General features: G+C 33.8%; 1 protein-coding gene across 1 annotated transcript; it reads left to right on the top strand.

Moving 5' to 3' along the window:
• Positions 1–74,505: 74,505 nt before the first annotated feature.
• Positions 74,506–143,917, top strand: LOC114339933 (uncharacterized). Its single transcript, XM_028290618.2, has 6 exons — positions 74,506–74,842; positions 98,606–98,769; positions 107,706–107,962; positions 128,167–128,283; positions 128,347–128,454; positions 143,776–143,917. The coding sequence occupies exons 1-6, from the start codon at positions 74,671–74,673 to the stop codon at positions 143,894–143,896; spliced, it is 939 nt and encodes a 312-aa protein (XP_028146419.1). The 5' UTR covers positions 74,506–74,670; the 3' UTR covers positions 143,897–143,917.
• Positions 143,918–144,179: the final 262 nt, after the last annotated feature.

The following is a 144,179-nucleotide window of genomic DNA, read 5'->3' as shown; positions in this document are numbered from 1 at the left end:
GGGTTTTGTTCCCTTAAACCCCCCCAAACTTTTGTGTCCGTTTCAAATAAATTATTATTCTGGTGCCATTAGTTAAACTAAATATTTTTCAAACTTTTTTGCCTCTTAGTATTTTTTCGATAAGGCAGTTTTTATCGAGTTGCGGCTTCTTTTTTAATATGTTTACATAAAAATTTTATGAGGGTTTTGTTCCTTTAAACCCCCCAAATGTTTGTATACGTTCCAATTAAACTATTACTACGGTACCATTAGTTAAACACAGTGTTTTTAAAACTTTTTTGCCTCTTTGTATTTTTTTGATAAAGCATCTTTTATCGAGATGTGGCTTCTTTTTTAATATGGTTCAAAATATACCTAAAAATGTAAATCATAAATAAATTTTCATATTATTACCAAGTCTCCATAATCGTACTTTACCATATACAAATATGTGGTGGATTTGACAAATATTCAAATATCTCGGTAAAAACTGACTTCTGGAAAAAGTACTAAGAGACAATAAAAGTTTTTAAAAACTTGTGTTTAACTAATGGCGCTACAATAATAATTAAATTGAAACGTACACAAAAGTTTGGGGGGTTTAAAGGAAACAAACCCCCATAAAATTTTTATGGGGTGTTCAAATTTCATTATAATTTTTTCTTAAAATAATACTGTCATAGCAATACCACATGTCCATTTTTAATAAAAAATCTCTAATAGTTTTCGATATATTGGAAAAAATCGATTTTCATTTTGTAACTTCAAAGGGCTGTAACTTTTTTTCCGTGCACATTTGTACTAAGGTAAGTTAGGTTCAATCGAACTATTTTTGGTCCCAGAATACGCGAATAAATTTATGACCTGTATTTTTGTTACACCCTGTATATAATCGTGAACTTGCTCTATTTCATCTTGTCCTATCCTCATTGTGATGCCCTCATCTGTATTTGTTATGATTTTGGTCATGCTGTAATTCATATTAAGGCACATTTTTCTGGCTTCTATGTCCAGTTCTTTCATCATTTCAAACAATTCTTCTTTTTTATCGGTTATCAATACGATGTCATCGGCGTACCTTAGGTGATTCAAGCGTTGTCCACAAATTTTTATACCTTTTTCTTCCCATTATAATCTTTTAAAAATATCTTCCAGATCCCGATTGAAAAGTTTCGGTGATATTATGTCACCCTGCCTTACGCCTTTATTTATTTGAATTGAATAATGTTCCTTCGTATACTTTAATTGTTGTTTTAGCTTCTTTTGGCTATTAGGTCTGTATATCTGTGGTCAATTCTGCTGTTAATTAAAGAACTTTTCACTGCCCAATGTTCGACACTGTCAAAAGCTCTTTCGAGATCTCTGAACGCTATATATAGAGGGATATGATATTCATTTTCTCGTTCTATAAGGATTTTCATACTTAATAAATGGTCACTTGTGCTAAATCCCTTTCTAAAACCAGCTTGTTTCTTGCCTTTTCTTCATAGTGTTGAGTATTTCTTTTTCTTTTTACATCTTTCTTAATATTTCCGTGTTTGTTACGTGTTGTGTCTAGGGATGGGAAAACCTACTGGTTTAAACCTAAAACCGGTTTTTTTACTTCGCAATAACCGGTTTTACCGGTTGTTTTTTGTCCCGGTTATAACCGGTTTTTTCTTTTTAAAGTAAAAACCGGTTATTAGGTTTTTACGGTGATTAGGATTAGGTTAGCTATTATTTCGGATCCCAATCAATTATTATTTTCAAGTAATTATTCCAAACAAAACCATAATTCAAATTTTAGTTTATTTTATAAAATACAGAAGTAAACTGAAAGTGCAATCCCACATCAGCCAGAAACAATTATTAAGTTTTATTATAATATTTCCTTTAAAAGGTATTTGTAATCATATTTACATAAAAAGTGATCTGGTTGAATTAGACGCAAACATCATCTATTTTTCACACTTAACTCTTGACATTGAAAGTGGGTGAATGACTTTTTCTGATTACCAAAAATAATGCTCTGACTATGAATATCGAATTACTGATTACGAATACGAATCTCCAAGAATTTCGCTACGTTTTCAAAACGATACACTCATACAGGAAGTAATAAATGAGTTAAAATGTACCTATTCTACAAATATGCAAACGTGTTAAAAGTAATACAGGTTCTTTCGATAGTACTAATTTTGATCATATTGATATAGAGTCGAATGGAGTATCGCAAACTGGACTAAAAAAAACCGAAAACCGGTTTCTCCAAAAACCGTTTTTTTTTGGCCGGTTATAACCGCCAGGTTAAACCGTTAGCAAAAAAACCGGTATAACCGAAAACCGGTGTTTTATCAAAAACCGCCATCCCTAGTTGTGTCCATGGTATTTTCCACGTTCTTGGATAACACCACATCTCAAAGCTGGCAAGTCTTTTTTCAGTTGCATCCGTAATTGTCCAGGCTTCAACTTAATATACAAGAAGAGCGAACACCTATAGAGCATCTCAATACCCTGCGGTCCCATTGTTCATTTAGTTCACATCTCAAATAATTATATCTGGTTACTTTTTCTAAAGCTTTTCCTTTAACGTAGATTGTTTGGCTTCAATCTTGTTCTTACTGCGATAATCGTGATTTTTGTTTTTTTTTGTGTTAAGATCCTTTTTATACGTCTCGGCAGTACTGCGTAGTGCGATCAATCAATATTTGCATCCCTTTTCTGCTGTCCGCAAGGAGTATTGTATTGTCGGCACATCTGAGATTATTCACTAATGGTTCGTTAATTGATATGACTTCATTGATGTCTTCTAGCACCTCTTTAAACATTTCTCTGAGCATATAATAAAAGTAGAGGAAGTAGTACATATCCTTGTCGTACTCCCCTTCTTATTGGAATCTATTTAAATTTTTGTTGGTCTACTCGAATTATGGTTTTCTGATACAGCAAGCTTATTGATATGTATTAAGAGATGTTTGTTGGTTCATTTCGTGGCTTACCAATTAGTCCAATTAGTATTATTCGGTATTAGTACTGATAAGAATTACAGGAAATACGCTGAGAAATCGAAAGAGGAGTGATGAGTCCAAATAGCAAGAGATAAATCAACAATCGGTACCAGTATCGGCCGAACACGCAAAAGACAGAGTGACAACCTTCCATAGACGTATCAATCCGCTAATGAACAAGCAGAATTGATTATAAAGAGGAAAGAGAATTAGATATGATCATTAAAGGAATAAAGAAATACCAAACAATATGACACTTTTTATTTATGAATTTTACAGTATTGCGCAGTAGTGCGGCAGATTCGTGCAAATATTATAAGAATTGTGCATTTCATGAGAGAAGCATATAATTTTGACCACATATACTACAGATACAAAGGTTCAAATTTAGATACAAGGCCATCTCAGATTTTACTTTTACAAAAATGGCGGGCATTTAAAATGGCGGCTATACATATGTGACTAATAGCACGATAACTTTTAAACGAAAAGTCCAACTTCAACCAAATTTGGTATACTTATAGGTTCTTCTTTTGATGTATAAGATCGAGCTCCCGAACCGGAAGAATCGGTTTACCAGAAGTTGTGGTTTTCCTGATTTTTTTAGTAAAAACATGTTGTTGCTTTTCAATTCTTTCACCCTGTATATATTAATTTTTCAAAAAGGTAATACCGGCGTTGAAAACTGAGTAAAAATACTTTTTAGGAAATATTTTGTACTTTTTAGTTATGTTAATTACCATGTAATCAATGCATAACTTATCTTTACATGTACCTATATGCGGCAGATTCGTGCAAATATTATAAGAATTATTGCGCATTTAATGGTAGAAGCGTATAATTTGGACCACATATACTACACATACAAAGGTTCAAATTTAGATATGAGGCAATCTCAGATTTTGCCTTTTACAAAAAAGGCGGGCATTCAAAATGGCGACTATACATATTATTATTATTATTATTATTATACATAAGCAAGGGCAGAGGGACAAGTCCCTATTATGCCCAAAAACAAAGAAATTACATAACTAACCTACTAGTAGATACAATATAAAACAAAAAAAGATATAATTTTTGTTTACATAAAAAAAATAAAATAGTTCGGCTATAATAAGAAACGGTCAAGTCTGTTTTTAAACGTGTTAGTAGAGGGGGCCGTGACAATGTTATCACTAAGGTTATTCCAACTCTCGAACACTCTATTTGGTAGGAAGTTCTGCCTTGATCTCGTAGAAAAGTTCTCTTTTTTAAGTTTGAACTGGTGACCTCTGAGGCGTTCATCTTGGTTTATAGTAAACATTTCGTCGAGATTTCCGAAACTGAATTTAAATATTTTAAAAGTGGTTATTAAGTCTCCAGGTTGTCGACGAAGTTCGAAGGAAGTTAGATTGGCCATACTAAGTCTCTCTGCATAGGAGGGTCTTCTCAGTCCCAATGGAATTCGAGTTGCTTTTCTTTGGACGTTTTCCAACAATGTTTTGTCTCGAACCAAATCAGGATGCCACGTTGGACCAGCGTATTCAAGAATCGGTCTTACGTAAATAGTGTAAAGTTTACAGAATGACTGCATTGAAACTCTCGCAAAACACCTCCGAATAAGATATAGTCTGGAGTTCGCACGTTTACAAATAGAAGTAATGTGGTCGGACCACGTTAAGCGTCGTTTAAACACAACGACAAGTCACAGCAACTAGTTGTGATGACAAGTTGAAACGCTGTTTAGACGCTGCGATTCAATGCGATACCACCTTCAACCCAACTCCAACTTTGATAAGTTGTGCGATGCACCGTTTACACACAATGATAAGTTGCAACAACTCGATTGACCTTGATAAGTTGTTTGATTTATCGCTGTGTTTAAACGATCCTTTAGACTGCTGTTTAACGATAACACCAAGGTCGTTATACGAGAACACTGAATCTAATGGTCGCCCGTTAACAAAATACGGCACAAGTGGGTTATTTTTACCAATTCTAAGCACTACACATTTTTCCGCGTTTAAGGGTAGTAACCATTGGGAACACCAAGTAAAGATAGAGTCCAAGTCCCTTTGGAGAGTTAACTGGTTTGTCATAGGATTGGCATATATTTTTGTGTCATCAGCATAGAACGATATTTTACAGGAAACATAATAAGGAACATCGCTCGTATAAACCGTAAAAAGCAGAGGTCCGAGGACAGAACCCTGAGGCACTCCACTTTCCACTAACCTGTCCTGTGAGAAAGATTCGCCAACTCTAACTTTGTAATGTCGATCTGTCAGGAAATCATCTATCCAACGAAGTAAAGTACCGCGAACTCCGAAATGTTCTAGCTTATGTAGAAGTCTGCGCTTAGGGACACGGTCAAAGGCTTTAGAGAAGTCTAGATAAACAACGTCGACCGGCTGCGAGCTGTTAAGGGATAGCGTCCAGTCGTTAACACAATGTAGGAGATTGGTTAGAGTAGAGCGGCCAGACACAAATCCATGTTGTTGTGTTGGAATGACATGTTCCTGGAGAAGGAATTTAGTCATCTCCTCGGAAATAATGGCTTCCATGACCTTACCAACTACTGACAGCAAGCTAATCGGACGATAATTGTTGGGATCGAGTTTGTTGCCATTTTTAAAAATAGGGGTGACGGATGCTAATTTCCAACTAGGGGGTAAGGAATTCTGGATAAAAGAAGTCTGCATAATTAACGTTAAAGGTATTGCAAGCGTGTATGCGCATCTTTTTAACATTTTTGGTGTTAAAACATCTAAACCAGGTGAAGCGACTGTGCGAAGTTTCATTAAATGTTGTTTGACATGATCCACTGTAAATTCGACTTGCTCTAAGGATGCGCCGACACGGTTACACCTAATAGGAGGTAGATTGCCATCATTCGATTCTTTAGTAAAAACCTGTGAAAATGCTAAGGAGAGGGTTTCGGAAGAATCTGTGTCAGAAGAGCATAAAGTCTGATTAGGTTTTTGTAGTAAAGGTATGGACACTTTAGATGTCAATGAGGATCTTATGTATTTGTAAACTTTTTTAATGTTACCGCTTTCAATAACACTTGTTTCAAAATTACGTCTTAAAGTTTCTAGAAATGTTTGTAAGTTATTTGAAAATCTGCGGTGGTTTTGAAAATCGCTGTAAAGCCCGGTCTGTTTAAATTTCCGCCAGAGATGTCGTTTGTGATTAATTTTTTTCTGTTGCCGTTTGATTAATCCACGGTTTAAGATTGTTTTTATAAGTCTTACGGATGGAAGCATTTTTAGAAATTATATTGTGGACGGTATCGAGAAATGCAGTCCACATTGATGAAGGGTCGTTTAAGTCAGCAAAAAACAAATTCCAGTTGATTTGAGAGAATTCAGCGTCGACTTCAGAAAAATCTGTTGTGGTGTATGTTACAATATTATTTTTGCGGGGTAGAATTTGATTGAATTGGATGTGAGCCGTTATAACTGCATGATCTGACTTTCCTATAGGAGAGCTGATTTCGAGAGATGAAATCAGCTGTTCGTCGTTAATAAGCACCAGATCTAAAGCAGATGGTTGGTTATTAGTTCTAAATCTGGTAGGTTCTGTAATGAGCTGTATTAAGTTCGAATTTACTACAAAACTTTTAAATAAATTATGAGAGTTTTCGGTGTCAGATAACGAAGTTATTGGCCAGGTGATCTCCGGAAAATTAAAATCTCCAGTAATAATGAGATTATCGAGAGATGATAGTTCTTCAAGTTTAGTAAACATTATATTATCGTGTGCAAGTACTGTAAGAGGTGGACGGTATATACAGACTAAATTAAGGCAAAATGGATTTTTAGTAATAGACACGTGAATAGCATCTATTCCAGGAATATCTAATGGGTTAATGTTAATTTTGAAAGTTGTGGTAATAATATTAGATAAATAATTGCATACACCACCACCGACACGATTTTCTCTGTCTTTACGATAAATTGTATATCCATTGATGTTAACAGAAGAATCAGGAATTGAGGGTTTAAGCCAGGATTCAGCAATACAAATAATGTGTGGCTGAAGAAGTTGCACTGTGCATACAAATTCATCAAATTTTGCGGAAAGTGAATCTAAATTCGTATATAGAAATAGCCAATCATTAAATCTATCGGTAGAAAAATTATGAACGAAAGTTCGTGATTCTGGGAGTGCCATTAATGTATTTAATTGTTAAGTCATGTTCACCGTTATTTTTGCGAATTTCTAGTTCATTTCGGAGTTCTTTTAAGCGTGTTTGTTGGATGGGCGTCTTATCGTCAATTATTGAGAATTTTTCCGTGGCTTTGTTTTCCAAAACTTTTGCTTTATTTCTCAAAATATCTTTAACGTGGTATTCCGAACTCATTACTACCTTTATCATTCGGGGAAAGCGTTGGTTCGCTTTGCCGACTCTGTAGAAAGTGATTTGCTTTTCCTGACAGCCAACAGTTTCCAAGACAAGGTTAATCTTATTTGCGTCGTCATCTTTTCTGCGTTGTGCATCCCCAGAGGAAGATTCTGAACGCCTCTGATTAGAATATTCTTCGCACGTGTCATGCGATCTACACCGGTGCACCAACAACACAGATGCAATCAAAATCAAAACGGTCTTTATCAAGGCCATTTTTGATGACGACTTCAATTAATATTGAAGGACTATCAGCAGATAAAGAAGACCTATTGTCTAATATGTGCAGAGAACATGGTGTCGATGTTCTACTGGTTCAAGAAACCCATAGAGGTACTGCAAGCCGCAGACCAAGGATTCGGGGTATGAAGCTCATACTGGAGAGACCACACGACCAATATGGTAGCGCAGTCTTCGTCAGACCAGATATCGACGTAGCATCCACATCTCTAACAGATCAAAATGACATCGAGATCCTCACAGTGGAGATAAACTCCTGTACAGTAACGTCAATGTACAAACCACCAAACGCTGACTTTGCTTTTGAGGAACCGAATAACTTTCAATCACAGCAAATCAAATTCGTACTGGGTGACTTCAACTGTCACAGTGTCGCGTGGGGTTACAACGAAACAGATTCCAATGGCGAAGAACTAGAAAAATGGGCTGAAAGCATGAACCTAAAACTTATTCACGATCCAAAGCAGCCTGCGTCGTTCAACAGCGGAAGATGGCGCAGAGGTTACAACCCAGACAATATATTTGTCAGCGACAGAATTGGAGACCAGGTGACAAAAATCGTTGGAAGCGCTCTCCCAAAGACACAGCACAGACCAATAATTTGTCTTTCCAACGCGGCAATCAGATACGAAATTGTTCCTTTCAAGAGAAGGTTCAACTTTACTAAAGCAAAATGGGAAAAATTCTCTGAAACATTGGATCAAGAAGTTTCCCAGCTAGAACCTTGCCCTGATTCATACGATAAATTTGTAGAAATCGTAAAGCAAGTATCACGGAAATTTATCCCTAGAGGTTGTCGAACTGAGTACATAGCGGGGCTCAATGAAGAATCTAAACCCCTACTTAAAAGATACGAACAGCTATATGAAGAAGACCCTTTCTCGGAAGCGACAATACAGGCTGGGGAGGAAATGTTACATGCGATATCCGCCAACAGAACGGAAAGGTGGTGCAAGCTGGTCACGAGTCTGGACATGAAACAAAACAGCAGACGTGCCTGGAAGCTGATTCGGAATCTTGGCAACGATCCCGCTGCTCCGGCAGTCAACATGACAGAAGTCACACCCGATCAGATAGCCCATCATCTTCTAATGAACGGTAAGACGACATCAAGAAAGAACAAGGTGAGAGCTCAACGGAATATCGACGAAGAAAGAGATGTTCTAGGTACCTCTTTTTGTCTAGAGGAGATGAGAGGCGCGATCCATCAAATGAAAGATAATAAAGCGGCTGGCCTGGACGACATACGAACAGAGCAAATAAAGAACTTTGGACTAAAAACCGTAGAGTGGCTCGTAAAAATGATGAATTGCTGCATCCGTACATTACAAATCCCCAAAATCTGGAGAAAAGCTAGAGTGGTAGCCCTCTTAAAACCAGGGAAGGATCCGGCGGATACAAAGAGTTTTAGACCTGTATCTCTCTTGTGCCACCTTTTCAAGGCCTTTGAAAGAATGATACTGAACCGGATCGCAGAATATGTGGAGACTAAAATTATTCCAGAACAAGCAGGATTCAGACCCGGAAAGTGCTGCTGCAGTCAAATTCTTAATCTCACCCAACATATTGAAGATGGTTTTGAACGGAAGGAAATAACAGGAGTAGCGTTCATAGACCTAACTGCCGCCTATGATACAGTTAACCATCAACGGCTACTCGCAAAACTCTACGAAACTACAAAGGACTTCCGACTAACAAGGTTAGTGAAATGTCTCCTCCAGAATAGACGCTTCTACGTAACGCTCCAGTCCAAGAACAGTCGGTGGAGGGACCAAAAAAATGGGCTACCACAGGGAAGTGTCCTCGCGCCGTTTCTATACAACATATACACCAACGACCAACCCATACACCAACAAACAAGGCAATTTATTTACGCTGATGATACAGCGGTGGCAGCTCAGGGAAGAACCTTCAATGAAGTCGAAGTGAAGCTGACAGATGCCCTGGGAGACTTAGCTCTATACTATGATAAAAACCATCTGAAACCCAATCCCACAAAAACCCAGGTATGTGCTTTCCACCTGAGAAACAAGCATGCCCGAAGGTCGCTGGAGGTGGAATGGCGTGGTCAGATGCTGGAACACAACAAGACGCCAAAATACCTTGGCGTCCGTCTGGATAGAACTCTGTCTTACCGATACCACTGTCAAGATGTTAAGAAGAAAGTAAGTGCCAGAAATAATATCATCCGCAAGCTAACTAATACAAAATGGGGAGCACAACCACACACTCTCCGCACTTCTGCCTTGGCATTATGTTTTTCGGCCGCGGAGTTTGGAGCACCAGTATGGGCAAACTCTGCTCACGCAAAGAACGTCGACGTGGCTCTAAATGAAACGGTCCGTATAATATCGGGTTGCCTGAAACCGACACCTATCGAAGAGGTATACCCCATTGCTGGAATTGCTCCACCACCAATCAGGAGAAAGGTCACGTCAGAGGTAGAACGGAAAAAGCAGGAGACGGACCGAAGACACCCCTTATATGACCACCAAACTCAGCCAAGCAGACTAAGATCTCGGAAAAGCTTCCTGAAAACATCAAGATCCATCCCCGAAGCGCCAGAGACGCGCCGAATACACCTATGGCAAGCGTCAACTACTGCGACACATTTTCCTCCCTCGGAGGAAATGGCTGCTGGACACAATTTACCGTATCCGACTTGGAAAGCGCTAAACAGACTAAGAACCGGCGTTTCACGTTGTGCTAGTAACCTGAAAAAATGGGGATACCAGGAGGACGATACCTGCGACTGTGGCGCGGTTCAGACCAGCCGGCATCTACTATCATGCACAGAGATGAGAGAGACCTGCACAGAACAAGACTTAATTATAGCAAATGACAGGGCCATCTATGTGGCCAACCATTGGAAATACAGAATTTAAAGTTGTTGGTGTTCCGGACACGGAAAGTAAGTAAGTATGCGATCTACAGCTTCGTTTGCAATATTATCCGTGAATTCGGTAGACTTAAACAAATCAATTTGGCTGAGCTTATTATTTAACTCAGTTATTTTACTTTCAAAATCATTAATTTTCGTACGAATTTCCATTTTAAAGTCCAGCAAAAGATCTTTTATTTCCGAAAAATTAGAGATATTTGAGCTGCAAGAATTACATAGGATACTTATCCCACGAATTTTCTGTCGAGTAACGCGATCGTCGGAAGAAGATCCGTGCATGTGATATGTATTTGTCGCTTACAACCATCGCACTGAAGTTTACGGTCAGCTGTTGCTATGTTTTTGGAGCAGTTAGAACAAACTGAGGTAGAAGGCATGATCGGGTTTTTTTACTGGTATGTAATTAGTATAGTTTGTTTTATTATTAATAAATTGTGAAATGGTACTCACAGTTGTTTATGTTCACTGTAATTGCACTTTTTTTACACAAAATTTTTTACAACCACTAATAACTATTGGTATATGGAACTGGTATGCAAAATTTCTTTGCGAAATTATTATTATTTACAGCGTAATCTTGAAAATTACTAGGAGCACAAAAATGTACGTGTGTCGTTAATCTACTAGCGATAGACAATGAAATATGTGACTAACAGCACGATAACTTTTGAACGAAAAGTCAGATTTCAACCAAATTTGGTATATAGGTTCTTTTTTTGATGTATAAGATTAAGCTCTTGAATACGCAGAATCGGTTTACCAAAAGTTGTGTTTTTCCTGATTTTTCGGTAAAAATATGTTTTTTATTTTTTCAATTATTTCACCCAGTATATATAAATTTTTCAAAAGGGTAATACCGGCGTTGAAAAGAGCGTAAAATTATTTTTTGGAAATATTTTGAACTCTTTAGTTATATTAATTAGCATTTAATACATGCATAACATATTTTCACATGTAGGTACCTATGTGCGGCAGATTCGCGCAAATAATAATATAGGAATTGTTGTGCTTTTTTAATGGTAGAAGCATATAATTTGGACCACACATACTACACATACAAAGATTCAAAATTAGATACGAGGCAATCTCAGATTTTGTCTTTTACAAACATGGGGGGCATTCAAAATGAATCTGCCGCCCATAGGTACAGGTGAATATACGTTATGCATTTATTAAATGGTAATTAACATAACTAAAAAGTTCAAAATATTTCCTAAAAACCAGAAAAAACACAACTTCTGGTAAACCGATTCTTCCGGTTCAAGACCTCGATCTTCTACGTCAAAAAAGAACCTATGTACGAAATTTTGTTGAAATCTGACGTCTCCTTCAAAAGTTATCGTGCTATTAGTCACAGATGTATAGTCGCCATTTTGAATGCCCGCCATTATTGTAAAAGACAAAATCTGAGATGGCCTCGTATCTAAATTTGAACCTTTACATGTGTAATATATGTGGTCCAAATTATATAATTCTATCATTAAATGCACAATTATTTCACATATCGGCTGCACTACAACAGCACTAAAGTGTTTCTTTATACAATTATTTCTTAATAAAGGGCTAATACATAACAAGAAAAATTACCATCCAAAAACAATATCCATGTTTCTAAATTAAGATATTTCTCTCTGTAATACATTTATCTTTTTTTTTATTTTTGCCATATCCGATTAATCATGGGAAATAATGCTGCATTATAGTAATCGTAAAACTTTTTCATCCCCCTTACTATTCCGACGGTTGGGTATTGTGACAATATTAATTTGAATATCTGATACGCGATATAAAATGAATTTACGAGAACTCCGTAATGGATTATGTGTTAAAAACAAAGTGAAAAACCATTTAAATTTAAGAACCGCTCTAATGGATGTAACACATCTCTTGAATTTTGGCATGAATGATCTTTCAGAAATAAAAGGGAGACATATTTCGTTGACACTAACAAAACACATGTCTCAACCAAATCATCAATCACAAAAAAGTGATATATTTATTTCATCCCGATTTTCTAAATTTCCATCACTACAAGTGGTTTTTATTTGCTTGAATAGACCAGTCAATCAAAAAAAGATACTACTTTAAAACGTTTATTTATTGATGGAATGCCAATCGCAAAGACATCATCTTGACAATAATGTTAATTAATATAGACCAGGGAATTTAGCAAAAAATGAATAGATTTTCAAATACAGCACCTAGAGACTTTCAACTTTTTGCATTGTGTTTAGGATGAAGTCAGGAAAAAAGTCTACAATAGAAAAATGGTGAAAAAGGATAATTGCACTTTAAAGTGCATAACATTTTTCCAAAAATGCATAAATATGTCAAAATCAGTATTTTAAGGGCCAGATTTTATTATTCAGGGGCTTTTGGGGTCACTGAACACGAATACATAATCAAAACCGATCCCCGAAGCACCTGATGCTCAGAGTTACTGCTATGGCACGCCATCTGGAGTTTTGAGGATTTTTGGCATTCAATTGATGCAAAAAGATTACTCAGATGGTTTTTGGGATCGCTGCCAAACCAGCATCCGGAGCACCTGGTGCCCAGGGTCACTGTTGAGGCACGTCATCTTCTGAAGTGAAGGTTTTCGGCACTATATTGATACAAGTAGAGATTACACGGGGGTTTTTGGGGTTGCTAAAACCTACCCTCGGAGCACCTATTACCCGGGGTGACTGATCTACGCGTCATCTTATGAAACTTCGAGGCTTTCCCACTCTAAATTGATGCAAATAGATTGCTCGGGTAGTTTTTGGGGTTGCTGAACACGAACACGTCATTAAAATCGACCTCCGAAAACCGAAACCACTCGAAATTCCAGAAGATGACGTGCATATCAGTCAGCCTGGACACTAGGTGCTCCGAGGATCGGTTTTTATGTCATATTCACGCTCAGCAACCCCAAAAACTCTCCGAGTAATATGTGCGTATGAATTTAGTGCAGAAAACCCTCGAAACTCCAGAAGATGACGTGCCTCAACAGTGACACTGGGCACAGGTGCCCCATGGGTCGATTCTGATAACGTATTTGTGTTTAGTCATCCCAAAAACTCCAGAGTGATCTGTTTGCATCAATTTAGAGTAGAAAACAATACGACTTCAATTAATATTGAAGGATTATCAGCAGATAAAGAAGACCTATTGTCTAATATGTGCAGAGAACATGGTGTCGATATTCTACTGGTTCAAGAAACCCACAGAGGTACTGCAAGCACCAAGGATTTGGGGTATAAAGCTTATACTGGAGAGACCACACGACCAATATGGTAGCGCAGTCTTCGTCAGACCAGATATCGACGTAACTTCCACATCTCTAATAGATTAAAATGACATCGAGATCCTCACAGTGGAGATAAACTCCTGTACAGTAACGTCAATCTACAAACCATCAAACGCTGACTTTGCCTTTGAGGAACCGAGTAACTTCCAATCACAGTAAATCAAATTCGTACTGGGTCAGTGTCACAGTATCGCGTGGGGTTATAACGAAACAGACTCCAATGGCGAAGAACTAGAAAAATGGATTGAAAGCATGAACCTAAAACTTATTCACGATCCAAAGCAGCCTGCTTCGTTCAACAGCGGAAGATGGCGCAGAGGTTACAACCCAGACAATATATTTGTCAGCGACAGAATTGGAGACCAGATGAAAAAAATCGTTGGAAGCGCCCTCCCAAAGACACAGCACAGACCAATAATTTGTCTTTCCAGCGCGGCAATCAGATACGAAATTGTTCCTTTCAAGAGAAGGTTCAACTTTACTATAGCAAAATGGGAAAAATTCTCTGAAGCATTGGATCAACAAGTTTCCCAGCTAGAACCTTGCCCTGCTTCATACGATAAATTTGTAGAAATCGTAAAGAAGTATCACGGAAATTTATCCCTAGAGGTTTTCGAACTGAGTAGGTACATAGAGGGGCTCAATCAAGAATCTAAACCCCTACTCAAAAGATATGAACATCTATATGAAGAAAACCCTTCTCAGAAGCAGCAATACAGGCTGGGTAGGAAATGTTACATGCGATATCCGCCAACAGAACGGAAAGGTGGTGCAAGCTGGTCACGAGTCGACATGAAACAAAACAGCGGCCGTGGGTAACGGCATAAACGCTGGCCTCATACGCCAGTAGACGTGGGTTCGATCCCTGCCAAAGACAAACCATTTTCATTTCCAATAATGACACGAGCCGTCTCACCGTGCCTCGGAGAGTACGTTAAGCCGTCGGTCCCCCTGGGCTAGTGTACATCGACACTAGTTACTTGAAACAGGGTTAAAGATGTAATTGGCGCTGGAACTATCCGAAAGGATCTCCCCGGCAAAAATGCCATACGATATTATTATTATTACAAAACAGCAGACGTGCCTGGAAGCTGATTCGGAATCTTGGCAACATCCCGCTGCTCCGGCAGTCAATATGACAGAAATTACACCCGATCAGAAAGCCCATCGTCTTCTAATGCACGGTAAGACGACATCAAGAAAGAACAAGGTGAGAGCTCAACGGAATATCGACGAAGAAAAAGATGTTTTAGGTACCTCTTTTTGTCTAGAGGATATGAGAGGCGCGATATGAGAGGCGCGATCCACCGAATGATAGATAATAACATAAAATCCTTTATAAAAGGTATATTAGTTAAAATCCCTATACAGGGCTACATCAAAGACATAACTAGTTTTCAATCGGTTGACCGATCATCATCAGTGTAATCCTAAAATGTGTATAACCAGATAAAACGATGCAAAGTATTTAAAATGTTGACTAAGGTTATAAAAAGTTATAGTCTATACTCACTCAGAATCTAACATGGTAACCACCAAAGTTAAAAATATTTGGGTATAAACCTTTTATAATTGATCCGTCATAGGAACATATGAAAAAGATGTGATTTATAACATGGATGTATAAAATATCCAATGTTTTACGCCCGAGGTACCAATGAGGTCAATTTGACTAGTTCACATCATGGCTGTATGGAAGCAAGTGATTTTGATAACGGAAATTTCGAATGATGACATGACAGGAAAGACAGTTCCACAGGAAGTTATAATTTCCCTGTTGTTTTGTGATATTTATTGTAAAATTTGTTAAATGAATAACAATAAAAAGAGTCTTTCCCATAAATGTGGTAAATAGTCTATTAAAATGGAAATAGACTTGATGTAAATGTTAGAATATTGTAATGAAAGAAGTAGGCAAACCACATTACACGTAAGATAGAAAACTTAATAAACTATCCAATGTATATCCAACTAAACAACTATCTAGGGCTTAGAAAAGCAATTGTATGTTTATTTAAAGTTATCAGTTATATTAGAATAATTGGAAGTTGTTATAGTATGTGGAAGTACCATAAAAGATCACTGTGTGGGTAACAAAGATGTAGAACTGTTTTCTGATCTGGGACGGATATATATATATATATATATATATATATATATATATATATATATACAAGAAATACTGGATATTAGTGACTGTCAATATCAACAAAAAGTGGTTTATTAGGGTTGCAGTAAGAAGTTTGGCCAGGATATCAAATGGTCTCTATGTGTCAGAGTTTTTGACTTACATTATCAGTAGGTTAACATGACAGAATAATTATTGTATTTCTGCTAATTATTCAAAAATTTTAAAATGTATTGTGTCTTTTGTTTTCTGTTTCCAATATTTGTGTTAATTTGAAATGTTGAGCATCATCAAGCTTCTCTTTAATAATCTCAACGACTAAGTCTTGATAAAGGGGTCAAACAACCCCGAAAGCTAGACAAAAAGTCAAAAGAGTGTTTCTTTGATATCCTGGCCAAACTTCTGACTGCAACCCTAATAAACCACTTTTTTGTTATGCCCTGCATGCAGGGCTTCGGCAAAAGCTTTGCCAATGCTAGATTTTACATACCAAATAAATGGTGTAAGATCACATCGTTAAATCCTCCGTATATCAGTGGGTACCAATAGAATAGACTAGTTTCGCGATGCCTCGCTCGTCAGTATTCGGCTAGGTACGAATTGATACACCGACGGTTCAATGATGTGTCTTAATATTTCGCACCTCAGGTGCCGAGCTACAAAAGTGCCATCTACTCTGATGACCAAGAAGTAGAAACACGACTCGAAAAGAGAAGTTTTCCACAATCTTTTGAGCTGTATTAAAAGTTGCCTGCATGCAGGGCTTCGGCAAAAGCTTTGCCAATGCTAGATTTTACATAACAAATAAATGGTGTAAGATCACATCGTTAAATCCTCCGTATATCAGTGGGTACCAATAGAATAGACTAGTTTCGCGATGCCTCGCTCGTCAGTATTCGGCTAGGTACGAATTGATACACCGACGGTTCAATGATGTGTCTTAATATTTCGCACCTCAGGTGCCGAGCTACAAAAGTGCCATCTACTCGGATGACCAAGAAGTAGAAACACGACTCGAAAAGAGAAGTTTTCCACAATCTTTTGAGCTGTATTAAAAGTTGCCTGCATGCAGGGCTTCGGCAAAAGCTTTGTCAAGGAGGATTTACCGATGTGATCTTACACCATTTATTTGGTATGTAAAATCTAGCATTGGCATGCAGGCAACTTTTAATACAGCTCAAAAGATTGTGGAAAACTTCTCTTTTCGAGTCGTGTTTCTACTTCTTACCTGCCTGCATGCAGGGCTTCGGCAAAAGCTTTGCCAATGCTAGATTTTACATACCAAATAAATGGTGTAAGATCACATCGTTAAATCCTCCGTATATCAGTGGGTACCAATAGAATAGACTAGTTTCGCGATGCCTCGCTCGTCAGTATTCGGCTAGGTACGAATTGATACACCGACGCGACGGTTCAATGATGTGTCTTAATATTTCGCACCTCAGGTGCCGAGCTACAAAAGTGCCATCTACTCTGATGACCAAGAAGTAGAAACACGACTCGAAAAGAGAAGTTTTCCACAATCTTTTGAGCTGTATTAAAAGTTGCCTGCATGCAGGGCTTCGCCAAAAGCTTTGCCAATGCTAGATTTTACATACCAAATAAATGGTGTAAGATCACATCGTTAAATCCTCCGTATATCAGTGGGTACCAATAGAATAGACTAGTTTCGCGATGCCTCGCTCGTCAGTATTCGGCTAGGTACGAATTGATACACCGACGGTTCAATGATGTGTCTTAATATTTCGCACCTCAGGTGCCGAGCTACAAAAGTGCCATCTACTCTGATGACCAAGAAGTAGAAACACGACTCGAAAAGAGAAGTTTTCCACAATCTTTTGAGCTGTATTAAAAGTTGCCTGCATGCAGAGCTTCGGCAAAAGCTTTGCCAATGCTAGATTTTACATAACAAATAAATGGTGTAAGATCACATCGTTAAATCCTCCGTATATCAGTGGGTACCAATAGAATAGAATAGTTTCGCGATGCCTCGCTCGTCAGTATTCGGCTAGGTACGAATTGATACACCGACGGTTCAATGATGTGTCTTAATATTTCGCACCTCAGGTGCCGAGCTACAAAAGTGCCATCTACTCTGATGACCAAGAAGTAGAAACACGACTCGAAAAGAGAAGTTTTCCACAATCTTTTGAGCTGTATTAAAAGTTGCCTGCATGCAGGGCTTCGGCAAAAGCTTTGTCAAGGAGGATTTACCGATGTGATCTTACACCATTTATTTGGTATGTAAAATCTAGCATTGGCATGCAGGCAACTTTTAATACAGCTCAAAAGATTGTGGAAAACTTCTCTTTTCGAGTCGTGTTTCTACTTCTTGGTCATCAGAGTAGATGGCACTTTTGTAGCTCGGCACCTGAGGTGCGAAATATTAAGACACATCATTGAACCGTCGGTGTATCAATTCGTACCTAGCCGAATACTGACGAGCGAGGCATCGCGAAACTAGTCTATTCTATTGGTACCCACTGATATACGGAGGATTTAACGATGTGATCTTACACCATTTATTTGGTATGTAAAATCTAGCATTGGCAAAGCTTTTGCCGAAGCCCTGCATGCAGGCAACTTTTAATACAGCTCAAAAGATTGTGGAAAACTTCTCTTTTCGAGTCGTGTTTCTACTTCTTGGTCATCAGAGTAGATGGCACTTTTGTAGTTCGGCACCTGAGGTGCGAAATATTAAGACACATCATTGAACCGATAGTCTATTCTACTGGTACCCACTGATATACGGAGGATTTAACGATGTGATCTTACACCATTTATTTGGTATGTAAAATCTAGCATTGGCAAAGCTTTTGGCGAAGCCCTGCATGCAGGCAACTTTTAATACAGCTCAAAAGATTGTGGAAAACTTCTCTTTTCGAGTCGTGTTTCTACTTCTTGGTCATCAGAGTAGATGGCACTTTTGTAGCTCGGCACCTGAGGTGCGAAATATTAAGACACATCATTGAACCGTCGCGTCGGTGTATCAATTCGTACCTAGCCGAATACTGACGAGCGAGGCATCGCGAAACTAGTCTATTCTATTGGTAACCACTGATATACGGAGGATTTAACGATGTGATCTTACACCATTTATTTGGTATGTAATATATATATATATATATATATATATATATATATATATATATATATATATATATATATATATATATATATAGTTTGTTATTTCCTGACCGTGAATTTTTAAATAGAAATATTTTTATTCCTGGGTTTTTCGGTCTAAATAAATGAAATACTATTCTTGTTTAAACGTTTCGGCTATTTGCCATTTTCAATAAGCGCTTTAATGATTATAACATTACACTTTTTACAATATATTTTCACATACACGTTCTATATTTTAATATTCACAAAAATGTATGCTTCATTCTCGAGATGTTAACAGAGAATGAAAAAATTAGCCCTGTCAGGCTAGGCTGGCACCATATGTTAGACACTTCAAAACGTTGTTAGGTCGTAAATCAAGATTACGTATATTATAAAGGCGATCGAATTACACATAGGAAAAAATTAGATTAACATTCACTATTTAGAGAAAAGAAAGAATATTTTGTAAGGGTGATTTGAGTTTGCGAACACAAAATATGAATACTGAAATGATATGTATTTTTTGTATTATTATAGAATTTAGACTTGGACGATAAAAAAGGGGGTATATGTAAGTAGTAATATTTATAATAGAAGTAATTGGCTCGTAAGAATAGTATCGGAGAATTTTGAAAATAAGCTGGATTGATATTGATATGAAACCAAGACGATCATGTAAAAAGGAAAACGAACAAACAAAATGAGATATTAAACATAATTGACATAAGGAACTGAGGTATCTGATCGACGTGAAAAATGAGATATGTATGCGTTGTTGTAGATAATTATACAGGGACAGATAACGGACAGAAAAAACATATAACTATGTCGATGAGATATATCCTGTATAAACAAAATGGAACACTGGTATAATTGTAAGCTTTATTGAGTTGCTTATAGATAGTAGCATCAGCAAAGAAATGTGAATTTAGCCATGTTGACAGCCACCTTTTTGGTAAAGACAGCACTTGAAAAAATAAATAAATAAAAAATACTAAGAAAGACCGTATTTAAAATATCTGCCAATGGTATATTAAGAAAATGTAATCAATTTATCAAATTATAATATATATTGGAGAGATCTTTAATATCAGTCTTATTATTGATGCAATTTTGATCTTTCTTTATGTGAATCATCTCCAATATACATCTTTTATTATAATTATGTTCTTTTTCCAAAATCTGTACATTCTCAAAATCAAAGCTATGGTTATTTTCCACAGAATGTTTGGCTAAAGCTGTGGTGTTTATTTTGTTAGTTTGTACACTATGTTTGTGCGCAGCTACCTTTGTGTGTACAAACTAACAAAAAAAAAACACCACAGCTTTAGCCAAACATTCTGTGGAAAATAACCATAGCTTTGATTTTGAGAATGTACAGATTTTGGAAAAAGAACATAATTATAATAAAAGATGTATATTGGAGATGATTCACATAAAGAAAGATCAAAATTGCATCAATAATAAGACTGATATTAAAGATCTCTCCAATATATATTATAATTTGATAAATTGATTATATTCTGTTAACATACCATTGGCAGATATTTTAAATACGGTCTTTCTTAGTATTTTTTATTTATTTATTTTTTCAAGTGCTGTCTTTACCAAAAAGGTGGCTGTCAACATGGCTAAATTCACATTTCTTTGCTGATACTACTATCTATAAGCAACTCAATAAAGCTTACAATTATACCAGTGTTCCATTTTGTTTATCCAGGATATATCTCATCGACATAGTTATATGTTTTTTCTGTCCGTTATCTGTCCCTGTATAATTATCTACAACAACGCATACATATCTCATTTTTCACGTCGATCAGATACCTCAGTTCCTTATGTCAATTATGTTTAATATCTCATTTTGTTTGTTCGCTTTCCTTTTTACATGATCGTCTTGGTTTCATATCAATATCAATCCAGCTTATTTTCAAAATTCTCCGATACTATTCTTACGAGCCAATTACTTCTATTATAAATATTACTACTTACATATACCCCCTTTTTTATCGTCCAAGTCTAAATTCTATAATAATACAAAAAATACATATCATTTCAGTATTCATATTTTGTGTTCGCAAACTCAAATCACCCTTACAAAATATTCTTTCTTTTCTCTAAATAGTGAATGTTAATCTAATTTTTTTTCCTATGTGTAATTCGATCGCCTTTATAATATACGTAATCTTGATTTACGACCTAAGAACGTTTTGAAGTGTCTAACATATGGTGCCAGCCTAGCCTGACAGGGCTAATTTTTTCATTCTCTGTTAACATCTCGAGAATGAAGCATACATTTTTGTGAATATTAAAATATAGAACGTGTATGTGAAAATATATTGTAAAAAGTGTAATGTTATAATCATTAAAGTGCTTATTGAAAATGGCAAATAGCCGAAACGTTTAAGCAAGAATAGTGTTTCATTTATTTAGACCGAAAAACCCAGGAATAAAAATATTTCTATATTTTTATATAGAATATTTATATAGAATTTATATTTTTAAAAATATATATATATATATATATATATATATATATATAGATATATATATATATATATATATATATATATATATATATATATATATATATATATATATATATATATATATATATATATATATATATATATATGCTTTCTGTTGTTTTCCGGGTTTGACTCCGCGTTGAATAATTTATAAATATATATATATATATATATATATATATATATATATATAAAAAAAACCTCTAACTAACGCTAACCTCTCCTTGTTTATATATATATATATATATATATATATATATATATATATATATATATATATATATATATATATATATATATATATATATATATATATATATATATATATATATATATATATATATATATATATATAAAATACAAGCTAAGAAACATGCGACCATTTTTCAAGATCCCTGCATACTGCCTGGAACTCTAAGGGTTTGACAAAACAGACCAGTATATGATATAGTTAAACATAGGGGAGAGGGTTAGTGTTAGAGTTGTAATCCTTATCACAATCCAACTACAAGAAAGAATTAAATATACTACGTCAAATGGCTTTCAACAACGGATACGATCCACACATCATAAGCAAGCTCATCCATAAAAGACAGCTCAAGGTCTTACGACATGCTGCGTCCCTAGGGATTTGACAACCAAACCTTCTTATGCTTCCATACCTTTCCACGAAGATAGACTGTCTGGGAATATTTCAAATATTATAAAAAGATCAGTAGATAACAGTCAAATTTCTTTTAAGGTATCCAACAACATAGGACAGTCTCTATCTAACACCAAAGATATTATCAACTATATGAATCGTAGTGGTGTTTATAAACTACAATGTTCTGACTGTTAAGCCACCTACATAGGAAGAACTTGTAGATCACTTGCTTCTCGCTCTCTTGAACACATCAAAAGAGAGAATACCTCTACCTTTTCACAACATCTTAAAGAGAAAAATCATACTCTGAACATCCCAGATGACGTTTCTCTTCTACACAATATCCCACAGAGAGACTTCTTAAAGTTGGACTTGTACGAGGACCTAGAAATAGTCAAAGAAAAACAAAAAAGTCCAAATTGTGTTAACCGTCATGTTTCGTTCAACCGGGACTTCCATCCACTTCATCGACAACTGTTTTCTTAACACCTCTTTTAATTAAAATAGCACTTTTCACCTCTTTATTACTTCTATCACTTTCTTAACCATCAACGGCTACTCGCAAAACTCTACGAAACTACAAAGGATTTCCGACTAACAAGGTTAGTGAAATGTCTCCTCCAGAATAGAGGCTTCTACGTAACGCTCCAGTCCAAGAACAGTCGGTGGAGGGACCAAAAAAATGGGCTACCACAGGGAAGTGCCCTCGCGCCGATTCTATCCAACATATACAATAACGACCAACCCATACACCAACAGACAAGGCAATTTATTTACGCTGATGATACAGCTGTGGCAACTCAGGGAAGAACCTACAATGAAGTCGAAGTGAAACTGACAGATGCCCTGGGAGACTTAGCTCTATACTTCGATAAAAACCATCTGAAACCCAATCCCACAAAAACCCAGGTATGTGCTTTCCACCTTAGAAACAAGCATGCTCGAAGGCCGCTGGAAGAGGAATGCCGTGGTCAGATGCTGGAACACAATGAGACGCCAAAATACCTTGGCGTCCATCTGGATAGAACTCTGTCTTACCGATACCACTGTCAAGATGTCAAGAAGAAAGTAAGTGCCAGAAATAATATCATCCGCAAGCTAACTACTACAAAATGGGGAGCACAACCACACGCACACTCTCTGCACTTCTGCCTTAGCATTATGTTTTTCGGCCGCGGAGTTTGGAGCACCAGTATGGGCAAACTCTGCTCACGCAAAGAACGTCGACGTGGCTCTAAATGAAACGGTTCGTATAATATCGGGTTGCCTAAAACCGACACCTATCGAAGAGGTATACACCATAGCTGGGATTGCTCCACCACCTATCAGGAGGAAGGTCACGTCAGAGGCAGAACGAAAAAAGCAGGAGACGGACCGAAGACACCCCTTATATGACCACCAAACTCAGCCAAGCAGACTAAGATCTCGGAAAAGTTTCCTGAAAACATCAAGATCCATCCCCGAAGCGCCAGAGACGCGTCGAATACACCTATGGCAAGCGTCAGCTACCGCGACACATTTTCCTCCCTCAGAGGATATGGCTGCTGGACACAATTTACCGTATCCGACTTGGAAAGCGCTAAACAGACTAAGAACCGGAGTTTCACGTTGTTCTGGTAACCTGAAAAAATGGGGATACCAGGAGGACGATACCTGCGACTGTGGCGCGGTTCAGACCAGCCGGCATCTACTATCATGCACAGAGATGAGAGAGATCTGCACAGAAGAAGACTTAATTATAGCAAATGACAAAGCCATCTATGTAGCCAACCATTGGAAATACAGAATTTAAAGTTGTTGGTTCCGGATACGGAAAGTAAGTAAGCCGTCACTCTGGGCACCAGGTGCATCGGGGAGTCGGTTCTGATTACGCATTCGTTTTCAGTGACCCCAAAAACCCCCTGAATAACAAAATCTGGCCCTAAATAGTTATTTTGACATGTGTATGCATTGTTGGATGCATTTCATGTACTTTAAAGAGTGATTATGAATTTCCACCCATTTTTATATAGTAGACCTTTTTGCTGAGGTCATCTTAAACACAATGCAAACAGTTGCAAGTCTCTAGGTGCTGTATTTAAAAATCAATTTATTACGGTGTTTTTAGTGCTAAATGGCCTGGTCTAATAAACCGATTTCATTTGTTGTGTCTAAATCATAATCATAAGATACTATGTAACTTCTACCTCCTTAATTGCTCAAGTAAATAAGTAAGGTATGCTTTATTGTCAAAAATTTTTTCCAATTTGTGGACAAAGCTTATACAAAATAAAAAATACAATAAAAAACAAAAAATAATAAAAACTACAAAAATAAAAAAAAAAAACAGAAATAGACACCAAATAAATGGCGTGAGTTATACTACTTAAATACAATTTTATAGTTATTAAGTACACATTAAAAAATTTTAAAAATTTTGCAAACAATATGTATACAAGGTCAGAGCAAAAAGAAGGCAAACGAGGAAAAGGGAAAGTAAATCAAAAGATCTATGTCGCTGTAAATATGTACAAAAGTACTCGAAAGTAATAATCCTGCAAGTCAATTTGCTGAATTCAAATCGTTTATAAAAAAGTCATTCACTGTATAAAAAGCTCTCTCAAGCAAATAAGCTTTCAAGGCCTTGCGAAAAGCGGGAAATGTTGCAATAGATTTGATGTTAGATTGCAGGCGATTGGGCATTTTTCTCGAATTGTATAGTTGTGCGTGGGTCTCTCTGGACCTTCTGATACATGTTTGCGGATTAAACAAACGGATTCAAAAACAAACAAAGAAGGAAGAGTTAATATTTTAAATTTTTTAAAGAATTCTTGGCAATGAACTCTGCTATTGAGTCTCAGGGAGTAACGAAGAGCTCTTTTTTGTAGTTTAAAAATACGCTCAAATTGAGTCGCACAACACGAATCCCAGAATAGAAGGGCGTACCGAAGATGATACTCAAAAAGGGCATAATAAACGATCCTAGATCTTGACAAATTCGTTTCCGTAGCAACTGATATTAGCGCAAAACAAGCAGAATTTAATTTTTTGTGTAAGGCATCAATGTGCAAGTTCCATTTTAGAGACTTATCCACAATAAGCCCTAAGAACTTCACCGATTCAACTACCTCTAGACTGTTGTAATTAAGTACTAAAGGTTGCATCAACTGTTTTAAGGTAGGACTTTGGTTTTAGAAACGTTAAATAACAGGAGATTCGAACCGCACCACGATTTAATGGTGCCTAGGTCTGTAGCTATGGTATTGCGAAGATCCATGATATCCGTGTTACTCCAAGTAATACTAGTATCATCTGCAAAGAGACATATTTTACTAGACAGGGACTGGACTTCGCTCCGTATTCTAATTGAAAAGTAAGATTTTTTTTTGCCTTCGCATTGCAACTAAATTAAAAATAATTTTTTTTTATATTGGTCTTTACTCCTTCGAGTAATGGAATTTACCAGCTGAACAGACGGGGTCGTGAATTGTAAATTTTTTGAATTCCCTCTTGTCTTCTTCGCTTCAGCATCCATTTGGCTTGCAAATTTTAGAAGCCTTGGAGGTGTTACCAAGGAAATGGACCAATAAGTTTTCGATTTAAAAATCTTTTAGTAATATTTTAATATTTTCTAAATATTATTAATAACGCTATTAGGATCGAAAACTTCATCTTTTAATTGCCAGATGACGCTAGTCACCTAATATTTTCACTTCAGTTGCAATGGGCGGGAAAACCTCTCAGTGCGGATCAATTGGGATATGGAGAACAAGCCTACGTTCTTTCCGATGAGGCTCCAATAAGAGCCGAAAATCGCGATTCAAGGGATTGGACTGCGCTCCGTATTCTAATTGAAATATTCATTCTCCGTATTCATACAAAAATCCATATATCGCCATTTTGGGTGATAGAAAAGTATTCAAAAGTTACCGTGTAAGTTATACAGGGTGTTCAGAAACTGTCCTGACAAACGAAGACCAGAGATTCCTCAGATAATTTTAAGACAAATTAACCCAATTTACCTAGACCGAAAATGCTTCTTTAAAGGAGCTAAGAGCTTATAGAGCTATTTAAATAATATGGTGCCTTGTAATTAGTTTTTTTTTAAATACTTTCAGAACGCTTCTATGTGAAGAAATAAAAACTGGTACGCCCATTTATCTTCCAGAAATAAATCGATTTCATCTATTGCGAATTTCTAGTACCGGCCATAGGCGTCCTTTTTGGGTAGGGCAATGGATATTTTATCATAACTTTTTTGTCCTTAACTTTTAAGCATTTTTGATACTGGATTATCAGATTGTGAGGTATTATAGAACTAAAAAGTACTCTTGCTTTAAGTCAGTAGCATGCATCGTTTTCTAGAAAAATCGATTTGAAAATTTTTCGTTTTTGAATTTGAAAAAATTTTGAAAAAAATATCAAAAATAGATGGTGTATTTTACCGCAAAAATAATTTATATTACTAGAATACCTACCCAATAATTTTATAATCTAGTGTCAAAAATGCTTAAAAATTAAAGACAAAAAGTTATGCGATAAAATAACCGTTGCCCTACTCAAAATGGACGCCTATGGAACGGAATCTATTTATCTCTAGAGAATAAATAGGCGTACCAGTTTTCGTTTTTCTACATAGGAGCGTTCTGGAGGAATTAAAAAAAAACTAATTACAAGACAATATCTTTAAAGATTTCTAGCTCTCTTAGGAAGCATTTTGAGACTAGGCCAATTGGGTGAAATTGTCTTAAAATTATCTGAGAAATCTATGGTCTTTGTTTGTCAGGAGAATTAGGACACCCTGTACATGACCGATAGGATGAAGGCATATGGCAGGAAATGTGTTAAGGGGGTGACAAGAATCAGTCAATAACGTAGCCGAAGGTCGTCGGATACATTGACCAGTGTTATTAGTAGGTTAATACATCAGGTCAATTAAAAATAATTTGCTGTCATCCTCGTACTGCTTTTCATACTATCAATGACAGTGCTTATTATTCCTTTGTATCACAGCTAATTAATTTATCCACTAGGGACCATAAAACGGTCGGCGATCGAAAATATATTACAAAGGCTCGTTTAGAGATTTTATCCATCGTAAAATAAAGTTTTAATGACATAATATTCCGAAAATTCCATTTTTATAGTCTTGTTTTCCTTTTTAGCAAATACATTATTTAACAAGAAAAAATATGCTCCTAAATAGTAATTTCTTATTTAATATTGTTGATTTAAACCCAGTGGCCCTATATTTTTTATATAACATATTTTTACCATAATTACAAATACTTTATAACCAATATCGAAGTAGTCTTGTCATATCCAGTAATTTCGAAAAAATATCCAATATTAATATATCGTTGTGTATTTGATTTATTGAATTTTTACCGCATTGTAAAAGATGGATTGAAAATCATACATCATTGTTTAGTTAAACTTTTCTACAGGGCTGGTCATTCAAAAGAGTCCACCCTAATATTTACTTGTCAGTATTCCTTGGATTTTGTGAAAAGGCTGAAACAGGTCGATTTTTATTCCAAGGGGCATTAATATAGATATCAGTCATTTCTTAAACCCTCTCTACTGTTGATCGCAAACCCTTAATTTTAACCTTCCACTACACGCGTTTGATTGAAATATAGAATTTCTCGCATATCTCTAACTATTTTCTGTAGCCGCTTTGTTTATCTTCATCCATTCGGCTGCTTTAGCTTGATGTTAGTCTAGAGTAGTCTAATGTGAAATACACACTGAGAGTGCAGTGCAGTACGGGTTAAGATAGGAATGCCCATTCAGTGTTGCCACAGTTCCTGTGCGACGCTCTTGAGAGAGCAATCAACAACTGGTGAAGACCGACAACCCTGTGCGTTTATTCCCCATTAGAAATGTATTGCGCTATCTTAGGCTACGCCTCCACGGGCGAGAAATTGACGCAAGCAGTAGCAGTAAAATGAACTTAAGGTTCCGCGGAACGGAATAGGAGTAGCCGAAATGTACCGACTACAGGACTTGTGCGTAGTCGGTTCAGTTCGGCTATTCCCATTCCGTTCCGCGGAACCTTAAGTTCATTTTACTGCTACTGCTAGCGTCAATTTCTCGCCCGTGGAGCCGTAGCCTTAGCCGTACTGCACTATCGCATCGGTGTGAATTTTTCTCCATATGAGAAGTTAGTATGTTAACTTGTTTCCAAATTATAAGAAAATGCGGATTGAGAGTTAGTGCGCGTTTACTGGTGTAACTGACATTTATATTTATTGGATTTTATATTTATTGGAGTATTTAATTAACAAAAGGTAAGGTAATCATAATTTTTTTTAACTTATATTATTCTAGTTAGTGTGTGAGCATGTATTCCCATAATATTCATATGTAAATCAATCTTTTTTCTGCACGACTTTACAATAAAAATCAATTTTTTTTATAAACATATAATCTTTGCAAATCGTTGAAAGTAAACGCAATTTCGGACTCAGTTTATTTGTTCAAGGTGGCGTCTTACAAAGCAGAGAAGAATTACCTTTAAAAGTTGATGGAAGAAGCATTATTAGGTGATGAGTAAAGCTCGGATTTATAGGCAACAAAAATTGAAGAAAAAGGCGCCTATATAGGCAAAGATTTTTATTAATAAAAGCAGGAATATTAACATTTAGGCAAAATATAGGCAATAAAGGAATATAACTTATTATTTATAACCACTTAAAATTTTATCATTAATAGAAACAACTAAATGTTTTTTAATATTTTCGGTCTTAAAACTATGTCTTCGATCACTTAAAATTAATTTGTACATTAAAAACGAACGTTCGACATCGACAGATGTAATTGGAGCATATTTCAGAGCGGATAATAAATCTGACATAATTTGTAATTCCTCGGAAAATGTCCCATTCAAAACTTTAGCAACATAGATAAAAACGAAAAACTTTCATTCTTGTCGAAAACATATTTCATTTTTTTTTTAAATTAATTGACCGTTACTTCCAGGTGCCGCATGCCGATTTAATTTTCGTCTTTAAATTATCTATTAATTTTACTGACTCACATAAATTTATCTCTTGTTTTTCTAATAAGGTAATTGTGGTAACTATTAATTTATAATTGTCATTGATATAAGCGAGTTCCTGTTTCAATTTGGGATTTTTTAATATTTTTTTTTGCTTCTCGAATGGCTTCGGAAATATAATCATCAAATTCTGACATAACTAATTCTATTTCATTGCAGTGTTCAAAGTAAAAAAAAACTGCTTCGAGCCAGGTTCCCCACCTTGTAATTACTGGTTTAGGTGGCAAAGGGACACCGGGAAGTCTTTCTTTATATATTTGCACCCTCAGCGGAGCCTTTACAAAACTTTTTTCATAAAATTTATACAAATTTTTACCAACGGAAACAGATTTCTTATTTCTTCAGCAATTCTATTTACCCCGTGGGCTACACAAGTGCAATGAATTAAATTAGGATAAAAAATCTTTAAATTAACAGTAGCTTTTAACATATATGCCGCAGCATCTGAAAGCATTAAAACTATTTTATTCACTGGTATAGGGTTGGGTAAAAAGAGGTTTGTTAAACTATCTTGTATAAATCGACTTATTGTTAAATTGTTTGTTTTTTTCCAATTCTTTAACGGCAACTAAATAAGGTTTTCTCGCAAAGTTTTGGTTCAAAATTCCAATCATTAAATTAGCTATATACCTGCCGCATACATCTGTCGTTTCATCCACGATAATATACAAAAAATTGCCCTCTAACTCCCGCTTAATTTTTGAAATACATTCCACATAACATTTTTCCACAGTATGTTTTCTCAATGTACTCTCGTCCGGTAAGGATTTATTAAGATATTTTTCGAAAAAGCATTTAAAACTAGGGTTATTAACTTTATATAGAGGAATGTTGGATGCAATTATCATCTGGCATAAATCAAATTTAAATGCGTCTTCCTCCTTTTTTTTGAACTGCTTAAACTATCCCGCAGAGATATTTGGGCTAACTTAGAGGAATTTAATTTTTCCAAATTACGTTTATGAAGTAAGCTTCCACAATGCTGGTCAATAAATTACTTTTTTCTACTTGAAATCTGAGAATTAAAAAAAAATAATTAGAATTCTAAAACCGCTTTAGAATTTAGTTATGTTGTGGGACGAGAAAAAAGAGAAAAAATAAAACTTACCGGTTTGCCGCATGGTTTACAAAATGCTCCATCTCCTTCTAGAGAAAGTTCCGAATAAGGTGCGATCCATAGCCTTAATTTAGATGTCATCTTTTCACACAAATGTCTAAAACGTTTTAAAACGTGTTCTTTGCTTTTCGGTATACGCAACAAAACTAAACTAGGATATAGCAATTTGTGACTAAACTCTGATACAGTAACCGACTGTACAACTGATAATAAACTAATAAAGCTTAGGGATTTCCAAATAGTTAACCCTCAAGTCTCGATCAGGTACATTTTCCTAGAAATCTGTTATATAAACAAACCATTGATATTTTAGTATTGACCCAAAATTTTATTATAGAATGGTTTAGTAATAGAATAATATCATGGGTAGTACCATGAAATTTTAAAAAAGGCACAAATAGGCGGAATTTACGAAAAAAGGCAAAAAGTGCAAAAAACAATTATAATAGGCAAAATAGGTAAAAAAAGACATTTTGCCTATAATCCGAGCATTAGTGATGAGTATCCTATGATGATGATAATCTACAAGACGAAGATTATGTGGAAGAAAGAAGTGATAATTCAGAAAGCGAACAAGATATTTCGGATATTGAAGTGGAAGCTTCTCCTGTCACAGAAGCATTTTTGACTGGCAAAAACAAATCTACTAAGTGGAAACAAAACGTACCACCAAAAAATGTTAGAAACATATCTGTAAGTTTTGTTGAAACATTTACCTGGTCCGAAAACTTCAACTAAAATATTAAAAGATCTACTTGAACTCTGGAAGTACTTTTTTAATACAGGAATATTGACCAACAAAGGGGACGCTGCAGTTACTGTGACAGAAAAAAGAACATTCCGATCAAGTATTCATGTGTTAAATGTGGAAAATCTGGTGTTTAGAACACACCACAAATATATATGTAATGAATATGGATATCATGCAAAATATTTAATAAATAAGTGTTTTTAATAATAGTTCATTTTATTTTATCAGAAGAATTTTTTAATCCGTTTTATACTTGCTACATACATATTTCAATATATGACATATTTCAAAATACTTATAAGCACATAGTAGATGCCCTATTCTGTAATCAAATCAGAATCATCTTTATTCTTCAATAAATAAAAAGTTTGTTTAATTTATTAATATTTTGTATTTGGAGAACGATTTCCGAAGTGGATCTCGAAACGTCAAATAAACTTAATTTTAATGTAAAATATAATTTGGGACTATTGCCAACAAAAGTACTTTTAATAAATTGATAATCTTTTACAAGAACAGAATTAATATGAAAAGATAAATCAGGGATAGCTGAGTTTTCCTTGATCAAGCATGATGTATACTCTCTTAATATAACCTTATTTATTGCTTGGAAAGAAATCGTCCAATAATTTAATTGTATGTGACTCCCCGCTTGGGGCATTGAAATTTGAGACTAATTATATTTACAAAATGCCTCTTTTTCATCTGAGATAGGAACGATTTTCGAAGAAGAAATGGTAACGTCAAAATCAACTTATTTTCAATAAAAATGTTGGTTAAGTTCTACGAAATATAGTAACCAACAATAATTTAACACAATATTTGGCCAAAACCTCCCTTCGAAAATGCCTTATATGTATTTATGTTTTCAAAAATACGTTAAATTTAAATTATTACATATTGTGTTTCTTTCTTTGTATATCTACCTTTTTGGATATTGTGTACCTTTCTTGCTCTTTAGATTCTAAATTTCGAAATGATTTTATTTTTGACAAATATTGCATTACATCTACATGAAACAAATATTATGGAGACTAAACACAATGTCAAACAAAACCATTTGGTTTCCAGTAAACTATGTTTCTACAGACAAGTCAAAGTTGTCCCAATGGGTTTTCCACTCTCTTCGGTAATTGACTTTTCATGAAAGATTTCAAAACCCGTCACTACTACTCTTGTCAATGTTCAAACTCTCTCTTAACAGAAGTTTCAATTTAACAAGTAGAAAATCAGCAATGAAAGTTTATTTGTCTTTGTTTCCGTGTATACTCAATAATCCTTAAAGAGGAGACAAACATCTAAAGAGAAAAGCAGAGGGTTAGTTGTTATAGTAAAGGTTAAAAATCCAAGAAAACGGTATTTTGGTGCAGTAAAATGTTCTTTAATTAATAAAATATGGAAACAATTTATGTAGTAGGAACAATGCTACCACACTACAACTTTTCTGTTGAAATTGTGTCTGTCTAGATATACTTATCTTTAGCTCGCTTATCCTCCATTTTTGTGGTAATTTATTGTATCTTATAATCCAGTTAACTAATGTTGTCAGTTGATCTATCATTTCCGCATTTCCACCATATTTCAACAATAGGGCTTTTCATTCACAGTCATTTGTTTCGAGCTTCTGTCATGTGTCACATAATATTAATATATCTACGTCGTACGTTATTTGTATATACCAATGATACAAACCAAAGACGTATAACGTAGATATATTAATATTACGTGACACCTGACTCTGACAGAAGCTCGAAACCAATGACAATCGATGACATGCCCTATTAATATTGTATCCCATCTTTACTTGCAGCTTTTCTCTTCTTTAGTTTTTCAAGTGTTTCTGTACTTCACAATATTTACTTATACATATTATGTATTAGCATTCCACATAGCTATTAAAGACATTCCACATTCCGTATTGTTTATCCTTGTTTAACTTATTGTGGTTTCTATGTAGTCTGGGCAGATTATCGGAGAATAGGCCATTTTTGGGAAAATTTATTTACCAGCAATTTTATGTAATCGAAATCGATTTGTAATCGAATCTTATGATTGTATATGTTACGGTCAATGTGATAAGTCCGGTCTGTATTAATAATAACCTTAGCAGTTGGTCAATGTGATTAATAATGCCTTTATAATTAGATTAACCGGTTATTATTATTACTATCCTAACAGCTCTGGTAAATGTAATAAAAACGCATTTTGGAAACTTAGTAATAAAGTTAACACTTAAACAGAACTTACTAATCAAACAACCCAACTAGACATGTAATAAGTAAAAACAGACTCGAATTTGGTAATAAAGTTAAACGCCTAAACATAATTTATCAATCAAAAAACCTAACTAGACTTATATTTGGTAACAAACAAGTAATAATAGACTTGTATTTGGTAACAAAATTAAAACACTTAAACAACATTTAGTAACCAAAAAAACCTATTTAACTAGACTTCTATTTGGTAACAAAGTTCAAGCAACATTTATTAATAAAAAAACCTAACTAGACATTTAATAAGTAAAAACAGTTAAACACTTAAGGGGAAAGGCGCAAAATGTCGCCTGTTAAAATTTTCAATGTGTTTTAAATGTATTCATTTTTTTGGAATCATGAGAAAACTAATAAGTATTTTTAAAAAATTTAAACGCAGAATGAAAGATTACGTTATTACCGAAGGTCTCAAGTCCATCAGAATAAAAAATTTCTTTTGAATGAAATATTTGCAATTAAAAATAACTGTAACTTATTAAAATAAACATTATAGAAGTTTTCAGGGACTTTCGGCCCTCGGTAATCATGAAGTGTTTCACTCTGCATTTAAATTTTTCAAAAAAATTTATTAGTTTTCTTAGGATTCGAAAAAAATAAATACATTTAAAGCACATTGAACATTTTGTCAGGCGACATTTTGCGCCTATGCCCTTAAACAAAATTATCAATCAAAAATCCTAACTAGACATGTAATAATAGTCTAAGAGCTAGTGAACCCTCCGACTAACGGTCATCCTGTAAGGCTAGAAATTTGTCTAGTGATAATTTATAGCACAATAAGGCTAAAAACCATGACCTGGCGGCATCAGAGGTACACGTGTATCTACCAGGTGAATCTAAAAGTGCAAATTTAGGGGGTAAAATAAACTTTCTCCTGTAAGGTTTAAATTTAAGTATGTGTTTGAGTAAGTCATTTCGAAGAAATGTTTACAATGACAGGCGATTCTGAAGAGTATAAGACCTTGCCAGGCGAGGGGAAAGATTAGGTGTTTTTCCTAAAATTATTATTTTTGCATCATACAAATTTTTTTTAGGTTTTTTGAATCATTCCAAACAGAAAAGGTCTTAAGTGATTTTTCTCTTAAGTTAATAGTTCTTGTTATATAAGCGATTGAAAATTTTGAAAATTGCGAAATCGGCCATTTTTAACCCTAAATCGGACATTTATCTAAAAATTTCAAAGTTGCCAAGGTAGGTAGATATTCTTTAAATATTGATTGATGAAATCTCAAAGAGGTTTTTGCAATACAATATCGGAAACCCTATTGTTTTTTAATAGCTAATCAAGCGGGCGCGACACTGTAGTATAAGTGAGGACGTTTGAGTTGGCATAAATTCATTATCCCTAGAATGGGCAAATTTCAAGAGAAATCCTCAGACAGGTCGATTTTTATTTTTAACTTAGGACTTTTTGGCATATATATAATACTAGTGACGCCATCCATCTGAGCGTGATGACGTAATCGATGATTTTTTTAAATGAGAGTAGGGGTTGTGTGATAGCTCATTTGAAAGGTTATTTAATTCTCTATTCACTAGTATAACCATTAACATAATTATTTATACAGGGTGTACAGGCTCTTAGACTATAAGTATTTATTAAGAAACTCGTATTTTGGCAATACATTTAGACAGTTAAACAGAACTTATCAATCAAAAAACCTAACTATACTAAATTTGCAATCAAGGTGCAGTAGAAATTTACAAACCAAGACATGTTAAATACTACTAGGAGCACTCCCGAATCATAATTTACAATGTATAAACTTTGGAAATCATGATTTTGGATTTACAATGTATATGGGTACATTGTAAATTATAATTCAGGAGTACTCCTAGTAACATTTAACGTGTCTTGGTTTGTTTATTTCTACTGCATCTTGATTGTAAATTTAGTATAGACATGTAATAAGTAAACCCTTCACCCCACAAGCTTCTAAGAACTTATTGGTATTCAACATTTATCACGTTTACCGTTTGAATACGGGATTTATTAATAATAACCGGTCAATGTGATTATTTCTAGTATATTTATTACTTTTACCTAGCTATTCGGGTTGTATTAATAGTAACCGGTAATTATTAATAATTCCCATTTAATCACATTTACCGTAACATATATATTAATTATAGAGTATGCAAAGTCCGCAGATAAGTAATTGTTTATCAATAATTAAATAACTTGGTAGCATAAAAGCTCTTTTTGTATAGATTTTAACTCCAGAAGCCAATATTAATTGAATGAACAGTTTAGCAACAATTGAATTGTTAATTAAAAATTTACGGTCGCTATAATAACCACAATAATTATAATACATAAGAATAACTATGCTTTTTGTATAAAAAAAACACTGTATCTATCTAGTGTACTTTACAGAATTGAAATTGGACTATGTAAGCGGTCTCGGGAATATTTTAAAATTATAAACAATTTTTTGGCTTATAAACAAATAGAATATCTCGGGAAATACTAAATTAAATTAAATCATGAAAACGGTATTGGTAAAAAAGCGACAGGACGCTTCTTTTTAAAGAAAAAACGTTTAATTGTGATGAGTGGTTGTAACGGTCCACCCGTTATAATATCATTTTTAGCTCTTTAATTATTTTTTATAATTATTTTCTCTTGACCTCCCAATTAATTTCTGTAACTTTCTCGTAAAGGACTACTTTCGTGACGTCATACCTCGGTGATGGAACGTACTATGTACGCCACCTATCGAGAATTATTCCGTGTTCTGAGAGAGTTTGACGTTTACCATAGGGAGAAGCACATTTCGCTCCTCACTTGACTCGTGGAGCCGGAATAGTGAAGTACTAGTACCCAAAATGGCGGAGAATATCTCCATAAATTAATTAAGTCTGTCTACAGTTCTCAGTTTGTCGTTATATAAATAATATTATAGTACCCAGCTGTGTCGTGAATCAGGGAAAATGGCAGTCCACTAGGGGTTTATTCCCACCTTTTGGGGAAATGATATAAAACGAACATGAGAAATCATAGACCCTCACCCACCTGAGAGGAAACTATTCCAGCTACATAGTCAGTCACCTGGGAGCAAGCGAAGCGTTCCAGCTTCATTTTCTGTCTACACCTGTGCTTACAGGAAGCATGGCTTGGCACTATCCTCGTGCTCATTTTCTGGGAACCTTTTGGTTATACATTTGAGGAATGGGTTTGTTTGGGAACACTCAGTTTGGTGATTTGAGTAACTTTTGTGTTTTATATTTCGGACTTTTGATAATGCACTATGTTTATTAATATTTTTTCAGATTTAGCTGCCTGTGTTTTTTTATATAACATATTTGTTTATTAATGTATTAGGTTCCCAAACTTATTTACGATCATATGGTACGTTACATTGTGCACAAGGTAATCAGTCCCAGAAAATTAGGTTTTTATACTTTATTATTGGTTTGATATTTATTTTGTAATATTAATTGCTTGTTCCCAAATATTTTATTGTTCATTTACTTATCTTCATTCATTCGGTAAATTCAAGTAGGTTTCATAATATATTTTTCGCTTCAATTTTACTCATTAATTTTTGCTTAATCCATTATAGTATTTTCTCGTAATCAGGCTTGTGCCTATTTATTTGTATTATTTTCATCTTCGTCGGTTTCAATTTAGTGGTACGTAGCAAGCGTACTATAACCATTTGGTAGAAGTCTCATGTGAGTTGTACCCTATGTATAAGTAACAGGTATATAATTTTGTACATACATATAACAGGACTGTTGTTATATGATATATCATATTTAGCGTTAACTTAACTTTTGTATAACTTGTCATGTTAGAGTCACATTCTATGCATTGTTTAACTCAGAGATTGTCAAAAATCTAGTAGTTATTTTTAATAAATATTTACTTATTTTGTATATAATTTATTTTTATTATTCCTTTATGTTCATCATTACAGGTTTAATAATAATATATTTAATATTTGACAGCAGTGTAAGATACCTGGGGAGAGTGATCGAAGATCATTTTATTGGCGCCCATGATTTGTTAGTTTTATTTATTTTGTTCGTCTTTAGCAATTATTCATCTTCATTCATTTTCAGTACATTATTCTTATTTTATTATTTCATCTTTTAGTCATCATTACTATCTACTTAAAGCTACTGTTCTTCGACAGGCATGCAAACGAGCCGTATCCATCCTTGAGTGTCAAGTTGTTCTCTTGCATCTCTTGCTAGCCAACTCTATTCAGTTTGCCTCTGTCTCTACATCCTTCCACTTTCCTCCACCAATACTGCTGGAAAGTAGTATTTTTCCTACTTCGACTTCAACGCTGAAGCCCCCTTCATTTTTATTTTCATAATAGCCATTAATATTTTGTCCATTAATTACTTCCTTTTTCCTTACTTCTGTTGGAGTGTATCTTTCTTTTTACTTTCACTCCAACAGAATTTTTTTATTTTTGTTTTATTGGCGCCTAACGTGGGGCCAACCGTTTATGGTTCTAAGACAGTAGTTCTTTTAGTTCATTTTTCTTTTATTGGAATTTTCTGTATTATTACCTTTTTGATATCTTTGTATACATGTTATTTCTGATTTATTTTTTCCTTAATTTTTATTAATACTAAACAGGTAGACTTATACTGCTTCTTTGTTTCTGATTAGTTTATTTTCGATACCTTATTTTTGGTTTTAGTGGTACAGCTCATACCTTAGTTTGAATTTTGTATTTTTATTGGAATCTTATTTGTGTATTTAAACTGAGTATACATAACTGACATCATGTTCTATTATTATAAATTTTTATTCCTTCTACCAATGGTAGTATGTTTGCACGTACAATAATTAATCGTTGACTATATGCATATATTTTTTTTCTAGTATGGTTATATTTTATACATAACTAGAAATCATTTTCAGTATTTAGGTACTTTATTTACTTTATTGATTTGATTTTTTATATATTTTGCTGGCATTTTTGATTTGTTGGCGTGTCGCTAATATTTTCTCCATATGTATGTTTGTCTTACAAACTTTAGATTATATTTTATATTTGTTATTTTTGATATTTGGGTTGTTTGATAAGACAGGCACACACCACAAAGCAATATTAGTCCAGAATTTAGCTTCTATACATGATACGTTGAATTCGCATGGTTCGGATGGTTACAAATGGTCATCCACAAATTTTTTCTTTAATTGGTAGTGTTAAACGTTACAATTATAATTATTGTATAGTAAAGTAGTTATATTATCCATCTCAGCTTCTAGTTTGTTAATGTAGATAATAATATTATATCAATGTGGGTACCATAATATAATGCTCATAGAAATCAGATACTTTAGGTTGAGATTCAAACATAAATTCTTTATTAGTCGGGAACATTGGTACTTTTTCTATTAAGTTTTAGAACAATCCTCAGAGGAAGATTAACTTAACAGTGTTGTTCAAGCTAATCTCTTCTTCTGTTTGTCTTTAGCTTAGCTCAATTTTTAGTATGGTTAGAAATTTTAGTCTGATATTTTTTTTATCATCTGATAATGCAGGTACCCACATACACATACATTGCTTGATTTCACCTTTGGCTTTGTTTTTGATGACTTTTAATTTGTTACTTATTAATTTAATTATTATGTAGTACTTTATGTATGAGTTTATTTTTTTGGTATTAGGCATGGTGCATTGTAATTATTAATATGAGCCAATATTATTAATTGCTAATCCTGTCAGTAGGATTTATGTGTTATATTATTTTTGAATATTTGATTACATATTAATTTTTTTATTATTTTTTATATCTTGTTATTGGATTTGCCATATTGGAAAGATGTTGTGATTTTTAATTTGTTATTTGGTTACTCTATTGACAATTGTCTCAGATACCTATCTTAAATGCTTTATAATAATTCAGATCTTTATTTCCTACACAGTATGATTCTGGAATTAGTTTGGAAGTTTGATGTATATGTGAATTCTTGAGTCTTTCATATTTCTACTTATGATTTAGTCTGTCGATACTCTGATTTGTGAATGTGTGGGTTCGAGGTTGTTGCTCAGCAACTGATCACTGCTGTTTGACTGACTTCGTAATCTATGTCTTTCATGGCAGAGTAGGCAGATGTTTTACCATTATAATATTTCTGGTCAGGAAATGACGGTCGCATTTCCTAACCATTCTTGTGTAATTAGTCCAATTATTCCAGTTTTTTTTTTACCATTTGATAGGGAAGTATTTAGTTTATATTATGTCTCCTACGTCATAGTGTCTGCTTGTTGACTATCCCTATACATCGTAGATCCCTTAATTTAGTATTTGAGGTGTTAAGACAAATGAGTTGTTCATTTGAGTATATTCCCACTTCTTTCCTTAGGCATTAGTTTGCTATTCAGATTCTAGAACATTTCCTGAATAATCCTATGTATGTGAGAACGCATGAATCTTCAGTTTTAATTAAAATTGGTTGCTTGTTCTCGACATTTTTTTTTCCTATCATTTATCATATTTTTTTTCCTATCACTTATCATGGTGTCATAAAACTTATTAGTTCACCATTTATGCTTTTTTCTTTCTTACTTATTCTTACATTATTGGTACTTTATCTGAGTCTGGTTATTCTCATACATCTGTTGTAGCAACATGCTATAGTTCGCGAATACCAGCACGAATTAAGTTTATGTAGTTTCTAGAATACTTTAATCAATAGACTTTAGTTATTTATCTTACTTTTGATTTAGTTTGGTTACCTCTCTCTTACTTAGTGTGTTAGTAATTTTTTTGTGACTTATTTTGATTACTTAGTTTGGATAGGCTCATATTACCGGATGAGGGTGTATGTAAAGCTAATTTATTTACTTTGTTCAGTATTAGTTACCATTGGATCCAATAATTTAGTTTATTTGGTATTATATAAATCTGGCGTCCATTGATAGTCCGATTCTGGATAAGTGTCTGATTCTTCATTTATTTTGTGTATTTGGTTGGATAGGTTCGTATTACCGGATGTGGGTGAACGTAGACCTGATCTGTTTATGTGGTTTAGTATTGGTGTGAATTGGTCCATAAATTTGCCTGGTCGTTCTTCTTTGGGTATGCTTTTATGAATCTGGTGTCCACTGATAGTCCGACTTTGGATTAAGTGTCCAATTCCACATTTATTTTGGTTATTGACTTTTGGATTCCTTTGGTATGTTTATTATTGGTGTTATTTGACATTTGTGAGAATTGTTCTATAAATCTTCCTGATTGTTCTTCTCTGGATATGCTATTATGGATCTGGTGTCCATTGTTAGTTCAATTTTGGATTAAGTGTTCAATTCTTTACTTATTTTAGTTACTGATTTATTTGTTCTTACTTTGTTTGGTATATTTTTTGGTGATTTTGTGCGAATTGGCCCACACCTTTTCCTGGTTGTTCCGTCCTTGGATATACCCTTTATAAATCTGATGTCCATGGATAGTTCAATTTTGGTTTTAGTGCCCATTTCGACACTTAGCATTATTATGAACTTTAGTACAATATTTAGTTTATGATTTTTAAGCAATATGTTAATATTTGGTAGCAGAGAGTAACATAGTAACATTTTAATATGAGTTTGAGTCATATATTTTTCCTTGATCATTAGTTTATGTTTAGTGGTAATCTTGCAAATCAACGTGGATTGTTAGACTATTGTAAATTTAGTTAATATTTTGAAGTTTAGAAAAAAAAATTTTTTTTGATCAAATTTTTTTTCCCGAGTAGTAGGGGATTGTAACGGTCCACCCGTTATAATATCATTTTTATCTCTTTAATTATTTTTTAAAATTATTTTCTCTTGACCTCCCAATTAATTTCTGTAACTTTCTCGTAAAGGACTACTTACGTGACGTCATACCTCGGTGATGGAACGTACTCTGTACGCCACCTATCGAGAATTATTTCGTGTTCTGAGAGAGTTTGACGTTTACCAGCACAGGGAGAAGCACATTTCGCTCCTCACTTGACTCGTGGAGCCGGAATAGTGAAGTACCAGTACCCAAAATGGCGGAGAATACCTCCATAATATAATTAAGTTTGTCTACAGTTCTCAGTTTGTCGTTATATAAATAATATTATAGTACCCAGCTGTGTCGTGAACCAGGGAAAATGGCAGTCCACTAGGAGTTTATTCCCGCCTTTTGGGGAAATAATATAAAACGAACATGAGAAATCATAGACCCTCACCCACCTGAGAGGAACCTATTCCGGCTACATAGTCAGTCACCTGGGAGCAAGCGAAGCGTTCCAGCTTCATTTTCTGTCTACACCTGTGCTTACAGGAAGCATGGTTTGGCACTATCCTCGTGCTCATTTTCTGGGAACCTTTTGGTTATACATTTGAGGAATGGGTTTGTTTGGGAACACTCAGTTTGGTGATTTGAGTAACTTCTGTGTTTTATATTTCGGACTTTTGGTAATGCACTATGTTTATTAATATTTTTTCAGATTTAGCTGCCTGTGTTTTTTTATATAACATATTTGTTTATTAATGTATTAGGTTCCCAAACTTATTTACGATCATATGGTACGTTACATTGTGCACAAGGTAATCAGTCCCAGAAAATTAGGATTTTATACTTAATTATTGGTTTGATATTTATTTTGTAATATTAATTGCTTGTTCCCAAATATTTTATTGTTCATTTGCTTATCTTTATTCATTCGGTAAATTCAAGTAGGTTTGATATTATATTTCTTCGCTTCAATTTTATTCATTAATTTTTGCTTAATCCATTATAGTATTTTCTCGTAATCAGGCTTGTGCCTATTTATTTGTATTATTTTCATCTTCGTCGGTTTCAATTTAGTGGTACCTAGCAAGTGTACTATAACCATTTGGTAGAAGTCTCATGTGAGTTGTACCCTATGTATAAGTAAGAGGTATATAATTTTGTACATACATATAACAGGACTGTTGTTATATGATATATCATATTTAGCGTTAACTTAACTTTTGTATAACTTGTCATGTTAGAGTCATATTCTATGCATTGTTTAACTCAGAAATTGTCAAAAATCTAGTAGTTATTTTTAATAAATATTGACTTTTTTGTATATCATTTATTTTTATTATTCCTTTATGTTCATTTTTACAGGATTAATAATAATATATTTAATATTTGACAGCAGTGTAAGATACCTGGGAGAGTGATCGAAGATCATTTTCTTGGCGCCCATGATTTGTTAGTTTTATTTATTTGGTTCGTATTTAGCAATTATTCATCTTCATTCATTTTCAGTACATTATTCTTATTTTATTATTTCATCTTTTAGTCATCATTACTATCTACTTAAAACTACTGTTCTTCGACAGGCATGCAAACGAGCCGTATCCATCCTTGAGTGTCAAGTTGTTCTCTTGCATCTGTTGCTAGCCAACTCTATTCAGTTTAATGAATTTCGACTCAATTCAAGCTTAAGCTTGAATTGAGTCGAAATTCATTTCGCTTATTCCCCGTTAGAGGGCGTTCTATCCATACTGCGATATAAATTATTTTAATTTATATCGACAATTTACGGTCGGAATGGTAAAAATCTGTCTTCCTTAGAGCCTCCTTGACAACAGGTAGACCTAGAAATAGTACTATCGGGGGATGGAGGAAGACAGATTTTAATCAAAACGAGACCGTGGATTTTCTTATTCTATTCAGTTTGCCTCTGTCTCTACATCCTTCCACTTTCCTCCACCAATACTACTGGAAAGTAGTATTTTTCCTACTTCCGCTTCAACGCTGAAGCCCCCTTCATTTTTATTTTCATAATAGCCACTAATATTTTGTCCACTAGTTACTTCCTTTTTTTTTACTTTAACTCCAACAGAAGTTTTCTTATTTTTGTTATATGGTTCCTGAGATACAACCGGTCAAAGTTGACCGGCATTTACGGAAAAGATATAAACAATAGGATCATAATTTTCAAACCATCACCTTTTTATTTTTATCCTTTTTCTTCGAACAAATTTTCATATCTTTAAAATAATCATAACATATATTATTATAATAAAAACTATCGATATTATGAGTGAAAATTGCAAAAAGTGGCAAAATTCCAATCAAAAATTAGGTTGGAAAAAATGTAGTTTCAAAGTTCAAAATCAGTATACGTTAAAAAAATGCATTTTCTCGGCTTCCCATGGAGCAATTTTCTTCATTCTTTTTTTGTTCCCAAGTAACTCGATTAGAGCCATCTAACTAACGCAATATTAAATGTCAAAGTTGCTTTTGTTTTTTTATAATAAATTAGATTATAATAAAGTTTTTAATTTTTTTAAATAAAGATTGTTTAAATAATTATACAGCTTTCAATTGAGAATATTTGTGTTTTTAACGTTAAAAGGTACACTTTTAGTAAGTTTATCTAAAAAAAGTCTACAACTGGATAAAATATGTAGTTTTCCTTTCTTATAAATAAATTAATCTATTATAACAAAACAAAAGCAAGTTTGACATTAAGTGATGCGTTAGTTATATGGCTCTACTCGAGTTACTTGGGAACAAAAAAAGAATGAAGAAAATTGCTCCATGGGAAGCCGAGAAAATGCATTTTTTTAACGTATACTGATTTTGAAGTTTGAGATTAAATTTTCTCCAACCTAATTTTTGATTGGAATTTTGCTATTTTTGGCAATTTTCACTCGTAATATCGACAATTTTTATTATAATAATATGTTATGATTATTTTAAAGATATGAAAATTTGTTTGAAGAAAGAGGATAAAAGTAAAAAGTGATGGTTTGGAAATTATGATCCTCTTGTTTATATCTTTGCCGTAAATGCCGGTCAAATTTGACCGGTTGTATCTCAGGAACCACTCATCACAATTAAACGTTTTTTCTTTTAAAAGAAGCGTCCTGGCGCTTTTTTACCAATACCGTTTTCATGATTTAATTTAATTTAATATTTTTCGAGATATTCTATTTGCTTATAAGCCAAAGAATTGTTTATAATTTTAAAATATTCCTAAGGCCGCTTAAATAATCCAGTTTCAATTCTGTAAAGTACACTAGATAGGTGCACTGTCTTTTTATACAAAAAGCATAGTTATTCTTATGTATCGTAATTGTTGTGGTTATTATGGCGACCGTAAATTTTTAATTAACAATTCAATTGTTGCTAAACTGTTCATTGAATTTCCATTGGCTTCTGGAATTATAATCTATACGAAAAGAGCTATTATGCTACTAAGTTATTTATTTATTGATAAATAATTACTTATCTAAAATTTTAGTTGAAAATTAAAGATTTTGTTGGAAAACCGTCATTTTTCGGGGAAAATTTTCGTCGGAGTAAATCGGGAAAAACATCTCTCTATGCATAATTTAATTACGGTGAATTTTTATTTGGGAGTTTTTGGTGTAAATTTAAAATCTTTGGAGTTATAGAGCAAAAATTGAAAAAAAAAATTATAAACAATTAGCCCAGAGTAATGGACAAGCGGCTTAATTTTGCGATACTATTTTCTGTGAGTTAAGGAGAGACCCAATATAAAAAGTGATTCGTGAATAATTTCATGCATGGGAAAAGATAACGTGGAAGAACTTATATTAACGTCTGTACTGTATTTCTTACTTTTAACTTAAACAAGTATCAGGTTCTTCCAATTTCATAAATAATATCTCATATTATCATAAATAAGACAGCCGTGCAAGTGCCACAATAACTTTATGTGAGGTTAGGTAATAATTCCATCGTTTTATGATACCAATGTTGCCGATTGGCGACAGTAGACTATAAATTAGTGAAATGTCTCATTTGTATGTAAAAGCGGATTCATTTGTATCCATCAGCAAACCTAAACTAGCCGTCGGGAACTAAAGTTCTCGACAGTGGTGAAAGGGTTAATTTCTGGACAACTTGTGTGCGTAGGGGATACTAAATTGATTGTTTCCTTTATTCTAATAAGCTGTTAACAAAAATTTTTTTTTGTAAATATTATACTTGAAAACAAATTTTAATCCGCAAATTTTCACAAAACACAACACCCGTTTCGGCTTCTTGATAGATTATGCTGATATATTCACCAAGGCGAGAAGTTTTATTAGCGTCAATTGTATAACGCCGATAAGTCTTCCCATTACAAAGGACTTGATAAGAATATCCCATTTTTAAGAGGTTGCGAATTCTACTTTCTGCAATTATTATTTGACTTGTGGAATAAAGTTAATTTTATTTATTACTTAAGCACTACTTTTGTCAATACTTAAGTCTCTCGTTACAGAAGTTCCAATTTAACAAATCTCCTAAAAAATAAGCAATGGGAATCTATTTGCCCTTGTGTTCAACACAACTATGGACAACTAACCTAAAAAACCTATATGGACAACTAACCTAAAAAACCTATACCAAACAGCTAATCACGAAGAACTGGAAACACCAGGATTAGAATCGGATGAGCAAACAGAAATTAAAGAGGAAGATATAACGAACACCTTAAAAAGACAAAAAATCGAAAAGCACCTGGGAAAGATGGAATAGCTAATGAAATTTTAAAATACGGAGGAGAAAGACTTCACAAAGAACTGAATATCCTGATAAGTAAAATAATAAATACACGAAGAATTCCAGAGGAATGGAGAACCACTCAAATGATAGCGTTATTTAAGAAAGGTGATAGGGCATACCCCAGTAATTATACAGGGATAAATTTACTGAGCACTATTATACTGAAACTCACAACAGAAATACTGATGGAGAAAATAATGGCGTGCATTATTATGTCGGATTAACAACAAGGATTTATAAGTAGAACATCATGTAACGATGCAGTTTTTGTGATAAGGCAAATAGCGGAGAAATCATTAAAATATAACAATCCAGCCTTTTTCTGTTTCATAGACCTAGAGAAAGCGTTTGATAGAATGCAATTAAAAGATGTGATACACCTACTATTTTACAAAAATGTATCACTGAATATCATAAAACTGATAAAAAAACATATATGTAAGAAATAAAATAGAAATAATAACAGAACCCATAGAAGCAAACAATGGAAGCTAGGCAATGATATTCACTAAGCCCTCTACGGTTTAACATAATGTTGGATGCACCAAGTGAAGTAATAAACAAGTGAAGAAAAAAACAGGGTACAAAATGGGCGATCGAGAGATAAAAATACTCTGTTACTCTGATCACACCGTGTTATAGAGTGCGAAGACGACCTACAAAGATTACTGCACGAATTCAACATTAACGCAAAAGAAATGATTATGAAAATATCAGCCCAAATAACAAAAAGCTTGGTAATATCCAAAGAACCAATAAGATCCAAATTGGAGTTAGGCAATCAAATTATACAACAAATAATGATTTTCAAATACCTGGAAATTAATTTATCAGCCGACAACAAAATATCGAAGAAGAGGTAAAAGACCAAATAATTAAAGCCAGTAGAACAGCCGGATGCCTAAACGACGCAATTTGGAAAAACAAACACCTAAGAGTGGAAACAAAGGCCCGAATATATAAGTCAGTTATTAGACCAGTTATGACCTACACGGCCGAAACAAGACCAGATACAAGCAAAACACAAAGACGTATGGAGACCAACGAAATAAACATCTCAAGAAGGATTGCTGGAAAAGGACTATAGGACAGGGTAAGAAGTGAAGAAATCAGACACATATGTGGGGTAGACTATATAAATACCTGGGTAAAGAACAGAAAAGAAGAGTGGAATCAACACATAAGCAGGATATCTAAATCAAGAATAGTAAGAATAGCCAAAGACAAGTCACCGTTAGGCAGAAGAAGTAAAGAAGAAGGAGAAGGAAAGGATGGAATGACAATTTAGGGACAGAATGAAAGGCACCGTTAAATAAAACAGACAGTACTGCTTATATAAAAGAGAAAGAAGAAGAAGAATATTTATTAATGTCAAATCTTTTGTCACCAAGTACCATAATTAAAATCTTGAAGACCAAAGTACGATACATAGGGACATATGGATGCGAAATATTAACAAAGAAAAATACATTAAATTAATTATTATATAATTATATTAATTATTATATAAATAAAATTAATGTTGTAAGAAATCAAAATCATCTGAGTTATATAACTCTTGCAGAGAGACCGTGTCAAACAAATATGTCAGTGTCACAGAAACAACAACGAATTAGATACTTGTTCGGAAAGGAAAATCTAGTTAGACACATAAAGCCCAATAGATTAAGATGGGCAGAACATATATTACGAGTAAAATTGGAGAATGGATTTAGTGTCCGCAGTCATATAAACCCAAATAAAAAACAAACATATATACAGGGTGTTTCATTGGGAAAGTAACATACGTTAACTGTAGAAATAGGACACTTAGGCGGTCTCAAAAATACCATACTTAATGGGTCTTACTCCATTAATAACAGAGATACTGGGTGTTTTATCTATTTTGCCATTTTCTTATTTGGTTCATAACTTTTTAACCACACCGTATATTTATTTTATATTTGGCAAGCAAATATCCTTTAAGGTGTACAATAAATTAATTTATTTACAAATGTAAAAAATTCAGGCCCGGATTAAAAAATATTAGAAAAATATTCCGACCCAAAAACAACATCCTGTACATTAAATTTTTTTAAAATGCATTTTTTAGTTGAAAAGAGGATGAAAAACTAAATTTAGTGGTATACTTTGAATTTTCGGCAAAATGATTTTTCTGGTCAAATTTTGAATTTGAATTCTGAAATTATGTGAATTGCGAGAGCTCTAAGTAGAAAAAAAAAATAAATACAACTTACAACTTGTTAACCGTACTAGACATTTATTTTATATTTAACACGCGAATATTCTTTTAGGTGTCCAATCAATTATTTTATTAACAATTATAAAAAATCCAGGTCTGGATTAAAAAATATTGTAAAAATGTTCCGACCCCAAAAAACACCCTTTATTTGAATAAGTTTCATGGGTGAAAATCTAAGAGAAAATTTAGTGTGATTTTTAATTTCAAATATATCATTCAAAATAAACTTTTTATTTATTCTAAGGGACTTTTGGCCCTCGGTAATAATTTAGTATTTCATTCTGCGTTTAAATTTTTAAAAAATATTTATTGGTTTTATCAGGATTCGAAAAAATGAACACAATATCCGTGGTAATATTTTCCAAATCTATCTTTGTCTTACAACGCACTCAGTCGAATATAATATTGTCAGCATATTGTCAGTCAGATAGTGACAATCAGTGACAATTTTAAATATTTGACATGGTATCGGGAATATTTTAAGTTGTTGATTAAATCATTATTGATACCTATATAGTGTATTTGATAAAAATAATTGATTTAAGACGTGAACTTAATAAAAATTTATTTAAGTATTGTGTATTATTTGTGGAAGATCCAAGCAGATAATACACCAAGATAATGTATTCTGTGATCCAGGTATCTTGTTGTTAAAGATGTTCAAAATTGTAAGCGTTCCATAGTAACAATATATTATTAAAAAATTCTTTTAACACTTTTCCTCTTTTATCAATTGAGTATTAGTTTTTGTTGTACATATAAATTATTACAATCACTGGATACTGGATACATAGTTAGTGAAAAAATTATCACATTTATTAACTGAATTAATAATTTGCAATAATAACAGTTATCCAAGACCATTCAAAAGCCATCTCTTTAAGTTAATGATGACATTTTCAAGTAGAATGACATTCTAGTAATGTTTACATATCCATACCAGTGTGAATTTTACTACACGTAATTTGCCGTGTAAAGACAGAAAAAGTAGGGATAGCCGTAAAAGATTTGCGAATTATGTACCGATGGCCTTAAGTCAACTGGTTTCAGAAAAGTAGGTACTTTTCTACTTTGACAGTTTATCAAATGATATATAGAATAAAACGCGCATACAAGAAGCAATATATAAACCTAACATTATATTTAACGTTACTTCAATGAACGTGCCAACTTTAAAAAAGTTTTTGAAACCAAGCAACGATATTTTCCTCCCGTTTCGTTTCCCGTTCATAGTTTAGTTTTTCGTGTGTTGGTTGAAGTGTACAATAGCAACAAAGTTTGATTAATTAATCAATCAGTTACAGTGCCAACAAATTAAGGTCACCGAAAGCGGACCCAGAGAAATTCTGAAAATAATTTCGTAACTATTAATTAAACTTTTCGCTGCCATATTCCGCTGTTACAAACTTGCGATGCGTTTTAAATTAAAACATGTTCAATAATTTTAGCATGCAGTTCAGCTCAAAATATTTTTCAATAAAGGAATATTACATAAGTTGAATGTTGCCTATATTAGTCCATTTCCATTTAGGCAAAGAGAAATAAATAAAAAGACTTACAATTATTTATTTTACCACTTTTTTTAGATACTTCGCCTGTTATTTGTCTGCCTCTTTCTCACTTTGTCACTTTGTCCGGGAAAAATGTAATTGTAATCGGTTTTAAACATACTTCCCGACTAGCTGGAGATCTGAAAATTTCAGAATAGCTCAGAACTCGATGACAATGCATCAAGGTTTAGTTGTAATTTTAAGCCTTTAAATGTTGTATGGAAAATAATTAGGTTTAAATTTTCCCAAAAGATGCTGCTATTAGTTTTCTCAATACGTCATGCAAAATGTTGTATTCATTTGTAACCGCTATTGAATATTTAAAATTGCCGCACTTAGATGAAAAAATCTCAAAAACAGATATATTAAAATTAAACATAAATGAGGAAAACATTGGAATACTAGTCAAACTTTTCAATGATGTTTATTCGACTGGTGATATCCCTGAAGATTGGTTAAAGTCCGAATTCATAACCCTACCAAAAAAACAACGTCCGAAAAGCTGTAGCGACTATAGAATGATAAGCCTTATGAGCCACACCTTGAAAATCTTTCTACGTATCATCCACAGTAGAATCAGAGATAAATGTGAAGAAGACCAGGATGAAACACAATTTGGCTTCAGAAATGGACTGGGAACCCGGGACGCACTCGTTGCACTAAATGTGTTATTGCAGAAATGCCGAGATCAAAGGAAAGACGTCTTTGCTGTATTTATTGACTATGAGAAGGCCTTTGATCGAGTACAACATCACAAATTGATTAAAATACTAAAGGATAAAGGAGTTGATAGTCAAGGTCATAGATCAATCATAGAAAAATTATACTGGCGTCAAACAGCGACAGCTTTCATAAATGGAAAATCAACAGAAATATGCAAATAACAAAGAGGCGTCAGACAGGGTTGTATACTGTCCCCACTGTTGTTCAATTTGTATTCAGATAGAATATTTAAGGAAGCGCTGCATAATTTGGAATGGGGTGTGAAGGTTAATGGAATTCTGATAAATACAATCAGATATGCAGACGATACAGTTATTTTAAGTGATGATATGAATGGATTACAACACCTTTTAAATGCCATTGACAGAGTGGGAAGAGAGTTTGGCCTAAATATAAACTGTTCAAAAACAAAGTACATGGTATTTAGCCGTTTGGCCCATCAAGATTCACGGTTATATGTTGATGGTCATATGATTCAAAGAGTACCCAGTTTTAAATATCTTGGTTGCCATATTACTGAACAACTAGATCCAGATAAAGAGATAAAATGTAAAATCGGGATAGCCCGCACGACATTTTTAAAAATGAGGTCATTCTTCTGTAATGATACCTTGCAACTTCAACTTCGAAAGCGCATGATTAAATGCTACATTTGGTCAGTCCCCTTGTATGGTGTCGAAGCATGGACATTAAAAATATCCACCATTAACCGTTTGGAGGCCTTTGAAATGTGGCTGCACAGACGTATTCTAAAAATACCATGGACGGCTATGCTGACACATGTGGCAGTCCTTAAGAGAGCAAATGCTACCCGCGAGCTGCTTGATAACATCAAATATAGAAAGATGGCCTATTTTGGACACGTAGTAAGGGGAGACCGGTATAATATTCTTCAACTTATTATGATGGGTAAAATCGAAGGACGCAGAGGAATTGGTAGAAAGCAGGCCTCTTGGTTGAAGAATATCCGGGAGTGGACAGGAATAAAGAAAGCAGAACACCTATTTAGAATAGCTCGAGACAGAGACAGTTTCGCCATGTTAATCGCCAACGTCAAGGGTACTTAATAGGGCACGTTAAGAAGAAGAAGAAAATTAAACATACTAAAGTTAAAGTTATTGTGTCAGATGGTGCAGTTTAAATATATAAAAGTGAATAGTGAAGGTGTAGTGTTCAGGAGCTGAAAAAGGAGGTGAGAAATATGGTTTTGTTTAAATTTAAGCCCCATTGTTGAGCCCGTTTAGGCTGTCATACTCAAAATGCCATGTCTCACCTCCTTGTGGTGGGCCTGGAATTCCAAATTAAATTTGGAAACCAAATTTAGCAATAGGCATAAAATTTTATAAAATATATTTTTATGAATAAATAAATTCTAATATTTCGCTTAAAATTGTGTGTAAAACATTTTCTTTGATTTATATACAGGGTGTAACAAAAATACAGGTCATAAATTAAATCACATATTCTAGGAATAAAAATAGTTCGATTGAAACTAAATTACCTTAGTACAAATATCCACACAAAAAAAGTTATAGCCCTTTAAAGTTACAAAAAGAAAATCGATTTTTTCCGATATATCGAAAACTATTAGAGATTTTTTAATGAAAATGAACATGTGGCATTCTTATGTCAGGAACATCTTAAAAAGAAATTATAGTGAAATTTGTGTACCCCATAAAAATTTTATGGGGGTTTTGTTCCCTTAAACCCCCCCAAACTTTTGTGTACGTTACAATCAAATTATTATTGTGGTATAATTAGTTAAACGCAATGTTTTTAAAACTTTTTTGGCTCCCAGTATTTTTTCGATAAACCAATTTTAATCGAGATGTGCCTTCTTTTTTAATATGCTTACATAACAGTTTTATTGGGGTTTGTACCTTTAAACCCCCCAAATGTTTGTGTACGTTCCAACGAAACTATTATTGCGTTACCATTAGTTAAACACAGTATTTTTAAAACTTTCTTGTCTCTTAGTATTTTTCCGATAAGGCACCTTTTATCGAGATGTGGATTCATTTGTAATATGGTTCAAATTATACCTCAAATTGTAATAATTTATAAATAAACGCATATTATAACCAGGTCTCATATTCGTACTTAACAGTATGCAAATATGTGGTGGAGTTGACAAATATTCAAAATATCTCGATAAAAACTAGCTTTTCGAAAAAGTACTAAGAGGCAAAAAAGTTTTAAAAATATTGTGTTTAACCAACGGTGTCACAATAATAATTTAATTGGAACGTACACAAAAGTTTGGGGGGATTTAAGGGAGCAAAACCCCCATAAAATTTTTATGGTGTACACAAATTTCACTATTATTTCTTTTTAAGATGTTTCTGACATAATAATACCACATGTTCATTTTCATTAAAAAATCTCTAATAGTTTTCGATATATCGGAAAAAATCGATTTTCGTTTTGTAACTTTAAAGGGCTATAACTTTTTTTGTGCGCATATTTATACTAAGGTAAGTTAGGTTCAATCGAACTATTTTTATTCCTAGAATATGTAGTTTAATTTATGACCTGTATTTTTGTTACACCCTGTATATGAGTTTAAATCGATTACAAAATTTCCTTCATGGCATAGGCATTGAAACAAAAAAATAGTTTATAATTTTATATTTTATACCTTCTGCTCCAATGATGTCTCTAGTCACTCTAATGGTATGTGGAGGTGGAGGTCCATTATCATGCATGAAAATTCAATTTTCTCCTACTGCATCTCTCCAGAGCCTAACTACAGGTTATCAACATACCTGTGAGCAGTTAGAGTTGATTGGATGAAAATTAAAGGAGTTTGTTTACGGATCACAATTAATAGGGAACCTGCATGAAATTTTAAATTCGAAAAAAATGGTATAAATCACAACAGAACATAATTTAGAACCTGTATCAAAGATAAAAAAGTTTTGTTTGTCTTTCGTTTGGCCCCTAAAGACGACTAAAAATTCAACTTATACCAGCCACCCCCAAACGCGTCGTGACGTCAAGGGTTATACGTTTACATTCTACACCAATAGGGAACTTGCATAAAATTTTCAATTCGAAAAAAATGTTATAAATCACAACAGACCATAATTTAGAACCTGTATCAAAGATAAAAAAGTTTTGTTTGTCTTTCGTTTGGCCCCTAAAGACGACTAAAAATTGAACTTATACCAGCCACCCCAAAACGCGTCGTGACGTCACGCCGCTGTATGTTTACATTCTACACCAATTGTATATATAATTTTAAATTATACATTATAAACGTCAGTAAAAAATACAGTTATGTGACGTTAAAAGTGTTTTTGATCGTTTGAACTATTCATAGAAAATTTGTACTTTTACAAAATGGTTTTATTTTCAATAGTAAACCTTCTTTCCTTTCCTTCAAAAACTGTATCACACTCCAATCTCAACAAACTGGTTTATACACTGGCGGACAAAAAATTTAGGTCACTAGATGATTTATACACGTTTGATGCCTCGCATTTCCTTAACCTGTTGTCCGATTTGTATGATTTTTTTAGTATGTTATAGCTTTATTATTTATGAATCTCAATGTGTTAATATTGTTGCTAGACAGGTAAATGTAATTTTATACCGGGTGTATCAATCATACTGTGTTATTTCGTTAAAGTTCGGAACACTCTGTGGAATATTATAGCATAGATAAGATATTGAAATTAAAACTCAATTGTAGCCTTAGGCTTACTTAACATTTTCTTTTTGATTCATTTGCTTATGTTGGATAATAAAAAAGTTAGGTACTTTAACAACTAGCCACATTCTTCATCAATACAGGGTGTTTCTAAATAAGTGCGACAAACTTTAAGGGGTGATTCTGTATGAAAATAAAAATAATGACCGTTTGCTTTATAAACATATGTCCACAAATGCTTCATTTCTGAGAAACGGGATATTGATTTTTTTCTTACAAACTGACGGTTTATTTGTTGCTCTAAAACCGGTTGAGGTATGCAACTGAAATTTGGTAGGTATTAAGAGGTAGTTATTTAGCATTTTTTGACATACAGTTAAGAATTTTATATTCACCATTGGCGTGCATACGGCATGTATCTAAAATCTTTATACCCGTATGCGCGCCAATAGTGAATATAAAATTCTTATTTTTATGTAAAAAAATGCGCCATAATTACCTCTTAAAACCTACCAAATTTCATTTGCATATCTCAACCGGATTTAGAGAACAAATAAACTGTCAGTTTGTAAGAAAAAATTCAACATCCCGTATCTCGGAAACGAAGCATTTGTGGACATATCTTTATAAAGCAAACAGTCATTATTTTTTCATGCAGAATTACCCCATAAAGTTTGTCGCACTTATTAAGAAACACCCTGTATTGTTGAAGAACATGGCTAGTTGTTAAAGTACCTAACTTTTTATTATCCAACATATGCAAATGAATAAAAAAAGAAAATGTTAAGAAAGTTTAAGGCTACAATTGAGTTTTAATTTCAATATTTTATTAATGCTATAATATTCCGCAGAGTGTTCCGAACTTTAAGAAAAATACACAGTATGATTGTTACACCCGGTATAAAATGTCATTTACCCAGGTTTAGGAAATTCGAGGCATCAAACGTATATAAATCATCTAGCGACCTAAATTTTTTGCCCTCCAATATATTATTACAACGACATACGATATATGTCATTAGAATATAAATATTATTCCTTTATTCCCCGACGACGAGCTGGCCAAATACCCAAGTAGGTGGAGGCCAATAAACTAAAGAAGGAGAAGAAGAATATACCTAAATATATCTCTGTGTCTAGGTGTACGCTAACGTGTACGCAAATAAAAAAGTTAGAGTGCCAGAGTGTTGGAATTTTTTTAATCGCGTTGTGTTTACACTTTAATTTTAATATTGATTAGTAAAGATGTTTCTTATTTTTTATTTGTTTAGTGTTTGTTTTTAAATTAACTATGCGATGTGGACAATTAGTTAGTTGTTTTAATGAGTTTAACAATATTTTAAAACAGTATGAAAAAATTAAGAGACTATAAATTAATATATCGCTACTTCAATACAAAAGGGCCACAAATCAAAATCACAGTTTTTACAGAGGAGCTACTCAAAAGTTTTGACATTTATTTTTGGTTCATTTTTCTTTTATTTTTTATCATTGATATGCAAGTAATATATTGATAGAAAGGTAAATTTAAACTGTATCTGATATTGTATTTAGATACAGCGTAAGTATTTTCCTGAAAGAGATATTAGCAGATATGGCCCTTTTGTATAAAAAATATTTCTTATGTCATGATAGGAATTTGAAATAAACGGACACATACCAAAAAAACAAACATTTTAATCAATGTTTTTGTCACTAATTAATGTAGATTTTGAGTAAAATTATTACAAAAAGTCTTATCTTATCAAAAAAAATATTACAATGTCAGTCTACAAAAATAACAAAAGTTAATTCCAAAACTACTACTAAAAGGTACAATTTATAACTTAATGTCTTAAACACTAGCTGGATAATAAAAAAAGGTATCAATGTTTTACAGCTGTTTAGTGTCTCCAATAAAAACAGTTTTTAACAATTCAACAAAATTCAATGTATCAATTATCAACGGTTCCTAGGGCAAGTTATTAGATATAATAAATAAATCTGGACCTCGGAGGTAAACTTCATAGTTACTGTTCAGCAATATATTTTTCCACCTACCTCTACCGAAAGTATACTTTTCCGGACCTGATTGTAGGGAGCAAAGTTGTACTTTTCCTCCCTAGGGAGGAAAATATTTTTCCTCCCTAGGGAGGAAAAGTAAAAGTGACGTCATAGTATTTCATTCATGAAATATAACTTATTGACGCCCTGTATAATATCTATTTTCTATTACGAAGTATCTATACATTTTAACGTTTATTTATAAAACACCCTCTATTTTGCAGAATGGTAAAAAACAGTAAATTGTTATTTTGATTTAACAATGTTTACATTAATAATTTGACTTATATTTGACAGTTGACAGTTACATTGTACCTACTTGTTGTTTTAGTTTTAATAAATTTTGTTGGTTAGTTACATAAATAAATTAAGTAAAAATGAAAAAATTACTTGTTATTTGAGGAAGGTGGAAAAACCATATGTATAACATGGGAGTAAAGTGCCTTTTCCTCCCTTGAATGATTACTGCCCTCCGCTACGCGTCGGGCAGTAAACTTCATTCTCGGGAGGAAAAGTTACACTTTCCTCCCTTGTTATACAAATAGCTATTTACCAGATTTATTTATGACTATCGGATGTAATAAACCTTACTCAACAATAATAACCCATAGAGAGACAAAAATAGTGCCGAAATGAAGTTTTCATTATTAAATGTGTAAATCTAGACGAGGTAAAAAAATTTGACCAATGTTTATAATTTTTTTACTGAATGGGTGTTTGTAATATAATCAAACAAAGTGTATTAACTAGTTTACTAGATCATAAAATATACAGGGTAAATTTTTTCTTACAATTTAAGCAAAAATGTTAATGGTTGAAAAAAATTAAACTTTTAATATCCCATAAATAGGTCTAATGGGTTAATGGTCGCTCGTGTCAGAGCGTGTACAAAATTGCCAATAAGGCACGCTCTCGTATCAGAGCATGTACATTAAGGGCTTAATAAACTACATAAGAGGCATCAAAACATTTCAATATTATTGTTGTCTGATATAACGAGATCTGCTTATAACGAGAGTCTTGGTCCGCCATTTCAGTTCTCGTTATGGAGAGAGTCTACTGTGCAAGTAAATAAAACAACGGCATTTTACTTTCTAATAATAACATTTGACTGTCATAAAAAATGCAAAACAGTCGTGTCCCAATATATGGCCCTTTTTCATTTTAAATGATTTACTAACTACGAGAATATCATAAGCAAAATGAACGTATTCTGTAATACATCCTTTTTTATTGAGAAAAAAAAAATATACATTATGCGAATATTTTGTATAAAATGGCCGTATTTCGTTACACATCTCTTTTGCTTAAGAAATAATAATGTACTTACGTGAATCTTCTGTGCCAAACGGACGTATTTCGGAATGTGGCACTTTCGTTTATAAAAACGGTAACAACGACTAGGGTTTTTTGAAATGTGGCTCTTTAGCACAAAGGAAACGTGCGTTCACTTCGACTGCCAGGACACAACTAACAAAGTGGCGGTTTTGTCCATATTTTTTCTTTCAAACATAAAAATGCAAAAAGGGCGCAAGTGTTATTTCGATATTAAAAAACGTAAAATACATGGGGGTTTCAGTGGTATATAAAAATATGACTGCTTAAGGTTAGATTTTTTCAATAAACGCGATTTTCGTATTTTTTGATTTGTGGCCCTTTTGTACTGAAGTAGCGATATATTTTTTAGTTATAAGTGAAATAGTATTACCGTCCAAAATTAAAATAAAAGGAAGACCTAAAGCTTTCACATTAATAATTAACTTGTTCTGAAGCTATTTCCTTGTGGCATTTTTGTAATCAACTATTCTAAATGGGAACTAAGCCACAATTTAACTAAAAAAATGATTTTATTGACGTTTCGACGTCTAAAGGCCCATTTATACATATCAGGGCCGTGTCCGTTCCGTGTTAAGACAGGGCCCGGTCCAAAAAAAAACAATATGTACTCTTATGAGCATATTTATACATTGGCGTTTCCCGTATGGGGCCCGTTCGGGCCCGGTCTGAAATTAATCCCAGCCGATATTTTTGCTGTCGGCACTGGCGATGCACGAAAATGACACGGATCGCAGGGACTTGTATAAACACGATTTTATTGTTTTGTGAACGCGACTGCTGGAAAAAAGACAAGCAATAGATATTGTGAGGTGAGATCTTCTATCCAAGCCGAAATATTTTCAACTATCTTTTACACAGAGATATGTAATAACGTTTTCCTCTCTTATTCGGCCCGGTACGCACACTGCCACAACCCGGTTGTATGTAAATATTGCATTAAAAATACCCGGACTCGGCCCGGGTATGTATAAATGGGCCTTAAATCGGACATCGTTGTCAAAATACAAAATATTATTAAATTAAACAAAAATGTTGCTGCTTAGTAAAAAATTTTTTCTAATAATTTATTTAATCTGACTAATTTTTGTATTTTGAAAATGACATCCGATTTGGACGTCGAAACGTTAATAAAATCATTTTTTTAGTTCAATTGTGGCTTATTTCCAATTTAGAATAGTTGATTATGGTAGGGGAGAAAAGTATGCTAAATGTGCAGTCACTCGAGCGCTTTGGGGGCCATTTTTTAATTTAATTTTCCATTTCCAACAATGTTTTTTTCCGATTATAACGCCATCTATCCATAATTCAAAAAAATGTTTCGAATAAAAGTTACTTATTTTTACGTAAGGAATCCAAATCTGCAATAAAAAATGAGGGCTCCTATTTAAGATTTTAAAGTAACCCCCACCCCACCACCGTGGGGGTCGTGTTTGGTGCCATTCGATAAACTTTTCAAAAATATTGAACAAGTGTATTTTACAGTTTTTCAATCTGATGTTTATTTCGCGAAATATCGCGGGATTCGTATTTAAAATATTAAATTTACCCCCCACCCCTCTCCGAGGGAAGTCGTGTTTGGTATCATTCGATACATTTTTAAAAAATATTGAGCACATATTTTTTAGTTTTTTGATCTGTCATTCATTTCGCGAAATATTCGCTTTTTTCTTGTGAAACTTTGCGGCTCACCCATTTCCTTACGCCCAGCTCAAATCGTCAGATTTTTGAAATATACACTCTTTTGCATGTACTTAACTTACCTTATCTTAATCTGACAATTTCGAGTTTTTTTTAAGGACAGATTTTTTTTTCGGGCCCCCCTTAACGAACTCCCCTGTGTTAAGAGCTAATATATGGTAGAGGTACATCTGCAGGGTACCAGGTTTCTCCCCATATGATAATCTGACGCGCTCGAGTAACTGCAAAAATCCCCGCTTGGGCTTCTCTACCATTATAATAATTAACTTACGTATAAAAAATATTTTAACAATATTTTGTACGTGTCATGTCAACTAAATACATATATTTATTATGCTAACCTAAATACAGGGTGTTTCATTAATAATTGTCCATATAATAACTGGAGAAACCTTAGCAGAAAATACGAAGATTTAACCTAAAACACTTAAATAAAATGTGGTTCCTTACTGAGTTACAGGGTGTTTTATCTAAAAATTTAAAAATTATTTTTGTTCAGAATTTTAAAACTATTCGACGTATCCTTTTCATACTTGGCAGGTAGTATAGATACTGTACAAACTACTAAATTATGTTAAACAAACGTTTATGGCTATTACCAGAGGCGTACGACGGGGGAAAGTGGATGGTTGACCCTTTCCAAATTCTACGCCACTAGCAAAATGGATATTTTAGTTCAATTTTTGTATTCTCCAATACTTTCTATGCAAATAATATACTCTTCATTCGTAACGATTAAGTCATTAGTTTTCGAGATTTTTGAAGTTAAAAATGAAACGACACGGTTATTTTGATTAATGTATTGTGTCGCTTCATTTTTAATTTCAAATATCTCGAAAACTAATCATTTTATCGTTACGAATGAAGAGTACATTATTTACATAAAAAGTATTGCAAAATCAAAAAATTACACGAAAATAGCAATTTCGTCAGTGGCGTAGAATTTGGGAAGGGTCAACCAACCACTATCCCTTGTCGTACGCCTCTGGTAGTAGCTAGAAACGTTAATTTATCTTAATTTAGTACGATTCACAGTACCTGTACTTTCTGCCAAGTATGATAAGGATCCGCAAAATAGTTTTAAAGTACTGGGTACAAATAATTTTTAAATTATCATAAAATAATCAAAATAACTGTGCCGATTAATATTTAACTTCAAATATCTCGAAAACTAATGACTTCGTCGTTACCACTGAAGAGTATATTATTTACGTAGAAAGTATTGGAGAATCTAAAAATGGCACTAAAATAGTAATTCCTCCAGTGGCGTACAATTTGAGAAGGGTCAACCTTTTACTATCCCCTGTCGTACGCCTCTGGTAGTAGCTAGAAAAGTTTGTTTATCATAATTTAGTAGGGTGTCTAGTAGTCACACGTTCTACCAAGTATGGTAGTGATACGTCGAATAGTTTCAAAATGCTGAGCGGAAATAATTTTTAAATTTTTAGATAAAACACCCTGTAACTCGGTAAGGAATCACATTTTATTTAAGTGATTTAGGTTAAATCTTCGTATTTTGTGCTAAGGTTTCTCCAGTTATTATATGGACAATTATTAATGAAACACCCTGTATATACTTTTATATACAGGGTGTTTCATTAATAATTGTCCACATAGTAACTGGAGAAACCTTAGCACAAAATACGAAGATTTAACCTAAAACACTTAAATAAAATGTGGTTCCTTACTGAGTTACAGGGTGTTTTATCTAAAAATTTAAAAATTATTTTTGCTCAGCATTTTAAAACTATTCGACGTATCCTTTTCATACTTGGCAGAAAGTGCGACTACTAGACACCCTACTAAATAATGATAAACAAACGATTCTAGCTACTACCAGAGGCGTGCGACAGGGGATGGTGAATGGTTGACCCTTCTCAAATTCTACGCCACTGGAAGAATTACTATTTTAGTGCCATTTTTAGATTCTCCAATACTTTCTACGTAAATAATATACTCTTCATTGGTAACGATAAAGTCATTAGTTTTCGAGATATTTGAAGTTAAATATGAAACGGCAATGTTATTTTGATTAATTTATGATATGATTCATAATGATTAAAATTTAAAAATTATTTGTACCCAGTACTTTAAAACTATTTGGCGTATCCTTATCATACTTGGCAGAAAGTGTAGGTACTGTACACCCTACTAAATTAAGATAAATAAACGTTTCTAGCTACTACCTGAGGCGTACGACAGGGGATAGTGGCAGATTCTCAAATTCTACGCCACTGACAAAATTGCTATTTTAGTGTAATTTTTTGATTCTGCAATACTTTTTATGTAAATAATATACCCTTCATTCGTAACGATAAAATGATTATTTTTCGAGATATTTGAAATTAAAAATGAAGCGACACAATACATTAATCAAAATAACCGTGTCGTTTCATTTTTAACCTCAAAGATCTCGAAAACTAATGACTTTATCGTTACGAATGAAAAGTATATTATTTTCATAGAAAGTATTGGAGAATCCAAAAATTGAACTAAAATAGGAATTTCGCCAGTGGCCTAGAATTTGGAAAGGGTCAACCATTCACTTTCCCCCGTCGTACGCCTCTAGTAATAGCCATAAACGTTTGTTTAACATAATTTAGTAGTTTGTACAGTATCTATACTACCTGCCAAGTATGAAAAGGATACGTCGAATAGTTTTAAAATTCTGAACAAAAATAATTTTTAAATTTTTAGATAAAACACCCTGTAACTCAGTAATGAACCACATTTTATTTAAGTGTTTTAGGTTAAATCTTCGTATTTTCTGCTAAGGTTTCTCCAGTTATTATATGGACAATTATTAATGAAACACCCTGTATTTAGGTTAGCATAATAAATATATGTATTTAGTTGACATGACACGTACAAAATATTGTTAAAATATTTTTTATACGTAAGTTAATTATTATAATGGTAGAGAAGCCCAAGCGGGGATTTTTGCAGTTACTCGAGCGCGTCAGATTATCATATGGGGAGAAACCTGGTACCCTGCAGATGTACCTCTACCATATATTTGCTCTTAACACAGGGGAGTTCGTTAAGGGGGGCCCGAAAAAAAAATCTGTCCTTAAAAAAAACTCGAAATTGTCAGATTAAGATAAGGTAAGTTAAGTACATGCAAAAGAGTGTGTATTTCAAAAATCTGACGATTTGAGCTGGGCGTAAGGAAATGGGTGAGTCGCAAAGTTTCACAAGAAAAAAGCGAATATTTCGCGAAATGAATGACAGATCAAAAAACTAAAAAATATGTGCTCAATATTTTTTAAAAATGTATCGAATGATACCAAACACGACTTCCCTCGGAGAGGCGTGGGGGGTAAATTTAATATTTTAAATACGAATCCCGCGATATTTCGCGAAATAAACATCAGATCGAAAAACTGTAAAATACACTTGTTCAATATTTTTGAAAAGTTTATCGAATGGCACCAAACACGACCCCCACGGTGGTGGGGTGGGGGGTTACTTTAAAATCTTAAATAGGAGCCCTCATTTTTTATTGCAGATTTGGATTCCTTACGTAAAAATAAGTAACTTTTATTCGAAACATTTTTTTGAATTATGGATAGATGGCGTTATAATCGGAAAAAAACATTGTTGGAAATGGAAAATTAAATTAAAAAATGGCCCCCAAAGCGCTCGAGTGACTGCACATTTAGCATACTTTTCTCCCCTACCATAATCAACTATTCTAAATTGGAAATAAGCCACAATTTAACTAAAAAAATGATTTTATTAACGTTTCGACGTCCAAATCGGATGTCATTTTCAAAATACAAAAATTAGTCAGATTAAATAAATTATTAGAAAAAATTTTTTACTAAGCAGCAACATTTTTGTTTAATTTAATAATATTTTGTATTTTGACAACGATGTCCGATTTAAGGCCCATTTATACATACCCGGGCCGTGTCCGTTCCGGTTCAGTGCCGAGTCCGGGTATTTTTAATGCAATATTTACATACAACCGGGTTGTGGCAGTGTGCGTACCGGGCCGAATAAGAGAGGAAAACGTTATTACATATCTCTGTGTAAAATATAGTTGAAAATATTTCGGCTTGGATAGAAGATCTCACCTCACAATATCTATTGCTTGTCTTTTTTCCAGCAGTCGCGTTCACAAAACAATAAAATCGTGTTTATACAAGTCCCTGCGATCCGTGTCATTTTCGTGCATCGCCAGTGCCGACAGCAAAAATATCGGCTGGGATTAATTTCAGACCGGGCCCGGACGGGCCCCATACGGGAAACGCCAATGTATAAATATGCTCATAAGAGTACATATTGTTTTTTTTTGGACCGGGCCCTGTCTTAACACGGAACGGACACGGCCCTGATATGTATAAATGGGCCTTTAGACGTCGAAACGTCAATAAAATCATTTTTTTAGTTAAATTGTGGCTTAGTTCCCATTTAGAATAGTTGATTACAAAAATGCCACAAGGAAATAGCTTCAGAACAAGTTAATTATTAATGTGAAAGCTTTAGGTCTTCCTTTTATTTTAATTTTGGACGGTAATACTATTTCACTTATAACTAAAAAATATATATTAATTTATAGTCTCTTAACTTTTTCATACTGTTTTAAAATATTGTTAAACTCATTAAAACAACTAACTAATTGTCCACATCGCATAGTTAATTTAAAAACAAACACTAAACAAATAAAAAATAAGAAACCTCTTTACTAATCAATATTAAAATTAAAGTGTAAACACAACGCGATTAAAAAAATTCCAACACTCTGGCACTCTAACTTTTTTATTTGCGTACACGTTAGCGTACACCTAGACACAGAGATATATTTAGGTATATTCTTCTTCTCCTTCTTTAGTTTATTGGCCTCCACCTACTTGGGTATTTGGCCAGCTCGTCGTCGGGGAATAAAGGAATAATATTTATATTCTAATGACATATATCGTATGTCGTTGTAATAATATATTGGAGGGCAAAAAATTTAGGTCGCTAGATGATTTATATACGTTTGATGCCTCGAATTTCCTAAACCTGGGTAAATGTCATTTTATACCGGGTGTAACAATCATACTGTGTATTTTTCTTAAAGTTCGGAACACTCTGCGGAATATTATAGCATTAATAAAATATTGAAATTAAAACTCAATTGTAGCCTTAAACTTTCTTAACATTTTCTTTTTTTATTCATTTGCATATGTTGGATAATAAAAAGTTAGGTACTTTAACAACTAGCCATGTTCTTCATCAATACAGGGTGTTTCTTAATAAGTGCGACAAACTTTATGGGGTAATTCTGCATGAAAAAATAATGACTGTTTGCTTTATAAAGATATGTCCACAAATGCTTCGTTTCCGAGATACGGGATGTTGAAATTTTTCTTACAAACTGACAGTTTATTTGTTCTCTAAATCCGGTTGAGATATGCAAATAAAATTTGGTAGGTTTTAAGAGGTAATTATTGCGCATTTTTTTACATAAAAATAAGAATTTTATATTCACTATTGGCGCGCATACGGGTATAAAGATTTTAGATACATGCCGTATGCACGCCAATGGTGAATATAAAATTCTTAACTGTATGTCAAAAAATGCTAAATAACTACCTCTTAATACCTACCAAATTTCAGTTGCATACCTCAACCGGTTTTAGAGCAACAAATAAACCGTCAGTTTGTAAGAAAAAAATCAATATCCCGTTTCTCAGAAATGAAGCATTTGTGGACATATGTTTATAAAGCAAACGGTCATTATTTTTATTTTCATACAGAATCACCCCTTAAAGTTTGTCGCACTTATTTAGAAACACCCTGTATTGATGAAGAATGTGGCTAGTTGTTAAAGTACCTAACTTTTTTATTATCCAACATAAGCAAATGAATCAAAAAGAAAATGTTAAGTAAGCCTAAGGCTACAATTATTGAGTTTTAATTTCAATATCTTATCTATGCTATAATATTCCACAGAGTGTTCCGAACTTTAACGAAATAACACAGTATGATTGATACACCCGGTATAAAATTACATTTACCTGTCTAGCAACAATATTAAGACATTGAGATTCATAAATAATAAAGCTATAACATACTAAAAAAATCATTCAAATCGGACAACAGGTTAAGGAAATGCGAGGCATCAAACGTGTATAAATCATCTAGTGACCTAAATTTTTTGTCCGCCAGTGTATAAACCAGTTTGTTGAGATTGGAGTGTGATACAGTTTTTGAAGGAAAGGAAAGGAAAGAAGGTTTACTATTGAAAATAAAACCATTTTGTAAAAGTACAAATTTTCTATGAATAGTTCAAACGATCAAAAACACTTTTAACGTCACATAACTGTATTTTTACTGACGTTTATAATGTATAATTTAAAATTATATATACAATTGGTGTAGAATGTAAACATACAGCGGCGTGACGTCACGACGCGTTTTGGGGTGGCTGGTATAAGTTCAATTTTTAGTCGTCTTTAGGGGCCAAACGAAAGACAACCAAAACTTTTTTATCTTTGATACAGGTTCTAAATTATGGTCTGTTGTGATTTATAACATTTTTTTCGAATTGAAAATTTTATGCAAGTTCCCTATTGGTGTAGAATGTAAACGTATAACCCTTGACGTCACGACGCGTTTGGGGGTGGCTGGTATAAGTTGAATTTTTAGTCGTCTTTAGGGGCCAAACGAAAGACAAACAAAACTTTTTTATCTTTGATACAGGTTCTAAATTATGTTCTGTTGTGATTTATACCATTTTTTTCGAATTTAAAATTTCATGCAGGTTCCCTATTAATTGTGATCCGTAAACAAACTCCTTTAATTTTCATCCAATCAACTCTAACTGCTCACAGGTATGTTGATAACCTGTAGTTAGGCTCTGGAGAGATGCAGTAGGAGAAAATTGAATTTTCATGCATGATAATGGACCTCCACCTCCACATACCATTAGAGTGACTAGAGACATCATTGGAGCAGAAGGTATAAAATATAAAATTATAAACTATTTTTTTGTTTCAATGCCTATGCCATGAAGGAAATTTTGTAATCGATTTAAACTCATATACAGGGTGTAACAAAAATACAGGTCATAAATTAAACTACATATTCTAGGAATAAAAATAGTTCGATTGAACCTAACTTACCTTAGTATAAATATGCGCACAAAAAAAGTTATAGCCCTTTAAAGTTACAAAACGAAAATCGATTTTTTCCGATATATCGAAAACTATTAGAGATTTTTTAATGAAAATGAACATGTGGTATTATTATGTCAGAAACATCTTAAAAAGAAATAATAGTGAAATTTGTGTACACCATAAAAATTTTATGGGGGTTTTGCTCCCTTAAATCCCCCCAAACTTTTGTGTACGTTCCAATTAAATTATTATTGTGACACCGTTGGTTAAACACAATATTTTTAAAACTTTTTTGCCTCTTAGTACTTTTTCGAAAAGCTAGTTTTTATCGAGATATTTTGAATATTTGTCAACTCCACCACATATTTGCATACTGTTAAGTACGAATATGAGACCTGGTTATAATATGCGTTTATTTATAAATTATTACAATTTGAGGTATAATTTGAACCATATTACAAATGAATCCACATCTCGATAAAAGGTGCCTTATCGGAAAAATACTAAGAGACAAGAAAGTTTTAAAAATACTGTGTTTAACTAATGGTAACGCAATAATAGTTTCGTTGGAACGTACACAAACATTTGGGGGGTTTAAAGGTACAAACCCCAATAAAACTGTTATGTAAACATATTAAAAAAGAAGGCACATCTCGATTAAAATTGGTTTATCGAAAAAATACTGGGAGCCAAAAAAGTTTTAAAAACATTGCGTTTAACTAATTATACCACAATAATAATTTGATTGTAACGTACACAAAAGTTTGGGGGGGTTTAAGGGAACAAAACCCCCATAAAATTTTTATGGGGTACACAAATTTCACTATAATTTCTTTTTAAGATGTTCCTGACATAAGAATGCCACATGTTCATTTTCATTAAAAAATCTCTAATAGTTTTCGATATATCGGAAAAAATCGATTTTCTTTTTGTAACTTTAAAGGGCTATAACTTTTTTTGTGTGCATATTTGTACTAAGGTAATTTAGTTTCAATCGAACTATTTTTATTCCTAGAATATGTGATTTAATTTATGACCTGTATTTTTGTTACACCCTGTATATAAATCAAAGAAAATGTTTTACACACAATTTTAAGCGAAATATTAGAATTTATTTATTCATAAAAATATATTTTATAAAATTTTATGCCTATTGCTAAATTTGGTTTCCAAATTTAATTTGGAATTCCAGGCCCACCACAAGGAGGTGAGACATGGCATTTTGAGTATGACAGCCTAAACGGGCTCAACAATGGGGCTTAAATTTAAACAAAACCATATTTCTCACCTCCTTTTTCAGCTCCTGAACACTACACCTTCACTATTCACTTTTATATATTTAAACTGCACCATCTGACACAATAACTTTAACTTTAGTATGTTTAATTTTCTTCTTCTTCTTAACGTGCCCTATTAAGTACCCTTGACGTTGGCGATTAACATGGCGAAACTGTCTCTGTCTCGAGCTATTCTAAATAGGTGTTCTGCTTTCTTTATTCCTGTCCACTCCCGGATATTCTTCAACCAAGAGGCCTGCTTTCTACCAATTCCTCTGCGTCCTTCGATTTTACCCATCATAATAAGTTGAAGAATATTATACCGGTCTCCCCTTACTACGTGTCCAAAATAGGCCATCTTTCTATATTTGATGTTATCAAGCAGCTCGCGGGTAGCATTTGCTCTCTTAAGGACTGCCACATGTGTCAGCATAGCCGTCCATGGTATTTTTAGAATACGTCTGTGCAGCCACATTTCAAAGGCCTCCAAACGGTTAATGGTGGATATTTTTAATGTCCATGCTTCGACACCATACAAGGGGACTGACCAAATGTAGCATTTAATCATGCGCTTTCGAAGTTGAAGTTGCAAGGTATCATTACAGAAGAATGACCTCATTTTTAAAAATGTCGTGCGGGCTATCCCGATTCTACATTTTATCTCTTTATCTGGATCTAGTTGTTCAGTAATATGGCAACCAAGATATTTAAAACTGGGTACTCTTTGAATCATATGACCATCAACATATAACCGTGAATCTTGATGGGCCAAACGGCTAAATACCATGTACTTTGTTTTTGAACAGTTTATATTTAGGCCAAACTCTCTTCCCACTCTGTCAATGGCATTTAAAAGGTGTTGTAATCCATTCATATCATCACTTAAAATAACTGTATCGTCTGCATATCTGATTGTATTTATCAGAATTCCATTAACCTTCACACCCCATTCCAAATTATGCAGCGCTTCCTTAAATATTCTATCTGAATACAAATTGAACAACAGTGGGGACAGTATACAACCCTGTCTGACGCCTCTTTGTATTTTGCATATTTCTGTTGATTTTCCATTTATGCAAGCTGTCGCTGTTTGACACCAGTATAATTTTTCTATGATTGATCTATGACCTTGACTATCAACTCCTTTATCCTTTAGTATTTTAATCAATTTGTGATGTTGTACTCGATCAAAGGCCTTCTCATAGTCAATAAATACAGCAAAGACGTCTTTCCTTTGATCTCGGCATTTCTGCAATAACACATTTAGTGCAACGAGTGCGTCCCGGGTTCCCAGTCCATTTCTGAAGCCAAATTGTGTTTCATCCTGGTCTTCTTCACATTTATCTCTGATTCTACTGTGGATGATACGTAGAAAGATTTTCAAGGTGTGGCTCATAAGGCTTATCATTCTGTAGTCGCTACAGCTTTTCGGATGTTGTTTTTTTTTGGTAGGGTTATGAATTCGGACTTTAACCAATCTTCAGGGATATCACCAGTCGAATAAACATCATTGAAAAGTTTGACTAGTATTCCAATGTTTTCCTCATTTATGTTTAATTTTAATATATCTATTTTTGAGATTTTTTCATCTAAGTGCGGCAATTTTAAATATTTAGTAGCGGTTACCAATGAATACAACATTTTGCATGACGTATTTAGAATACTAATAGCAGCATCTTTTGGGAAAATTTAAACCTAATTATTTTCCATACAACATTTAAATGGCTTAAAATTACAACTAAACCTTGATGCATTCATGTAAAAGCTGTCGAATATGGCAACTTCAACCATCGCTGTATGGTTATGATGTGTACTAATTTAGCGCATCCTCAGAGATGGATACCGTACATCCAACTTTATTTCAATATGGTTCATATTTCATATGGTATATATATATATATATATATATATATATATATATATATATATATATATATAACACTATTTAATCGCATCTTAGCTATTTTCCTACTATCTGGAAACATGCAGAAATCATAATGATACTAAAACCTAACAAACCCCCTCAAGAACCCTCTTCCTACCGATCATTCAGTCTACTATACATTCCGAGTAAATTGTTTAAAAGGTTGTTACTAAATATACAGCAGGAAAAATGAAAGAATACCCATGAACGAACAAATAAAACACGCTGTATTTTCCTGTCACCGTGTCACACAAAAAATTGGCCAACGTAAGTACATGTAATAATTATTGTTACATGTACTTGCACTGGACAATTTTCTTTGTGACACGGTGACAGGAAAATACAGCGTGTTTTATATGTTCGTTCATGGGTATTCTTTCATTTTTCCGACTGTATCCGCTACCAGAACATTATCTCAACTCACCAATTTGGCTTTCGTGAGAACCACTCTACAACACAAGGCCATAGGATAGTTAATAAAATTGAAAGGAACCTCGAAGAAAAGAAATATTGCAACGCCTTATTTCTCGGCATCTTCCAGGCTTTTGATAGGGTATGGCACCCTGGACTGCCCTTAAAATTAAAAAATACCCTATCGAGTAACTAGGTACTAACTCATACTCAAATCATATATATCCAGTAGAAGCTTCTTCGTTAGACATATTAGCGCTGAATCCACCATTTATACACTAAGCATCAAAATTAACAACCTAAAAATGAGACATTTTTGATGGCTCGTATTTCCTAAACCTGTTATCCGATTTTAGTGATTTTTTTAGTATATTATAGCTTTATTTTTCAAGAATATCGATGTAATAATATTATTGCTAAACAGGTAAGTGTCATTGTATACCGGATGTAACAATGATAATGTGTTTTTTCCTCAAAGTTTGGAACAGCCTGTGGAATATTCTAGCGTATATAAAATATTGAAATTAAAACTGAACTGTAGCTTTGAGTTTTCTTAACATTTTGCTTTTTGATTCATTACGGATTTCATCACGGATGAAATCATCAAAAACGTCAACAAAGGAAGAGGGTATAGAATGGGAAACAAAGAAGTAAAAATACTCGGCTACACAGACGACGTAATATTGATAGCCCAAGATGAAGATAGTCTGCAAAGATTAGTCCACAGATGTAACATAAGAGCAAAAGAATTCAATATGACAATTTCATCTCAGAAAACCAAAACAATAGTAATCAGTAAAGAAACAATCACATGCAAAAAAATTGATGGTATCAGTATTGAACAAGTAATGGAAGTAAAATAACTTGGAATTACATTGTCAAGTTACGGAGACCTAGACAAAGAGGTGAGAAATCAAGTACAAAAAGCAAATAGATTGGCAGGATGTCTTAATAACACTATATGGCGAAACCGACATATTAACACTGATATGAAGTCAAGAATTTATAAAGCCAGTGTAAGACGAATAATGACATATGCATCAGAAACAAGACCCGATACAGCCACAACACAAAGACTACTGGAAACGGCAGAAATGAGAGTACTGAGAAGAATTACAGAAAATACACTGAGAGATCGAAAGAGGAGTGAAAATATTAGAAGACAATGTAGCGTACAGTGTATAAACGAATGGACAGTAAATAGAAAAAAGAATAGAACAACCACATAACCAGAATGAGAGAGACACGTGTGGTCAAAATAGCACGAGATAAATCGCCAATCGATAGAAGAAGTATCGGCCGACCGCGCAAAAGATGGAGTGACAACCTTCAATTCTATAGAGGTATCAAGCAGAATTGCTTATAAAGAGGAAGAAGAAGAATCTCGTTTTTAACTTCGTTCGGAGGGAGTGCATTTATTGGAGGACATAATATGGCAGGGTGAATCGATAGTATATTTTATCTCGTTCTCTGTAGTTCTAGGATTATCTTTGAAAACGTCAACTAAGTGAACTGCTAAAATAAAAGTAAAACTTTTACTTGATCAGATCGTGCCCAAGCGTAGTTTGGTAGTCGGAGAGGAGGGATGGATTTTGGGATCTCTTTAGCTTTCTGGATGCTTTCCACAGTGTGTGGTAGTGTGGTCATTTGAAATTAGGTTTTGAATGTATGGCTTGAACTTGCTGTTTTGGATTTCCCTTAGTGTATTTTTACGTTTCCCTACATAACCTATTATAGCGATGCTGGTCGATAATGTGTTTCTTGACTGTAGCTTTACTGAGCCAAAGAAGGCGTGGCTTTGACGATACACAAAAAATGGGCAGATAACATATATGAATGTCAATACATATTAGAAAGAATCGTAGTTACTAAGATCAAATTAGAGAAGCAAAAAATAAATATAGGAGTTTATAGCCCAGAAAACTGCAAACATGAAGTCGACAGAGTCCACTTTTATAACGAGCTTCAACAAACAGTCGACGAAATACCAGCCAATGAGATAATATACATTTTACGAGACATGAAGGCAAGAGTCGGTAACATAATTATACCAGGAATAAAGCAACGATTCAATGAAGACAACAAAAATGATAATGGAGAACTACTTATTAACTTTTGCTCTCAGAACGAATTTCAAATAAACAATACGTTCTTCAGACACAAATATCAACAAAAATATACATTCTAAAATCCAAGAGGACACAGATCCCTTATTGATTATATATGGACAAACAGAAACATCCACCACTCTTAAGTACTAGACATACGATGTTTAAGTGCAGCTAATATTGGAAGCGATCACAACCTAGTACTTGGAAAAATCAGAATAGAGCTACAAAGAAACAGGAAAGAAGACCCTGTTGAATGTGAGACAAGAATAAAGGTAGAACAGCTACGAGACTTGTCAACACGAGATCTATACCAGAGAAGACTGCAAAAAGTACTGAATGAAAACTACATTACACCGGATAAAGACATAGAAGAAAGTTGAAGGAAGATCAGAGGTAATATCGAAATGGCAGCAACGGAAGCACTTGGAGAACGTAAGATAAGTAAACATATACGAAAGAAAAGAAGAACTCCATGGTTCTGTGAAGAAATAAAAATAAAATGCCAAGAAAAAAAGAAAATCTACCTACAATACAAGTCCAAAAGAACGAGACAAACATATGAAGAATATAAAAGAGTACGAAATGAATTAAACTCAATAGTAAGAAGGAAGAAAACAGAACATTGGGAAGTATTTTAAAAAGAGATGGAGCACGACTTTTATGGGATGCAAAAGGAAATGTGGAAAATGATAAGAGGTCAAAGAGCAGAGATCAAGGAATTGATAGAAGTAAAACATATTGATACAAATACATGGACAAATTACCTAAAAAACCTCAATCAAACAGCTAATCACAAAGAACTGGAAACACCAGGATTAGAATCGGATAAGAAAACAGAAATTAAAGAGGAAGATATAAAGAACGCCTTAAAAAAGATGAAAAATCGAAAAGCTCCTGGGAAAGATGGAATAGCTAATGAACTTTTAAAATACGGAGGAGATAGACTTCACAAAGAACTGAATATCCTTATAAGTAAAATAATAAATACAGAAAGAATTCCAGAAGAATGGAGAACCACTCAAATGATAGCGTTATTTTTGAAAGGTGATAGGGCAAACCCCAGTAACTATAGAGGGATAAATTTACTGAGCTCTTACTGAAACTCACAACAAAAATATTTATGGAGAAAATAATGGCGTGCATAAATATATCGGATGAACAACAAGGATTTAGAAGTGGAAGATCATGTAACGATGCAGTTTTTGTGATAAGGCAAATAGCGGAGAAATCATTAGAATATAACAAACCAGCCTTTTTCTGTTTCATACACCTAGAGAAAGCGTTTGATAGAATCCAATTAAAAGATGTGATACACCTACTATATGAGAAAAATTTACCACTGGATATCATATATGTAAGAAATAAAATAGAAATGAAAGTCAATGGAATAATAACAGAACCCATAGAAACAAACACAGGAATCAGGCAAGGAGATTCACTAGGCCCTCTACTGTTTAACATAATATTGGATGCGATAATAAAACAAGTGAAGAAAAAAAGAGGGTACCAAATGGGCAATAGAGAGATAAAAATACTCTGTTACGCTGATGACACCATGATAGTAGCAGAGTCCGAAGACGACCTACAAAGATTATTGCACGAGTTCAACATTAACGCAAAAGAAATAAATATGAAAATATCAGCCCAAAAAACAAAATACTTAGTAATTGCCAAAGAACCAATAATATGCAAATTGGAGTTAAACAATCAAATTATACAACAAGTAATGACTTTGAAATATCTGGGAATTAATCTATCAGCCGACAACCATATCGAAGAAAAGGTAAAAGACCAAATAATTAAAGCCAGTAGAACGGCCGGATGCCTAAACGACACAACTTGGAAAAACAAACACCTAAAATTGGAAACAAAGGCCCGAATATATGTCAGTTATTAGGCCAGTTATGACTTACACGGCCGAAACAAGACCAGATACAAGCAAAACACGAAGACATCTGGAAACCAACGAAATGAAGATCTTAAGAAGGATTGCTGGAAAAGGACTACAGGATAGGGTAAGAAGTGAGGAAATCAGACGCATATGTGGGGTAGACAATATAAATACCTGGGTAAAGAACAGAAAGAAGAGTGGAATGAGCACATAAGCAGGATGTCTGAATCAAGGATAGTAAGAATAGCCAGGGACAAGTCACCGTTAGGCAGGAGAAGTATAGGACGCCCAAGGAAAAGATGGAATGGCAACTTAGGGGCAGAATGAAAGGCAACGTTGAAGAAAAACAGGCAGTACTGCCTATATAAAAGAAGAAGAAGAAGAAGAAGAAGAAGAAGAAGAAGAAGCTTTACTCTTTTTGAGAAGATTTTTGCTTTTCGGAAATTAGATGACGAAAATGTAATGGTGTCTTTATAATTATGTTTTTTAATACCTCCATGGTATCACTATTTAAAAAACAAATTGATAAAGAATGGCTTTTAACCGTTATGAGAATTGTCCACTTTCTAACCTAAAAAAGAAGCAATTTATTATTAATATTGTACTTCGTGTACTAACTAGGTTGTTTACCTCATTTAATACATTTCAATATTGGTACAGCAAACAACGTGTACTAATTGTAACAAGAAAATTAGATCCGTCTTTGCAAAGTAAAAAGACAAACAAAAACAGTGTTTCATCAACGTTTCCCGGTTCGAGTTGGCTTTCAGAAACGGTAAAATAATTAGTAACTTTGATATCTATTTCGAGTCGTTCCCAAAACTTCGATAATATGTTTCGAAATGTAATAATTTTTTTTCTGGTTATGATCCTCGTAAAAAATTCAAAAGAAAGTTTGGAAGAAGACACGAGCAAACGAATAAATCACTCAAATGTAGCTGAAAAGAGTTTGTCCAGAAAACGTCGGTATCTGACATTTCCTTCAGGAAGTTCCCTTCAACTAGGTTAGTAGAAAACTTTTTCCCATTCTTTTATTTACTTTTTCGGAAATATCAAGTTTGTATAAAATATGTAAATACTTTCAGATTTTATTATATTTTCGTAAGAAAATAAAATGTAATAGCTTTAATAAAAGTTCTGTTAACTTGTTTAAAATAACAAACATAAGCCATAAATAATAAACTTTTTAAAAATAATATCTTGGTTCCCTTTCTTCTTCTTCTTAAGGTGCCGAGACCGCTTGTCGATCGTTGGTTCTCATGTTGCCCAGCATATTAACAACCGTTGTCTTATTTACAGCCGCACGAAATAGTTCAGTGCTAGTTTTCCCAAACCATTGGCGTAGGTTTTTATGCCGAGGGGTTGTACGGCGGCCCACACTTCTTTTTCCCATTATTTTACCTTGCATGACAAGTGAAGTATGTCATATTTTTCTGGGTGACGCATTATATGACCAAAGTATTCCAATTTGCGCCTTTAACCGTGTTCACTACTTCGCAACTTTTATTCAAACGTTGCAAAACCCTTTCGTTTTTGACTCTTTCTACCCAACTAATTTTCCGAATATGGCGGTAGACCCACATCTCAAATGTTCTAGGTTTTTTAAAAGTGATTCTGCCAGGGTCCATGCTTCAACCCCGTAAAGTAGTAATGGGAATATATAACATTGAACCATTCTTATGTGAAGTTCCAAATTTAGATCATGACTGCATAGGATTTTCTTAAATTTCATAAAACTTGTTCTTGCTTTGGCAATTATACTTTTTATTTCTGTACTGGGGTTCCAGCTTTCATTAATATGAGTACCCAGATATACAAGATTACTTACACCTGGTTCCCTTTACATTACTACAATTGTGTGTATGATCTATCCTTTGTACGGCCTCATGGATTAGAGTTACTGCACACATACCTAATGAATACTAACCGTAAAGAATAGTCGATAGAATTTGCATAGAAAAGTAATATACTAACTAATTACGGCTTTATTTAAACTTATTTAAAAAAATCGACAGGCCTTGCAGGCCTAGGCTAATACAATTAATATAATACAATAATATTACCAGAGAAGGGCAGTTCTCGCCAGTGGCGCACACCCACAGCCCCTACACGCGACACTATACAGGGTGTCCCAGACTAATTTAGCCACGCTATATCTCTTAAACGAATAGAGATTTTCGAATGGGACAAAAAGTAAACTATTCTACTTGTAATACACTTTAATACGGCGTAGAAAAAAATCATCCCCTAAATATTCATCCCTTAGTTACAACCCCTAACTTTAATTTTTTTAATAGCACCCTGTATATTTTTTTATAGTTTTGGATGTGGTCTTCTATCGTCTATTCAACACATTTTTTGAAAATAAAATCAGTTCGTAAATAACCAAGAAAATATCAGCTTAGTTTTGTTAATTATGTGTCCCAGACTAATTTATCCAGGCTATATTTCTTAAACGAATAGAGATTTTCGAATGGGATAAAAACTGTTATATTACATTTGTAATACACTTTAATATGGCGTAGAAAAAAAATTATCCCCTAAATATTCATCAATTAGTTACAACCCCTAACTTTATTTTTTTAAATAGCACCCTGTAAGTTAAGGATGAATATTTAGGGGATGACTTTTTTCTACGCCATATGAAAGTGCATTACAAATGGAATAGATCAATTTTTGTCTCATTCGAAAATCTCTATTCGTTTAAGAAATATAGCCAGGATAAATTAGTCTGGGACACATAATTAACAAAACTAAGCTGATATTTTCTTGGTTATTTACTAACCGATTTTATTTTCAAAAAATGTGTTGAATAGACGATAGAAGACCACATCCAAAACTATAAAAAAATATACAGGGTCCTATTAAAAAAATTAAAGTTAGGGGTTGTAACTAAGGGATGAATAGTTAGGGGATGATTGTTTTCTACGCCATATTAAAGTGTATTACAAGTAGAATATATCACTTTTTGTCCTATTCGAAAATCTTTATTCGTTTAAGAGATATAGCGTGGCTAAATTAGTCTGGGACACCCTGTATATACACGAAATTTTCGATTTTCTAAATCTGACTTAATTGAAAATTGGGCCAACTCCCATCTTAAATTTCACGAAAAGACTCATCCATTCATATGTCAACCATTCATTTTGGTCCAAGGATGTGGATTTTACGGCCCTTACTATTTAGGGTCTGTTTTTCGTTCTCGTCCCCAAAACTCCTAGAACTTCAAAAATTTAAGTCCAACCTTTGCGGCTTCTAATAGTACTGATCATTACCTTTCTAACGCATGTCTAATTTTAAAAATCGGTTATACCATTCAAAAGTTACCGAGCTCAGAATATGACTCAATTTCTATTTAAAAAAGGGAAAATGTTTGTGGATATGTATGTATGTATGTATGTATGTATGTATGTATGTATGTATGTATGTATGTATGTATGTATGTATGTATGTATGTATGTATGTATGTATGTATGTATGTATGTATGTATGTATGTATGTATGTATGTATGTATGTATGTATGTATGTATGTATGTATGTATGTATGTATGTATGTATGTATGTATGTATGTATGTATGTATGTATGTATGTATGTATGTATGTATGTATGTATGTATGTATGTATGTATGTATGTATGTATGTATGTATGTATGTATGTATGTATGTATGTATGTATGTATGTATGTATGTATGTATGTATGTATGTATGTATGTATGTATGTATGTATGTATGTATGTATGTATGTATGTATGTATGTATGTATGTATGTATGTATGTATGTATGTATGTATGTATGTATGTATGTATGTATGTATGTATGTATGTATGTATGTATGTATGTATGTATGTATGTATGTATGTATGTATGTATGTATGTATGTATGTATGTATGTATGTATGTATGTATGTATGTATGTATGTATGTATGTATGTATGTATGTATGTATGTATGTATGTATGTATGTATGTATGTATGTATGTATGTATGTATGTATGTATGTATGTATGTATGTATGTATGTATGTATGTATGTATGTATGTATGTATGTATGTATGTATGTATGTATGTATGTATGTATGTATGTATGTATGTATGTATGTATGTATGTATGTATGTATGTATGTATGTATGTGTGTATGTATGTATGTATGTATGTATGTATGTATGTATGTATGTATGTATGTATGTATGTATGTATGTATGTATGTATGTATGTATGTATGTATGTATGTATGTATGTATGTATGTATGTATGTATGTATTGTTATAATCTGCTTTCTATTACTTTTCTTTTAATTGAGTATTTATTGAATTAATTATTGAATTGACGTAAATCATATATAAAGGGTGCCTCAGGGTGCCTTTTTGTCATAAAAATTAACTAAAATTATCTTAGGTTATACTTATCGTTTCTCGTGGCTTCAGTATATCTTAGTTGATCCTTATCGGGATAAAATAGGAAAAGGAAATAAATAGAAAAATCATAAATAAGCACATACAAATACCTTTATTATCAAAAGCAATGCTTTGAAAATCTATCAATTAAATCCTGTGGGCATAATTGAACTTTCCAAATGAAACTTTTACCATATAATTAATCTAATTTAAACAAATATTTATCGCTTTGTTCCTGATACCATTTATAAAATAAGCTAAACAGACAAATTTAGGTATTTGCAAAACTACTTATACTTTCTATTAAATTATTGAAGTGTTGGAACCTTAATTCATATGCTTTTAAGCAAATATCTTAACTTCTGATTATAAAGAACATCTATCACATAAGTTATTGACTGACCTTTTTGATTCACACACAATGATGTCTCTTCTTGACCCAAACAACTCTTCCTTGTTGATTATGTTAGGCTACCTTTCCGTTCTCAGCATCAATCCAGCAGCATACCAGCAACCATTTCTCCAAAACACAAGCCAGGCCGCTTTTGACCAGTACTCGTTCAATAACTCCAAAACTCTCTCCTCTCTTTCTCTCAATAATAATCTCCTGAAACCCAAGTATCTTTTTTACTTGGTGTCACAAATAATTTTAATAACGATAAATCTTGTAACTTACTCTCTTGGACTTTACAGAATCAAAGAGGTATTTCTTTTTGATTTGATTTGTCTCTCGTTCCACTTTTCAGCTACTCTCCACTAACAAACAAAACCACTAGTACTTGCTTCTGAACTATCCGCGAAAACTTTTCGACTGCCTTTCTCGGATGCCGACCACACAACAATTTTTCTTTTCCAAACTGTCTCAACATTCAAACTTTACTTTCCCCATTCTAAATTGCCAAGCGAATCAGAAACATTTCTCTTTCCACATTCCTCTTTTTCCTTCGAAAAAAACCCAGGCATTCTTTCAAACAATACTTCTACTCATTCTAATCACTTTCCGGAAATTATACAAATATTCTGGTGATTAAACAAAACAGCCTTAAAATTCCAAATCTCTCTACCTTTATTTTCCTAAAAACTAATAATTACAGCTACCTGTGGATCTTACCTTTCCCGTAACAAACAATCTTTTTAAATTATAATCCGAAATAAATTGTCATTTCACTTCACTGTATTTACAAATGTCTTTAAGTCTTCAGGGAAAAAATCATTAAGGAGAAACCCACTGCGTAAAAGCTACCTTCTACTAAATAGTTACAAATCAATATACAGGGTGTATCAAATTCATGTGCCCGCGTTATAATTAAAAATTTAAATTTTTACTCTATCTTTGATTGGTAAAGTGATACATAATAGTATGTATGTATGTATGTGTGTGGAAAAGTTAAACCGATCTAAATTTTTTGTCTGTGTTCGAAGAGAGGGTCAGGACCGATTCAGAACCGGTGTAGTTTGTAACTTTTGACCACCCATAAGCCAGCTATAGGACTTAGTAGGTACAAAACGGCATATTTTTGGGTGTATATATCTTCGGTTCAAGAAGAGACAGGAGAACCGCAAATACCCCAAATCAATAGTGTTGAGTTAAGCTTTCAAATTAGTGGTATGTAAGCCGTCAGGATCAGACATACACACGGCTCAGTATTCGGACTGTTCACGTTCGGAAAAGCGAAACCTGGTTTCTACACTCTGCAAATTTATTCGCACTTTAATTTATATTGGCGAATCATATAGTCCTGGTTGCTGGATAATTGTCAAGGCCATAGTCCAAAAAAATAATAAGAAGAAAAAATAAGATTCAGGTTATGTTATTAAAACGTAAACAATTGTATGTAGTAAATAAAATTACTTATTAAAATGCAGTACTGCAAGCAAAATACAATTAATTAAATTTACCTTATTAGCAATATATAATTTTCCTTCTTCAATGACAGTAGGTATGAAATATACGTCAATTTGATAATTTCAATTGACAATATGAATTATTTAAGAAAGTTGCAATATTTCTCCGCTATTCGCGCACGATCGTTTCTCGTATCCCCTCCAAGTACTTGCACATCGCGAATAGCCGAAAAACTGAAAAAGTAAACTTTGAAAATTTTGGTTTTTCGACAATTACTCAAAATTTCAACCTACGAATTGCGCCAATAACTAAGCGTTTGTAGAAGCTCTCTAGACGAATCTAATGGTGTTTACCTCATATCCGGAAAAATTCGAATTTTAAGTTATAGGCTTCATAAGTATGATCAAATCTATTATCTATGGGAAAAACCGGGTTTTCAAGCTCAATAATTCCTGTAATAGCTTCAGTTATCATAGTTGAACTTAGATGCATCAGATAATACTAGTCAATACGTTAAAAACTCATGTTTAGTGATCAAAATCGGTTAAGCCGTTTAAAAGTTATTAAGCTACAAAAGTATAATCCCATTTACGATCATTCCCGAAATGGTTTATGTAGTTGTAGTGGTTACGACGCTAAATTTGATCTGGTAACGGGCAATCGGAGTTTATTTACCAGCCATCCCAATATTTTTTTTCAATCTATTTCGAATAGAAAAAAATCTAGTGTACATTCGATGAACACTAGATCATTTGGGAGGTAATGCGACAAAGGCGACCATTTATAAAGCTTAACATGTAATCGAGAAACATTGCATTCAACTTCATACATTTAATTTATAAATAACTTTGAAAGACGCTTGATATAAGAATAAAAAATCTCTAAACGCCGTAAAAATGAGTTGCGCATACAATATCCCAGCTACAAAAGATCTGATATGAATATTACGTGGCGCGAAAATGTATTTTCATTTTGATGCAAAACAAAATTCTAAGTTTATTTTAAAAGATTTTTCAATAATATTTGCTCAATTTGAAGTACCTAAACCGCGCCACAAAAAAATAACTTTGATACAGTTTGAATTTTGAAACTCTTTTGTGGCGCGTTTACTTCAAATTTAGCAAATATTATGTAAAAATCTTTTAAAATAAAACTAGAATTTTGTTTGCATCAAAATGAAAATACATTGTCGCACCACGTAATATTCATATCAGATCTTTTGTAGCTGGAATATTATATACGCCACTCATTTTTACGGCCTTTAACGGTTTTTTATTCTTGTAATACTCTATATTACAAAACTTGTATCAAGTGGGGTGGCTTCTTATACAATCACACTCCTTGCCTACTAGATTGACTTAATATTCTCCTCCATTCGTCCCTGTTTGATACTATTTCTTCCCAACCACTAATTCCCTCATTTCTGAGATCTTATCAAACCATCTTTGTCTGGGTCTTCCTTTCCTTCTTTTCGTTTTGATTGGGTCCGTGATTGGGTCCGTTTTAGGACCATCCTTGGCATCCTCTTCCTTTCCATTCTCTGCCATGAAGCAACTTATGCTTGGTTTGTTATACAGTTCCTCTAGTTCCCTGTTTATTCGTCGCATCCAACCTTACTCCGTTCTTTTACCCCCATATATAGCTTTGAGCATTTTCCTTTCCCATCTTTCGAGTTTTTCCGTATTTGCTTTTTTCATTGTACATAGTTCGGTACCATACGTCACTGCGGGCCTCATTATTGATTTATATATCCTTAGCTTTTTTTTTCTAGACACATATTTGGATTTTATCACTTAGGCTTCCCTTTTTTTTCGTCTTCGGTAAGAATACTGCGATGCCACGTCTTCTCTTTACTTTTTTAATGGTGTTGAATTATGGATCTTGAACGAAAATATGTGAATAAAATTAGAAGCATTTGATATGTGGCTGTATCAAAGGGCAGTGCCTATCTCGGCCCAAGAAACAGGTAGGTTTTTTAAAAATGTCCCAAGTCGGCGCAAAGATTAAAACTGCCCGATATAAAATATACCCAGCTCGGCCCATGAGATATTAATTGTTACAATCAAATAATTTTACATCTAAATGGAAAAAAATACATTTATAGAATAACTTTATTAAATAGATATATAATTATACATTTGATACATTGAATTATTGAAATGGGAATGGAAAGATTCACATGCATTTGTAGTTTTATTTAAAGCCGCGGAAGCATCTGCCCATATTTTTGGCGGAAATTTTGAATCAGATATTAAGTAGTTTTGTAAAAGGTAGTCAGAAAATTCTTCCAATTTAGGATGTTCAGGTTTAATTTCATAAAGTTAAAAAAAATAAAAATCATCAATTTCTTCGGGATTTAAAAATAAAAGGCCAAAACAGTAACGCAGCCATTTTCCTGTATCTGAACTTTTATCTTTATATTCATTAACCAAATCTAAGCTTTGGATTTTTCTAAACCAAGCTTGTGTTAAATGAAATCGACAACCGGTAATTTTACAATTTGGCCAAATTTTTACTACATAATTATGAATAGCAATTTCAAAATCAGTCATCTTCGACCTTTCTTTTTATGCCGTGACTTAAAACTTGTCTTTCTAATAGGTTTTCTGCTTCCGGATTATGATTATGACTATTGTTTATACTAGTTCTAATTCGATTCTTATTTTCTCCAATTGATTTGATGAATGCTTTGCAGTTATCCTTTACACATCTCCACTTTGTTTCACCTGAAGCTAATTTTCGTTTTTGTTCTTTAAATTTATAACGTTCACACACTAGTAACAATTTTCCTCTTTGACTAAACATTTCGTTTATAAAAAAAAACCTATACAGAAGTAAAAACTTCAAATTGTATTTTGGTATAAAATCGTTTATTTAAAAACTATCTAAAAGTCATCCACATGGATTGCAAAACGTTTTCGTTCTGATCAGAACATCTTCAGTGCCTGGAATGAAGTATTTCCACGTTAGATTAAGGCAAAAAGGTTAAAATTGTGACTGTTAATGAGAAAAATATGTGGAGAATACTTACATTCCGCAAAGTAGTTGTAACTAGCACACCAATGAAGGTGGTAACTTCATAATATATGGCTTACATTATAAATTTTAATAAAATATTGTGACTACTAGTCGATGTTAAAAGATTAAATTATGTATGTACCTAAAGAGCAACATGCTTCCCTGCTCGAAAAAACTTGTTGCTCTTTAGGCACATACATAATTTAATCTTTTAACATCGACTAGTAGTCACAATATTTTATTAAAATTTATAATGTAAGCCATATATTATGAAGTTACCACCTTCATTGGTGTGCTAGTTACAACTACTTTGCGGAATGTAAGAATTCTCCACATATTTTTCTCACTAACAGTCACAATTTTAACCTTTTTGCCTTAATCTAACGTGGAAATACTTCATTCCAGGCACTGAAGATGTTCTGATCAGATCGAAAACGTTTTGCAATCCATGTGGATGACTTTTAGATAGTTTTTAAATAAACGATTTTATACCAAAATACAATTTGAAGTTTTTACTTCTGTATAGGTTTTTTTAAACTATGGTATACAGCCAACTATTGGGATTTTCCCATTGATTTTATTTCATTTATACTTAAAGATGTCATTTAGATTTTGCCGGGATACTGAACTAGTAGTTAATTGAAAGATACATTAATTACACTACGAGGTGTCGACCGAATAACATGCTTTTAAAAACATAGTACAAAAACAGTGACATTAGTGTATCTTCAACTAGAAATAATTGTTACGCAGATTGTAAGCAGATACCCAAACAGTATATTTTCCCTAATCTATAATTCCAAGATAAATTTGTGGGCCGAGATGGGAATACACCCTAATTACTCTGGGCTAATTAGCAAAATACAAGGAAAAGTTATTTACCAGCAATTTAATTGCTGGAATCGAATCTTATTATTGTATGTATTAATAATATAGATATGCAAAGTCCGCAGATAGTGTGCTACTTTTTTTATAAACAAAATGGCGCCCGAAAATCGTGTTTTTTTCAATTTTTGCTCTATAACTTCAAATATTTTAACTTTAGACCAAAAACACTCAAATAAAAATTCACCGCAATTAAATTCTGCACAGAAACATGTTTTTTCCGATTTACTTTGACGAAAACTTTCCCCGGAAAAAGCGGTTATTTCCAACAAAATCTTTAATTTTCAACTAAACTTTTAGATAAGTAGTTGTTAATCAATAACTAAATAGCTTGGTAACATAAAGGCCCTTTCCGTATATATTATAGTTCCAGAAGTCTATGGAAATTCAATGAACAGTTTAGCAACAATTAAAATGTTAATTAAAAATTTACGGTCGCTATAATAACTGACAACCTTAACATTTGTGTTCGTAAGTGCAAAATCTAACTTTCCTGAATTTTTCAGCTCGAACAAAAATTGATGCATTAGAAGGTTAATTCTATTTATTTATCTAGGTTTTACAGCGCTTCAAACTTGACAAGATTCTCGAATGCTCATAGGGATACAATAAAAACAAAATGTTAGGCTTACTTTCCCATCTTAATATATTTTATTCATTCAATTTATTATGATTGTAACATTCCTATGCTATTATTAATCTATTTTTGACCTTTCTCCCCACTATAAATGTTAGAACCCTAAGCATATATAGAAAAGGCCCAAGAAGTTGTTTGAGGACAAATTCGCCGATCCAGAAGAAGAATGACGCAACCGCAAAATTTAAAATTCTTCAGAAGAGCAAAAAAAAATGATTTTTAAATATTTAAAATAAGGATTAAATGAAGAGTAATCGTCCAGGAGCATCGGTATGGCGTTTGTTTTTTGACAACGATGGCTTTTATTTTCATAGATATTGGTTCGAATTTCATTATCTTAATTTAATTGCCCCATATTCAACCCTATCTACAGTTGCGTCATTATACATCTGAAACTAGGTCTAACATAGCGCGTATTTCAGTAACGAAGCAACTACCCTATAGTGGCTCATCAAATTTTTAAGGTTCGGTCTTTTTGTATCATCTTTACATATAGTGTAGGAAACAGAGGTTGAACTTTGCAAAATGGACACAAGTCCGGTTTTATTTTTTTTTATGTTATATCAAGGAGTGCTTATAATAAGACTAACTTTTTCTGAAAAAATTTCGCCCCGGAACCCCCCTTTTCACCCCTTTAAAGGGGGTAATTTGTGGTTTTTCCGGAACGTAGCCCTTCCTATACCTTTTACAAATTTTTTTTTTATAGAAATATAAAGAGGACTATATTTTCTACGATTTATTTCCCGACATCATATGTCTATCATCCACCGTTTAGCGGGGGTGGCGCCCCAAACTTGACAAGTTTTTTAAAAAGATGTTTTAAAAAAAATATATTTTTCCCTAACTGTAACGGAAATTAAGAAGAAATTGTGCGGCAATTATTCACAAATAAGTGACTGATTTTTTGGTATAGGTTTCACTTAAGGGTAATTGCCCTATTTTTAATTACAGGGTGTTACATTTTAAAAAACCCCTTTTTATACCATCTAAACCGTTTATGCTAGAGTAAAAAGACTTTCAGCGATTACCCATGTACTAGTGCTATTTATAAATTTGTATAATACACCCCCATTTTTCCCCGGAACCACCCCAAAAAAAAGAAGAATTAATAAATAAAGTGATTTTCTTGGAATGCTTCACACACAATGCCCGTTATTAATATGATTCGTATATCATTTTGTGCACGTAATGATTACCCATGCATGGACACTAAAAGCCATTTCCTAGTGCAACCATTATAGCCAAAAAAAAAATAAATAAATAAAATGGGGGGTTGAAATTTTTTTTTATTTTTGCTTATTGATTCATATGGGCATATGCTTCATCAATAGTGCTTTTCAAAAATATATATGGTTATTGCAACATTCCTGCGAAAACCACCCCTATCCTTGAAAATATACTGCAGAAACTACCCCTATCCCTTGGCGAGGATGTTTTTACGATTTTCTCATTACCTATGCATTCTTTTTAAACAAAACTTATACACAGCTAATGACCCCTATTTACTCTAAAAATTGGGCCGTATTTATTTTTTTCGTATAAGCAACCGTTACGGCACAGTGCCGCCGTAAACCTCACATATGCTTTGGAGGGCTCCAGTTTTTGTTTAGTTTTTCGTCATCTGTTCGTTTTATTGATAAATTACCTATGCAAAGTAAAACATCACAGTGTTACCTACAAATTATGACGTATGCACATTTTACATTCTTTGCTCCCCAAAGCCACAGTGGTGGCCCAAAATCAATTTTTGCATATTTTCGCCACCTACACGCATTTTATTGAATTAGTGCTACCTTAATAGAACAATATTGACCCCTAAGTGGTCGATAAGCAGTGGCGGATCCAGGGAGGGGTGATGGGGGCGATCACCCCACCCCTCCCAAACCAAGTGATATTATATTTAAAGATTATAAAAATATTCATTTATTGTTATAGAAATACTTATTATATTAATATTATTTTTATAAGAATGACTATTTATGCTTTAGAGACAGTGGCGGATCCAGTATCGTTAAGAGTGGGGTGCCAATTGGCTAAATTTCTATAAAAATAAATGAATATTTTTATAATCTTTGAATATAATATCACTTGGTTTGAGAGGGGGGAGGTGATCACCCCCATCACCCCTCCCTGGATCCGCCACTGCTTAGCGACCACCTAAGGGTAAATATTGTGCTATTAAGGTAGCATTAATGCAATGAAATACATGTAGGTGGCTAAAATATGCAAAAATTGATTTTGGGCCACCACTGTGGCTTTGGGGCGCAAAGGTTGTAAAATGTGCATAAGTCATAATTTGTAGGTTACACTGTGTTGTTTTATTTTACATAAGTACTTTATCAATAAAACGAACAGATGACGAAAAAAAAACAAAAACTGGAGCCCGCCAAAGCATATATGAGGTTTACGGCGCCACTGTGCCGTAACGGTTGCTTATACGAAAAAAATGCATGGGACCTAATTTTTAGAGTAAATAGTGGTCTTTAACCCTGTATAAGTTTTGTTTAAAAAGAATGCATAGGTAATGAGAAAATCGTAAAAACATGCTAGGGATATGCCTAGCATGGGATATGCATAGCTAGGGATATGCCTAGAAAAAAAAAAGGGATAGGGGTAGTTTCTGCAGTATATTTTCAAGGATAGGGGTGATTTTTTCAGGTATGTTGCAATAACCATATATATTTTTGAAAAGCACTATTGATGAAGCATATGCCCATATGGATCAAAAAGCAAAAAACAAAAAAAAATTTTCAACCCCCCATTTTATTTATTTTTTTTGGCTACAGGGGTTGCACTAGGAAATCGATTTTGGTGTCCGTGCATGGGCAATAATAAGATGCACAAAATGATATATAAAGCATATTAATAAAGGGTATTGTGTGTGAAGGATTCCAAGAAAATCTCTTTATTTATTGATTCTTCTTTTTTTTGGGTGGTTCCGGGGAAAAAATGGGAATGCATTATACAAATTTGTAAATAGCACCAGTACATGGGTAATCGCTGAAAGTCTTTTCACTCTAACATAAACAGTTCAGATGGTATAAAAAGGGGTTTTTTAAAATGTAACACCCTGTAATTAAAAAAAGGGCAATTACCCTTAAGTGAAACCTGTTCCAAAAAATCAATGAATTATTTGTGAATAATCGCCGCAGGATTTTTTCTTCATTTCCATTACAGTTAGGGAAAAATATATATATTTTTTAAAACATCTGTTTTAAAACTTTGTCAAATTTGGGGTGCCACCTCCGCTAAACGGTGGATGATAGAAAGATGCTATCGGGAAATAAATCGTAGAAAATATAGTCCTCTTCATATTCCTATAAAAAAATTTTTTTGTAAAAGGTACAGGAAGGGCTACGTTCCGCAAAAACAACAAATTACCCCATTTAAAAGGGCGAAAAGGGGGGTTCCGGGGCGAAATTTTTTCAGAAAATGTTAGTCTTATAATAAGCACCCCTTGATATACCAGAAAAAAAAAATAAAACCGAACTTATGTCCATTTTGCAAGGTTCAACCTTTGTTTCCTACACTAATAGTATTTTAAAAGTTAATTGCGCAATAAACAGGAATTGACAAAATTTGCAGTAACGTCATTTTTCTTCCGTACCGGACTGAATATCTGCCTGCTATTACTTTTATTATTATAATTTATCCTAGGTGGCACAGCAGTCGTCACCCTCTACTTAACTTATTCTTACAGTTGTGCTACCTATTTTGCTACGTGCAGTCGTATTAAAAATTGTGAAAAGTATTTTTTCTATGGATGATATACAATGTGCAGCTTCTCTCACTACTTACATACATTCAAAACGAACAATTTCTCATGCAGTGAGAAAAGTCGGCCATTGCAGTGAGAAATATTTTTTCTCACGGGTTCTCGTACGGTTTTTCATATATGATCGCCGTTTCCATCGTAACATGCACAATACAAACACAATTAATGTTGTTAAATAAAATGTGTTGGAGCAAATCTTACCACGAATTACCTTTTAAAACTGTTCGAAAATAACTGTTAATTAGAATTTTAAATAAATAACGTAAGTATATAAATTTTAAGAATATTAAATACCTAAACGTGTATGTATTTTATTTCAATTATGTATATAATATACGTAAAATCACCTAAATTATTTAATTTTGAAGTTTGAACTCTTGACAAAACCGCATCCGTAGAAAAAGTACAGTGTACAACATATGAGAAAATGACATATTTCTCCCTCGCTTGATATGCAACAAACTTCTGCGCTCGTGAGAAATATGTCTTTTTTCTCACTTGTTGTACAATATACTATTGAGTTTTATAGATAATACTATTGAGAGTCGGTAAAATTTATATTTTTGTGATTAAATAAGCATTTTGTGTTTTTTGTAAGAGCGCATCATGAGTGGTGGTTATTTTATTTGTAAGCAACCTCTGGGGAAAATTATTTGCCAGTGGGAAAGTCGAGCCATCTTTACTCACTATTGTCGGCGCACGTTTTTCGTCTCTTTATATGGCGGAAATAAAGACGATTCTCTGGAAACCCTGAGATACAAACGATTCGTTAAAACAGTGAAAAAAAATGCATTTAATCTCTTCTCACTTCCTCCAACACAAGATGCAGCTCGTTTCCACAGACTCCGAGTGTATCAGCAGATTCAGTCATGGCTCGGTAAACATTGTGATCCAGCAAATTGGGGCTGGAAAAAGCATGGAAAATTTTGGATACCAATCCAAAGTTCCAAGCCTCCAGTACCCCCGAAACTGGAAGTGCATGTGGTTGCCGAAAAGCAGACCTCAAAAGTTCAGCAGTGTGCCTCTATTGTGGTGGTGAAAGTTGCAGCAACACCGTGGACATATTAACATTAATTATTGAAGAAAATGAATTGGTAGATGAATTACCGACAATGACGCCAACTCTAACTCTCATTATACTTTATACTACAAAAATTCACCTCGGATACTGATTCAGATCTTGACTCGCAGCCTGGACCATCGAAAAAAATTAAAAAATAATAACTACGATAGATCTTTTTTAACAGTTATTAGTAATAAATAATATTATTTTGTCTAGAAATTGTCCGTGGATTGGGCCTATTGGTACAAAAAACGCGCCTCCAGACAATACCTCATAGGTGGCCGGGAAAAGGGTCAAAAATAGCTTAATAATAGCATAGAAATGTTAAAATCATAATAAATAATAATATATAGAGAGAAAAGTAAGCCCAAGGTTTTGTTTTTATTGTATTCCTATGAGAATTCGAGAATCTGGTCAAGTTTGGAGCGCTGTAAAGCCTAGATAAATAAATAAAATTAAACAACTGTATAGTGGAAATTGTTCGTTGAAAAATCCTCTATAAAATCGCTATGATATTGTTTTATTGTAAAATGAACGGAAAAAAGTTATAACATCTAAAAGGAAACTTCTTACAAAATTTTCTCTTATTTTTGTTTATAACTTTTTTGTTGGTCACTTGACGATAAAAAGTAATACATATAAAATGGTAGAAAAATTAATTTGTTACATTTTATGTGTAATTAAATTTTCTGTATGGTTGCTAGTTTAGGAGATACAGCGCGGAAGCAATTTGCACACATTTTCCAAGATGGCGGCCGGGGGACAAGGGTGGCGACCCCAAAAACTTGAACTTAAGCTTCTACTGAACCCCCCTACACATTAAAAAAATAAAATTGGCTCCTCTAAGAAATGCAACCCTAAATGTAACATTTCAATGAACTAATTGTGTTTTAATCCCATATAAACATAATTATTTGTCTCATTTACGATTGAGGTAGATAAAAACTAAACTATTAGAACAATGTTTTTCTCTAAGTACCAAAGTTCTCAAAGGTTCTCAAAGTACCAAAGAAAAATTTTAATATGTGTTTTGAAAAACAATAATTACTTCTGAACTTCTGAAGACTAAGACTTCTGAATCTGAATAATTTCCCAGAAAGTATAGTACTTAAAACGAAAAATATCATAAAAACTACTTTCAAATCAATTAGAACTTATTTTGTCTCTAAACGATCTTTATTCTTTTCTATTTCTCTCAAATTTTTATGAGTGTTTTAGGTTATTTTTAATTTGTTGTGGTTTTATCGCTCTCTCGTTTGTTTCTAATTGGAATATGTAACTTAACGATTGTCTTATGTTGGTTCTTAATTTCACAAATGGCCTCATTTTCAATTCCATTTATTACGACCTTTCAGCGTAGTCTCAATTTATTATATCTATTATACACCGCACTAGCACAAATTTGTTATTTTTGGTGTCATCAATATGATTTATAATGCCGAGGCAGCTAGTTAAAAATATCCTAAAATTTCCTAAATAAAACACGGAAAGAAAAAAATCATGGAATCATATTTTAGTGCTTGTTTTTTTTACTTCCTTTTCTGTATTCGTAGTACTATATTATGTGTTAAACAGTGGCGGCTGGTGATAATTTTGTTCAGAAGGCACTTATTCGAGAATAAAAAAATAAATAGGTACCCCTACCACAAAGCCTATTTCTTAAAATGAAAATCAATCCCACAGTTTTATCTGATATGAATCTTTACATTACTTTTTACAGCAATTTCTCCTACTAAAGTTTTTTCGATGGACAACATGGCAAGCGGCGTCTTTCTTCCGACATTGTAGGTACTTCTTAGATCCTTCCTAAAATCACCAGAAAAAAATGAGGAGCAGAAATCAGAGAGAAGTGTTTCATTAAAATTTGCAGCAGGGAAAAAATCGTGTCACAAAAATCATCTGCAGAAGTTGCAATAGGTCAGTTTACAAACAACACATAATATGACAACAGTTGTTACATGCGACTTTTGCAAAAATGAAGAAGAAAGCAGTGAATAATACAAACTAAGAGTGTAACATGTGAAGGTTTCATTTCAAGATTTTTTTACTTTTTTTGAAGAAAAAGGGCAAACTTTTTAGAGTCTTGAAACTTCGTACGTAGGTTTTCTTGGGAAAGTAAAGATCCCCATATCAAATATGGGATCAATTGGCGTTTTTATTAACAGCAGTTTGTTACAACCAAGCCGCCAGCATTGTCTATCGTTTTAGTCTTCTTCTGGTTGGTTTCTTACAGTTATTGCGCCTCTAAAACCAGGCGTATATATTTTTCTCGGATTTCCTTTTGTTGAAACATTTTTTTGCCTTATCTTTGTTCATACCGTTTACGGGGCGATACCATTTAAAATTTTTGCTTACTTACTTATTTACTCCTTGGCGTTACAACCCTTCGTGGGTTTTAGCAAACTCAATAACATGCCTCCACTCTTCTCTGTTTGAGAAACCTCCATCCAGTTCTCCACGCCTATAACTTTCAGGTCTCCTGCTATAATATTATCTCGCCACTGGAGTCGAGGGCGTCTGCGTGGTCTTCTTTCAGTTGGAACTTCCATACAAGCCTTACTGTTCTTTGCTCGGAATGTCTTCTGAGGTTTCCGGCACATTGGAGTCTTCTGGAATTTATTTCTTTTATTATGTTGGCGTCTGGGTAAAGTTATTCGAGCCCTTTGTTTGCTCTTATCCTATATTATTATCCTGCTGCTTTATCAAGCACAGTCCCAAAGACCTTCCTTAGGATTTTTCTTTCCCAAACACGTAGTCTCTCTTCGTTTGCCCTTGTTATCGTCCACGTTTCGCTTCCATACATCACAACGGGTCGTATTATTGTTTTATATGGGCCCCACGTTGGGCGCCAGTGAAACGAAATCGACAATAGACTACCACAGCTAATTAAAATAATATTCAAAAATATTACTCCAATCATCCAAGATAGCTATCGTTCACCCCAGCCTAGCTTAGTCTCTCAGGGTGTGTGTTCGCCTTGTCCTAATCTTAAGTATGAACTCTGAAAATTTAGAATGAAAGCAAACAAAACAGTATTTTTAACCAATCATGTTTATTGTTTATAAAGATATAATAAAAATATGGCTTATTAAATGCATTAACAAATATATTCAAATTCTTGCCAAAAACTAACAATTCAAGATTATACTTATGGCTTTTGGTATCTGGTTCGATGGTAACTCCTTGATGTCGAATGGTACTGCTGTAGACTTCTTGTAGGCCTGGGCAAATGTTCGGTCCTAGGCCCCTGCAGCTGGAGATGGTAGTCGTTGCAGTCTATCTAGATGTCATGTTGTCTTCGCCTTATAAGTAGAATCACCGGTGGTGTAGATGGCTTGAGGCTCCCGAAGGGAGAGAAGTTGAGTTATTTTCAAAAACTAGAATACAAAACGGGTATAAGTTTGACATCAAGAAGAAAAGGTACCTTTGCAAAATGTATCAAAAAGTAGCAGATGGTAAGGGGTAAATTAAATGGAATCAAGATTAATTATTACTGGTTAAAATTTGATTACTAAAAGCATATCAATAGCGAGAATGTAAAATATTAAACATATGCTTTTCGACATGGAAGATTAGGTATAGAAAAAAATCATTATAAAAAATATTATAAAAAGGTAGGTATGAAAAACTCACCCCAAGAGAATATTAAAGTCTGGAAATAAATGTTTTATTTTTGAAGCTTCTTTGGCTTTTATAACATTACCACCTCCATTTTAAGAATTGTGACACTCATTGATATGACAGCGTGAACTGTAGAAAGGTAGGATAAGCGATAAGCATGTTCCGTATTAAAAGACAGATATCTAGAGAGTAAGGATATACGGGGTACGTTCAGTATGTTCAGTTGATGATTTAAATGAAAAGAGATATAATAAATAGAGGATAATAAAAGAGGGTAATAAAAGAGGACAATAAAAGAGGGCGCCAACGAGTTTTTAAAGAAGAAAACAGGTAAAACAAATAAAAGATAGTTGTTAATGAAATATTAAAGAAAATAAAGTAAAATAATTATTTAAAACTAAATTGTCAAAGATGTGAGGTTTGAAACGTTACAACTTGTATAGTTGTACGTCTTGGTAGTTGTTTCAAGTTTATAAGGTTTTGAAGGGCATAAAGACATCTGTTGCCGACTTATATCCTATTGTTTATTTCTTGTGATCCGTTATTGTCTTCAGTTATCGTTGTTCCAAGATACTTAAATTCTCTTACGCGCTCCAAGTTAAAGTCATCGATGGTAATGTTCTGACCGATTCTGTCTCTGCTTTGGTTATTGCGGCTCATATACATATATTTCGTTTTATTTTCATTGATCAGGATCTCTGCTTCCTTCTCGAACCTGACGAAAGTCTCCTTCATCCTTAATCTGGTGTTTCCTATTAAATCGATTTCGCCTGCAAATACCAACAGTAGGTTTGGTTCTTCTCGATTAAATACTGTAGTCGGTTTTTCGATTCTTGCACTTCTAATTGTTTGTTCCAGAGCTAGATTGAAGAGTTGTGGTGAATGTGTATCTCCCTGTTTTAGTCCATCTTTACTTTCGAATGACTCCGAAAATTTTTGCTTGTATATTGTTAATTTTATATCGATTCTAATTCCCATTTGTTACCGTATCTCGTTATTTTTTATTTTGTAATTAGTGGTATTTTGTAATTAGTGGTCAGCCTATAATAACATCTCCAAAATCACTCTTACATTGAAGGTACTTTAATTCTCATGGATTCAGCTATGTTCCGTACGCTCCATATGTAAGCTCCATAAGTTAAGAAAGAAACATACATAGTCCAGGGTAATAAGCTAGAAATATACCAGGTTCAGGACACTCAAAGATCCAGGTAGCTGACTACTTTTTTAGTTATTGTATACCTATAGGATGAAAACCTACCTGTTTCCTGCCTAGAGTTCGCGTCCGTTTTTTAATTATTAACAATTTAGTGCAAAAATCGCGATTTTTTCGATTTTTTGCATCCCATTTAAAAGCTAAACAGTTGACATAAAATTACAAAATTAAATTTTTTAGAACATTAAAAAACCTTCAAAATGCCGATTTTTGAAAGTTAGAAAGTTAATATGTTGCTACGCAAACTGCAAAATAAGTGAAAATCGTTATTTGTTAATAAGTTTTACTAAAACTGTCTTAGAATTTTAGTGTTTCACCCAAAGTTGTGTATTAGGGTACTTAATAAACCCTCAAAATTTGAGGCCGACCCATTAATTAGTTTAAAATTATTCTATTTGTTTATCCCAGAGACCTCTATTTTGCAATAACATAAGACAGAAAATAATGAAGATAAGGCAATTCTGCGTATTATGTCAAATGAAAGTAGAACAGTAATACTATCAAATGGAACTAAAAAAAGATAAAAAAATTATCTCGTATAGACAAAAATACTAATGCCAAATTTTTGAAATTTTGTAGTTTATAAACATTTCGAACATCTTTAAAAATATTATCCGTAGAAAAATCATTTTACACATTCGAAAATTTGGTATTTTACACGAATTTTTAAAAATGTTGTTCAGTTAGTGACTAGTCGTGGTAAGTGAAGGGGGAGCTGGGAGCCGACAAATGCATGAGTTCAAAAACTAAAAAAGGCAACTTAAAACTACTATTTATATTATATTACTAGGCAAGAATTTTAAAACAACTTTCCAAGAAAGGCGTGCAATATTTGACACAGATTTTTAACGCAATCTTAAGAACTGGTTACTATCCCCTTTTGTGGAAAGTGGCACAAATCATCTTAATACCCAAACCAGGCAAGCCTGTAGAAGAAGTTAAGTCCTATAGACCTATCAGTCTACTTTCAGTGATGTCAAAGGTTTTTGAAAAACTCTTACTAGACAGATTACAGCCAATCCTCGTGGAAAAGCAGCTAATACCCAACCACCAGTTTGGATTTAGACAACAACATGCTACCACCGAGCAAATTCATCGAGTCTGCAATTCCACAAACAAAGCCTTAGAAGAGAAGCAATACTGCTCTGCAGCCTTTTTGGATGTCTCGCAGGCTTTTGATAAAGTCTGGCACACTGGCTTGCTATACAAAATAAGAAAAGTCCTTCCTCTCAACTACTTTCTAATCATCAAGTCCTATCTCTCCGACCGCCATTTCCTTGTAAAAGTTAAAGATCAGTGCACTAACTTATATCCAATCAACGCTGGAGTACCTCAGGGTAGTGTCCTTGGACCAGACAGCAGATCTTCCTACAAGCCAAAACATCATCACAGCCACATATGCAGATGACACAGCAACCATTGCAGCTCACTCAAACCCGTACATCGCCTCGCAACTGCTCCAGACAAATCTCGACAGTATAAATATCTGGTTACAAACATGGCGAATTAAAGTAAACGAAAGCAAGTCAGTACATATAACGTTCACTAATCGAAAAGATACGTGCCCAACCGTCTCAATAAATAATCAAGTACTACAACAAAAGGATGACGTAAAATACCTAGGTAGGCACTTGGACCGCAGATTAACGTGGAAGAAACACATATTCACGAAAAGAAAACAGTTGGGTCTGAAACTCAATAAAATGTACTGGCTGATAGGAAAAAGGTCACAACTGAGTTTGTACAATAAAATTTTAGTACACAAGGCAGTGATTAAGCCAATATGGAGCTATGGTATCCAACTGTGGGGATCTGCGTCGAGATCCAATATCGACATCCTGGTGAGATTCCAATCGAAAACCTTGCGCATTATCACAAATGCACCGTGGTACATGCCCAATGAACACATCAATCGTGATCCCCAAATGAAGACTGTCAAAGAAGAAATTGCCAGTTACGCCCAAAAATACGACATCCGACTACAAAACCACCCCAACAGGCTAGCGAAGAACCTAATGAGACCCCAGGCGAACAGAAGGCTAAAGCGCCACACTCCAAGCGATCTACGAACAAGATTTTAATTTTTAAATTTTCAAAAATATTTTATTTATTATAGAGTTTTATTTATAGGGTTTTATTTATTAGTCAAAAATAATTTTGTTAAGTACTAAAATTATGATTTTATAGGTTATTGTCACTGGACAGTCTCCTGCAAGTCTCTTTTAATTGTTAAACAATTTACTTATTGTAATCATTATTATATATAGTTTAGCTCTCCAGGCCTAGAAGGCCCATGGCTTGTTTTACTATTCCTTTCCAATCTCTCCTATTTGCTGCTTTATTTTTCCAATTTGTGATTTTCAGTTCTTCTATGTCTTTTTCAACATCTTTCTTCCATCTGGTTTTCGGTCTACCTTTCTTCTTCTTTCCTCCTATTCCTCCCGTTAGTATTTTTTTGGGAAGTCTCGTGTTTGGCATCCTTTGGATATGTCCCAACCATCTCAGTCTTTGTGATTTTACGATCCCTACTATGTTTGGTTCACCATTTTGAAAAAATAATTTTTTCCGAAAAATCCATGTTTTTAATCTGACTATCATTATTAATCATATAAAAACTTAAGGTATACTTTAATAAATAAATTATCTTCAATAAATAATTATCTAATTAAAATATTTTATTTTTATCCTTTTGTATTATTTTAACTTTTTGTATGATCATTAATGATACTATGATTAAAAAAATAGATTTTTGTAAAAAATATTTTTTCAAGTATTGTTTAAACAAATTAGACTAATTATTAATTAATCAATTTATAAACAAATTGCATATTTGTAATGTACGTAGAAATTACATACAAATAAAAAAAAAGAAAGATGAAAATCCATTGAGTTGATCTGGAGATACAGAAAATTGTATTAGTTTGAAATTGCTTTTTCGGTATTTTAACTCGGTGGATTCGTAGGTTCCACGTAACCGTTGAAACTACAATTTTGAAAAATCGTAGAGGGTGCTGTGAAGATACAATGTTTATGCAAACTTTTTAACAAAAAATACAAATCTCATTATTCAAAATGGCATCAATGAAAATCCTTAATTATTATAAACAAATTAGCTGTGAATTAAAAAAAAAAACATGGCTAACTGTGTCCCTAATGAACCCAGGCTAATTTTTTTTATTTGAAAATTAATTTTAAAATCGAATATATAAAAATATTGTTCATACGGACAATATTTGTAAAGTTATTCTAAATGTTTATCAACTACAAAATTTCAAAAATTTGGCATTAGGATTTTTCATTATATTGATAAATTTTTTTTTTTTAATACATTTTGATACTATCACTCTTCTACTTTCATTTGGCATACTCAGAATTGTCCTATCTTCATTATTTTCTGTCTTATGTTATTGCAAAATAAAGGTCTCTGGGAAAAACAAATAGAATAACTCTTAAACTAATTAATGGATCGGTCTCAAATTTTGAGGGTATGTTAAGTACCCCAATACACAACTTTGGGTGAAACACTAAAGTTTTAAGGTAGTTTTGGGAAAAGTTATTAAGAAATAACGATTTTCACTTATTTTGCAGTTTGCGTAGCAACAAATTAACTTTTTAACTTTCAAAAATCGGCATTTTAAAGGTTTTTCAATGTTCTAAAAAATTGAATTTTGTAATTTTATGTCCAATATTTAGCTTTTAAATGGGATGCAAAAAATCGAAAAAATCAAGATTTTTGCACTAAACTGTTCATAATTAAAAAACGGACGCGAACTGTAGGCAGGAAACAGGTAGGTTTTCTTCCTATAGGTCTAATAATAACTAAAAAAGTAGTCAGCTACCTGGATCTTTGAGTGTCCCGAGAAAATCCTTATTACCCTGGACTAACAGTGGGAAAAATGAAAGAATACCCATGAACGATCACATCAGTCACTTATTTTGTATGTGCTGTCTTTTTCTATAAATAACAAACGTTTGTTGTAGAAAAAGATAGCAGCTACAAAATAAGTGATTGATGTGATCGTTCATGGGTATTCTTTCATTTTTTCAACTGTACTGCATTTTGAACCAACCCGCCTTTTCTTGAATCTAGATTCTTGGAACTTTATGTCTCAAAATGATTTTTATTCTTATTTCCACATGATTTTTTTTCTTAAAACTTAATACTCTTTTTTGTATCCAGGGAAAATAAAGGAAAACATGATAAAAATTACCAATGTGGAAATAATTGTCGAAAATGAATTGTTACGAATATATTTCGTAATGGTAAAAAATAATCTAAAATACTTTTTTTTTTTGATAATTTCAGTATATTGTCTTACGATGCCATCGGTTGGAGTAGGAGAAATTTATACATTTGGATTAACAGCAGCCTTGGCATGGGAGTTGCCATCGACAGGCGATGAATTGCTAATGTCGTTGGGTAAAAGACCAATTACCACAACTACCGAAGAACCCACAACAACTATGCCGGTAATATTTTATTTTTTAATATTTGTATTTTTCATTATTTTAAAATCAAAAATATTTAGCGTTTCTTAGTCAACAATGTCATATGTAAGTCTGATTCAAGAGGCGACTAAAATATTATATATGGACCAAGTACAGGGTACATGAGGACTTGGGAGAACTTCAAATTAGAAACTGGAGAATGGAAGCTAGAAATATAAATGAATTAAGGGAATTAATAAAATCGCCCAATGCCCGACCTGAGGTCTTATTCTCGAGCTCATTCGAGATATTATCGACCGTGACAAAAAATGTCGAACAAAAATTTCGCACGCGAGTACTCTATCGTTCGAGATGGTATCCTCAAACGCCTTTCGATATTATTGTAGCGTGATTACGGTTAAAATAACACTCTCGGTTCGTTTATTCGAATTTATTTATACAAGTTACAGACGAATGTATATTATACACTAACTCTATTTACAAAATTTATCCGTATTTATAGCCCAGTCGTTATTCTGGAACAATCGACGCTCATCTCTAGTTATTGTCCAGACATTCGGAGAATTTCTCGTCTTCCGTCCTGCTACATCACGTCTAATCTAGAAAGATCCACGTGGAATGTGTATGTGGAGATGGGATCTGTTATACGAGGGTCGGTCATTAATTATTTTCTTACACTGCTCCCCTTCTAAGGTCCCGATCAGCAACTCTAGATGGCCCAGGATGGCGGAATCTACAGGATTCTACAGCTCTGCATACACCCCTAGAAAAGAAGTAACAGTCTACTGTCTTTGAAGGGTATGACATCTTCGGGTTCATGCAACACACAGTAATTCGTACGCCAGTTTCTCTGAAGATCGCTTCAAGCACGCTTCTCACAATCTTACAATCCAGATTTTCTACTGCATGGCCTATTTTTGGTAAAGCCAAATCTTTGATGTCATAATTACGCACGATTTTCTTCAAATTAGTTAGAGCACGCCATATGTTCTCGTAGCTTGGCGTGTCCGTATAAGACTTCCTGGTCACCATATACAGCAAAGATCGAGGACCATCTTCCAATCGCAGTGCTCTTCCAATTTTAGGCTGCTGATTTCTTAACTCGTCCAGGCGGCCGAACTTTCTATTGAATACGGACGAGATTCCTTTAGTCATCTCGAGGTCTTGGGCAACACAGTGGGCTAGAGAGACGTTTTCTGGAACGCTAAACAGATCTTACTGAACTTCTGTGGTCAGTCAGAATATAGCACTCTTTCTCTCTGCGTAATTTGACATAAATTCCTTAAAACTTGGCTGTGCGGCATCTTTCATTTCCTGTTTGAGGACTCGGGCTTCTTCTGTTTCATTGGAGCCAGCATATGGTGCAAGACGATTTATGTGAATAACTTTTGGTTTACCGTTTGGCAACCTCTTAATTCTGTATATTACGTCATTTATTTTCTTCTTAACTTCATACGGACCTTCCCATTTTCTCTGCAGTTTAGGACACAAGCCTCGACGACGTTGTGGATTATACAGCCAGACAAGATCACCTACTTCGAAGCTTTCATTCTTGCATCGAGAATCATATTGATCTTTCATTCTGTCACTGGCTATCTGGATGTGTTGTCGGGCAAGTTCATGAATGTTGTTCATTCGTAACTTCAGGCGGTCGACGTATTCTTCGCCTGCAACATGTTCCTCGGAAGGTTTGCAGCCAAACTCTAGGTCGCAGGGCAAACGAACTTCACGACCCAACATCAGGCAGGTTGGTGTTTGACCTGTAGTTTCATTTACGGCCGAGCGGTAGGCCATCAGGAATAAGTGAATGTGCTGGTCCCAATCTCGTTGATGTTCAGATACAACTTTGGACAAGTGTTTACCCCTCGTTCGGTTCATCCTCTCGACCATCACATCTGATTGAGGATGCAGAGGTGTTTTTCTAGTCTTATTGACACCAATCAATTTACAAACGTTTTGGAAAAGAGCTGACTCAAAGTTTCGCCCTTGGTCGGAGTGGATCTCCAAGGGAACACCAAATCGACTGAAGAACTCTTTAACAAGTACCTCTGCAACGGTAGCAGCTTCTTGATTTTGTAATGCATAGGCCTCGGTCCATTTCGTAAAACAATCCATGGCTACCAGGATGTACTTATTTCCAGCATCGGTTTCTGGAAATGGACCTGCAATGTCGATTGCTACTCTTTCCATAGGACTGCCAACGTTGTACTGTCTCATGGGTGCTTTCTTTTTACCGACTGGACCATTACTGGATGCACACAGTTCACATTTCCGGCACCATCTTCTTACATCATCTTTACAGTTCACCCAATAGAACCGTTCTCGAACCTTTTGCAGAGTCTGCGTAATCCCAAAGTGATCACCTGACGTACCGTCATGTAACTGACGCAATACTTCTGACACTTCACTTTTAGGTACAATCAACTGAAGCTTAGATTCTGTACCATCATCGTTCTCATAGGTTCTGTACAGAAGATCATCTTTTAATACCAGGCAATTTCATTGGCTCCAGCAGGCCTTGACTTCCGGACTACATGCACTAATGTTTTGCCAACTAGGTCTCTCACCTTGCCTTATCCAATCCAATACTCTTTGTATACATGGGTCATCTTCTTAGGTGCCTTCTAACTGTTGGGGCCGTCATTGCTCATTAACGACGGTAGTTCGTCTCACAGGGCAAAGCTGTTCCTCTACTTTAAGCCGGTGATTATAACTTTCACCGCATGGCCGTATCGAGGAAGCATCTGTATTTGAACAAACTCTTCCAGCCCTCTTCACGCGTCTCTTCGGCATCGTGTGACGAATCACTATCCGTACCATTTCCACCAAACGTTCATCTTTTGTCTTATCGCCTTTTTCCACAGTTAGTACTTGATTGTTTCGTGAAGCTTGGCTAGCTGCTTCGTGTTCCAAGGGAATAGCAAGTGCTTCGTCTAAAACTTTCGGTCTTGCTAGTCGTAAATCTTTCTGTAGTTCACTATCTTTCAGCCCATTGACGAAGGTGTCTACTGCAATTTCTTCTAGAACGCTGTCTGGCACATCTGGATAAGCCAACCGCACCACACGAACCACATTCGCTTCAAATTCTTGCAGATTCTCACTTGCTTGTTGACTTCTACTTCGCAGTTGTGCATTGTATATTTGTTGTAGATGGGCATCTCCATAGCGTTTTTTTAGACGAGTGAACAAGGTCTGGTAACATTTTTCTTGACCCTTAGGAATTAATCTTAATATATCTGCAGCATCATCTCCCAAAGCAGCAGTTAAGGAAACAGCCTTTTCTTGTTCGGTCCAATGATTGGCGGTCGCAATAGCTTCGAATTTGCTAAGGTATATGGAAAAAGAAGAACTTTCCATCAAATGGTGGTAATTTGAATCTCATATTATGCGACATTTCATCTTTTACTACAGGATCTAAAGCTACTGCATTAACTGACGGTTGTACTTTTGTAACAGTTATCATGCTCTCTAATTCTTTGATCTTCTTTTCTGCATTTCTTTATTGTCGTCTACACTTTTCTGTATCTTATCGAATGTTCTAGAAACTTCTTCAAATTTCTCGTTGCTCTGTCTACAAACTTCTTAAAGTTTCTCGTTGTTCTTTCTAGAAGTTTCATCGATCTTTTGAGAAATGGTTTCGAATTTCTCATTGTTTTGACTACATACGTCTTTAATTATTTGAGAAGTCTCGTCAAATTTTTTAGCAACATTTTCGAATTTCTGGTCGAATCTCTCATTATTTATCTTAGACGTTTCATCGATATTTTGAGAAGTCTCGTCAATCGTTTGAGAAACAGTTTTTAATTTCGCTAAGATTGCTTGTTCTGCTGACTGGAAGTGGAACGACTCTGGGTCATCTCCGTTCTTCTTGAGGACCTCCTCGAGTCGTGCTTTCAGGACTTTCTTGGACTCACTAGAATCTAACTCGTACTCTTCTAAATGTTCACGTAGCTGTTTTACGGAAAGATCTTCTAGCAACATCTTTGGTCGGCACACACGTACTTTTCACAATGTCTTTTAAAAGTCTTTCCGAATACCGAACAATTAACGCACTCCGATTATTCCCGACGAATAAAGTTCAAAAGTCTTTTTAAATTTATTTACACCCCACACCTGACACCAAACTGTAGCGTGATTACTGTTAAAATAATACGCTCGGTTCGTTTATACGAATTTATTTATACAAGTTACAGACGAATGTATATTATACACTATCTCTATTTACAAAATTTATCCGTATTTATAGCCGTCGTTATTCTGGAACAATCGACGCTCATCTCTAGTTATTGTCCAGACATTCGGAGAATTTCTCGTCTTCCGTCCCGCTACATCGCGTCTTATCTAGAAAGATCCACGTGGAATGTGTATGTGGGGATGGGATCTGTTATACGAGGGTCGGTCATTAATTATTTTGTTACATTACTTTTGACATCGCAATGACGAGAATTTTAAGTCTTGACTGTCACAGTGACAAGTGTTTATATATAGTTTATATTTATGCAAATACTTCGAGATAAAGAAGATTGGCTTACAGCTGTATATAGATTGCAGCTGCTATCAACTTGATAGCTGCCGCCAGCGAGGAATTAGTGCAATTAAAACCTAAAAGTACAATACAAACCTACTGGAATATGTATTTTGGCGGTTACTTAATTTGTTTCCGTATTAAGTGCTGAACTTCTTGAGTTAGCTGGGATAAATTTGGATACCATATCGACCACACTTCCTACTAAATGTTTCGAAAATCTGAACATTTTAATAAACTTTTTGTCGCTTAAATCTAAAGCATTTAGCCTAGGATAAAACTGGCGCGGAGGTTGATCAGCTGCAAGTTCTGCCTCTTCTACATATTCATTACAAAATCCTTCAAAAAGCAAAAAAAATTAACAATTTCGTTCTAATTTAACCTTCAATACAGCTGTTAATTAATATTGTTTATGCTGGATGACCTGAAAAACGCACATAATGTCGATGTCGAGAAAATATCGTGTGGGTCACCACCGCTCGATACTTATCATTCGACATGTCGAACAAGGAATTTCGAGAATAGCAATCTTGATTGCAAGGGCAGAAAATCGAGATATGTCGAATGCAAGCTATGTCGAGTAAACTCAAGAATGCACTGCACCCTTGGGCTGTGGAGCCACTAGTGACGATAAGATGAACATGGTTAAGACGTGTTTAATACTGAAATGATAATTACCCAATATGAAGAGTCAGGTGTATAACCTGACGGACTATTCCGTCGAATAAGAAAAAATAAGAGAAAGAGGCGGGAGAAGAAATTGTTGGAAACTGTTAGACAGAAAACGTTTGTGGAAGGGATTAATATTGATATAGTATTCAACCGAAAATGTAGAACTTAAACATTCTAGTAGGAAGGCTGAAAGCCTGCTGAGAAAACTCTTAGTGGATTGGCACATATCAAGCTCAGTTACTCCAGACCAAAAAGCTACCAGAACTGTTAACTTTTGCCGAGCACTATCCCATAAAGTATATAATATAGCTAAGGTTAAACAAACAACCATTTATAATTCTCAAAAAGAAAATTCAAGAGTTACAATTTCTCTCAGGATTTTAGAACAGAAGAGATTGAACCGACAATCGGAGATCTAAAACCAGGCAAAGCCCCCGGTTTTGATGGACTGTATAATTAGTTTTTAATTAAAATGGGATCCAGTGCAAGAAATTCGGTACGCTTTCCCCAGACTATCCTTAGACGGATACTCTCCCCGGTACATTTAAAAATGCCAAAATAATTTGCCATTTTAAAACCAGACAAAACAAATATCAATATGGGATCAGGTAGTGGTACTAACGACTTATACCCAATATTTCAGAATTGCCCTAAAACGTCAATGGAGTTTATAGACTTAACAGCAGCTTATGACGCAGTCTAAAGAGAAATTCAGAAATGGGAAATAAAATTAAACAATGGATTTCCCCAAAGCTTAGTATTCGCACCCCTTCTTTTCAATCTGTATATATCAGATCTTCTACATATTACTTCTAGCAATATACTACGCCGATGATATATCACTTGCGACTAGGCATACGTTTATAGAAGCCACAGAGCAGAATTTAACGACCAATTTACAAGTTGTGGGGGAACATTTTAAAAAGGAGACTTGATCCTATTGCTGAAAAACTGAAGTATGCTCTTTCGAACTCCACAATAAAATGGCACTTAATAAATTAAACGTTATGTTCTAATACAAAATACTTCCAAATAATACGTTTCCGTAATAATTTGTGGTTAGACTACATCGTACACTTTTCTATAAGCAACACCTTGAAAAGTCTCTGCCATGGCTGAAGATGAGAACAAATATTATTCAAAAGATCTGTGGAACAACTTAAGGATCTCTAGCTGCTACCCTGCGATGTTTAGCTCTCTTAGTCTCGATGCCCATTTGCGTCTCTTCAACCACGTGTACGCTGCGAGGTAGCTGCGTGCGATCGCTGGCGGTCCGACAGTACATGAGTTGTAATCAGGCACTGCCTACTCGAGCTGAGCCGCGGAGTGCAAGCCGCTTGCAAGTAACTTGCAAGCCGCGTGGACCGAGAGAACGCCAGTTTCTGCTACGCCGCCGTGTGCACGCGGCTTGAAAACAAGTCAGAAGGCCTCGATTTTTGACCCTTCGCTTCGTTATCGAACGTATTCGATTCGTATACTAAACAGATACGAAACGAATACGTTCGATAACGAAGCGAAGGGTCAAAAATCGAGGTGGTTTGGCAGTCTGTGCTGGGCAATCAGTGAATACACGTTGACCGCGCGATGGATTTCAACGTAGATACAGAGCTGTTATTTCTGGCGTATATTGACTCCGAAAAACCGCTCAAATGCGCATTGACGGGAAACTTGGCTTGAAAACCAGCGGCTTGCTCGCAGCGTGCACGCAACTTGAAAACACAAAGGGGGTCAGGGGGCATTTGCCCCCCCACTGACCCTGAAAATGACTAAAATTTACAAACAATACATAAATTTTATTACTATAGTATTGTATAATATATTGTATATATAATGCTTGCCCCCCCCCCCCAATCAAAATTTCAAATGACGCTTCTGGGGACACATGTGGATAAATGTAATTAATTGTAGACGTATCTCGAAAAAGCAAAAGATAAAGAATAAATTAAATAAAAATATTACAGAAGTATATCTGGATGCCAATACCTGCTAATGATTAAAACAGAAATGCAGTGTTGTGTTGAAAAATACTTTTTTGCACGATTGATCATTTTTGACTGTTTACCGTGACAGATTTTACGTCAGTAGGTGACATTTACTAGCACCTCGACGGTAAGTAATCCAACTCGACGGTAAGTACTCCAACTCGACGGTAAGTAATTCACTTACCGTCGAGTTAAAAAATCTCTTAATTTTAATTTATTTTTTGAAAGAATAAAGAAAACTAACGAATTATTTATTAATATTGAAACTTATGGTACAATTTGTTAAATTATTTAATGAAATCCCACTTGTTTGGGCTGTGATTTCACTTCTAACAGAAACTCCTGCAGAATCGCATACATTAGTAGTATTACTAGTATTGCACAATATTTTTTCGGCAAAATCTATTTTATTTTGAAGAGAATCTTCTACATAGCTTTCTGCGGACACGCGCCAACTCGTAACTTTTAATGACAAAAATTTTCAAATCAAAATGTACACCGGCCAATTCGTAACTTTTTTATTACCTGACCTGCCAACTCGAAATTTTCTTCAGGTGAATTCGAAACCATTTAATAAAATCTAATACCTTAAATCTAAACCGAATGTTTCTTGGTTTGCTTAAAAACATTATTTTTGTATTATATGTACCTATAAAAAATAGCAAAAATTGAAATATCTTAATAAAATAATTGAAACAATATTTCAGTGTTTCATTAACACGTGTTATAAATATTATTTCCATCAAGTATAGAAGTATAGCTCTATACGAGCTTGGTTTTTATCAAGTAATACAATTACTTGATAAAACAACTTACAATTATTATAAATTCAATATTTAGATGTTTAGCAATGATAAATTATTTAAATCCATCTGATAATTTAAAGGCAAACAGATTTTCCATATGTTTATTTCAAGTCTAAAAGATTACACCTTTATTTAGTTACGAATTCACCGGTAGTTTATTGGTTACCGAAAAATTACCTGAAGGCCAGAGTTACCAATTGGCGTGTAATTAGGATGGGGGATTAAAATAGTTACGAATTCACCGGGACCCCTTTCTGCCACTGTCGATGAACGCCAACATCCATGACGCTTTAATCCGAAGACATCAACATTCCCAAGCCCGTTCAATTTCTTCAAATTCACTTTCGCTCATATTTTAATTTATAATAATCAAAATTGTACTTAAAATTATTGACAACTAAATAAAAACTCAATTCTCCATTGTTGTTATGCATCCTAGTTACTACCTAACAACCAAAGTATCTATCTTGATAAAATGAATGAAACTAGTCAATATGACGAAAATGTTTAATTTTATAATTTATAATGGTATCAATCGTGCAAAAAACGTTATAAGCATGTCGAACGTTAAGGGTAACCGATCTCAGACAATAATTGGAGTCGTCGCTCCTCTGCTCCTCCAACAATTGTCTTCGATCGGTATAAAACCCTTACCGTTCTCCATACTTAATATACTATTTTAATATAAATAGCTCCTCTCTGTATTTAGCAAAAAAACGTAGTCTCGACCTCGCATTTCGAATAAATAATACAAAAAAGACTCAAATGGAGATAAAAATCCTGGATCAAATCCCGGTAATATAATTTTATTTCAGCTGTCTGTGAAAAATATTAAATCTGTCAGTTTTATTATTTTTTTTGCAGCGAAGCTGTTTACAGGTCTCCAATAATACCGATTAATATTAATTTTTAAAAAGGATATTCTGGGATTTTCTCCAGTTTCGTGCTTTTGACACCTGATTTATGTTTTAGCCTCATCACCACGTAGAATCCGATCATCTCGACTTATTCGATCACCCTTCTCAAAGAAAAAGCGGCCATGGATCATTGAATCATCTTTCCGACGAGTGGACATATAAAAACAACAAACATCCGGCCCCTGTCACGACTCCTAACGATCCTCTTCGGCTTAAAGAAAATTTTAAATTCAACAGGGGTTACACTGATTTTTCAAGAAATCAATTGTACTCCTCTAGAAAAGTATCTCCGCATCACAACTATGATAATAAGTAGGTATATAAATATCATGTTTATATGGGATTAAACCAAAAGTATTGGAGTAATTAAATAATATTTTTAATGAACTAATGTTTGACGTTTCGATTTACACTCCTGAAATCGTTCTCAAAAAAGATTTTTTAAAAATTCTAGGACGATGTATTATTACGTTATGACTTTTCAAAATTGACATAATTGGCCAAAATCTTGTCGGGATGAGTATGGTTGAAAAAATCTGAGGTTGGTGTTCCCACCCACCCTAGGAACATCAAATTCTGACTGTTTCGTCTATTATTTTATGTTTTTTGTTTATGTAATCTGTGTATCGTAGTTATGGTTATGTAACGTAAGCTTTGTAACATATATAGGGTGTCCCGAAAAGAATGGTCATAAATTATACCGAACATTCTGGGGTCAAAAATAGTTCGATTGAACCTAACTTACCTTAGTACAAATGTGCTCATAAAAAAACTTACAGCCCTTTAAATTTACAAAATGAAAATCGATTTTTTTCAATATATCGAAAACTATTAGAGATTTTCTATTGAAAACGGACATGTATGATTCTTATGTCAGAAACATCTTAAAACAAAATTATACTGAAATTTGTCCACCCCATAAAAATTTTATGGGGGTTTTGTTCCCTTAAACCCCCTCAAACTTTTGTGTACGTCCCAATTAATTCATTATTGTGGTACCATCAGTTAAACACAACGTTTTTAAAACTTTTTTGTCTCCTAGTATTTTTTCGATAAGCCAGTTTTTATCGAGATGCGGCTTCTTTTTTAATATATTTACATAAAAATTTTCTGTGGGGTTTGCTCCTTTAAACCCCCCAAATGTTTGTGTATGTTCCAATTAAACTATTATTGTGGTACCATCAGTTAAACACAGTGTTTTTAAAACTTTTTGTCTCTTAGTCTTTTTTTGATAAGTCACCTTTTGTCGAGATGTGGCTTCTTTTTCAAAATATACATAAAATGTAAATTATAAATAAATTTTTAGATTATTAACAGGCCTCTATAATCGTACTTAACCATATACAAATATGTGGTGGATTCGACAAATACTTAAAATATCTCGATAAACACTAGCTTGTCGAAAAAGTACTAAGAGGCAAAAAAGTTTTAAAAACATTGTTTTTAACTAATGGTAATACAATATTAATTTAATTCGAACGTACACAAAAGTTTGGGCGGGTTTAAGGGAACAAAACCCCCATAAAATTTTTATGGGGTGCACAAATTTCACTTTCATTTTTTTTTAAGATGTTGCTGCCATAAGAATGCCACATGTTCATTTTCAATAAAAAATCTTTAAGAGTTTTCGATATATGAAAAAAAATCGATTTTCATTTTGTAACTTCAAAGGGCTGTAACTTTTTTTGTGTGCACTATTGTATATAGGTAAGTGAGGTTCAATCCACCTATTTTTGACCCCAGAATCTGTGGTATAATTTATGACCAATCTTTTTGGGACACCCTGTATTTGTGCTTGTGTATTGTGTGTTGTATTATGTATTGTGTACATATGCAAGATTGTAGGTGATTTTTGTCTAAGTTCCTTTACTCTGCTATTATTGGTACACTCTTGCTGTTGACTTCTTTTCTTCTTGTCTCCTGTTCTCTGAGCCTCTTCCAAAATAACATTTTTTCTTTGTTCGAGTCGCATTTTCGATATAGTCTTCCTTTTTGGGGTTCTGATACAGCTGCCCAATCCGATGTTATTTTTAAATTACAAAAAAGAGCAATAAGACATCTGTTTGGCCTCAGAAAAACAACACATTGCAGAAACTACTGCAAGGATCACGGGATTTTAACACTTCCTTCTTGATATATTTTAGAAACTGTTTGCTTAATTCGTAAACATCTACATGTATTTACAGTAAGACCTAATCATGACTATTCCATCACAAATTATTCCTTTGACGTCTATTTACCGATCTCGTCTCCCGAGTTAGTAAAGAAATATATATTATATTCTGCAAAAAACTATACAATCACCTCCCTCTGCAACTTAGATCTGGAACATTTTTCCCCAAGTTCCGTAAAATGACGAAAGTCTATCTATCTGAAAGACCATATTATTCAGTAGAAGAATTATTAATTATTACTAAGAAATTACAGTAGGTACTCTTACATAAAAGTAATATTCTTATTTATATTTGGGTATTATACATGCAGCATCTTATTAAACTTATTCTTTCTTAAAAGTTGATGTTATTGTCAAAGCCGTTACCTAGCTACCCAAAATCACCCCAAAAGTAAAAAAAGCGTCCCGAAAGTAAAAAATTAGTCCCGAAAGTAGCTACTTTCGGTACGAGCTGTGTAAAATGGTACTTTCGATTTAATAAATCATACCGAAAGTTTTATTTTCGGAACGGCTGCAGAAAAATATTTATTACTACATAGCAATAACTATTTTGCTTACAAACAGTTTGTTCCTTTTCATTATTGTGTGCGAACTCGTCTGAGAAAATATTATGATGTTTTTTGGCCGCATAGGTAAACCGTAGCCCTCGGTAGGTCGCAAGCTATAGCAGAAACGCGACGGTAGACCGAATACTATAGTGCATCTAACACAATATATAAAAATATAATACAGAAACACACATCACCAAAACATATGATCCTCAGAGTACAAACATCACCCTCAGAATTTTGCCTACAAGACTGAGGCCAAGTAAATCACCATAATTTTCAGTAGTAATTACACTAGGGTTTTAAAGTTATAGATTTGTATCCCGAGTGACACTTTGACAGTTTTAATTTCACGACCCGGGAGTGAAATTATTCAAAGTGTCACGAAGGCAAATCAAATCGATAATTTTTAAGAGTTCAAGTGTAATTTGATAGGATTATTTCATGAATAAAACTGTTTTTTAAATTTTAATTTTAACTAATATTTTATTGATATCTTCGGCTGACTATCTGCTAATCCTGTTACTGGTGTTCTCTTTGAGAAGTTGTAAAACATGAATTGTCGTTAATGTCACTGAATGTTCTTTTTTTCGTAGCAACGAAGGGCATCTGACGTAATACTTACTTACTTACTTACTGCGTGGCGTTACAACCCTTCGTGGGTTTTAGCCGACTCGACACCATGCCTCCACTCTTCTCTGTCTGGAGCAATCTCCATCCACTTCTCCACGCCCATAGCTTTCAGGTCTCCTGCTATATTATCTCGTCACCGGTGTCGAGGGCATCCGCATGGTCTTCTTCCAGTTAGGACTTCCTCCCACACCAGCCTTACTGTTCTTTGGTCAGAATGTCTTCTGAGGTGTCCTGTCCATTGGACTCTTTGGACTTTATTTTTCCTATGATTTTGGCGTCTCGGTAAAGTTATTCGAGCTTTTTGTTAGTTCTTATCCTATATGGTCTTGATGCTTCATCCATCACAGGCCCAAAGATCTCCCTTAGGATTTTTCTTTCTCAAACACGTAGTCTCTCTTCGTTTGCCTTTGTTATCGTCCACTCCTCGCTTCCATACATCACAACAAGTCGTATGATTGTTTTATATACTTGTATCTTCGTAGATCTTGACTTGATCGTTATTTCGATTTTATAAGGTTTTTGAGGGCAAAAAGACATCTGTTGCCGGCCTGCATCTTATTGTTTATTTCTTGTGATCCGTTATTGTATTCAGCTATTGTTGTTCCAATTGACGTAATACTTGACGACGGGAAATTATCAAAAATTATCAGTAGTAATTGCACAAGAACTCTAAAATTATCGAATTTTTCCCGAGTGACACTTTGACAGTTTTAATTTCACGACCCGAAGAGGAGTGAAATTATGTCAAAGTGTCACGAGGGCAAAAATTCGACAATAATTTTAGAGGTCGAGTGCAATTTGTTGCGATTATTTCATGAATAAAACTGTTCAAAACAAAAATTTTATTGTAATTTATTTATGTAAGTACAAATTAGTACAATTAAACACACAGTTGTTATAAATATTTGACGGTTGAAAATCATCACTTTTATAATTTTTAAAACATTAATTATTGTCATTAATGTCACTGAATGTATTTTTTCGCAGCAACGAAGGGATATTATCAAAAATTATCACCTTCATTTTCATTTCTGTAGCTTTCTATTGGTCAGAATCTCCTATGAATGAAATAATCGCTGTAATTTTGATTTCTGTAGCATTCAATTGATCAGAATCTCTATGAATGAAATAATCAAAATTATTTCCGGCAACTTAAGTCAGTTGGCAATAGAGATTTAACATATCGGAAAAAAACGGGAAACATTGAAAAAAAAGCAGGTTATTTTCCGTTTTTTCCCTACCATTGGAAAATTGGAAAAAATGGGAAAATTTAAATATTTTTTCATTGAGATTTGAAACGTGAAAAGTATCAATTTTAAACTTGTTTAAATATATTTTGTAATAATGATATCTAAGATATTAGTACAAACATGTATATGGGGTCAAAAACTATAATTATTATCTAATAATTCAAAGTATGGAAACCGAAACTTCAAACGTATACGTAGATTATTTAACCAAAGCGCTGAGTGGTATATTTTCCTCTGAGTCTGAATCTTCAGTCCAAGCATCTGATTCAGACTCGATCTCCGCCTCATCATCTTGGACGAATAAAACAACATGATTTTTGTCAGTCTCTTCTAAATAGTCCTGTCGCCAGTAAGGGTACAACGGCCTCCTTAATTCAGATGGACTTACCCAAGTTTTCTTTATGTATTTTGACCCGTAGAACACGAATTTTTTGGGTAACAGTCGGTCCGGATGTCGATAAGATTGTTATAAACAAAGAACTTGAGGAATCACATAACAGCGATTTTTCGCAAAACAAAACATGTTTTTGTATTCTTTGGGTCATTCTAAGCAAAAAATTATTTTACAAATTTTTTGGTAGGATGCATAGTTTGCGGCATAAACGGGGTTGAACTTTCAAAAAATCGAAAAATTGCAATTTTTGAACCCGAATAACTTTTGATTGAAAAATAAAATAGCAATTCTGCTTACCGCATTTGAAAGTTCAAGTAAAATTCTATCGGTTTTGATTATTTTCATTGCTAGAAATTAATTTTTTTATTCTTAAACAAAGCTATCAACACATAGTGATTGAATGATGTTTTCAATGCATTTCTAATTTGAAATCGAACGAGTAGGCGCGCATACAGAATTTCTACGTACATTACGTCCATTAAAACGCATGCATTGGGCCCGGGAAACACTATGTGTTTATACCTTTATTTAACAAATAAAAACTTATTTTTAGCAATGCAAACAATCAAAACCGATAGAATTTGACTTGAACTTTCAAATGCAGTAATCAGAATTGCTATTTTATTTTTTAATCAAAAGTTATTCCGGTTCAAAAATTGCACTTTTTCGATTTTTTGAAAGTTTAGCCGCGTTTATCTCGAAAACTACGCGTCCTACGAAAAAACTTGTAAGAGCATTTTTTGCTGAAAATCACCCAAAAAATACAAAAAAATATTTTATTTTGCGAAAAATCGCTGCTATGTAATTCCTCAAGTTCTTTGTTTATAACAATCTTATCGACATCCGGATCAACTGTTACCCAAAAAAATCGTGTTCTACGGGTCAAAATACATAAAAAAAACTTGGGTAAGTCCATCTGAATTAAGGAGGCCGTTGTACCCCCCCTGGCGACAGGACTAAAAAGTGGATCTGGTCTCGCATCATAAATGAATATCTGTTTTTCGTTTATAACCAAATTTAAATGAATAGCAACAACTTCTGAATTTTATTCTATGATAATTATATTTACTTTGCTTGTATGTATGTGGCAGTGTAAAGACTAGTTTCTTTCTGAAGAGGCGGAAGATGGAGATCCATTTAAAACTCGGGAGGCAATTGGCATAAGTGGCTGCGATGTACACAAACCTTGCCACAATATAAGGATGAGTACTATTCGCACTATCCCATAAAGAAGTTCGATCAAAAGAATCCAGTTTTTGTTCTAAATTGGGCCAGATTTGCCACCACCTTGCCTACATTGGGTTTAGTGAATGAACCATTTCAGAAATATAAGCCTATAGCTTCCATTAGTTGGTCTTCATTGAATTGTTCTTCTTTAAAGCGAGCACCAAGAAGATTGGCTGCAAAGTGAATCGGCTTAGAACAAAATTCGTAGCGTTCTACAACATATTTTAGCAAGCTTTCGATAAAAGAACTAGTCTGGTCAACTTGTTGGGGAATATTTAATATAGTCGGTTCGCTAAACTCAGACACAACTGGCGAGTGATTCTAGTAGGTAGTTTTTTTTGTTTTTGGCCAATTTTTCCAAAATTTGCAAAATTACTAACTATTTAGTAATTATTTTTTGCCAATTTTACGAAATTGGCAAAATTACTTACTAAAATCACTAGCCAGTTGTGTCTGAGTTTAGCGAACCGACTATATTGTGTCTTTTATATACAGAGACAAACGAGACTTCTGATAATATGGATGGTATCCGATTCTACTAAATTTATCGATGTTGATACGTTATGAAGAATTAGGTCTGGATCCCGCGTATGAAAAAAAAGTTGATTAATAGCAAGCTGAAAATTTGTTAATAGCTTAAGGGTGTCTAGTCGGACAAACTTTGATATATGGGAACACTGGAACAGGGGAAGTTTTAATTGTGGAACAGGTTAAAAATTTGGAACAGTCAAACCACGAAAGCTGATGGAGATATTAACCAATATTGGAATAAACACCTGTGATTTAAGGATTATCAGCAATCTGTACTGGAATCAAACATCATCTATCCGGACAGAGGCAGGAGAATCCGACGATATCAAAATCAAACGTGGGGTCCGTCAGGGATGTATACTATCCCCACTGCTGTTTAACATCTACTCTGAGGAAATCTTTCAAGAAGCATTGGATGATGTTGAAGCCGGAATTGCAGAATCGCAGAAGTCAGTCAGAGATACGGACTTTCACTAAACACTAAGAAAACCAAATGTATGATGATCTCTAAGAATGAACAGCAATTTGGACGAATCAGTGTGAATGGTCAACAAATAGAAAGAGTAAAAACATACACCTACCTTGGTACGAACGTCAATGAAAATTGGGTCCATTCTATAGAAATCAAATGTAGGATAGAGAAAGCAAGATCTGCATTTCAAAAAATGGCAAAGTTGTTCAAATGTCATGATTTGTCGATACCCATAAAAGTCAGATTACTACGATGTTATATATTTCCTATACTGTTGTACGGAGTTGAGTCGTGGACTCTCACAGACGCCACCTGCAAGAAAATTGAGGCTTTTGAGATGTGGCTTTATCGTCGAATCCTGAAGATATCTTATACCGACCACATTACTAATGAGGGTGTTTTGCTGAGAATGAAAAAAGAAAAAGAGCTGTTAATCAAAATAAAAACAGCCAAAATCGAATACCTCGGTCACATCATGAGGAACAGTGAGAGATATGGACTGCTGCAACTGGTCTTGCAGGGAAAAGTAGAGGGAAAGCGAGAACCAGGAAGGCGAAGGATTTCCTGGCTGAAAAATCTACGAACGTGGTTCAACACAACCACTACAAATCTTTTCAGAGCAGCAGTGTGCAAAGTGCAGATTGCCATGATGGTCGCCAACATCCGAAACGTATAGGCACTACAAGAAGAAGAAACCACGAAAACGACTCATGTATTTTGTCCGACAGAACAGACTTAAACTCTCCGAACAGAGATTAAACTCTCATGCAAAAATCAGACTGCTATTTATCACCAAATGGACGTTTTAATGAGTGGAACATGTACAATATGTGATATGACAGGAATTATGACAGGTGATAAATAGCAGTCTGATTTTTGCATGAGAGTTTAATCTGTGTTCGGAGAGTTTAAGTCTGTTCTGTCGGACAAAATAAATTTGCCGTTTTCGTGGTCTGACTGTTCCAAATTTTTAACCTGTTCCACAATTGAAACTTCCCCTGTTCCAGTGTTCCCATATATCAAAGTTTATCCGACTAGACACCCTTAAGCTATTAACAAATTTTCAGCTTGCTATTAATCAACTTTTTTTTCATACGCGGGATCCAGACCTAAATTTGTTTAGTAGGTATGTATATTGTAACAAATTTCAATTTTTCCGTATTTTTCCTTTTTTTCCTGTTTTTTTCCGGAAAAATCAGGTTTTTCCTGCACCCAATTTTTCCGGTAATTTTAAATCTCTAGTTGGCAGGCTATCACGGTACAATAATACAGACGTAATTGCTACTTCGAATAGGGACACATGCAGTTTCCCAGTTTCCGGAGAGTTTATAAGTTTTTTACTTCGCTGTTTAAGTTTGTTTTTTTTTTCATTTTTAAATGTTTTCAATTATCAATATTATTAAAATGACAAGACAAGCTTTCACAGAAGGCAGGAACAATCGCGGTTACACAAATGTGACCATTCTCTGCTACTACCCTGTGTGTAACTACCGCGAAACTACTACTGCATTCTGCATTAGCTAAAACCTCAGGAAATACAATTCTCGCTTGCTATACCTACTTACTCCGAGGGCGTGTAAAATGTATGCCCAAACGCCCAAACGACATCCACTGACTCAAGTGACCCTGAATTTACAGCTTCTACGGTTGCACGATGCAGTCTAACTTGAAATTGTAGGAATAGAAAGTATCAGTAGTGTTTCCAGGTGAAGTTTAGGGTAAAAATATTATTATCTTAAAGGGTAGTCAAAATATTAGATTGTTGTATTAGTACATTCAAGCTAATAACCGCGTTTTTGCAATTGAAAATATATGGTAGGGGAGCCCAAGCGGGGATTTTTGCAGTTACTCGAGCGCGTCATATTATCATATGGGGAGAAACCTGGTACCCTGCAGATGTACCTCTATCATATATTGGCTGTTAAAACAGGGGAGTTCGTTAAGGGGGGCCCGAAAAAGAAAATTTATCCTTAAAAAAACTCGAAATTGTCAGATTAAGATAAGGTAAGTTAAATATATGCAAAAGAGTGTATATTTCAAAAATCTGACGATTTGAGCCGGGTGTAAGGAAATGGGCGAGTCCCAAAATTTCACAAGAAAAAAGCGAATATTTTGCGAAATAAATGACAGATCGAAAAACTAAAAAAATTGTGCTCAATATTTTTTAAAAATCTATCGAATGGTACTAAACACGACTTCCCACGGAGGAGGGTGGGGGTAAATTTAATATTTTAAATACGAATCCCGCGAAATGAACATCAGATCGAAAAACTGTAAAATACACTTATTCAATATTTTTGAAAAATCTATACAATGGCACCACACACGACATCCCACGGAGGTGGGGTGGGGGGTTATTTTAAAATCCTAAATAGGAGTCCTCATTTTTATTGCAGATTTGGATTCCTTACGTAAAAATAAGTAACTTTTATTCGAAACATTTTTTCAAATTATGGATAGATGGCGTTATATTCGGAAAAAGATTGTTGGAAATGGAAAATTAAATTAAAAAATGGCAAGCGCCCACTAAAATGGAAAACTTTACTTAACTTTTTTTGGTTTTAGGACCTACTCTTCACAACCCAATAGGTCCCCAAAGCAGATTTGGATTCCTTACGTAAAAATAAGTAACTTTTATTCGAAACATTTTTTCAAATTATGGATAGATGGCGTTATATTCGGAAAAAACGATTGTTGGAAATGGAAAATTAAATTAAAAAATGGCAAGCGCCCACTAAAATGGAAAACTTTACTTAACTTTTTCTGGTTTTAGGACCTACTCTTCACAACCCAATAGGTCCCCAAAGCGCTCGAGTGACTGCACATTGAGCATACTTTGCTCCCCTACCATAGTAACATTTGATACACAAAAATGAAATATCTCATAAATTATTAAATATTTTTTAACCAATTTTTTTGCCTAATACTGGTAATATAGTGCAACTTCTTCTATTAATTAAAATAATTTGTAGTGCTTATTTAAAACGCAAAAAATACTTTTTTGCAAATTTGGTTTTTAAATTTTATATATATTTATTTAAATAAATAGGGGGTCAAATTTAATTTTGTAAGTCTTAGGTGAACGATTTGTCCTTCAGCTTTGTCGAAAAAAACCCTAAAGGCCTTCATTCAAATGTAAATTACCTCAGCAGTTAAAAAAGTAAATATTGTGCAAAAATGACCCCTTTTTAATTATTTAAACAATGAATATATGATTTGGATACTTTCTTGAAAATATCTTTTATACTCACCTAAACTTTGATATAACATTTGTTCCAACCTGTACGAATTTACATTTTGATTTACATGTAGTGTAATCTTATTTTACTAGAGACTAAAAATACAATATATTATACTCATTGCATTAGACTCCATTTTACGATAATAAGGTACACTAGAGCACTTGATATGATGATTCTGATATAGCCTGGTCTGAGTTTGCAAACGAAAATAATCCTAGTTAATAGTAATTAGGTATAAGCCTTTTGCTATATGAGAAGCTAAATTATGTCGGTTACAACCTTTTTCGGGGCAGGTATTGAATTATAAACACTCTAGATTAATAATAAATATGAAACTTATAGATTTAGTCATTATTTATATAAGATTTTATATCTTATCATATATCATATTCTTTGGAGTTCGTCCCTGAATAATAGTTTTATACTGCAATAGAATTTTAGAAAATATGTCCTTTATTTCAAAGGCGGTCTACTTGATGGAATTTAATTCTGTTTTTATGTCGCCAGTTTAGTTTGAGAAAAGAATACGAAGAAAGGACACATTCCGGATGGCTTCAGCGCCAATCAGAATTTCCGATAAAATTGGTATTTGATTATAAGCATTAAACAATTAAAAATAAAACAATATAATTTTAAATTTAAAACTATGACCAAATAAACGAACGTAAAGAAGTAATACTAATGGGTGACCTGAATGGTAGAGTTGGGAGTCGTAAATATGACCATATAGTGGGATCGTATGGTGAGCTGGTTGTCAAAAATAATGGTAACCGTCTCATGGAGCTGTGTCATTAGTACTCTATACTAAGAGGATAAATTAATGGATGGTTAAAACATAAGAATATCTATCATTACACATGGCTCCAACCTACACGTGGGATGAAGTTGATTGAAGTACGTAATAGTTAAACAAAAAATAAGATCTAAGATTAGATGGGAATACCAAGAGAATATTTATGTTTATTACCGTCTTCTTACTGCAAGCATATATTTCCTTAATTTAATAAGCACCAAAAGTCCCAAAGCAAAGAGACTCAAGAAAACTCAATCAATTTGGTAGTCTAGTATATCGATAGTCTACAAAATAATTCCATTAAATTCCTATATCAACTACGACTCATGGCCAAACTTACGCAGATAGAAGATAAGTCAGCTACGAACATCATCATCAATCAGCCCTGATTTGTCCATTGTTGAACATAGGCCTCCTCCAGATATTTCCATCTTCTTCTGTTGTGCGCCTCTGCTATCGAATTGGTCACAATTTCTTTGACATAAAATCCTTTATAAAAGGTATATTTGTTAAAATCCCTATACAGGGCTACATCAAAGACAGAACTAGTTTTCGATCGGTTAACCGATCATCATCAGTGCAATCCTAAAATGTGTACAACCAGATAAAATGATGCAAAGTATTTAAAATGTTGACTAAGGTTATAAAAAGTTATAGGTTATACTCACTTAGAATCTACATGTTAACCACCAAAGTAAAAATATGTGGGTAAAAACCCTTTACAATTGATCCGTCATCGGAACATATGACAAAGATGTGAATTATAACATGGATGAATAAAATATCCAAAGTTTTTCGCCCGAGGTACCAATGAGCTCTATCTGACAAGTTCACATCATGGCTGTACGGAAGCAAGTGATTTTGATAACGGAAATTCTGAATGGTGACATGACAGGAATGACAGTTCCACAGGAAGTTATAATTTCCCTGTTGTTTTGAGGTATTTATAGTAAAATTTGTTAAATTAATAACAATAAAAGCAGTCGTTCCCACTGTGGTAAATAGTCTGTAAAAATGGAAATAGACTTGATGTAAATGTTAAAATATTGTAATGGAGGAAGTAGGCAAACCACATTACACATAATACAGAAAATTTAATAAACATTATCAAACCCTTTATATGTGATATCTAGGGCTTAGAAAAGCAGTTGTGTGGTTATTTAAAGTTATCAATTATATTAGAATAATTGGAAGTTTTTATAGTATGTGGAAGTACCATAAAAAACCACTGTGTGGGTGACAAAGGTGTAGAACTGTTTTCTGATCTGGGAGGGATATATAATACAAGCTAAGATACATGCCACCATTTCTCAAGATCCCTGCATATCGCCTGGAACTCTAAGCGTTCGACAAAACAGACCAATATATGAGATAGCTAACATAGGGGAGAGGGGTGGTTTATAAATTTATGAGAATATAATTAAAATGTAACATGAACGGGACCCAGAAAGGGTAGTGAGACTATTAAATTTAGTTACAGTATGATTATATGGGGTGGATATAATTAAATTATTGATGAAAATTTAGAGATGAAACGGTATGTATGTGGGTGATGATAGCAGCTGTTGGTTTGTGTGTGTATAATTGGATAGATGATAGTGAATGATGGATAGAGATGAATAAGGAAAGAAAATCATTATGAATTGTGTCAAATCAACTGTAAATGTGGCTATGTGAAAGCGATAGAAGTAATAAAGAGGTGAAAAGTACTATTGTAATTAAAAAGAAGTTAAGAAAAAAGTTGTCGATGAAGTGGATGGAAGTCCCGGTTAAACGAAACATGGAGGTTGACACAATTTGGGCTTTTTTGTTTTTCTCTGACTATTTCCAGGTCCTCGTACAAGTCCAACTTCAGAAAGTCTCTTTGTGGGATATTGTGTAGAAGAGAAACATCATCTGTAATGTTCAGAGTATGATTTTTCTCTTTGAGATGTTGTGAGAAGGTAGAGGTCTTTGAGAATTTCTTTGAGTTCGTCAGTCCATTGCATTGGGGGCCTTCCTCGGATTCACTTGTCTGCTGGTGGTCTCCACTCAAGCAATTTTTTTTGCCTCCTGTTGTCTTTCGTTCTTATTAGTGTAACAAAGTCCAATTACTTGTTTGTCGTAAGAGATACGAAAAAAAATTGGTAAAAGTTGGAGCACACATAGTACCATAATTTTAAAGTATTTTCAAATATACAGAGGCGTCCGTATTGATAGGGTGACACAAACTTTTGTTTTTTAAAAGAGAATACCCTGTATATTTTTAAATTTTTGGATTCTCCTCAATGTTTCCTTTCTTAAAATATATGGTTTTGTAATATTATACGAGGTATTTTAAAAGTTAATTACGTCTTTTTGTTAATTTCGTAGCAAAATCTACACCTTGTAGAATTGTAGTGATTTGACATCAAATTTTCTATTTATATTCAAACGACTTTTAATATAGTCTACTACTGTTAATCATTAATAGTATAGCGAAATGTTTAATTTTAGTATACAGGGTGGGTCGAAACTCGGAATGAGTATTTTCTGAGTATTCTTAAATAGAACACCTTGTATTTTAGTAATGTAATGAAATGATATTTTATGATACTTTTTTATTTCTTAAGCATTCCCTATATCTAAGTGCTTTAATTTGTAAGTTATTTGTGATTCTTTAAGCCAAATTTTAATTGCAACAAAAATTACGTGAATTTTTATTAGGTGGCCGTGAAAATATCCAATCAAAAATAATTTTTCGAAAAAAAAAATACATAATAATTCTAACCTGATCCTTAATTTATTAATATTGGATAAGATATAAAAATACATTCGTAGTTAAAGTTGTTGGTAATTAAAATATTAATCAAACATACAAAATTCCCCCTAGTTGGCTATGACACATTTGCTTTTGACATTATACTATTTATATAGTTCCAGTTGATTTGTTACCATTACTAATATATTAATTTTTCTAATGAGGAACTGATTAAAATGGCTTTGTGCTAGGAGAGCATAACAAAAATGAGCTACTTGCAATAAAAATTTATCATCAGTAATTCCCTGATAGACGACAACCAAAAAGAGAAACTTTTGAAAGTATACTAAAACGGTTTCAACAGACTAGATACTTAGATTGTAAGAACGATTGTACTAATATGCAGATCCTCAGTGACACTAAGGATTAGGTACATTTAATTCCTGTTTTCTTCACTTTCAATAGTTTTTGTTCGAGCAGATTTATCATAATCTAAGTGATCAGTCTGTTGAAACCGTTCTAGTATATTTTTAAACGTTTCTCTTCTTAGTTGTCGTCTATCAGGGAATTTCTGATGAAAAATTCTTATTGCTAGTAGCACATTTTTGTTATAATCCACTAGCACACAAATCTTATTAATCAGTTCCTCATAAGAAAAATTCATATTAGTAATGGTAAAAAAGCAACTCGATCTATAAAAATAGTATAATGTCAAATATTTAAGGAAATTTAGTGTTATAGCCGACTATGCTTAACTACGAATTTATTTGGATATTTCACCCAATAATAATAAATTAAGGATCAGGCCAGATTATGATGTATTTTTTTTTCGAAAAATTATTTTTGATTGAATATTTTCACGACCGCCTAATAAAATTTTACTTAATTTTTCTTGCAATTAATGTTTGGCTTAAAGAATCACGAATAACTTACAAATTAAAGCACTTAGGTATAGGGAATGTTTAATAAATAAAAAAGTACCATAAAATATCATTTCATTACGTTACTAAAATACAGGGTGTTTTATTTAAGAAAACTCAGAAAATACTCATTCCGAGTTTCGACCAACCCTGTATACTAAAATTTAACATTTCGCTATACCGTTAATGTTTTACAATAGTAGACTGTATTAAAAATCGTTTAAACACAAAATAAAAATTTGATGTTAAATCATTACAATTCTACAGGGTGTAAATATTGCTACGAAATTAACAAAAAAACGTAATTATCTTTTAAATTACCTCGTATAATATTACAAAATCATATATTCTAAGAATGGAAACATTGAGGAGAATCCAAAAAGGTAAAAATATACAGGGTGTTGTATTAAAAAAAAAACAAAAGTTTGTGTCACCCTGTCAATACACACGCCCCTGTATATTTGAAAATATTTTAAAATTATGATACTATCAGTTCCCCAACTTTTACCTAAATAACTTTTTTTCGTATCTCTTACGGGGTTCAAATGGGGTAGTGAAGCGCAATACATGATGCTGTTTCCAGTTAGCATCTCTAGCCTCTCCTACTCAATTCCTATCCTCACCTCCACGAAGTGTGGCTTAGACTGCACGGGTGAACCCCGGAGAACCTGAGCAACCTTGCTGGAGATTGGGTAACCAACCCCGGTGGAAGGCAGGGTCAGGGCTGACGAGGAAGGGAGAAATGGTCCTCCGAAAAGGGGGTTTTGCTATGGACCAGCAACCCACACAAGGAAAAAGAAAGACGCTACGAATCGAATACTATTGCCTCGGAATAGACATGAAACACGGATTAGACCCAAGCTACGAAATAAGGACATTCTTTTAGGCACATGGAACGTGCTAAGCTGGTTCAGGCCCGGAATTGCAACACATGCCATAAAACAGCTTCAATAATATAAGATGGACGTAACAGCGATCCAGGAAATGAGATGGACAGGATCGGGAAGCCTGCAAATGGAAAATTCCCTGGTTTTCTGGTCAGGAGAAGAGGAAAGGCACGAATTTTGATGTGGGTTTGTAGTTAACGGAAAACTCAAGTCTGCCATCTTCTTCTTCTTTGAGTGCCTCTCCTATCGGAGATTGGATATCATTAGGGCGATTCTAATTTTATTTACTGCTGTTTTGAACAATTCGTTAGTGGTACAGCCAAACCACTCTCTCAAATTTCTCATCCAGGACATTCTTCTACGGCCTGGATTTCTTCGTCCTTGGATTTTTCCTTGCATTATGTTTTGTAGGAATGTGTACTTTTGTCCCCTCATCAGGTGGCCTAAGTATTCAAGTTTTATCTTTTTTATATTCAGTAGAACTTCTGGCTTGTTATTTATTCTGCGTATTACTTCTTCATTTGTAATTTTATCCACCCAACTTATTCTTAATATACGGCGGTAGCACCACATCTCAAAGCTTTCAAGATTTTTAATATTCCTCTGTTTAAGAGTCCATGACTCAACACCGTAGAGCAAAGTACTGAATACATAGCATTTTAACATTCTAGTTCGTAGATGAATACTAATATCACGATTACAAAATAATTTTTTCATTTTTATAAAAGTAGACCTGGCAATTTCAATACGTCTTTTTATCTCGTGTTTTTGGTCACCTGTTTCATTGATAAGGGTTCCCAAGTATTTGTATTCGTTTACTTTTTCAAGTTGGGTACCGTTTATTGTGATACTAGTGTCATTTATTGTCTGCCATAATTGATTTCAAACCAATCAACAAGCGCATGTGTTCTCTAAGGCTTAAAGGAAAATGGTTTAACCTAACCCTCTTCTCAACCCACGCACCAACTGAAGAAGCAAATGAAGACGACAAGGAGGAATTTTATGAAATTCTAGAACAACAGTACAGAATGGCACCCAGACACGACGTCAAAATCATACTGGGAGACTTCAATGCCAAACTAGGTAAAGAGTACCATCTTAGAGCGGTGATCGGTACACATAGCTTACACGATAACACCAATGATAACGGCTCAAGATTGGCAGAGTTCGCTGTAGCCAACAATATGGTAGTGAAAACTACGCAGTTCCAAAGGAAAAATATACATAAAGTAACCTGGGTGTCAAATGACGGAATCACACGAAACCAGATAGACCACGTGCTCATCGACGGAAGACACTCTAGCAATATCATCGGCGCACACAGTTTAAGGGGAGCAGAAAGTGACTCTGACCACTTCCTGGTCAGAATAAAAATGAGAACAAGGCTAAACACGAGAGATCCAAAGCAACGCCAACAAAGGAAACAGATGGGACATTTCAAGGCTCGATCTACCTGATAATGAACGCCAATATCAGTCACTGATCCAAAATAAATTGCAGACAATGGAAGAAGAAGAGACATCAACACCAGAATTGACCATAGACCAGAAATTGCAAAATATAACAAACGCCATAGAAAGCGCAGCAGCGGAAGCGATAGGGAAACAAAAGAATAACAAGAAGAAAAACCAGTGGTTTGACCAGGAGTGCTAACAAAGCTTACAGCAGAAAGCAATCAAGAGGCTGGAGCTACTAACGCGACCTACAGAAGAGAACAGGGAAGACTACAACAGAGTAAGGATTCAAACGAGAAGACTTTTGAGAAGAAAAAAGAAACAGTACCTAGAAGCACGAATACAGCAACTCGAGGAGGAACATAGAAACGGTCAGTCTAGACAGTTTTATAGGGACATAAAGACAATGACGGGCAACACGATCAACAGCCCAAGATTTATAAAAGAAGATGCAGGACAATTGCTCACTGACGACGAAGAGATAAGCCGCCAATGGAGAAAATATTTTGAGCAACTCTTAAATACAGAAAACCCCACAACGACAGGGCAACAAAGACAGTACCAGTTAGCCGAACCTGAAATACCAGGGCCCACACTAGCTGAAGTAAAGTCCGCAATTTCGTCCCTGAAAAACCATAAAGCCCCAGGCCCAGACGGCATACAGGCGGAACTACTAAAAAAGGGGGAGACAAACTACATCTTCAGATATATCATCTTATAAGAGAAGTCTGGGAAAGAGAAGAAATACCGAAACACTGGCATGAAAGCCATATAATACCTATTCACAAGAAGGGAGACAAACAAATATATCGGAACTATAGAGGAATATCGTTAATTAATACAACATACAAGATTATATCCATAATACTGTTTAGAAGATTAACTCCATACGCAGAGGAAATAATAGGCGACTACCAAAGCGGATTCAGACCGGGAAGGTCGACTATAGACCAGATCTTCGTCCTACGCCAGGTGTTGGAAAAAAACTGGGAATTCAACCGCGATGTACACCAAATCTTCGTGGATTTCAAGCAAGCTTACGATTCTGTTAGCAGAGAAGTATTGTGGGAGACTATGGTAGAAATGGGAGTACCTGGAAAACTGGCACGATTAGCAAAGGTGAGCACGGAGAACGCTTCCGCACGAATCAGAGTTGGCAGCAACACGTCGGAGAAATTCCTCATTGACACCGGACTTAGACAAGGAGATCCTCTCGCCCCCCTGCTGTTTAACTTCGCACTGGAACATGCAGTAAGGAAAGCTCAGCCACAACTGACAAACGGATTTGCCGCCCAAGGATCAAAAATACTATTAGCCTTTGCGGATGACGTGGACACAATTGCACAATCCACCAAAGATGCAAAAGAAGTTTTCACCCTATTCGAGAACGGAGCCAAGGAAGTTGGTCTTAAGGTCAACGAGGACAAGACCAAGTACATGGTGGTTACGAAGAACCCAAGACCAAGGGTTAGACAAATCGTAAGAATTAATGAATAAAATTTTGAAGTCGTCAAAGAATTTAAGTACTTGGGAGCGATCATAACATCTGAAAATAACTATGAAAAGGACGTGGCAGCCAGGATTATTGCAGGAAACAGGGCATATTACTCGTTAAGGACCCTACTTAAATCAAAAATACTCTCAAGACCAGCAAAAATAAGAGTATATAAGACAATAATTCGTCCCACAATAACGTATGGAAGCGAAACCTGGACTCTGAATCAGCGGGAAACAACAAAATTACTGGTACTTGAAAGAAAGATACTGCGGACTATCTATGGGCCTTGCAGAGAAGAGACAACAGGAGAATGGAGAAGAAGACACAATGATGAACTCCAGACAATATACAGAGATGAAAACATAGTACGCTACATTAAATCAAACAGAATACGATGGGCGGGTCACGTACTAAGATCAAGTGACGAAAGACTTCTAAACGCCACATTCTGGGAAATGCCCGATGGAAAAAGGTCAGTTGGTCGCCCAAGAAAGAGATGGAAGGACGCAGTAGCCAGCGATCTACGCAAAATGGGAGTACAGCAATGGGAAATAGCTGCTCAGGACCGACAACAATGGAGGGAAATAGTAAACGCGGCCAAGACTCACATAGAGTTGTAGAGCCAAATGATGATGATGATGATGATGTATCTCTTACGACAAACGAGTAATTGGAATTTGTCACACTAATGCCCCACCCTGTATGTACCGTACCAAAAATTAGTTAAAATCCTTTATATCAACATTAAATCTTATATTCATCATGCTGCAAAAGAAGCTCTAGGGAAAGACCGGTAATAACTATAAGAGAAAGTCTCTTGGTGGACCCATAACCTGAGAACTCTAGTGAAAGCGAAGAAGAAAGCTTTTAACAAATGGATAGCTACTGTATCTGCCGAGGATAGAAATACTTGTAAAGAGCACAGAAGATTAGTATCAATAAAAAGTAAAGATTTGCTAAAAACAGTTACTGGGAAAGAACTTCGGAAGAAGTAAATACTTGTGCCGGTAATACAAGAGCGAACATAGCCTGGTAAGTTCTTAGAGTACTATGTACCCAGAAAAAAAAAACGCTCAATGACTTCGTCTTATGGGCATATACAGAGGATATTACTCACTGACAGACATGGATATTTTCGTAAGAATGGGAAAGTCCCTGGTTCAGAAAGTATAAGTTAGAAATTACGCAAAGCAGCTCCAGATAAATTAATTAACATGTTTGCAGTTATATTTAATAAGAGCCTCAATGAAGACGAGCCGCCACCCAAAGAATGAAATAGATCCATAATATCTTCGATTTATAAGGAAGTAAGCAAAAAAAACTACAAAAATTACAGGGAAGTAGTGTAATTTGTTCCCTATCAATGCTTTAGGCACGAGTAATAAAACACCGAATTTGAGAAAAAGTTAAAGAATCAGAACATCAAAGCGGTTTCACAGCTCTTTTATAGACGGATATTCAGTCACTAGTAAACAGCATAATATAAAGAAACGCATAGAAAGAAGGTCAACTATCCATTTAATCTTTGTTGACCTTGGAAAAACCTACGATACCAAATCATTAAATAAGTCTTGGTTTTGCATGAAAAACAATGGTATCAGTAATGGTTACAATATATCAGTAAAAGCCCTATATTCATGATATACCAGCGCAGTCAAAGTAGGCGTGTAGAATATGATAATTCTAACAAAAAATTTCTAAGAAAAGGGCTCGTATCACATTCGATATTTATTTCAAAATAATTTTATTAAAAGCCATTGTTTTTAATTTTTTAGTTACGGTGCAAGAAACTATAACGAGATAGATAACTCATACGTCCATCCAATCTATCACCAAATCCATAGAAGGACTAGAAGGGACCTATATGTTAAACTAGAAAAACTACTCACAGCGTAAGAAATTTATTTTTCAGAAAATATGTATATACTTATAACGTATATCTTATTTCATTTCAGGTTAAGCAAAGATGGAAAAGCTTGCTTGAAGAAAGCAATTTGTGAAGTTAGTCAGGTACCTCCAGGAAAGGGAACTTTGTATCAAGAATTAATGAAAACTATTTTTAGGTAATTATTTAATGATTATGTACGCAAACTTTTGCTTCAAGCTAACGTCTTAAGAGCGTAGGCGCAAATATTTTATGGCGATCCCTACTTTTTCTTTCTTTACACGGCAAATTACGTGTAGTACAAGTCTCACTGGTATGGAGATGTAAACGTTATTTGACAATGACATTAGCAACATTAACTTAGATATGGATTTTGAATGTGCTTGGATAACCGTTACTTGTATAATCGATTAAATTTTTAATTCAGTTATTCACTTATTATATAGAATAATTTATATTCTATACTATAAAATAAAAACTAATACTTAATCGAGAAAAGAGGAAAAGTGATACAGTTACTTTTTTAATAATAAGTATATTGTTACTATGGAAATCTTAACTGGAACATACTTGAAAATACTTGAATCACAGAATATATCCTGGTGTATTCTCTGCTTGGATCTTCCAAACAACAAATAACTTTTTATTAATTTCACGTCCTAAATCAATTATTTATTAATATTATTTAATAAACAACTCAAAATATTCCTGAAGCCGTATCAAAGATTTAGTTGCCTCGTTTGTTGCTGTCTTGTCACCACATTCTATTCGACTGAGTGCGTTGTATGACAAAGGTAGCGAATGTTCGATTCGGAAAATATCACCACGGACATGGTGTTCATTTTTTTCGAATCCTGGAAGAACTAATAAATATTTTTAAAACATTTAAACGTAGAATGAAAGATTACATCATTACCGAGGGTAGAAAGTCCCTTAGAATAAACAAAAAGTTTCTTTTTAACGAGATATTTAAAATTAAAAATCACACTCAATTTTTTTTCTTTTGAACCCTGTAACTTATTAAAATAAACATTATAGAAGTTTTCAGTGACTTTTTACTTTCATCCTGCGTTTAAATTTTTCAAAAATACTTACTTCTTAGTTTTCTCGAGATTCCAAAAAAATGAATTTATTTAAATAGCATTGGAGCCGAAAGTTTGCTCCTATCCCCTGAATATTATAAAAGCTGATTCTCTACTTCTTTGTTTGGATTCTATTCGGACTGAATATGTACAATTTGTTGTCCAAATAAATCATAGTTCAAAGTCTCGTTGAAACCAGCATTTGGAGTAAAACTGGAGTTGACACACTGTTGTTAATATCACTTCGATGATGTAGTGGTGTCTCTATTATTTCTCAAGGCAATATCTTTCAAATCTAAATTAGCAGTTCATACTAGCAAGTCTGAGTTTTGAGAGACAGAGGAAAAACAAATAAAATTGGAATATTAGTGGTTTCCTTTGTTAGAGTAACCTTCAGTCATTGTTGGTTGACGGGTTCAGGCCATACCATTGGAACTGCAAAAGGCATAAGTTTTCTCTACTCTTTTATTCACTGTACCAAATACATGGCGCATATGTGCTATGCTACATATCATACATATCATACATGTGAAGCCCACTAATTGTTTTGATCTCCGAGTTAAACCAGATTTATTAAATCCGATTTAATTTTCTTCTGTTATAAAAGTTTACCAAAGAAGCTACGCAATCAGACAGAAGATAAGACATGCGAAAACACAATTTCATAAAAATATTGAACTTCTAAAGTTTTTAGAAAAATAAAAAAATGGAATGACGGCACTAAGTTGTCACTTCAACAGAATTAAAGCACTATTACATGACAAACTGATTGACTTAAGGCCATTGGAACATAACTCGCAAATATTTTATGGATATCCCTACTTTTTCTGTCTTTACACGGCATATTACGTGTAGTAAAATTCACACTGGTATGATCACTGGTATGATTACATCATTAATTTAAAGAGATGGCTTTTGAATGTTCTTGAATAACTGTTATTTTTATAATTGCAAATTATTAATTCAGTGATTCAATAATGTGATAATTTTTTCACTCACTATGTATTCAATGATTGTAATAATTTATATGTACAACAAAAACTAATACTCAATCGAGAAAAGAGGAAAAGTGTTTAAGTGATTTTTTAATACTATATTGTTACTATGGAACGCTTACAATTTTGAACATCTTTAACAACACAATACTTGGATCACAGAATAGATTATCCTGATGTATTGTCTGCTTGGAACTTCCACAAATAATACACAATAAATAACTTTTTATTAAGTTCACGTCTTAAATCAATTATTTATCAAATACACTATATTATCAATATTATTTAATCAACAACTCAAAATATTCCCGATGCCATGTCAAATATTTAAAATTGTCACTGTCTGACTGACAGTATGCTGACAATATTCTATTCGACTGAGCGTTGTATGACTAAGATAGATTTGGAAATATTACCACGGACATTGTGTTTATTTTTTTCGAATCCTGAAAAAACCAATAAATATTTTTTAAAAATTTAAAGGCATAATGAAAGACTATATTATTACCGAGTGCCGAAAATCCCTTAGAATAAATAAAAAGTTTATTTTGAATCAGATATTTTAAATTAAATATCACATTAAATTTTCTCTTAGTTTTTCACCCCTGTAACTTATTAAAATAAACATTATAGAAGTTCTCAGGGACTTTCGGCCCTCGCCAATAACGTAATCTTTCATTCTACGTTTAAATTTTTCAAAAATACTATCAGTTTTCTCAGGATTCGAAAAAAATTAATCCCCATTTGAATAGCATTGAAGCCGAAAATACGTACCCATCCTCTTAAGTCGACATTTGTCACACTATCAAAGAAACATCATGCAAAAACATGCAGTGGTTATCGGATATTAAGTTTGAACCTGAAATATTTTAAAGATTTTCCTGCGAAAAGTAAATAGCAGAATGTACAGGATATTAGAGGAGAGAATTAGTATTTATTACTCAGTTTGGAGTATTGGATTTGAAGTATTGGATTATTATTGTTCAGTATCCAAGTACCTACTACATACACATATGTAGAGATAGAAATCAAAATGTATACATCTGCGCTTTTGAAAGGCCGATATAACAAAATGCTAGAAATATTAAAATATTGAAAATTACCTTATCCATTGGTTACTTCTCTGAGATGTATCACTTTCCAGTTATTGTTGTATGTTGCATATTCAGGATATTCTCTAACACTCTTTATTTTTCTCATTAGTGTGTCTTCCGAACAGTAAGGTTGGTTTTGTTACACGCGCTTAATTACTTTTTGCTCGAATTTAGGCAGGTAGATATCTTATTTTGGTTTGTTATTTCATAAACCCATAGTTAAGGCAAGTACAAGTTTTTTAATATTATAATGAGTAACTCTTCCGACGGGGTACTCCCCCGTCTGGAAAAGACCCACCAGATGAGAAAGATATACAAGGCGAAATGGAAATTGATAATAAAATATATAATTTAGACAACAAATATATTTCGACAGACATCGGACCGTACTATGTTATCGTTGAACCGGTTGATCAAAAAAGTCATTTATCGGCTGTTAAAGTTGGGCACTATTTATTTAAAAATACTACTTTTAACACACATGTTATTGACATAAAATTAGTCGGGAGAAATAAAGTAAAAATTATTTTTAAATCTTATAATATTGCTAATGCCATTATAGGACATAAATTAATAAAAGATAATAATTTGATCGCGTATATACCTATTTTTTTCAACCATAAAAAGGCAATTATCAGACAAATTGACACATTTTTGTCCGAAAAGTATATAATGGAGAATATCGAAAGTGAACATAAAGTTGTAGATGTAAAAAGAATGAAACGTAGGATAGTTGATTCTGATAATGAGACACAGTTTGTCCCTAGACAAATGATCGTCTTGACGTTTTTAGGAAATAGTTTGCCAAAATTTGTTAAAATTGATTTGGTGAGATTTGCTGTAGAGCCCTACATATATCCTGTAGTTCAGTGGTTCAGGTGCCTTCGATATGGCCACACAGCCAAATACTGTAAAAGCACTACAACTAAATGTAAAAAATGTGGTCAAACCCACGATGAAAATGATGATACCGATTGCACTTCTGACACTTACTGCATATACTGTGAAAAGCATGACCATCAGTCCGTATCAAAAATTTGCCCGAAATACCAGGAACAATTAAAAATTAAAAAGATCATGTCTGAAAAAAATGTGTCATTTAAAGAAGCTGAAGTTATTGTAAGAAATCCGTCTTACGCTAAAATAGTAACACATAATAATTTCGATATTTTAAATAATTTAAACAATTTCCCTGAGCTGAATGGTAATATTGACACGAACAATTCCCCCTCTACGAGTAATAAAAATTGGGTACCACGCCCACATTACCAACAGCCGAAAAAGCGCAAAGTAAGTTCGCCCCTTTCAGTTAATAAACCCCCTTCATTTAAACTTAAAAATACCGCTTCAAATCCTATCATTCCTAATCCACATAGAGAAGCTTTCCATTCATACAAAGAAAAATTAGAATCACAGATACTGCAGAAACTTCCTTCTAGTTTTGAAAATATGCTTAAAAAATTTAATTTGGTAAACCCAGATCCACTAGTTATCCAGGAAACACAAACAGAACTCAAAACAATCTTAGATACGATACAATACAATGATAGTGATAGTGACGAAAATTATTATTAAGTAGATGATAAATATATTGCAATGGAACTGTAACTCCATTACTAAAAACAAAGCTAATCTTATTAATTTTCTAAACGATCACGCTGTTAAATTTGATTTAATTATGCTTAACGAAACTTGGTTATCTAAAAAGAAAATATTTCATTTACCAACTTACAATATATTACATGTAGATCGAACTGATGGATTCGGAGGCACTGCCATACTTATTAAAGATTCCCTATGCTATCATGAAATTTCAATTCGTAAAAACTTTAATTCCAAAATAGAAATATGTGCAGCATATATCGATGACCTTAAGATATCCTTAGCCTCCATTTATAAAGCTCCCAACATAAAAGCAACTAAGACTGACTGGAATAATCTTTTTTCACAACTACAGGGTGATGTCATTATATGCGGTGATTTTAACTGTCATCACAGTCTCTGGGGCCCTACAATAGATAACTCACAAGGAAATCGACTTGTAGAAGCTATAGAAGAAACTAACCTAATTATTTTAAACGACGGACGACCTACTAAGATAGTCAGACCTAACGAAAGACCTTCTGCCATAGATCTTACCTTTGTCTCACCTAGCCTTTTAAGTTTATCTGAATGGAATCCTCTGAATGATACACTTGGCTCAGATCATCTCCCTATCCATATTACTATATCTCGGGAATATATCCCCACTAACAAAACACCCTCTAGAAAATGGATTGAGTCTTCAGCTGACTGGACGCTTTTTCAAAACCTAATCGAAACACAAATCTATAACAATAATAGTAATAATAACTCCTTTGATTTTTTTATGAAAGTAATAAATGATGCAGCTTCTAAGTCAATGAAATCTCGTTCAGGTAACAGTAAAAAACCTCCAAATCCTATTTGGTGGGATAATGAATGCACTTTAATTGTTAATGATAGAAAAGACGCATACCATGAATATAAAATGACCACGAATTATGAAAATTACCTCAAGTTTAAGCATATTCAGGCCAAAGCTAAATTACTTTTTAAACAAAAGCAACAACTATGCTGGAAAAATTTTATTAACAAATTAAATAAAAATACCCCAATATCAAAAATTTGGAGTTTTATAAAAAAAATATCGAACAAAAACTCAACTTTTAAAAAACATCCTCTATCTGAAGAACTAATAAACCAAATTTTTGATATTGTAGCACCTAGTTTTGTGCCAAATATGCTTGAAGGTCCGAACGAGAAAATTGGCAGCCACTACATGGATGCACCTTTTGATATAACAGAACTTGAAGCTTCAATTAAGACCTCTAGATGTACTGCTCCGGGTAATGATTATGTTACATATTACATTATTAAAAATCTTCCCCAAGTTGCTAAAAATTTTATACTAAATATATACAATGATTGGTGGGTGAATTCAAACTATGTTGAGCATCTCAAACAAATTACCATTTGTTTAATTTTAAAACCTACTAAAGATAGAAATATGCCTTCCTCTTATCGCCCTATATCTTTAATGTCATGTATAACTAAAACGTTCGAAAGAATGATAAAAACAAGACTGGAGTGGTACATGGAGTATAACAATATCTTACCTAATACTCAATACGGTTTTAGAAGGGGATATGGTACTTTGGATGCAGTAACTCATTTAGTAAATGACATCCAGATTGCCTTTTCTGGCAACAAGTATCTAGCTTGTTTATTCCTAGATATAAAAGGGGCTTACGACTCTGTAAATATAAATATACTTAAACAGAAAATGGTTAAGATTGGTCTTAGCGAAACGACTGCTCTAAATATATTGCAACTATATTTTTCTAGACATGTCTATATTAGAGACCATAGAAATGTGTTACATGGTCCAAGGGTTGTTTATCATGGATTGCCACAGGGATCCGTGCTTAGTCCTATACTCTTTAATATATATTCTGCCAATATTCATTCACTATTTCATAATTCCGTAAATTGCATACAATATGCAGATGATATCTGTATATACACCATCCAAAATAGTTATGAAGCATGCACTGAGGCTCTTGATAATATTATGCATAAGGTAAGCACATGGACAGAAGAAACTGGTATGACCCTTTCAACAGAAAAATGCTCTATTATGTTTTTTACCAGGCATAGACTACGTGCACCAGAGAGATTCACTCTGTGTGTGCGTACCTTGTCGGTAGTTAAAGAGTTTAAGTATTTAGGTATCATTGTTGACACCAAGTTACTATGGTCGAGTCACATACGTCACTTAATAAACAAATGTGAGAAAGGCTATAATTTGCTTAGGTGTGTAACAAATCGAAGTTGGGGCGCAGCTACTGGTATAGCTTTATTGTTTTATAGAGCCTATGTGCGGTCTATCATTGACTATGGATGTTGTTTATACGGATCTGCTTGTAACACCAATCTAAACAAAATAAACAGAGTTCAATATAAATGTCTTAGAACTTGCATAGGTGGAATGATATCATCACCGGTGAAAGCAATACTGGCAGAATGTAATGAATTGCCTTTGGATTTGCGTCGGCAGCTATTATCACAAAAATATCTTTTAAAACTAAAATCCTTAGAGTCAAACATGATCAACAAATTAAGTGATATTGCAAAAGAAGATTTAACAAACCGCTTTTGGAAAATAAAGAATTCTCCTCCACTGGCAGAAGCTTTCGTTGAGACCAATGCTGATCACATTTCCTTTGGTAAAAATAAAACATTGTTTATGTATACCATACCCTATAGATCACTAATAAAACCACACAGAGTCATAATACCCAATTATACAGAATACCATCATATAAATCACACCCTTCTAAAATCCATATTAGGTGGATTAGTCAATAAGCCATTTATATATACAGATGGATCAAAAACAAAACACGGAGTTGGTTGTGGAGTTTTTATCCAAAATACAAAACAATCATTTATGTTTAAATTACCATAAATATGTAGCATATATACTGCTGAACTTATAGCAATTTGGAAGGGCATTACTTGGTTAACATCAAATAATTTACGAGATGGAGTAATACTAACTGATTCTAAGTCTGCATTGGAGTCAATAAAAAGCATAAAATTTGAAAGAATGAAATGTCCTATATTATGCAATTTAAAAAATTTGATAGCAGATTTAAATATAACATTTGTATGGGTCAAAGGTCATACAGGTATACTAGGTAATGAAAAAGCTGATAGTTTGGCTAAGGAAGCAGTACTTAACGGAGTTCTTTGTAATATTTATACATTATCAGACGTCTTTCATTTGATAAAAAATAAAATAAGATTAAAATGGGAACGACAGTGGGAAAATACTGTAGAAAACTCACAAAATACCTACTTTAAAATACATCCTACCCTACCATCCCCACCTCTATATATTTTCAACTACCCTACTTCAAAATTCTTTTCGGCAAGTGTTTTTCGACTTAAAACAAATCATGGGCGATTTCCATCGCACCTTGCTAAGCTGGGCATTATACAGTCCTCGGCCTGTAGTTGTGATCAGAACTCTTACGGAGATCTAAATCATATATTTTTCGGTTGCAAAAAACATTTAAAAAAATCCAATGATTTAATTCGTACACTTATTGAAATGAAATATTTTCTTCCATTAAATCTCACACACATTTTGTTAGCTGCCAATAAAAACACCTTGGAACTTTTAGTAAATTTTATTAAAGAAAATAAAATACAAATTTAAAACGGCATAACCCACATCTCTGTAGTTATACTATAAGAAAATTCCTTTTACAACTTTCTGTGGCAAATGGACTTGATTCCATGCCATTATCTTTCCACACACACACACACACTCTTTATTTTTCTGTATTCTTAAGTTGTCCTTGGCGTTCTACCTCTTAATTTTTCTTGTGTATTTAATATTTGATTTGTTGAAAGAGATCAGCTTCTTTCAGTCTATTCAATTCTAGGTGTTTTGGTGACTGTTTGTATTTTGTCTAGTTTGTGTTTCTTTTTTACTAAACAGGTTTGTGGTCACTTTCTATATCTGCTCTTGAATAAGCTTTAATAGATACTGTCGCGTTACAGAATTGTTGGTTTAAAATGATCTAATTAATATAGTGCCTTACCATTTCATACTTAGGGGCTTTTTATGTATACAGTATTATGGTGCAAATGAAAGGAATAAATTCGTTATTTCGTAAGCCGGCGACCCAAGGAAAAACCCCGAAACAGGTCGATTTTTATTTCTAAATTATTGAATTCTAAACATTGAATTTAATCGAAAAGCAATGTTTATTTGTGAAATAAACATTTTCTCTCGGGACTCCGGCCCTGGAACTCGTTATAAAAGTATCGATACATTTCAGCTCCGATTAAACGTGTTTTTTGTTGGTTTATACCAATAATTAGAAAACAAGTTTGTAATAAGAGTGAAGTTTAAAGTGGTTTTTAAGTGCAGAGAAGAAAATTGTAAGTACAATTTTCATTTCGACCATATCAAACCATTTCTTAAAGAATATTGCTGAAACCTAACCAACAGAAAATCCATTTTTATTTAAAATAAAAACGCCGAATAACCGGCTTATTTAAATTAAGTCAGGAGCGGCTCTAGAAAATTTCCTTCAAATGAAGAAAGCAAAAATTAAAAATGGATAGCGATAATTTAACTCATACCAAACCACTATCAACACAAACTACCTCTTCAACATCTTCAACAATTACTTATTCCAACGCCGTAACGAATTTTAACTTCCCCACCAAGCAACAAGCAGTCGTTTTGTCATCTGTACCAGACATAAAAATACATGAATACATAACAGCAATAGGAACTATAGTACAACCAAAAAATATCATCTTCGCGTCCAGAATCTCAAACAACCGAGTATGCATCTATCTTAGTAACACCACAATCGTAGAAAATTTACTACATAATCACAAATCCGTTTCAATACAAGGAAATGACATAGAGATCAGAAGATTAATTACTCCTGCAAGCCGACTAGTGATATCAGGTGTCTGTCCCAGTATTCCAAATACTATAATCGAAGAAGAGCTTAAAAAATTGGAGCTTACTGCAGTGTCTAAAATAACATTTTTAAAAGTTGGCATGCCTGAATCTGAATACAGTCATATATTGAGCTTTAGGCGTCAAGTATTTGTTTCTCCAACAATTAATAAGTCTATCCCAAATTCACTTCTAATATCTCACGACAACACCGCTTACAGAATTTATCTTTCCTTAGATGGTCTAAATTGCTCTAAATGTAATACCACAGGGCATAAAGATGAAAACTGCACTACTGAATCAACTAATGAACAAAATCTTGACCAGTTATCTCAACCTATGAATGTTAATATTTCTGAAACAGAAAATTATCCAATAAATCAAAAATCCATTACATCAGAGTCTCCAACTGCTCATCAATCCAGTACTCCTCCTACTTCTATAACCAACCCACCACCAAGTGCCTCCTCCAACTCACAAAACCTATCTGAATCATCATCTAATACTACCAACATAGTAGCACATACTTCTATCAAAAGACAAATTTCAACATCTCCTGAAATAATAGAGTCAGAAAATCAAAAAATAATACTTCCAGCTCCAAAGCAATCTGCACCCAAAAGAATAAAAAAAGCACTTAACATCGAAACCTCAATGAAACCTATAGAAGCCATTTTATCGTCAGCCACTACTCTTTACCCACTAAAATATACAGAACTATGTGACTATATTACAAATGCTATAGGCTCCAAATTGCCTGAAACAATAGCAAAGGATTATACTAATGACCTACAAGGACTTAGCGCTGAATTGCAAATGGTGCACGCAAACGCAAACGACCGACGCCTTAAAAACAATATTTCAAGGATTTTAAAAAAGCTAAACGGAACAGACAACTACTCTTCTGTGACTGAGGAAGAAAGCGACTGTAACCCTATTCAATAACAAATTCATAGTTCAATGGAATTTAAATGGCTTCTACAGCCATATCGAAAACTTAAAAATACTAATCAATGAATTTTCACCTTTAGTAATATGTTTACAAGAAACGCGACTTTCTAATAATAAAGTAAATTTAAAAAACTATACATCTTACACTAAATGTAGACCAGTGCAGCAGATAGCTAGCGGTGGTGTAGGTATCTTTGTGAAATCTACTGTCGAGTCCAAAGAAATTCCGATAAACACAAATTTAGAAGCGGTTGCAGTGTCAATACTTCATCATTTCAAAATCAACATTTGCAGTATATATCTACCACATCCAGACGAATCCATACTCCTAGAACTACAAAAAGTGATAGAACAAATTCCATCTCCTAAATTAATTCTGGCTGACACAAACTGTCATAACGAATCTTGGGGATCTGAAAAAACTGACAAAAATGGCAAAACTCTATTGGAAATAATTAACAACCTCAAACTAGTACTATTAAATACGGGAATGCCTACCCGTTTCAACGCATACAATGGCACGTTTTCAACCATTGATTTATCCCTCAGCGATTCAACTTTAGCACCACTACTTGAGTGGAATACGCTTTCACACTTATATGACAGCGACCATCTACCAATTTTAATCACTCATATTAAAGACGCAAACATTAACACAAAACCATATGAAACATGGAAATTAAAGTCAGCAGATTGGGAAAAGTACATTAGTTTAGTAACTGCACGAATGGAAGACTTCAAAATATTAGAAGATGTAGACACAACAATAACAAATTTTAATAATGTTATAGTTGATTCAGCAAGAGAAGCGATTGGAAAAACTAAAGCTACCACTAAAACACCCATACCCTGGTGGAATATCGAAATAGAGACTTCTTTGAAACAAACAAAACATTCATTTAATATATTTAAAAAACACAATTCCGAAGTCAACTTAGCTAGATTTAGAGCCTTAAGAGCCAGATCCAGATTTCTAATAAAAAAATCTAAGAAAGAAAGCTGGGCCGATTATGTCTCGTCAATAAATTCATCTACACCAATAAGTGATATATGGCAGAAAATAAGGAAAATAAAAGGCTCAAACAAAGTTAATCATATCGACACCATTACTACAGATAACTTAATTACTTCAAATAAACTAGAAATTGTAGAAATCTTAGCAGATCACTATCAACTACATTCAAACAATGACCAATATAACTCTATTTTCTTAAAACACAAAGAAAAATCCGAATTGTCACAGATCGAAATAGAAGATATTTTATGCCCTCTCAATATGCCTATTACACTAGACGAGCTTAACGAAAGCCTAAGTAATGCTAAAAAAACTTCTCCAGGACCTGATGATATTCCAACTATATTTATTGAGAAATTACCGGAATCGGCAAAGAAAATTTTAGTCGACATCTTTAACAATATTTACACAAATAAAAAGTTCCCTTCAATATGGCGTCAAGCAATTATAATTCCATTTTTAAAAATGAATAAGCCAAAAAACTTACCATCCTCATATCGTCCAATATCGCTCACCAGTAATATATGCAAAGCAATGGAAAGAATATTAAGTAAAAGACTGAAATGGCACTTGGAAAATAGAAACCTTTTTACTCCAATACAAAGCGGATACCGTTCAGACAGATCGACAACTGATAACATTGTCGCACTAGAATCGGAAATTCATAAAGCATTTACAAAACAACAAAAAGTAATCGCAATATTTTTTGACATTAAAAAAGCTTTCGACACGACATGGACGCATTATATTCTCAAAATGATGAAAAACTGGAAAATAGATGGTAAGTTTCTCGCTTTTACCAAAAATTTTCTTCAAAACAGGTCCATACAAGTAAAAAACCAATGGATTCATATCAACATCGAAATCACTCCATAATGGAATTCCTCAAGGATCGGCCTTAAGCCCAATATTATTCCTAATCGCAATTAATAATATAACAAACCATATAGAGCTTCCTGTAAAAGCTAGTATTTATGCTGATGATCTAGTAATATATGTTAAAAGTAAAAATATAGGTTTAGCTAGGCAAATTTTACAAAGAACATTAAACAGCCTAGAAAAGTGGTCGTTAGAGACTGGTTTAACATTTTCAACTGAGAAGACTAAAGTAATAATCTTTGACAAAAGAAGAGAGGAATACAACTTAAACCTGTGTCTAAATGGATATTCTCTGAAACAAGTCCGTGAAATCAAATTTTTAGGTATAGTATTTGACTCAAAACTCACATGGACTTCACATATCAACAATTTAATTCAATCCTGTCAACAACGAATAAATTTACTAAGAGTGTTATCCAATCATAAATGGGGTTCAGACACTAGAATTCTCCTAAAGCTATATCAAACTTTAATAAGAAGCAAGCTCGATTACGGATGCATGTGTTATGAAACAGCAAACAAAAATCAACTAAAAAAACTGGATATCATTCAAACCACATCTCTACGACTAATCTTTGGAGCCTTTAGAACTACTCCAATAAGAAGCCTTCAAGTTCTAGCAGGAGAAATACCATTATACCTCAGAAGACAATACCTATCACTATGCTACAATTCAAAAATTCTAAACGCAAAGGAAAATACCTTTCTCGCAAGTTTAGTATCGGAAGAACCACCGGAACAATACAGAAATTACACCACCAAGGCAATACCATTTTACGAACGCATTAAACGATTACCGTATAGCATCAATCAAAACACCTTAGCATCCATAAAAAAATATCAGACACCCCCCTGGACAGTTTCTTTACCAATAGTAGACCTCTCCTTACATAATTCTAACAAACATTCACACACCTCTGCTGAGATCAGGCTTCAATATCATACAAATTTACTCAAATACTCTTCTTACAAACTTTTCTTTACCGATGCCTCCAAAAGTTGCAACGGAATAGCTGCTGCTACTGTATCAGAAAACGTAATTTCCGCCACTAGATTATCTGATGGCTGCAGTATTTATACCGCAGAACTTCAAGGAATACTTGACGCACTAAATCATTGTAAAAATACAAATGAAAACCAAATACTAATATTATCAGATTCACTAAGTTCTTTACAGGCCATCAAACATGTTTACCCTACCCACATCAATCTATTTCTAATTAAAGACGCGTTGCATCAGCTCCAATTTTCTGGGAAAACCATCTCATTTATGTGGGTCCCATCCCATGTAGGAATAACTGGTAATGAGTTAGCAGACAAAGCAGCGTTCGAAGCGATAAACAATGTGAACATTCCGACTACAACAGGCATACCAATCTCTGACACTAAACCTTTATTCAAGAATCATGTAAACAAAATCTGGCAAGAAATATGGGATCAAACAAACACAAATCTGAAAACCATTAAACCAGACGTATCTTCAAAAAATCTTCCTATGCCACCAAAAAGAAAAGACCAAGTAATTATCAGCAGACTCCGGCTCGGACACACACGACTTACCCACAGCTACGTAATCTCCAAGGAACCGCCACCAATGTGCCAAAGATGCCAAATACCTCTCACAGTTAACCATGTAATAATAGAATGTCCAGAATACACTTCAGCGAAAACAATATTCAAGATACCCAACAGCCTGAAAGAAGCACTGGTCACAAAATTCAATGAAGTTTTATCTTTTGTAAATCATTGTAAACTGTATAACAAATTATGATTCATTTCTTTTTTTCTTTGTAAACTCTAAATAATTTCCATATTTTTGTCATTCTTATATTCTAAAAATGTATCTTTTGCTCTATCTATTTTGTATTATAAATGTACCGCTAATAACCCGAGTGGTTGATGCGGATAAATAAAAATAAAAAAAAAAAAAACATTTTCTCTTATGTATTTTGAATTAAAGAAATTACATGCAGTCTTCTTTTTTTTTGTCAAATAATTTAATTAAAATTTCCTTTTGAGGCCCTTTATAAATAATTATGTAGATGTTTATATTACTGAATAGAGAATTGAATAACCTTTCAAATGAGCTAGCACACGACCCCTATTCCCAGTTAAAAAAATCATCGATTACGTCAACACGACCAGATGGATGACGTCACTAGTATGACGTATATGCCAAAATATCATAATTTAAAAATAAAAATCGACCTGTTTCGGAATTTTTCCTTAAAGTCGCCGGTTTACGAAATAACGAATTTATTCCTTTTATTTGCACCTTACTGTATACTGTATATTCTTCGGACTAACTGATCACGTGTTTTTGATAATGCATAATCATCTCATTGCATAATCCCAGTCATTCGCCTATTATTTGTCCGTCCCTTCTAATTTCTCATTGAAATCACCTAAAATGACAATAACTGCTTTTTTGGGTTCTTCAAATGTTTTGTCTAATTTATCGTAAAAGCTGTCTATTTCTTTGTATGTGCTATCACACGATGTTGCATATACTGTAATGGTAGATGTACTGCGTATTTTGACTGATTGGTTTCTTTGTTGACGACAACGGCTACTCCATTGCGATTTAGACGTATTTACACGTATTTGTCTACTATAATACTTCTGCTACTGTTAGACCATCTAATTCACTACATCCAACGATGTCTATATTTTTATTTAAGCGTTGCATTTTGGATACTAGGTTATGAGCTAAATGTTGGTACAGACTCCGTACATTCCTCATACCAATTCTTTTGTATGTTTTGAGTTGAATTGTAGGTGTTTTATTTAACGTATCACACAGGTTTCGCTTGTCGATGACCTGAAAGGCCCTGTGATCCTCGTGGTTTATGCCTCTCCTGTCGGATCCCAGATTACCATGATCAGTGCCCTTTTTTACGTTTCTATGAGTGAAATTTTGATAATATAGTATTTATTAGAATTCAAAAATGATAATATAATTTTTTTATTAGGATCAAGCCTCACGATGATTACGAAGATGAAGATGACTACGATAGAGCAGCTAATAAAACTCACGACTGCAGTGAAAGATATTCTTCTTGTCAACATTCGGTTTGGACTGATATGTTTTAATAAACGTTTAAAGTAAAAAAATGTTTTATTTTACTAGTATATAACAAAATTTTTGCTCTTTCAGTCCTCATTAAGTTTCTGAACTAAATGTTTTTATATGGATGGAATTTGTTCTTTAAAATGGATTGGACACTATTTAGGTTAATTGCGGATGTAACTTAGTAGGATTGTAGGATGTGAACATGTCCTAATACTGCAACTTAATAGACAAGGCAAAAACGGCGGGTTTGTTAGAAAAAATATTCCCATGAGATTTTTTGCATAATCACTTTCGTGAGACATT

Source organism: Diabrotica virgifera, chromosome 7 (assembly GCF_917563875.1).
Source record: "Diabrotica virgifera virgifera chromosome 7, PGI_DIABVI_V3a".
In the NCBI taxonomy this organism is placed as follows: domain Eukaryota; kingdom Metazoa; phylum Arthropoda; class Insecta; order Coleoptera; family Chrysomelidae; genus Diabrotica; species Diabrotica virgifera.
This window is presented reverse-complemented; position numbering and strand designations above follow the sequence as displayed.

Excerpts from the sequence above, each read along its gene's own strand:
- LOC114339933 (XM_028290618.2), top strand. The coding sequence starts at position 74,671 with ATGTTTCGAAATGTAATAATTTTTTTTCTGGTTATGATCCTCGTAAAA. Across the intron at positions 74,843-98,605 it reads AGGAAGTTCCCTTCAACTAG|TATATTGTCTTACGATGCCA; the intron begins GTTAGTAGAAAA and ends TGATAATTTCAG. Across the intron at positions 98,770-107,705 it reads AACCCACAACAACTATGCCG|CCTCATCACCACGTAGAATC; the intron begins GTAATATTTTAT and ends TTTATGTTTTAG.